At 48.0% G+C, this 121,896-nt stretch overlaps 2 protein-coding genes and 1 long non-coding RNA gene across 3 annotated transcripts; 1 reads left to right on the top strand and 2 right to left on the bottom strand.

The window, feature by feature from the left end:
- The first annotated feature begins 276 nt into the window (after positions 1-276).
- On the top strand, positions 277-107,569 carry LOC135898071 (uncharacterized). Its single transcript, XR_010563251.2, has 3 exons — positions 277-357; positions 60,782-60,832; positions 107,518-107,569. It is a non-coding gene; the product is annotated as an uncharacterized lncRNA (long non-coding RNA).
- Positions 4,629-23,881, bottom strand: acj6 (abnormal chemosensory protein 6). The gene is made up of 5 exons (XM_070534863.1): positions 23,567-23,881; positions 8,390-8,470; positions 7,023-7,148; positions 5,987-6,221; positions 4,629-5,284 (listed from the first exon to the last, which is right to left on the bottom strand). Exons 1-5 carry the CDS (start codon positions 23,879-23,881, stop codon positions 4,629-4,631), a joined length of 1,413 nt encoding a protein of 470 aa, XP_070390964.1.
- Positions 98,202-99,900, bottom strand: LOC135898070 (hexosaminidase D-like). The gene has a single exon (XM_065426814.2). It carries the CDS (start codon positions 99,844-99,846, stop codon positions 98,257-98,259), a length of 1,590 nt encoding a protein of 529 aa, XP_065282886.2. The 5' UTR covers positions 99,847-99,900; the 3' UTR covers positions 98,202-98,256.
- Positions 107,570-121,896: the final 14,327 nt, after the last annotated feature.

Raw genomic sequence — 121,896 nt, 5'->3', positions numbered from 1 at the left:
CTTTAACATTAAGAAGAAATAACGAATGCTTTCTGTCTCATTACCGATATGCTGTAAGAACGTATTCAGCATACTGTAAGCGTGAAATTCAAGCATATTGTTCGATGTCTGATATGTGCGCGTATACTTCAAACAAAAAAATCCGTATAAAAATCTTGTCGTTTTTTTGTACAGTGACTGTTAAAAAAAATATGCTGCTGCTGCTCCTCGACTCTACCACCTCTTCTCCTTCCTTTTATATTGACTGACCTCTATAACATATCTTCTCCAGTTCCGGCGAGGACGTCGCAGTATGGTGACCTCCGGAGCAAGCAAGAATCTGACACGTACAGCAGGAACAACACAATGTCTTCACAGGTATTGAAACACATTTAATGAGCTTCACAGTGGTGTTTACTTCCCCCCGAAATATTTACATCCCACCGAAAATTATACAAGCTGGGCAATCCATTGCGCAAAGAAATCAACAAACGGAACTATGACACGTGACACTTCTGAACAGTTCTTGGGCACACCGCCCTTTATAAAGATAGGTTGGCTGGCTGGCTTTTAGTTAGGCGCGCCCTTCGCGCTGTTTTGCATTACAAACGCGCGCGAAACAATGCTTGGCTGTTAGACGATCGCAGGATGTGCTCTGACTCAACAGCAAATGTACCACACTTCGAGATCAGAACTATAGAGTTCGGTCCGTACGTCCTAAAGTATTTGAACGTTTATTTCGCTTCCGCTGGCTTTTTGGCCATCGTGAACATTGATCTAAGCAGAAAAGAAAGGGCCAATATTTCCCAGCGCTGAGGAACCTTTACCACGCACCCAGCAGTCAAACGGCAAGTACATCGAACGCAGCACAGCAATAACGCCTTCAAAAGGAACTATGAGCGCGAGCCACAAGTACGAGTCCCTCAGTTAAAGCGTTGTGGTGAGAGCACACTTATCGTGCTGACGACGCTTCGACGCATTACAAAGTTCTGGATTCTTTGGTGATTTCATACTTTCACACGCTCTCCACGTACGTTTTCCTAAAAACCCTCTCCGTCGCTCAATTTTTCTCTTCGGATAACGTGGCGAGCTCATGCGCCTGCTGGCGTTTACGCAGTTGATCGCGGGTGTCGTCATGTAAGGAGATTTCGCCCGAAAAACACCGTTCGTCCCTAGTTCGCATAATCCTTTCGAGGTCTGCCCGCCACTACATTTGTATAGCTTTCCACAAACTGGTCTTCTCTAACGCAAGTGCAATTCGTGATTGGACGGTGCCTCCGATACCGCAACTTCGGCTATCACGATTGACCAACACTCGTGGTTTCGACCAGTGACGAAGCAGTGTTACGCGAAAGAAGTTTTGTTGTTTCGAATACAAGAACTCGCGATTATGAAGGCGTCCGCAAGTGACACCGATTAAGCGTTCTACCGCCACGGGGGCTGATCATAATTGGACTGCGGTCTCTCGTTATAACGTAAAAAAAAAATAAGAACCGTCTGGGCGACAGTCAACCACAAAATCATTTTACGCATGAGCAGCTTTGCGAATTGTGACCTTGAAGTCGGATGTAAGCAAGCCTTACGGAAACGTTTGTGCCACTTGCTTCCAGCGTGACTGCACCACTAGTACACTATTTGCGGTGACTCTTCTGCAGGCTTCTTTGGCGCAGGGCAGTGATAATAAGAACAATAGTTTCAACTTTGTCACATGAACAGTCTCAACGGATTTTTGGAGGCTATGCGTTGATCAGCATGAATTGTTCCTGTGTGGCTCGCTGGTGAAGATTACGTTCAGGCGTGGTGACTTTCCAGCTTCGCGAACTACGAGATGCAAACGGAGGCAACGGCATAGATTTCTACTCGACGACATCACCTTCGTCGCTGCCTCCTTGTTTCTTTTGTGTGACACTGATCTTTGTGGTCAGCGTGGAATGACAACTGGCTCGGCATTCTAGCCCTCGCGATCTGGCATAGACCGAGTTGCGACATGAATTGCCGTTGAAACTATGCGTGTGAAATCTGTAGCGGAATGAGTTTTCTTATTCTCCGCGTAAGCTGCACGTAAGATACCGCCACACCACCTAACAATAGTTGCCGTTACACCTTGAGCACTCTGTAAGCAGTTCATGTAGGCTTGCACAGGAATGCTTGGTGATCGAGACGAGCTTTGGCTATCACCTCGTTTTCCCCGGGGCGAGCCTATACGCAGCATGACCCCTTGTCATCCTCAACTATTTTCTGGTCAAACCTGCTCTGCCGTTTCGCCCGTGTTCTACGCACATGCGCGCTAACATCTTCTGAAAGCCTAGCTACACCGTTGCTGATATGTGTTCTGACATCTCTTGGTTTTATTTGACGATTTCTTACCCCAAAAGAACCGCGGTCACTCACTCACCGCCAGGCAACCTTACAGCACTCTCACTCGCGCCACTCCACCGACCCTGAAACTTCGTGCAACGGCAGTACTAATCACTCGTTGTCGTCACACTGGAAAAAATAAAACGAAAAATAAAACGAACTCTAACAAGTTCAGGGAGATATATCTGGTTGGAAAAGCGTGTAAGCTTGGCGACGTAAGACTAGACGATTGCCTGTAACCGGAGCATGCTCTGCAGACCACATGCCCTAAGCTGTATTTAGAAAACGCTTTTATTCCACCTTTCTTTTTGTGTGTCAGTGTTTCTGTGTATCAATTTGACCAGTAGGACACAAACAACCAGGGGACAAAATGCGGCCTACTTCTTGAAGGAACAGCTTGCTTTTTCGACAAACGACAAGAATGTTCTGCAACACTTAACTCTAAGAAACGCATAATGCAACGTTACCCAAAACAACGCCTTTCTTTCACCGTGTGTAACGCCCAATCACAACATTCTCGTATTACGATAGCACGGGCAGACAGCACGATCGTTTTTAATCACGCTTCCATTAAATAAACTGGGATTTCCACCTATGATGTGACAAACGTTTTCATTAAAGAAGTTTTTGGACGTTTAAGTTTTCCAGCTACCATAATAGACACCGAGCAAGTCAAACTGAAGCCTCTCCGAAAACCCAGGAATGATGCCAAGTCACTACCTCTGATCGCCTCGGCGTGGTTCGCGAGACGTGGACAGCCGCATTAAGAAAACAAGCCTCTTGAAGGCTACTCAGCACCATCTAGAAGAGATTGAACGCCTCCAAATTTTTAGTCATCGGCCGAATACAGATCGGTGTAACGATGATACACCTGGGACGTTACGAAATAGCGGCATTCGATTTGTTGCTGGGAGCGCAGCGGCTTACGTGCTTTGTGAAGCCAAATACTGTGCCCACATCACGCTGACTCTCGGAGGCCTCCTCTCTCTTGCAGACAGTGCTGGTACGCTGCGCTTTCGACAAATAACGCCCTTCGGTAATTCTGCGGCTCCAGAAGGGTGGCGCATTCGCCACTCCGTTTTCAATAAGTTAAATTATATATAACGCGTAGAAACACACAGTCGCAACACTGAAATTTCTTGCGAAATGGGACGACAGGCAGGGAAGCCGAGTCGGGCAACGAGGACGTCACGGGCGCGTCAGGTCAGAGTCAGTCGCACACGACAGCCGCACTGCCGGCTCTGGTAACGACGGCTCGGACGCCGCCTCGTGTCGAAACGCTCCGCGCGGAAGGAGAAGCGCTGTCACTTCACGGCCCGGGGTACGCTTCGGCCGACAGGATGAGAGAAAGCTCCGTGCACGGCTGGATCGACTAGGAAGGCGCACGTATTCGCGCCGTATCAACGCTGTTGCTCCAGCCCAGAAGTCCCATTTCACTGTCACGAACACACGCTGCAGTCAGTCACTGCGTGAAGTCCCGTAGTTGCCAACGTTGCGTGTTTTCCTTTTTTTTTTTGTTCGGCTGTCGCTCGCCGCGGAGCAACTGGAGATGGCTGCCGCAGAACGATTTCGTACCGTAACCTTTAAATTTCTTTAGTTGAAAAAGTGATGCGCCTGTCGGCAATCGCAAGTAAAGACGCGAGACTGGGTGGTGTCTTCTGACAAGGTGAGCTGGCCTAATAATGCAATTCGCTTCTTCACATGGTTCAGAGGAACTTAATTTTTGATCATTTAGAGAGAAGGTTCCAGATTATTTGATGAAGAAACGGTGAGCCCCCTCACTTTCTGTGCTAAGAACAGTGTGTTCGTGAAGAATTTAAATGATCATCTTTGGCAAATAAATAGTTGTCAGAGTATCAGCACCAAGGCTCGGAGCTCCACCATCGTATAGACTTTTGCACGCTCGCGCCAAGAGGCTGTTTTTCGTGGGAACTGGATTCAACAAATCGGGGCCATTTATTCGCGTTGATCACGAGAGGGGCGAAGAAGAGTCTGCACGAGACCGATAATAACAAAGGGGCATAATCAGTTAAAAACCCCAAAAAGCAAGTTGTTGCACGGACCTAAAGGCTATATGGCATGCGAGCGACTGCTTTGCGTTTCATCTTCACCGCGGGTCACGTTCAGAAGGCGTTTTGATTCTGCTGACAGTTCTCCTGGTGGCCCGATGCCACCTGGCCGCCAAAGCAGGCCATCTCCAGCGCGGGCGTGCAACGCAACGCGGCTGGCGGCGCGGCCGAGTCACACCACTGCACGTTCGTGGAGAGCCGCGCGGCCTCGTACCGGAGCCGCTAGTGCTGCACCGCCGAGTACTTCATCCGCTTCTGCTTCTGGCGCTGGTTGCAGAACCAGACGCGCACCACGTTCTTCTTCAGGTCCAGCTTCTCAGCGATGGCGGCGATCTTCTCGCCCGACGGCCGCGGTTGCACGGCGAAGTAGGCCTCGAGCGAGCGCTTCTCGGGCGCCGCGATCGAGGTGCGCTTGCGCTTCTTCTCGCCGGCCGGCAGCACGCCCGGGAGGTCCGGGTCGGTGCGCTTGTTCTTGGCCTGCGCTTCGGCCGCCTCGAGCCACGCCCCCAGGATGGGCTTGAGCGCCACCATGTTGTTGTGCGACAGCGTCAGGGACTCGAAGCGGCAGATGGTGCTCTGCGAGAGCGATCCCACGCCGGGCAGTTTGAGGTTGGCTAGCGCGCGGCCCACATCGGCCTGCGTGACGCCAAGCTTGATGCGCCGCTGCTTGAAGCGCTCGGCAAACGCCTCCAGCTCGCGCGGGTCCGAGTCGGCGTCGTGCACGGCCGATCCGGGGAAGCCGCCCCCGGCGCCGCCGGCGTGCATGCCGTACAGGGGCGGCAGCTGGTGGCCCACACCGTCCGTGGACGGAGGGCCCTGCATGGCGCCCAGCGGGCCAGGCAGCGACGACGGGCACAGCGGGTCGAGAAGATCCATACCTGCGTGCGATGGAAGCGGGAAACCGGTGGCATTGAGGAAAGCCGTCAGCACGTCTTTCCCGGTTTAATCCACACGAAACGTCTGTAGCGCTTTTTTCAAATACTTTGTCACGTGCTAGCAGTTGCTTGCATTGGCGTACTCGCCGTACTCGCAACTGCGACGAGAGCAATCTGGTGCTTGACGGTGCGCACCATGCTGCTGAAGTAGAGCGCCGTTTTCTCAAAGCCTTATAGAAATCCTAACTTGAATAACTTGTCAGTGAGGGCCATCACCCCCTTTAGTTGCCCTCAATACCTGTGCATAACCTTCATTTAAAAGCGTTTGTTTCATATTAAGGAGCATGCGAAACCTGTAGCGAGGCTAACGTCTCGAATTACCATTGAACTTTCTTTCGTTATTAAGCATCAGATAAAAATTCTTTTTGCAAGCTTCTAGAACTCTTTAGACGATTATGCTGGGAAAAGCTAAACCACGAAGCATTGTACCTTATTAGCTGCGAGCTTCAATTTGTCATGGAACTTGCTCGTCTTGCTACTTGTCCAAGTAAAATACATTAGAGTGGAAGTCGCTGGTGGCATCGTCAAACCACACAACGATTGGAGCGTTTCTTTCTCGCTTTTGCTGCCAAACACAGAAGTGCTGTCGTATCATAGGAGCAAATAGGGTGATGTCAATGACCAGCGACTGGTGCGTTTTCTTACCGTCCATGGTGGAAGGGTGGTGTCCCATTTGGTGGTGAGGGGGACCCGGGCGCGACGTGGGAGGTGCGCCGGGTGCCCCTGGTCCTCCGGGAGGCCCCATCGCGTGGTACATCATGTCATGCCGGATGGGTAGCCCTGCCGCGGCGCCCGTTGGGGGAGAGTGTTTGCTGATGTCCACGAGCGCTTCGGCGCGGCCCATCAGGCCGGCTTCTTCCAGGCCGGGAAAGAAGTTGCCCTGTAGTAGGTTTTATAACACCTGTAGGCTTCCTCTGCTTCGAAAACTGAAGACAATATGGGCATAAGCATGGATACACTGCAATACGTGCTTCTTTCCTCTGTAACTTCTTTGATATTATAGCACGCGTCTAACATGAGTGAAGGATCAGACTTCTCAATAAAAACTAGCTTTGCGAACTAAGTAAACAGCATCATGCTGGCGCAATTTACTCGGTCTAAGACAGCCGCGGCTGAAAGTTGAGGAAGCACGCCACCTGCGGTCATGAAATTAAATAAAGTGTGAGTTTGGGCCAGTTGGTGACTCATGGTAAGAAACCAACTGCGAGCGCGAAAGACAAGGACGTGCTCAACTAGGACACGCCGCTGGTCCTGCCTTTCACTGTGTCCTCGTGTTTCGTTCGCGCTGCTTGTTACATGGGCTCAAGGCTTGTAAGTTAATGGTTTCTACAGCACTAGCTATACGATTACAAATTACGTGCAAACGTTGTAGGGAGTTTTGCGCTTTTCCCCGTGACATGATAACGTAATGCGCAGCATCGCTCGACTTTCTGTTGTATGACACATGACGCAACACACAACTTTTCATGCTGGACATTGTCGCGTAGACGATATGACAGAAACGTGCGCAGGATCTAGTTGTCTTCAAGGATGCTGCCCGTCGTAGCAAGGGAGGTGTAAAAGAAGTTTCGTAGCTGTGTGCCAGCACGTCGGGAATCACAAATACTGTAGAAAATTATACGTAAGCGGTCACGTTAAGGCTCCACGTTCTGCGACAGCTTTGAGCGTGATGGTAACTCACCAGGTTCTGCATCCGATATCGGTTGTCCGGGTCTTCGGGCCCGGAGGACATATCCGCGTAGTGGAACCGTGGCGCTGCCGCCAAGCAGCGCCACCGTCGATTGTGGGCTTCCGCTTCCGGCATGGCCTGCACGGAAGTGAAATCCTGAAAAGCAACCCGGGCAACTCGCACTTGCCGCGCATTTTAATCCGAACAAGAAATTGGTGTTGCACTGAAGAAGAATGCCTAAGCCAGCGACGTCGGCCTAGCGGTTGGAACGAGATAAATGCGACTTGAGGGTGAATAAACGACGTGCCCTTCCTGCCAGACACAAAATAAAATAGTTCTTACCCTCTTTCGGCGACTCCACTTAAGCCTTTGAATATGCGTAAAATAAGCTTTCTCAAATTGTGCGTGCTGGCCCTATACATACGTAAGTAGGTTGCACTTTATGAAGTCTTGGGGTCCGCGCCAAGCTTCCTGAAGGAGCTACTAAGATTGAGTGATAATGAACGTACAAGGTTTGTTGACCGTACATTTATTATAAATACTTAATTAGGTTGTTTTTTTTATAGATAACGAGTGCCATTCTGAGCAGGTGACTGGTCTGGTAGGAAAGAGCCGTTGTCCACTATGAATTTCTAATGGAAACCCAGTAAAACTGCTGTACAGTGGCTACTTCCGAAATTAGCTAACTATTCTTATTTAGCCCTCAATTACTGGCACTATAACATCTATGTCACGCTTATCATTTGTCTTGTGTGAAGTGAAAGCTCGTGAGGAAAAATTAGTTGCAGGGCTAAATAGTTGTATTATAGATTTCTTCATTACGTACGGAAGAGGGCGGTAACTGTTCGATGTTGATATTCTTATGTGCTTATATTGAAGGGAAGTTTATAGCATATATATACGGCGAAACAATGCAGATTACAAACTACACACAAGAAGAGAAGTGAAATCACTGCAATGGGACCTTTGTTATAACTGTACTGCAATCTTACACCAAGCTGACCATAATTGGCTCGGGGAAATCTGTGCAATTGCAAAAGTGCTGCTTAATACAGACGTCACGCTTCCTTTAAGTTTTGTGAATTCTGGTGATGTCTCATAGTGACCATAGTGGTAGTGCACCACGTCGACGTCGTTCAGAAGCGTTTAGTTTCACAAGGACAGAACAGTTATACGTTTACATTCTCCCGATGTCCCCAGTGCAAGTCACTATCTCACGTCAATGGTCTGCAGAATATCGGCAGAGAGATAGAAAACCCTATTATTTTGACAGTTACTGCATGGAACACGTAGTGGAACATACGCGTAGTTTTTCTTGAACGGGCACATCGCCTATGGCTACTGTGCACGTGAAAGAAAAGAAAACGAGCGATACTTACATCGTCCATTAGCTGAAGTTTCCTAGAGGTCCATGAGTCTGTTTCGGTCTTAACCATGAACTCGCCATTAGATTTTTGACCCTGCAAAAGTAAATAAAAAAGCAAAAATCTCGCTGCGCCACTCTCGCGTAAGGATTGCAGACTACGCTGAAGCTAGTGCTTCTTTTATTAACTGGAGTGTCGACATGTTTTCGTTTGATCATGGCATGCGGAGTGCGCAAAGGAAGCATTTCAATTTTCCATTACTATGCACAGACCTTTTAGAAGACTGCCTGATAGAGCTGCCTTTGTAGGCGTTATTCTGGGCTATGTGGTGGCGCGTCTACGACACTTCTGATGTACGTAAGCTTCAGAAAGTTGAGTACAGGGGTTCTCGACTTCTAGAGCTTTGGAATGTCTTAGATACGACAGTAATCCTGAGGAGTGATCTGGGCGAAGCTCTGTTTTTCCATGCAGTGGGCTGAAACTTTTGAAAAATGGAGGTGTGATAAGAACGGCAGAAAGCCGAGGCTTGGTGCTCGGACAGAACGAGAAAAGTGAGTCAATTGGGACCTCATTAAAATTGGGTGCAGCAGAACACATGTAAAGGTGTTAAAAACCAGGGGCTATTGCAGTCGGCCATTTCCTTCCTCTATTTTTTTTCCTACGTCAAGTGCCAGTGAATCACGTTTTGAAAGATTGCAGGGGGAGGGGGTTATTCCACAACATGCGGGTTCTGTCTAGTAGTAAAGGCCGGCAAAAAATCCGCCTCTAGCGCCTCTTTCAGGGTATAAAGCAATTCACCACAAGCCTAAATGTCTGCCGTCATGAAGAAGCGAAGGCAGACGGCCCAATACTTGTTTTCAAACGACCTCCTTAGATTCTAGAAACACTAAGCATTGTACACAATCCCCTGGGAATTGACTTCTCCGCAATGCATCAATTCGCTTCTCAGTATAACGACGGAAGGACTCCGTAAAGTGCTACGTGGTGGCCAAATCATTGCAGTTGTACACAGAACGGTGAAAGCCAGCACATAGTCTTGAATACCCATGATGACATGTACACCAAGCCCATTCAGATGCGAAAAGTCCGTGTATCCGCAAAGGCCGAAAAGGCCGTGTTTTGGAGCTGAGCGCCCTCAGATCCAAAATGGACTTCGCGCGCCGATACCTTCTCTTCGCCTGTCGGCGCGCCGCACGCAGCCTCTCCAGTTCTATATTCGAGTCTGTTCGCCTTGCTGACCTTGTAAGCGAGCAGATGAATGCTGTCATTGCTTCTGCGATTGCATCTTCGATATTGTGTGAAAGGCCTTCCCGAAATTCGTCATCCATATGCTGTGCGCAAGACCAATCAACTGTGCGAAAGACAGTAGAGGAGCATTGCTCAACTCCACTAATCTTTATATATGTTGGTATGTAGTGGCTTTCATGTGTCTCTATGTCCGTAAACCATTTAACGCTCGAGGCAAGGTGCCGCGACACCAAAGCACAAGTAGCTATATGCTATAGGTCGTGCCTCATAGAACTGTAGGGCTGCCTTCATTCACACAGCACATAACATGGTCTGCAGCAAAGGAGGCACGACTCCTGCCCCTGGAGTCAATTTAAGCGCTTCTCCATACCTCGTGATGCGCGTTAAAGTCACCTGTGATAAGCCAGGGGCCATTGGTCATTATTAATTTGTTCTTAAGTCTTTTGCCGTCAAAGTGACCTGCTGGGAATTTGTAGGCGCCAACAAGTGTAAATAACACAGCCTTCTTTTTGACATGCAGGCAGACATATTGGTTGTCGTCATAAAGCCCTACTACGTTAGCGACATATGTAAAGTCCGTGCGGATGTAAATGGTTACTCTGATCCGCGCACCAAATGTAGACGAGGCGAAAGATTTGTAACCAGGCAATCTGAGTGAAGTTGATATATTTGGTTTGCAAATGACCAGTATGGGGAAGCGATTTGTAAAAACGAATTAGCGAAAGACTGCTATACGGGTCCTGAGATATCTGGCATTCCTTTGAAAGATCGACACACTTTTAACTTCACTGCAGAAGGGGACTATTGGTCGAGCCATGGTGCTTAAACGATGCCAGCAAGCACTGTATTTACTGCATCCAGTACTTGCAGAGCACTTCGAGCTGCTGGTGTTTGCAGCTTGTATTATTTGGTGATTGCTGCATTACATCCACCTGCCTGTCTTGGTCGCACAAATCACCGGAGGTTATCCATCAAAAGTTTGCTCTTATTATCTTGGTGAATGCTGTCGTTTTGGTAGGGTCGGCCAAGATTCGGCAGATGTTACCTTCTCAGTGGCCTTGTTCTTCGTGGTCCTTTTCACAGTGCCTGGCCTGCAGGCGGCAGAGGAGGAGGTGGTGTTGTAGGAAGTGCCATGCGAGTCCCAGAGGCAACAGCCTTCCTTGAGGAGCGTCGGCGATGGGAACGTTGCTTCCTGATTTTATCGACGGCGTCGCGTTGAGATGAATGATCTCTCAGCATCTCTTTTAATGTTGACCGTTTCCTTCTTAATATGTGGGCAATCCTTCAATGAAGTTTCATGTGACCCGCCACAGTTCGAACACTTCATTACAGTCGCGCCACATTTATCTGCAGCATGGGGCTCGACGCAGCGGGGGCATGCTGCTTGATTTCCGCAGATACTGTTCACGTGTGCCAGTTCCATGCATTTGCGGCATTGAAGAGGTTTCAAAATGAAATGCCGCACAGCATGTCCGAAGTGTCCCACCATAACATACGAGGTTATATATTTACCCTTGAATGCAATCTGCACGCAGTGTCCACTGCCTAGGCGAGTAACATCAACAATGACATCATCATTTGCTGGCTTGATAAGAATCGGCAATGCGATCTTCACGCAGTGCGAACTGCCTAGCCGGGTAACATCAACCATGACCTCGGCAATTCGTTAATAAGGATGGTGACGTCTACGTCGCAGATAACGCCGTCGGCTGCATCAGATCCCACAAGGATGTAAGAGCGCACCTGAATGCCATCGCGGTCCATTACGCTGCGTAGAGTGATCATATAGCAGCCGCATGCTGGACATCAACCGCCAGTAAATTTTTTCAGGTATTCACTCGAATGTCCCATATTTCGTTTGGCACCAGGGCTTCCAGTGACATCGACACAGATTGCCTGTTAAGTAGCCTCATATTGACGGTAGTAAGCACGGCACAAATATGATCGTATTGGTGTCCGGCGTCTGCGTGTGTCTTAGTTTGCGTACTTGACGATGAAGACGTCCTCTTGTTCCTTCTCTTCGCTCTGCGGTGCTGCACAAGCTGGAAGTCGTCATCGGAAGTGTCCTCACTACCGAGAGAGTGAACATGGGTGTCTTCGCTGTCGCTGTCGATTTGTTGACCGGTGCGCTTCCTGGAGGCGGCCGCCGCTGACGCCGCCATCGCCCGAAGTCGTGCGGGGGGACCCATTTCCGTCACGACCGAGCAGGGAGCGAGGATCAGCGGGTTCACTTGGATTTTCACAGAAATAAACCGTAGCTAGAAATAACAGCAGTGTATCAAAAAACACTTCGACGTCTTCTTGGCGTGAAACACGTCAGAGAACCCTAGGTGGTCCAAATTTACGGAGTCCCCCCCTGCGGCGTGCCTCATAATCAGATCGTGGTTTAGGCACGTAAAATCCCATAATTAAATGATTAATGTATACGGGAAAGGCTTCTGAAACTAAAATGTGCGAATTTCAGCCACTGCCACTCGCCAGTGCCGAAATAAAGCCGATCTTATTCCCTTCGACCGTCGACCAAGGAAGAGAGAGAGAGAGAGAGAGAGAGAGAGAGAGAGAGAGAGAGATAGGATGCAAAGGAAGGTAAGGAGGTTAAGCAAAGGTCCAGTTGGCTGCCCTTCACGGAGGGAAGGAGTAATGAAATAAAAAGAGAAAGAGCGCGGAAGTGGGGATAGAAAGAGAAAGAGATAATAGCAAAGTCGACCAAAGATTAGGCCAAGCGAAGCGGCTGAGTTCGTGATCGGCGCACATGGGCGCACGCATAAACATTTCTGAAAAAAAAAATTATTGTAAAATTCAATTATGGCCATGGCGCACATGGTTTCAGGTAAAGCGTTTGCCTTTTACGATGTCCGCTCAACGCTCCAGCGTCGAGCGCCCGCAACACTTTGCATCAAAATGGTATCTTGTGGAGTGTGAAATTTAGTTCACCTACTCTGTAAATGCGGTGAAATGTAAACACCAGCGCCGACAGTGCATGTCACTTTGACTTAGTAAACTCTGCATCAATAGACGTGTTCCGGCAGGGCGTCGAGAGAAAGTAGGAGGAATCTCTCCTGCATTTTTATAACTGGCTGCAGCCTTCCGTTTGGTGCGCTCTGACGCCTATCACACAGTGCGAACGAGTGGCTCACACACGAGGTGTATCCACCTTATGTGCGCATAATACTAACGTCAAGACTGAACAAATTGTGCATATTCTGCTGCCTTGCCTCTTCACATTTCATAAGAAGCAGATAGCGCTCGGGTGGTACGTGTCCCGTGCGCATGCGACGGAAGCAAGTAATTGGCTGGTGTGGGAGAATGATAAACAAGGGAGGTCGATAGGGAAACTGTTCTTCACGAGACTATCAGCTGCTAGCCGAAAAGAAAAAAAGACAAAACACTCAATATGGAAGTTGACGATTAATTAGCGGGATTTCAGTGTCATACATACATATAGGCCAGTTGCTTTCTCCCAAGTTGACGTACCACGTGATGCCTGCGGTTGAAAGAATGTTTCGCGTCAGGTACCTTAGTCGTGAGTGGCGCTGGGAAAACATTCCCAGGGCTATATCTAGTACACACACACACAAATACCCAAGAGAGTGGGAGGGAGAATGGCCGACGCGGTAGCTTAATGGTAGAGCGCCGCAACCGTAATGAGAAAGAAGTGGGTTCGCCTCCCACCTGCGGCAGATAGTTTTTTTGTCTGTTTTATTTCCATTTTGCTTATCATTTGTACATTTCACTTAAAAAGTGAAGTTACTTTCCCCTATGCTTTCCTCTGCCTCACTGTCTGTTGATGTTGTGCGGTTGTAGAGAACTATCGAACCCTTCCGCATACTTCTTTTTCCGGCCCACAGAAAGGAAAAGGGCAAGTATGAAACTTTCGTGCTGATGTTCTTGCCTAGTCGCGGTCTTTGCCAGAATGCTCTGGCAAGTACTCGTAGTTATGATACTCTGACGATGACCGAGCCGCAGTAGAAACGTTAGCACGAAAGTTTCATAAGTGCCATCGTCCTTTCGTTCCATTTTTTTTTTCCCAGAATCCGGGGACCTTATTTTATAAGTATCGCGCACTGGCGCTCAATTATGCGTATGAGCTGGGTGAAAGGTGTAGGCTCGTCTGGTGTATTATGAAACACATGATATGGACGATATACATGAGCATACACTAGCGTACCAGCGAACGTGATGCGCAAAATCAAAGAACATGATCTGACACAACGGGATACCAACTGACGCGTCGGAAGCTCGTTGGGTTTAGTGTACACACTGAAGACTAAGCTGCACACACCGAATGCAATCAGTGCAGACACATCGAAGCGCTTTATAGATACAGAACATCCTGCATCTAGTGCTGGTATGCCTTGCGTAGGCATCATGGATCACCTATTGTCATCATTTCGGACAGAAGTTCGAAGTTTAGCGATGTGGAAGTGCTAGGGGCATCATGTCTCGTATTTCATCGTTACGTCAGTCAGGCATTCAGAAATTGGCCTCCAACCTAAACTGCCAAGTTCTATTACACTATCTTATAGCTACGAATTCATCGACTCTTCAACATCCAGTGAACACAACAGTGGTCGTTTATAGCTGAACAGACCACTCTCATGTTCGATCAACTCTACGACGGGTAGTGACCATAGCAAATTGTTCACTTATGTCTGCACGTACCTCTTATACGCTGTCCCTGCGGCGCAGTTTCGTGCCAAGAACTGATACTGAGATGTCAGAAACCGACCTCTACAGACCTCAGTGGCCAACTGTGGTGAGTGCGCGCACATTCGAATGAAGCAGCACCATCGGGTGTTCTCAGTCCTTTCTTTCTTCCATCCCTTAAACCTCTCCCCCTCTGTAGGGTAAACCGGATTGGCGCCTGGTCGATCTCCCTGCCTTTACCTCTTCTCTTCTCTCTTTCTATCTCTTGGGACTTTTACTTTGAGAGCAAACCAAAGCGCAAAAACATTTTCACAAACTATTACAATACTCCCTAATGCGAAACTTGAGCTCAGCTCTTTACGTGTGTTGATTTCGCGATATACCTGTATTGAGGCATCGCACCGATCACCGCACCGACTGGCAGAGCCGCGACGCTATATAAAGACTGGCCACACAGTTGCCGCTTCCCGGCAACTGTATGTTATGCAACCGTAATCTTCACTGGGAAACGCTTGCGGTGAACGCTATGCGCGATGGCGACCTTTCTAGTTTTTTTCTTTCCCCCAGACGGCCGTCACCGCTGCTGCCGCGGATGCGTGGACGGGAGTGTCATCTGGTGGTGCTTCAAGATGGCTTCCTTCGCTTTCCTCCTCGCGCTCTCTTCGCTGTCGCCGTCTTTCATCCCCCGCTGCGCTCCGCGTTCGCTCTTTTCATCTTTCACTGTGCTCGTTCGCTCGGTTACGCCGAGGCACGTTGAGGCACGCCGACGCTCAATGCAGGAACAGGCGCCTAATAGCTGCGCTCCAGAAGTTGCTTAGCAAGCAAAAATGACTGGAAAACTGTACTCTGTGTTTCACGTAACTTGAGACAAACCTTGAACATATGCAAATGCCACGTAGCTGTACCGAATCAAGGTAATGCTGTTTGCCGTCGCTTGTGGATACTCAGAGTATTCCTTTTTGCATGCCGCCTAATTAGATAATTACTCTTAATGAATGAACTTCTCAATTATTATAGTTAGATTAAATGTGTCAAAGAGAAAATTGTAGAGCAACATGAAAAGCTCCCGGTACAGCTTTCTGTTGCTCAATACGTGCTGCATAAAAATATTTTTCCGACAGTGAAAGAAGCCCGCGAATGCACGCAAAATTGCCGCACGACTGGCCGCTCGAGGCACTTTCTATCTCTCTCTTCCTAAAAAAAAGGAAGAAAAGGAAAGCTAAACGTCTTCGCGTGGGAGCAGACGAAGCTCCCACGCTGACGGACATTCGATTGCGAAACACATGGCGCAAGGAACACAGGCCCACGTATTCGTGCAATCGGGCTGGTGATTGGCTGCTGGCGCCAGCAGCAGGTTTCGCTCTAATGCCGTATAATTTCGAAATAGATGCTTAGGTGACAACGGCACTCATTGCCATATATTTTGGCACCATTATCTTGGCTGCGATTTCGCTGCTATGCCTTGTATCATGCTATTCCTTTTCACGCTTCGTCAGTGTTCTGAGCGACGCTCCACTCGCGTTATCAATGGGATCAGCCGGTCATGAACGGTGGATGGTAAGAGTGGCATAGAATCGAGCGGACTGCATCGGTATGAAATGGCGGCTGTGAGCTCTGCTGTTGCAGCTTCACCTTGGGCTGTAGTGGGTTGTAGCGCACAAAGCCACTAGGACTTCGGCAGAAACATAAAGCACACGCACGAAGTGCCAAATGCTTCCAAAATTATTTAAAAGTGCGAAGATTTTCTCGCGCCTTTTCATAGTAGTGAAATTACAGCGTGTGGAAACAAAGAGCTTCGTGTGTCGTTCTTGCGTGTTTCCTATAGCCGTTGCCCCGCCCCATGTTTTGCGCTACATCACGACGTTCCCATGATGAACCCCCAACAATACGACATCCCAACTCTGATTGACTCAGATTTATCCTCTTAAATTGAACTGAGTATTTCTTGTAAGTTCTAGAGGAGACGGAGAACAGAGTCATGAGTGCCTAGCAAAGAATGTTTTTGCCTTTACGTGCAGTTGCACGGCAGCGCTGTATATATAAGTACGACAGGAATCAGTCGATTCGCATATCAAACGTGCCATGAGAAATCTCTACGTAAAGGACGAAGCGGTATTCCTGTTGGTTACGCGCACATTGCACCTTCCTCCTCTCACCCCCCGCCCCCCATAAAAAATAACATGGTACAAAGAAGAAACTAGCGCTTCGTTCCTTTTGGACACAGTGCGTCTTTTTCTCATCAGGTAATCAGTTGGTTCAATTCATGCCAATAATCTTTGCGTGGATAGGGAAACAGCTAGCCGAGACATGCAAGGGCAATGATTCTATACGAGGTGGCACAAGGGACGGTTTCTCACGATTTTCGACCGGCAACGTACTCTGACATACATAGGCCGCGATAATTGGTCCGCCATTTTTCTGTGAATAAAACACCTCGTGCGAGACTTCCTGTATGTTATGCACGCGCTGCCCTCGATGATGCTTTTGGCTATTTGAGTACAGCAGCAGCAAGTGCGGAGTCTGAGTTCATTTTTTTATGTATCATTTATGGGCAGGTAATGTCCTCGGACTCATTCAATTATAATGTGTGTATGTCACTGCCTATTCTATTGAGAGTACCTTTAGTGGCTTCTGCCCAAGCGCGAACTGCTAATCGCGCTGTTTTGTTGTTGTCTATTTTTTCCTGTATGTGTTCATGTGACCATGCTTGCAGGTTTGTGAAAAACTGCCTCTTTTGCCGGAATTCTCTTATTCCAATTCATTGATAAAGCTTTCCTTTGTAGCAATTGCTACGAACGGGTGGATGTCTATATTCCTCTTAATCAATTACTTCTCTCCACCTTGCGGGTTTCCGCAGAACTACTACGTATTCCTATTCATGTTATCATGACCTATCATTCTTCAATCATTTAGCTAAATAAAGTTTGTGTAGAAGCCGACAAAGGTATAGTTGGCAACAATCGCAACTATATCCAAATTAGTTAAACCGAATTTCTTTGCTGATATTTGTTAGCAATAATGTAGAAGCTTTTGTGTCTCAAGAAGGCTCGTATGGTATATTACGAGGAAGCGATATGCTCAGATGTCTGATGGTTCGAACGGTTTGCTGTCTTCTTGCACAGTTGCAGTTGACGCTGTTACACTAGGCACGGATACACACGTGTCTCTATCTTTAGGGCGAATTGGCATGCAGAGAATTTCTCCACCAAAGGTTCACCAGCTTTCCCGACAATGACTTAGAAAGCTGATGCTTCATTACCTTATTTTCGTTTCTTTAGTTGGCAGCTTAATGATCAACATTTCTTAATGTGGCATTCTGGTTTGGAATGTTTTTGTCACTCGATTAATTTTTCTTTTTAGTTTTTTTATATGTAACTACAATTAACAATTCTGATGGCATAAATTCAGAAGTTAATACCTAACATTGCACCAGCCTCGATTCTGCTTTGTTCTGAGTAACAGCAGTGAAATGTACTAGCGAAATAACTCAAAGTGAAGCACACCTTTTACTTCGACGTTGCGAAATACACCATCGCAGGCACCGGCGCTATAGCGGCGATCGAGATAATGACAAGCAACAGACAGGGGATAAACTTCGAGTTTTCGCGATCTATCCGGATGGGCGGAGCAGTAAGCGGGACGTCCGCGCAGTTTATGGTGTGTCTCCTACCAAACTACGGCAACAACAGCAGCAGTAGGCACCGTGTCATTGAAACCAGGCGCGGGGCGCGGGTATTCGGCGCTGCACCATGGCCCGTGCTCGATTTGGCGCAAAAAGAGGCCTATTGTGCGTTCGCCAGACAATGCCGGGGTTGCGCTCGGGGCCACGACGAGATACGCCGATCGGGCGGACAAAAGGCAGACGCAGCTCTTTTGTGTTGCGCGCCCTCAGCACGAAAGAAAAGCACGGGATGGGGGCGGGGGGGGGGGGGATCACACAGGGGCTCTGGCGGGGAGCAGGTTGCGGCGTTCCTCCCTCGGCGAGTAGAACACAGCGATGCGGCTACAGTGAAGAGCCGAAAAATGTACGCAGTAAAGGTGTAGCGAGAGCCAGCATTCGTACTGTGTAAGTGCTCGTTCGGCATTTCTGTTGATCACGCATGCCAACTGTCACGCACCCTGTCGCTCCGTTTTTCTCCCCCGCACGCCTTTTTTTTTTGTTCTTTTCCTCTCCATAATACTTCCGAGCGCTGGCGGGAACTTGCGCTTTGCCACCAAATGTCCAAGTGCTTAAAGTTTTCTTCTTTCTTCGTGGCAAATCGTTGCCGTCTCTTTGATGGTCGTTCGCGTCCACGTGAGCCAAGAATTTGTCGATTCGCGTAGTGTGTTGCGATTCACTGTGTTTTGATCACGACGCGCGCTGCGGTACTCGGACGGCCTCGGTGAATGGTATATTGAGTTGAGTGCTTTCGGTGAACCCGTGAATGCTGACACACCATTTAGTTCCTTGTTGTGTTCTCTGTACGCGTCCGCCTTGGATGAGCGCGCGAGGTTAACTGCCCTGCATGGAGCCGTGTTTTTAACGACTATTCTTACTTTTTTTTTATTACTTCGTTCCCCGCGCCGCCACTACCGTTGTGATCGTCAACTCAGCAAGAGGGGTGAGAAAAGAGGGATGTAATGGTAGAAAAAGGATACTAAAAAAAAAAGGTTTCCCAGTTTGCATTGATTATCTGGTAGACAGCTCTGATTTTGGCATGCATACCTACACAAAAACAAAGCCATTCGTGCTTTCTGTAGAACAAAGTTTGCGCAGAACAGAGTTTGTTTTTAGGGATGACTCAGCAATATGAATATCATGAGAAGCCAACAAACAAGAACACCAAGGGCAACACAGGGGAAAAATCAGGCCCCTCGGTTAACCCCCTTGCTTCAGGAACATGAATTTAACAAATGGGCAACTAGAGGGCACACTTATACATTTCAAAAGCGTGGACAGGGAATGGAGGAAGTGGTCAAGGAAGCTGGCTACCAAGTACAGGGTAACTGGAGGTACAAGTGAAACAAGTGACGGTGGATGCAAAGGATGAAAAAAAGAACGGTACGCAAAGTTTTATAAGGCTGGCAAAACAGAACAGAGCATACAGTTTTTACACCAACATAAAGGGTAGAGCTTTTGAGGCTCAAGCTAGCTGCCTGAGGACATGAACACACAGGAGCAAATACTTGTGACATAGGGAAACTTATATATACTGCAGAGAAGAATGTGAAGATGACAAAGCAAATTGTATGGAATGCCAAGAAACCCATCCAGCCAGAACTGGAGAAAATATTTCCTTTCCAGAAGCATTGGAGTCCTCAGCTGATAGCAGCGTTATCAAGTCATCGATGAGAGAGAGAGAGAGAAATAAACTTTATTTTGAGACCAGGCTTCTTGAGCCCAAAGGTGGGTGGCCTCCTCAGTCCAGGTAGCCATGGCTCGCTGCCGCCGCCCGAGCCCTGTTCACCAACCGCAGCTGGCTGTCAAGGTCTTGCGTCACCAGCAGAGCCTCCCACTGGTCTTTCGATTCTTCCTCCATATCCGCTTCTTCCTGGTTGTTATCGCTTGGTGGCGATGATGACGGTGGTACTTCGCGGTTATTTCTGCACTCCAGCACCATATGGCGCAAGGTGTTCGGCGTGTCCGGCGGGCAGAACTTGCAGTCTCGCCCGTAGATGCCCGGGTACATGGCGTGCAGCAGTGTTCCGTGTGGGTACGTTCCAGCCTGTAGTCTTCTCCAGGTTACCGCTTGGTCCCTACTCATCGTCTTATGCGCGGGCGGGTAGCGACGCCTCTGCTTCCTGTAGTGCGCCAAGATATCCGAGTACTTCTTGGATATGCGTTCTTCATCCTCTTCACAGTCGTCGGTACGCGTTCTCTGCGCGTCGGAGATGGCTCGGCGTGCATGATCTCGAGCCGCGGCGTGCGCCGCCTGGTTCCCCGTGAGAGACTCGTGCCCCGGTGTCCAGAGGATTTGTGCTGCTTCTATCTTGGTGGTGTTCAAGACCTGAAGCGCTGCCTTTCCAATCCTTCCGTTCATATACCTTCGGCATGCTTCTTGTGAGTCCGTCACCACGGTAACCATGGCCTTCTTGCACGTTGCGATGGCCAGGGCTATGCCCACCTCTTCCGCTGTGCTCGCGTCCTTGGCACGTATGGATGTGGCTGTAAGTTGTTCGCCCTTCTCGTCGACCACGCTGATTGCGAATCGGTCGTTGGTACTGTACGCAGCTGCATCTGTATATCTAACGTTTTCTTCTTTGCTGTTGGTGCGTTCGAGTATGCGCTTGAGCGCCTGTGTTCTCGCCTGTCTCCTTTCCTTGTCGTACTCGGGATGCATGTTTCTGGGAATGGTACATATGTGTAGCTTGTCTCTGATCTCGTGTGGGATACGCTGAGGTAGGTGCCTTTCATCCTCGACTTGGTAGCCCAGATCTTGCAGCAGGGCTCTTCCCGTCCTTGTCAGCTTTAGTCTCTCCAGTTGGTTGACGTTGTGCGCCTCCACGAGCTCTTCCCACGTGTTGTGGACTCCCATTTTGAGTAATTTCGCTGTGGACGTGGAGGGGGACAGACCCAAGGCAATTTTGTATGATTTTCTGATGAGGGCGTTTACTTTGTCTCGTTGACTGTTCTTCATGTCAACGTATGGGGTCCCGTACGTGACGATGCTCGTGAGCAGCGCTTGTATCATTTTCGTGCAGTCTTCTTCCTTGAGTCCGTGGCTTTTGCTCGTCACTCTTTTGATAAGGTGGGTTATTTGTTGCACTGTTCTTTGAATTTTTTCCAACTCTGCTCCCCCGGCCCCGTCCTTTTGAATCAGGAGTCCGAGGATGCGGAGCGTCGTAACCTGCGGAATCATGATGCCTCCCACCTTTACTACCGGGTCTGGTATCTGCTGCGGTTGTCGGCCTCTTGTGCGCTTCCTTAGCACCAAGAGCTCCGATTTTTCAGGTGCGCACGTCAGTCCACATGCTTCCAGGTACTTTTCCGTAGTGTCAACCGCTTCTTGCAGAGCGTCTTGCTGTTGACCTGTCGACCCTCCCGTAGTCCAGATGGTGAGGTCGTCAGCATATATTGCGTGACCAATCCCTTCTATTTGCTTCAGTTGCTTGGGTAGTGTGCTCATCGCCAGATTGAATAGCATCGGCGAAATGACGGAGCCTTGTGGCGTTCCCTTTCGCGGTATGTCGAATTTCTCAGAGCGTAAGTTGCCTATCCCCACTGTGGCTGTACGTTCTTTCAGAAAAGCTTTGATGTAATTATATACTTTTTCACCGCAGTTATATACGTTGAGGTGCTGCAGTATGGCTTCGTGTGACACGTTGTCGAAAGCCCCTTTCACGTCAAGTGCGAGGATGGCTCTTTTGCTGTGCGTGTCCAGCTTGTCGATGACTTTTTCCTTGATTTGCAGCAACACGTCTTGCGCGGACAGGTGAGCTCGAAATCCGAACATAGTGCTTGGGATGTGTTCGTTGTCTTCGAGATAGTCGATCATGCGGTTGTGCACCATGTGCTCGTAGAGTTTTCCAGCACACGAGGTTAGGGATATAGGTCGAAGGTTCTGCACGCTGATGGGCTTGTTGGGTTTAGGTATCATGGTTACCTCGGCATGTTTCCATTCCGGTGGTACTTTACCTTGTTGCCAGCACTCGTTGATGTATTTTAAGAGCGCGTCTACAGAGGGTCCGTCAAGGTTCCGGAGTGTCTTGTTGTTTATTCTGTCGTACCCCGGCGCCGTGTTGCGGGTGAGCTTGCTCAAGGCCCTCTCGATTTCTGCTTCTGTGAAGGGCCGATCCAGTTCCATATTTGGCTTGCCTCGATACTCGTCGAAGTGCGAATCTACAGTTATGTTTCGCTCAGTACCGAGGAACTTCTCCTTCACTTCTCTGATAATGTCTTCCTCTTTCCCCGGGTGGTTGTGTATGAGTCGCTGCATTTTCTGTTTTGTGGCGTTCTTGTTCTCCTTCTTTGATAGGAGAGTCTTGAGCACCGCCCAAGTGCGTTTGCTGCTTAAGGTACCTTGAAGCTTGTTGCATGTTTCGCGCCAGTTCTTTCTTTCAAGTTGTTCAGAGTACTCTTGCGTTTCCTTGATCAGTTTAGAGATTCGAATTTTGAGTTTCCGGTTGCACTTGTTACGCTGCCAGCGTTTGGCGAGACCCCTCCGCGCCTCCCACAGGTGGAGTAAGTGCGGGTCGACCACGGGGGTGATTTGCGACAGCTGGATTGTCCTCGTATGCTTCTCGGCTCTTTCCACGACTCCTCTGATCCATATTGTTATGTCGTCTATCGTCGCATTAATGGCACTCTCATCTTTGCGAAAGGCCTGCCAGTCCGTGATCTTGGCTTTTCCTATCTTCATCGTTGCTTTGTGGTGCGGAATGATCGTTTGCACCATAAAATGGTCGCTACCAAGATTCTCGTCCATGCAGCTCCACTCATACTGTTTGAGTCCGTGTACGAATGTGAGGTCGGGGCTGGTGTTTCTAGATACACTGTTGCCGATGCGCGTGGGTGTCTGTGGGTCGTTGAGTAGCGTGAGGAGGTGTTGTTGGGCTACGTTGTGCACGTCTTCTCCTTTTTTCTTTGAGGCCGCATAACCCCAGGCCACATGGGGAGCATTAAAATCTCCAACGACTATCAGCCCGTTACCCTTGCTCAGCTTCTTCACCTCTCTCATAAGCTTGTCTAGATCCTTTAGGTGGTCCTTTGGTGGGCTGTACACGTTTAACACAAAGAGGCTTTGCTGCTGTTTTTTCTCGGGTACGATTTCGACGAGGGTGTGTTCGATGCGGTGTTGGATGTCGTGTCGTTGAGCGTTGATGGCTTTCTTGGTCAGGATTGCTGTCCTCGTTTTACCGTCAGTGACGTGAGTGAGGTAACCACTGACCTTGAAGTCTTCTGCTTCGGTTTCTTGTAAGGCTATAATGTCTGGGTCAAACTGCTTGCAGAATTGTACAAGGTTGCTTCTCTTACTTCGAATAGAATGACAGTTCCATTGCCAAATTTTGAGCCGTGGGTGTTGCTTGTAGTCATCTTCCTCTTTAGATTGCCTCGCCATCTTGTTCGCTTAGGGTCTGCATCATCTTGGCTTCTCGCGCAGGGTACTTAGGTTTCTTGCGAGCATTATCTCTTTCTTCTAGCATGTGAATGCGTTGACTGAAACTTTCTCCGGATTGTGTCATTTTGGTCTGTAGAGCCTGAATCTGGTTCTCTATTTCGTTCTTGAGAGATTGGAAGCCAGTCTGTATCATCTGTGTTACCGTGTTTTGCATAACCTGCGTTACTGTGGACAGTGTGGTTTCCATCATGATGGTCACGTTGGCGTTGATGCGGTCTTCAAGTGTCTTGAGGTCGTTCTGGGTTATCACCGCTTGGTTCGACAGTGTGGATGGCTCTGGTCTGTTGACTTGTTGACTTGTTGTTGATGACTCTGTTGGTGATGGTGGTGGGGGTGGGGATGAAGGCCGCGGTAGGGGTGTTTGCGATTGCTGGGTCTGTTCTCTTCGTAGTTGTTCTATTTCTCGCATCAGGTACTCGAGCTGTTTTTGTGTGCTGGCTTCCTTCTCTTGTGTCTTCTTCTTTTGCTGTTCTAGCTCTCGCTTCAATTCATCGTTCTGTTTTCGGAGAATCATTATCGTGTCTTCGTACCTCGAGTGTCTTGTGGTTTGAACGCCATTATTTTCTTTCGACGTATGAATGTTCCCTCTGACGACGTTGGCCCAGCTTACCTTGCGCTGTGTGTTGTCGTGTTCCACGCCCGTTGCCGTTGTCCGGGGAACGCTCTGTTGTCTTTCCCTTGATCGCGATCCCGACTTGGATCTGGATCTTTTTGTCTGCTCGGCCTCATTCGGTGACTGTGGCGATGGTGACATGGTCATCATGTGCTCGTTGTCGTTGTTAGGTACCATGCTGGCCTGGTACCAGAAGCGTCTCTGTCTCGATCTTGACCGCTCCCTGACTCTCAACGGTGGCGGGGCTGGTTTCAGCTTCCTTCGACAGTCTCTACCCGCCGTTTCATGGGGCATTCCGCAGAGCTTACATTTCGGTTCGCATTGGTGGTTATTTGGATCAGCGTTGTTTTCTCCGCAGTTGTCACATAGTTCATCGTTTGGATTAGGGCAGACGTCTTGTCTGTGTCCTATCTCCCCGCAAGATCTGCAGTACTGCACTGACTTTCGGTAGGGTCTGCAGCGGGTAAGCGTACATCCAACTTTAACGTAGAACGGAACGTGCGGGCCCTCGAAGGTGATCACTGCCGACGTCGATCTTCCCAGCATTCTAGCGTATAGGATTTTGCACTTGTTGGTTGTTGCTAGTAGATCTACTAGCTGCTCGTCGGTGGTGCCTTCCTCTATTCCGTGAACAACGCCACGTACAGTGCCCGGAATTGGCTTGAGGTAAGGTGTGACTTCGTATGTTGCGTGTCCTATTTCGATGCTTGTTATTTCTGCTAGTTTAAGTGCGCAATCCTCTTCTTCGGTACTTGCCAGAATTAAGTTTTGTTGCCACTGTGTCTGTATGATCACCTTGGCGTAGAGCTCCTGGGGTGTGACTCCGCATGCTTGGGCTAATCCTCTTGCTATCACTCCGTCTTTCCAGTTTGACACTTTCACACCGGCTTTAGGTCTGTAAACAATCTTGTAATGGTTTTCTGGTAGCGGTGGGGTCGTTGGCAAGCGAGGCCGTGGCTTGCTTGCGTTGTTGTGGCCCCATGGCTTTTGAGGGGCTTGCCGTTTTCCATCATTCGTGTTCTGTCCCGTGCTGAGTTCGCATGAGAACTCCTTCTGCGTCTTCGAAGTTGCGATGGATTCTTTCTTCTTCTGTTGTCGCGCTAGTAGCATCACCCATGGTCCTGTCTGGCGTACTGTTTTTCCGCTGTTGCTGTCGAACGTCGGCTCCGTGTCGTTCATTTCTGCTTCATTATTTGTTATTCCTGTTATGGAGTTCGTTCGGTCAACTTCCATAATGCTAGGTTGCCGCGGCGTTTGAAGAGGGATAAAACATTTAAAAAAGCCGTTGTCGGGCGGCCCGGCGTGCACGTGGATCTCGAGGCACGAGGCGCGAGGAGCGGAGCCTCAGGCAGCAGGGCTCGGCGATCGCGAGTAGGCTTAGCTGGGCACGGCAGTCACCTTGCAAGTTTCAGGATTAGTACTTGCGTGAAGAAGAAACTCACGGTGGTGTGCGTGGTCTCTCTGAATGGCGCTTCTTGAGCTGAGTCGAATGCAGCGGACAGTCAAGCGTTGCGAGGGGGCGATCCGCAGGAATTGCAAACTGAATCGGGAGCACACGTAGAGCAAGTCTGCTCGGTTTGCCCTCTTCTTCTTCTTCCAAGTCATCGATGGAAATATCAGCAATAGATGATTGGACTATGTTAAAAACAAAACAGAAAAGCAAAAAAAGAGATTATTGTTCACACTTTTTGTTTCCGCGTATACGAACCGCCATCAGAACTCGACGGCGCTTACATGCACTTTCGTAATCTATAGGCAGACAGACATTCCGATGCGACGTTCACTCTGATTGACAGGTTTATTTCCATTCTGATAAAATTACTCGTGCTTCCTTTTCAGGTTTATGCAAACGACTAGCATGATCGCATTGGCTAAGGTTCTGTCACGATGAAGTCCCGCGTTTAATTTCAAGGTTGCCTCAATTAATTTTTTCGTCCGTGTCATCCCGCTACGAGTTCGACTTCCATGTGAGCTTAGCGTATTCCTAGGCACAAGCGTCTGGCGCCCGTGAAAAAAATAAAAATAAAAGAAGGCTCGACTAACAAAGACGCAGAAACTTCCGACACAACGCCGTGGGTCAGTAGCAAGAAGCAGCGACGGCGCACTGTTTGTAAAAGTTACACCAGTGATGGCTGGCAACACGCTTAACTTCCTAATCTTTAACGTGTGCATGCTTAGATGACGGCGTCCCAAGCATAAATAAAGGAGGTAATAGAAGAGACATAAGAACATAAAATGACTGCCAGATGCATGAGGTTGGTCCGAATGTGTTATATGTGCGCAGCAAGGAGTAAACAGGCATCATCGTTTGCTGGTGAGAGTGGCGGAACCACCGGCTTTTACTCATTTTCAGTGCAGTAATCGGCATCTGAGTTTGGCGTGACTTGAAGGGACCCACTTTCCCCGCCCCTGTGACAGTGCGAATGACTTCTAAGAATATGCGCATACGTTGTAAAACCGCGAGTTTAATGATAGGCGCGAGTTTCTTCGATATAGGAAACCTTTTGAAGTTCGAGCCATACCAAAAATGAGCCCCACCGGGTGGTTTCACGAGAGAAAGGCAAAAATAAGAATGTGTGCATAACGTCTATTGCATTTTCTCGAAGCGAAGTCCTTCAGCGTGGGCGGGAGCCCCGTTTCGCCGGAACCGTCGGAACTGATCAGAAAGAAAAATACCGACATTCGTAGCTTCGAGGCGCAGCAGCAGATGTGAACTCTGAAAAAGAAACGTGCCGTCATTGCCGCGCACGTAAAGCGAACACGAGGTGTTCGTTGCAAGCGACCTCCCCCGCATGTATAAAACTAATTCTCGAAAGCTCTCGAAAGCGTTGTATGGGAACGAGCACTTTATGAGAGAATTTCCCACGTGGCGAAAAGGGCTTAAGAGCTCTTTCCCGGGAGTCGTAAACCCATTAGAATTACATAGCGCCGGTGAAAGAAAAAAGTGACTCGTGCTTAGTTTTCTTTGAGCAAAAGCCATAAGCTTTCACTGCACGCACTTAGCGCGAGGAAAGAACACGACGCAAGCGGTGAAGAGTGCACATTCTTCGCGAAACTGGAAGCGCAAGTAATTCCCGCACGTTCGTGATCAGCTAGGAAGTCGAAGAAGTACTTTTTTTTTTCTGCAGTGGCCCCGCTCTTGAGCAACGCGTTTAATGAACTTCGTGGACTTTATAAGCAGACAAACTGCAAATGTAAGAAACAACCCCCAAACATGGTCGGCGTGCCACAGAAGTATAATGTATTTTATCTGTACTTGGAAACTTCTGCACAGCCTTTCGCACGTGCAGTAGCACACGCTCACGTATTCAGGATTGATCCTATAATTGATCATCACTGCGACCCTGCCTGCAATAGCTTAAAACACCATCCTGCCCGCACCGGCCGACGCCGATCCCGCCATGCGACTCACTGCGGTCAAGGAAGAACGATGAACAAGTTCTCAACGAGTGCCCGTAGCCACAGAGACTGCCACGCAGTAAACCTAATACACAAGGTCCGGACGGAAGCACCTAATGAGACATACTCGCTAAATAGGGATATAATAAGAAGCCAACAAACAAAGACACCAAGGACAACCGGGGGGAAATTACTTGTACTTACTAATTGAATTAAAGAAATGATAAATTGATGGCAATGAAAGTGGATGGAAAAACAAGTTGCCGCAGGTAGCGAACGATCCCACGTCTGCGCATCGCACGGGTAGAACAAGCACCAGCCCTACCGCCAGGTATATGTTATAGGACTGCTCCGGATACAGAGATCTCCGCCTGGAACACCGCGCGACCCTGTCACCTCATTTGTTGACTGTATAACCCCCAGCCAACGCCAATCGAGCAAAGCAATCGAGTTTGCACGTGAGGCGGGCATCCATAATCGAATGCGATTCCTGTTCCTTAATCATGCACACTCCCTTTTAGTCCAAAGATTCCGTTTCTAATTTAGGTTTTTCATTCATTAGACGTGGCTAATGTCAGCATGTGTTGCACACGGGGCTGCATAACGCTGGCAAGTTGGCATGCTTAAATGGACACGAAAGGTTACTATGAAGTCAAGTTAAAATGATAAAGCAATGCCCTAGAGTGTCTAAGGCGTCAATTTAATCACGAACAGAGCTTTAGTAACCGAGAAATTGAGGTAAATTCACGACACGATTTGAGACCCCCCTCCCCCCCCCCAGCCACATTCCGGTACTAGCCCGATGACGAAGGCACTCCTCATAATTTATGTCACTAGTGCTCAACTGCTCGTATTAAAATAATTGTTTCATTAGGTTATAAGACGGAAGAAAATGCTACTTGTCTACTTCTGTTCGATTCTACGAAAAAATAACATTTTGACGTTACCCTTCAGTAGTATGGGTGATCGAAAGGTTTCGTTTTCGCTCGACTCTGCGCGCTCGACTCAGCGCCGCGCGCGCTTTGGATTTCAGTTGTTTCGTTATCGCGTCGTGCTGCACTGGCTCTGCTGGCTTGCGAAACTTGCATTTGGAACAAGCAGCGAGAATGCCACGCCCATGTGATGTCGTGCAATGCGCGAACAGTCCGCGGAACTTGGGCATGGGCAATCGCAGCGGCGAATCCAACGTTACTTATCACTGTATGCCGACGAGTGAACCTCTCCGTTCGAAGTGGTTAAGTGCCGTACCTCTGCCATAGCGCGTTGTCAAAGAGCCGAAAAATCGCATAGTGTGCTTGCTGCACTTTCGTCCAGAGGATTACGAGCTCAACGACGACTTACTGAACTCGTGTGGAGTACCTTTCAAAGCAATGCTTTCCCGTAGCGCTGTTCCGTCGGTCTTGTCTGCATTCTCCGAAGCGCAAGAAAAACTGCAGGTTGAAGACGCGCGGTGAGTGCGGCATTTGGTTTTCACGAAGAAAAAGCTACAAATGTGCGAATATGTACAGCCATGACATACAGTTGCCGTGGTAGTCGTACGCAACCACGCCGGCAGCGCGAGCCCTCAGCAGCAGGTCACGCTCATCAGTGCTTAAATCGCTGAAGTCGATCCCAGCATTGCGAACCAATGTGTCGTGGTCAGGGTCGTCCATTGCAACGAGCGTCAGAGTTGGCGTCATAAAATAAAGAACCAGCTTATCGTCGCGCGCTTTCCCTTCCGCTAGCCACCATAGTTCCGCTTTCGCGCTGCTGTCGGCTCTGTCTAGGCTCCGTTTTTGGCCGCGCGTTTGCGTTTTCTGCAGAAAAGCCGTAGCGCCGTCGGCGGGCGCCGTTTTACTCACCGACGGCGCAACGTCACTATGAGACCATGACGTCACCACTCCTCGATCGGCCGGCGGGCGAATTGAACTGCGCTATAAGTACGCGGATGCTTCAGGACGCATTTTTCTCTTAAAATAAGTCTCTTCTTCGCATGAAACAAGCGTTTCGAGGTTTTTGGGATGGTATTTCAACAGTCCACGTTGATTTAATATTAACCTTTAGTGTCCCTTTAACATACGTGACAATTTTAGTAATGAAAATTCAATCTTTGATCGCCAGAAAAGCAGCAAGTGTCGTGCGTGTATCAATGATGCAGATATCCGTTTATAACGCTGTGCACTCTTGCGTAAGAATTCTGAGATGTGATTCTCATGATTTTGGGGATAACTATTTGGTCTCCGATTGACGAGGCTGGCTCAGGAGAACTGTGTTGGAAGCCTCACAGTAGTGTACGCATATGGCCCAACCGGGAACGGGGGATTACGAGCGATGAACAAGATGCCGCTCTCGTATGGATCACTGAGATAACATGATGGTTGTCGGTACCGGTTGACCTGCGTCGTTAAGTGGCTGCCATGCCGTGCCACCCAGCGGGTAACCTAGTGGCAGGAAAGAAATGTTTAATGGTACTTTTCAGCACTCAAAAGGTAAGCTGTCGTGGACTCATTACAATAGTCGTTTAGGTTGGCAATGTTGTCCGCCGCCACCACCGCAGCTGTCCGCCACAGCTATCGCCAGGCTCCTACCCTCTATGGAGAATTGGACACATTGGTTGGATTGTCTTGAGGAAAAAGAGGTCATAGGCCGGCGCCATGCATACATGAAATACATGTATGGCATACCTAATTAAATCACGCTGGCTAGGTGACTGTTTGTCACCGCCCGCTCCAAAGGGGATGCCAATACATCATCATCATCATCATCATCATCATCATCATCATCATCATCATCTTATCGGGCCACTTCTCACGCGATGTAAGATGCGTGCCGCGTAGCGTCCATAGGTTCGCACTTTGCATTGTATTTGCATATTATCACACGAGGTCGCAAGGCATGCAGCAGTTGCATAGGTAGCTGTACAAGGTTTGGATTTCCTATCATGTATGTGTCTCCTACCCAGTCCGGGGGATTGGCCAAGAAATGAACGGATTGTCTTGAGGAAGAAAAAGGAGATTAAGGATATGTATATAAATGCCAAAATGAAAAACGTGTATAGCATACCTGATTAGATCAGGCAGGCTAGGTGACTGTCACCACCCCGTTTCAAAAGATATACCAATAAATCATCATCATCAGCAGCAGCAGCAACAGTATCCAAACGTGCCACTCGTCACGCGATGTGACATGCGCGCCGCGTAGCGTCGATATATGCAAACTTTGCATTGCGGTTGCGTTGTATTATACCAGGCGTCCCGACGTGTGGAAGTTGCATGTAGCAGCTGCATGTTGCACGTAGCTGAACAAGCTTAACTCAGCAGGCTAGGTGACTATTTGTCACTACGTCAGCAGGCTAGGTGACTATTTGTCACTACCTCGTATCAAAGGGGATGTCAATAAATAATCATCATCGTCAACAACATCGTACTGTGCCACGGGTCAAGGGATGCGATACGTGCTACGGGTAGCGTTGGTACCTGTGTTTACACCTTATGGCGCGTCCTCGCAAGCTACGAACCGATGTTGAAGAAGCGAATCGTATAATCGTAGAAGGCGCGCAGCTACAGCCAGGCTACGTCAAGCTCAGCAAACCGCAGTGCAGACAGCCTCACAAGCCGCAGCTCGCCGTCGACGCCGGGCGGACAGTTGAGGTAGTTCTCGCGAAACCAACGCAAAGAGGCTTCGCCGCAAAGACCCTCTAGTGCGAGCTTCTGAAAATGGAGCTCCTACGGAACCGCTCCTCCAGCTTACGCTATGACTGTGCTGGGTGTACTGCACAAGCCTGTGACTTTTTTACCAGCTCTGTCTAGTACCATTTATTTTATGAACACTGCACGTGCTTCTGCAGTTGAAAGGAGAATCACAGGCTTATTTGCATAAAGTTGGCACAAGCGTGGTGTCGCTCTTGCCACCTCGCTAGAGTTTACTGACAGCGTCCACGAGTAGAATAGGGTGCTCCTCGTCTAGAATGCGTGCAGCGTTGCGGCAATAGTGAGAAACGCCACTGTCTGGGGCTAGGCTACTCGCTGCACTTTTCTTCGTACACTGGCTGTGCATGGCTTGTATGCATGGCCAACTGGCAAGGCACACACACAGACGTGCATGAGGCGAGAACGATGCAGAGGAACAAGCGTAGGTTGTGCAAACCAGAGAAAGTCAGAGCGAAGGCAAAAAATAAGCATATATCTATACTATACTATATAGCCGCTCGCGGGGTGCTCCGACGGCTCCCTCGGATGGGATCGTAGCTCGCGGCAGCCACCGCCGCGCTATGCACCCCCTCCAAGTCGCCGTCCTCTGCATCAGAGATATATATACGGACTGCCCGAAAGAACGGCAATGCATGTAGGAGGAGAAAGAGAGACGGAGGTAGGCTGTGGTGGAGGGGTTGCCAGAGAAGGAGGAAGAGAGTGGGCGGCGCAGCGGGGCAATTTCTCCCGGCCATCGATCGCCGCCGCCGGAGCCGTGAATATTTGATGGGCCAAGCGCCGCTCGGGCGCGATGCAGCAGCGCCACCGCCACTTCTACTCTCCTCTCCCTGGCGTCGACCTCTTCTTCTCTCTTCTGCCTTACCCTTTTTCCTCCTGCTTTTGCCGTCGGGACGGTCGGACGGGCTTCTCCCGTCTCTGCCAGCGCGCCCTTGTGACGGCGAAGACGACGCTTCGTCAGCGATGAGGTGGATACGCGTCCGGTCTCCCGGCCTTCCCCCCCTGGTCACCACCCTCGCTCCTTTGACTGTCTTCCCGCGCTGGTAGGGCTTCGACAAGCCGCAAGACGCGGAAAGCCTCACCGCACTGCCAGAAGGGGGAGCTCAGTTCCGATTTTACGCATTACCTTTGATTGCGCGAGGACAAGTGACGGATAGCAAAAGCGAAGAAACGCGGTGCTCCCCGGTGGTGATCTTTGATGTACCTTAAATGCTGACGTGGTCGAGAGATGGCTTGACGATTTATGCCGCACGCGTCTGTGACTGCCCTACGTTCACAGTACTTCAAACACGTGCATGGCCAGAAGCACACGATGTCTCTTAAGGAGAAAAGATTCATTGAATCTTGTATGTCGTGCCTCATCCGTATAACTTTAATCGCCCTCAGTTAGAGAATATACAAAGCCTGCAATAAGCGCATGCATCGCAGCTGACATCCGGTCAGAACCACGCTGCTATGATAATTGTTTTAGGCGCCTACTACACAGCAAGCACAGAAGAGTGTCAACATTATATCGGAAGTAGCCCACAACAAACGGAACTTGCAGCTTCGAAGCCCCTCACTATTCCCTGACATCAGACACCGAGGTGATTGCCATTGTAGTCTCATTTTATTAATACAGCGCCGAAAAACAATGACACAGAGAAGACACACGAAAAACCGACCACAGGCTGATTAGTGAGAGCTCGTGTTGTCGGTTTTTCGTGTGTTTTCCCTACCTCGTTGTTCATTCACGACTGTATTAGGAAAATTAATCCCGTACCAACTAGCTCAACTCAAGGTACACCATAGTCTCGATGTGCCAACCGCCTTTCAAACCGTGGGTAGAAGCTGCTAACAGTGGCACGTGCTACAGAACTTGTAGACAATGCAGAGCCAACCTTTTGAAAACACTTTGTGGCAGCGCCCCGATGCCTCTACTTCCAAGAACGCCGCCATGTACGCGTTATTATGCAACAAGCGACCCGGCAATCGGGAGCAGAGCACGACTCCACTGTTGTGAAACTTTTTTGGGCGGTGCCCGCATTGCCTGCCTTTCATGCGACATCATTGAAACACGAAAACTCATCACGTCGAAGTAACGTGTGCGTACTAAACATGCATTAATATGCCGCATAAAACTGAAATTGTTAATGAATAGCCGGAGGCTGCCCTCGTCCGAAAAGGATATAAAATGGCTGGTCATTGATTGCTTAAGCAGTGACTGCTCGGAACTGCCGGGAAGAATGGATTTATTTGCATATAATAAAAAATTTTGCGTGGCAGTATAACGTTATCGTGTCCTTTCCGCACGTTTACGACATCGCTGTGCCGGCTCTTCTTTGCTGAGGATCTGTTTTAGCGGCATCTTTAACTCCCCGTTGCACGCCACCGCACTTTTCGACCACCCACCTCAAGCTAAGCAGGGGAAAGTGGGCCAATCGCAGACGCCAGTACCGCCCTCCTCATCTGGTTACCGACTTTTTCTGCGCCAGCTCAAGTCTAGGGAAACGCTTTCCACTTCTGCGCACTCCTCACCTCTTCTCAGCCATTTAAATAAGAAAAAAATTCAAGCAGGGCCACACCGAAACTTCAGGTTGCCCTACCCCCAAAATTTAAGTTAGCCCACTCGCAAATTTAAGGTAGCTCACCCTGAACTTTTAGTATGCCCACCCCCACATTTCAACTTGGCCCATCCCCAAATTTTAGTTGGCTCACCCCCAAGTCAAAGTTGGCCCATCCCCAAATTTCAAGTTGAGCCACCCCCAAATTTAGGTTCACCCGCCCCCAAATTTCAAGTTGGCCTACCCCCAAATGTAACTTAGCCTACCCCTAGATTTCAAGTTGGCCCACCCCTAAATTGTCGTTCCAATGCTCTTGCGTTCGTCCTCATCTTCTTCCACAGCTGGCTGGCTCTATCTTGAAAGCAATCGTCTTACGCGAAGAAAGGACGGACGGACAGTTTTCTCGTTGAGTAACCATAGAAATGCTTACGCATTTACAACCTGCCAAGATAGACAATACTATCCGCATTCAAAGTGGCCTCCTATAAACGAGGAGAGCGTATAATTGGGCTCGTCAGACAACGCTGCGGGTCACCGCCCGATGCTTGCGTCGATGGTTACTTAAATTTGACATCAAAATATTGGAATAAAATCAGACGGAAATGGTTAGCTCTGCGTTACAGGGCCCCGAGAATGGTACTGGGTCAGGAGGCTGAGCCTATCGAAGAGGCTCGGAGTAAAACTTCAGTTGGAACTAGTAATTATTTCCTCTTCCTCCTCGTCGTCCTCTCAAGCAAATATTGTAATTACCTTTCTGCTCCCATTCAGCTGCCTTCTCACTTGTTCATGATGCGTACCGCTAACAGTATGTGTTGAGGCTTCGAGAAGAGCTTGATTCGATGTCTGATTCGATGTCTGATTCCCGCCGACGGAATTCAAGCACCCGGTTCTGCGGCGCTCAGTGTCTCAAGGCAAGTGGAACGGTTTCCTCGAACTGAAAGACCTACGCTGGATCTCCTATACTTCGTTCAACGACAGGAATGCCGCTCCTCCAAAGAAGCAGGAGCTCCAGTGGACACCAGAAGTTCGGGAAAACAGTAAACGATAAACAAAAAAGTTTCAAGACATGACGTTAGTGTTGATTCATTCGACGTGAACTTATCACCGAGGACGTGTCACCTATGTTTGGCCTCTCCTTTTAACCGGACTGTGAATGAAGCAAATTGATGCTTTTCGGTGTTTAAATGTACATAGCGAAGGCGGCATCTGTCCTTTCACTCTGTCTGCTTTCTGACAGCTTCTGTCGCAGCTTGAAAAAAAGAAAAAAGAAAACGTCAGCAACTCCAGATGTTTCGGTAAGGGGAACAGCGTGTCTGGTTTCATATCGGTAATGTCGTGGATGTGAAATTTAAGGGACACCGACAGAAGCTTTCGTAGTTTGCCTCGCTTGGCCTCCGACCATTTCAATCTCTTGTGGACCTTTGTGGTGTTATCAGGCCTCGTTTTTTTATCTTGTAGCTACTCACTGTCCACGAGGATCTTTGGACAAAAGCACTTCACCGTCCACAGCTCGACTGCTTCTGCGATATTACCATGCTTCTTTCTTGTATGTTCTTTTCACTTCTTGAAGTTTATACTGTTATGACGTCTCGATCTTATACTGCAGCTTCTCACTCTGTGCAAATCTTGCATTTCATTTCCAGCATGATGTGAGAGGGGAGCTGAAACGCTGGGTAGCTCCAGGTGTCCAAAGTAGCAATGCATTGCATGGAAGTTTAGGACATACTGCTTGTAGACGCTTCTCATCCGTGCGGCTTTACGTAGGCGCTGAAATAGCGAGGACGCGATGTTGGCAGACCAAACAGGCGGACTGTTCGTTAGTTCAGTGCAACAGCGCACTAAGTAACATGATTTACAATGTGTACCATCTAACTTCTGCCAAGGTTAAAAAAAATGCCAAGGCACTTCAAGAGGACGAGCCTAAATGCATATTGTTGGTCATTGTAGGGAGCGAGTCACAATACTTTTGTATTCTGCTTAATTGCATACTTATGCAAGGCTAATTACCGAACTTCGCAAGTATTAATTATAACGCAAAACTTGCATTGAGAAAGTCGTAAAGCCTTCTCTGAAACATTTATTTCAACATTGGTACTTGTTGTGCGCAAACAAACAGGGACGAAGAATAGGGGCAACATAAGGACGAGCGCTTTCTAACAACTGATTTTATTTTTGAAGAACTACTTACTTAAATACCCACAGAACTGCGCGATCTAGTTAACAGAGCACCCTACAGCGCATATGATACCCGCTGATCTGCGCCATCAAGTCATATGAATATCATATCATATTGATATCATATCATATCATAGTCATATATTATCATATATGACTATGATATGAATATCATAGTCATATCAATATGAATATGTTCCAACTAGGCCGACTCGCAGTTATGCTTTACTTCAACAGCTTCTAACTTCCTACTTGTTGCGAAATTATTTTTTCTACACCCTAATGAAAGCCCGCTTATATGAAAAAAAAAAAAAACATGTGACATGCCCATTTGTGCTCCTCGATGGCAGTGCTCTCAAACGTGCCGCATATGAACGAACAGCGCATTTAGTCTGGTGGGCTGCAGCTTAACAGGTGATAAGGGAGTGATGCAGGCATCCACTTTTCGCTATTATGAACGTCGCTGACCACACAGTTTCATAAAATGATAACGACAATAGAAGGAACTGTAGCGCTAATGCCTCCGGGTGCTGCAAGCAGTGCGGTTCAAGCAGTACGGGAGCGCTCATTAGTACACAGATTTGTCTTCTTCCTTTGGCTTTAAGCACCTTCGTGAGTGTGCGAACTGATAATTTTTAACGAGATACCGCGTCACAAATTATTAGCATTCTCTGACGACGGCATTCGAACAGAGGACCTCTAGGGTAATAGCCCGGTTTTGAAGCCATTATGCTACGGACGCATGCGTCTACTAGCGCCATAGAACACACTTAAGAATTTTTCGCGGGCAAGCCAGACCGTTGAGACGCTTAGCGCATTTCCATTTGGCCACCACACCTCATTGATGTTTTATTTTATTTTATTTTCTTGCAACAAATAAAATCCATATCGATGACCTTGTCAGGCGGAATCACTACAATGATTACCGATTGCGCATGCACTCAGATTCTAATTGCACTCAATTTAAAAAAGAAAGACCGCTTTGAGATTAGGCCATTAAAGTCAGACAAAGCGTAATAAACAAAGCCACAAGAATGAACAAAGCCAAAAGCACGAAGATCAAACAAATCCATGCACTACCCATCATTCCCACAGTGGCTAAACGATCGCGGCACCAAAGTTCCTTCTTGTAATTATTGTAGAAAATTCTATAGCCACACCTGATTGAAGCGCATCACTGGCGTAAATTGAGCGGCCAACGCCTGCGCCGCTGCCTTGTCACTTTTTGAATGGCGCGCATTTCCACGCCTTTGTGTCCTTTGCATGAAATCGGCAACATGAAATAAGCATCGATTCTGGACGCTGCCCGCTGCCGCAGTTTACTTAAGACACAGTCAAGCCATCGCTTCAAGGCGATGCTATGCACCTGTAACGTTTTACATTCTGCGTAGACAAGTACAACGACAAGGCTGCCTTTCACTGGAAATTTTTTTCTCATTAATATGTTCAATATTTATGCAATTACTTCTGCAAATTCTAAGGAAAGCACATGATCTGATGTAGCCCGCAACAACACCACCATTTAGACCATTCGTCGGGCCGATGCCATAAAGTAGCTTCAACGCCATATTATATGAAACGCTATAGCAAGGATATAACAAACGTAATAAAAACAACCCGAAAGTCGACAACTAAGAACGTTACCGTCAATTTTCTAAACCTACTCAACTTCGAGACGCGATCGCAATTCTATTCACGGATTGGGCCGTAAGGTATAATTTAAGCTTTAGCTCTGGATGCCTCAGTTTTCAGCTCAGACTGTTCTTTAGAACTCCTTCCGAGAATAGGCTTCATAGAGGGGCGCGTTGTTGGGTAGAGTTTTGTTGAAGTAGCGGCTTTCCTCGAATCATTGTTTGCGAGAGCACGACGCCAGTGCTACGCTGTTTAGTATTACTGCTGGAGGCTTTCAGCATTTCAGCCCAACGCGACTTGTCTGAAGCGAAATAAGATTTTTGAGCATCCGCTGGGGGAAAATTGAAAGAGGATAAGAAAGTGGAAAGTTCTAATTATAATGAGCACAGTGACAGCGCTGGAATAGTATTGTTGATTCGTTTTCAGGGTTTCATTTCCAGTTACATTTTCACGAAGAAAAAAAAAGTTACTTTTATTAAAACTTCTTATGTTGCCGCTGCTTTTCCGTATTGTAAAGCGCATCACATCGGAAGGTATTGAAATTTTTGTCAACCTTGGTTTAGAAATTGCTGTTGATCTGTATTTTTTACCCGAAGCATACGAAAAAGAAACCCATTGTCAGTGTATTATAACCGTTCTTGTTCGCGTGCTATCTACACTTGCACTTGCGTTATGAGTTGATTTGATTGATTATTGGGTTTTATTGGCGCAAAGGCCAGTTATAGCCAAATTGCGCCAACGTTGTTATGAGTTATCAGAATATATTAGGCTATATAACTTTTTATTTCACCTAATAATTGTGTAAGATATTGACGCGTTAAGCTTTTTAGTGAAGGAAATAAATGGCGTGAACATTTTTCAGTGACGACGCGTGCTTTCGTTTTCTTTTTGTGCAGTGCATAAACATAAACAATAAATGAATTTACATGTTTGCACAAAATGAAAATAAACTGAATTTCGTGCACCACATTTAATTGTACAGCATTTAATTCTTCGATTCACTAAAGCTCCGCTTCACATAGATTCCGACATGTGTGTTAAATATACATAAGGCTTTTTTTCTCTCCTTAAACATTCAGCACAACCTACTTCCACTTTCATGTACCGAATACCAACGTCCAAGGTCATTTCTTTCTTCGCGTTCTCCTTAGTCCAAGACTGCGTAAGCAGTACCACTATAATGTAAATCTATACTCCTGTTTACACAAAAAGATAAAGCTTCTGCACTATAGAACGGTTCGTAACAGCAAGTGTAAGCCAATCATAATGCGGACACCTTAGCAACGACTGCCGATGCATGGCAAATAGAAATTACGAACGAACAGCTTTCTAAATTCGGCCTCTGCACTTTACTATGACAGGTATTTTCTCGCAATGGGCGACAAACCTGAAAGAGTAGCTTTAGCTTGAAGTGGCATTCATAGTTCTGCCCGTGATCCTGATCTGTGGTAGTAAATGGTGATTATTATCGACATTGATCTTGTGTATGCGCCATGCGAGTCTCTCTCTCTCTCTCGATATACTTATTGTGTTTCCACCACTTTTATCCTGCGATTTTCTTTACTGGTTAACCTCTCTGCCTTTCTCCTTTCTTATTCTCTCTTTCTCTTCTGTCTCATTGATAACGCTGTCACTGTTGTAAGTCACGGCAGAGCTATAAAAATGAATATAGTCCATGCATGCCCCGAGTCAATTTGCTTCGGCCTTCAATGTTGTGACAGACGATCATAAAAGGCGTTGTTACGTTGTCACTTTCCCTTAGACCAATTTCACTAGAGATACTGAAGCTCTTTCATCGAATTCCACATAACTGAAACTCTCGCGTTTTGCCAGACTACGAGTGTTTTTTGAAGCTCACCGCCAGAGGACCGATTTCGCTGCATGCGGAGAACGCCATCCCGTCGAAATCTGCAAATACGTCGTGTGTGCAAACTGCATCAAACGGCGCTCGCACTGGCTGTGGGTCGAGCAACCAAAACAAAAACACCGCCACCGGAACCACGTTTCGAACCCAAGCACGCGCCGCAGGGCAGGGTCCCGCTTCGGTGCGCAGGGGTGGACACAGCGGTGTAGCTGGCATCAACAGAGCGTTGACTAACCTCCAGCAACCCTCGCCCCCCCCCCCCCCCCCCCCCCCCATCGCGAGGCCAGTGCGCCTACCGTGACTGTCGGCCGCCCCGTTACGCGCTCCTTGTTTCCGCCGAGACACGGGAAGGCTCATTAAACACGTAGTGCCAGCCCGCCTATTTAAGAGTGCTCTGGGGATTGCGCCCATTGATCTCATAATTTGTCGAAGCGCTGGCCTCTGGCGAAATTAGCACTTTACCATGGTGGTGGCTGTCTTCAAAAGCCCCCCAAGAAGCTCCTGTATGCCCTCAGTCGGTCAGCTTGTTCACTAACTCACTGACTCAGTCACTCACTCGCTCCCTTTAATCACTCAATCCACTCAATCACTCACTCAGTCACAACACTCACGCAGTCCATCAATCGCTCGCTTATTCTTCATTCGTCAACATCGTGCAAAAAAAAGGGGGGAAGTCAGTTCTGTCCAAAGTCCAAAATCAAGGACAGCGACAAGCTAGCACGGCATTACGCACCGTAATACTCCCGGTGTTCGGCGCAGTATCGGTTGCAGTAAACGCAGTCTGAAGTAAAGCATCGTGTGTGTTCCGGCTATCGATGGCCACGATACCCGTTTGCACTTACCTGCGTCGCACAATACCGGCGCAAAGTGAGCCACGTGGAGTGCGCATGATTCCGGTAGTGTACACGATCAGTCTAAGCGTTAAGGTAACGCGGAGAGTTGCGAATTTGCAGCACGGTAATGTACCAAGTAACCGGAAACTGTATGTTGTGACGAAAGCATTGAACGAGGGCGGCCAAAATTTTTCACAATGTAAAAGCACCACCATCAATAGACTGTCACTACGAAACGCTGGCACATGTGAAAAAAATAATAACTTTTTTTCTTTTTGACATGCCAAGAGAGAGAGAGAGAGAGAGAAGAGAGGAAGGAAAGGCATGGAGGTTAACCAGACTTAGTTCAGTTTGCTACACTACTCGTGGGGAGCGTTATGGGGAACTGAAAGAGAGAGAGAGAGAGTTTCATTCTGCAGCATAGGCTTTGGTTTGCTTCTTTCACATCGGTGCTAGTGCCTGACTGTGTGTAGCGTATCGGGGGCACGGGACGGTGAAAGGGTTGCCTTTTGAGGCACTGGTCTGCCGTTAACGCTCGCACTTCGTCGGTGCTTTAAAGCTTGAAACACCACCACTGTACGACATGCCTATGCGTCCAGGTATTCTCTTTTTCGTGAAACGGCACCAAATGTGGATCGTTCGTGCACGTGGCTCAAAACTGATCGCCAAATTGAATGCATGTTCAACGCCTACGTCTCCTCTCCCGAAGTGTCAGAAAATGTGTGACTGGAAAATCGCACAGTTAATTTTCTGTGCTGCTGACCGTTCTTTGTTTCCTATTTTACTATACAATAAAGAGAGAGGAGAGAAAGAGAAAGGAAAGGTCTCTTGATGGTGCAATAGCCACGAGCATTACTCGTCATTGGGAAGGGTTGTGTATGTTTTGCAGTGTTGGGATTTCCTTTGTAGTGTTTTTTTTTTACTCTTTCGTATGTATTTAGTTTAGCGTCGACGTTAAGCCTCGATGACTACTACAAGATCACTGCTACAGCAACGGGCTACCTCGATTCCCTACGACGACGCTACAAACATAACAGGAAGATTCCTATAAGAGCTAATAATGTAAGCGATTACAAGATCCCGGGCCCTGTCATCCTGCTCAAGTTCCTTTTTACTTTTATAAGCATGCAGCTCATCTCTCAGAACGATCACAGTTATCTTCTTGCATAACCCGAGCACAATGCGCCTTCACGTCAAGCACACATTATGAGCATTAAATAATTACATCGATAAGAGTGTAATACCACTGGCACACCAGTTAACAGCTGCAGAAAGGCACACGACTTTAACCACAAGCGATTACAGTGACATGAAAGTAATTAAACCTAGCTGTAACTCTTATGAATTCTCGATATTTGGACAAGGCGCAAGTACCATGTCTTAGCGGTCAAACGCCTGAGGATAAGGGGCCCTTCAGCGTAAAAGAAACGGGTTTACTTCGAAGGTCTTTAGTCCACCCGTGTGTGAGGGCTACTATAGTTGCTTGTCAAAAGAAATCAGTGGCTACGAGCACACATTACAACCGTGGTTTCTAGAGCACAAACTGCTTCTACTCTCCGCCGCCACTGGTGCCTGGTAGAGCACCGATATTTGTCGTTGCCCTACCCAAATTATCATGACTCTCACTCTGCGTTTATGCCGCCTGCGTACACCATGACAGCTTTTTGGTCATGGAGAAAGAAAAATGTTAGGAGAGCATTACGTCACGAAGCCAGCCTTGGCAAGCGAACGCTCTGTGAAGCCCATACATTTGCTCAGTGGCGACCCAATACGTGACCCCTTGCATCGAGATCACGGAGCAAAAGAATCGAGATTTGCAGAAACGTTTGGTTCCCAGTAGCTATGCCAGTAGTTTTTATTCGGTGCACGCTCGTTCGGCTGCCCTGCCATGGCCCTGCCTGCAGAGCGGGAACACTAAAACTAACCGCTGACGTGCGATAAAGCGTTGTGCCGAAAGGTTTGGCTTCGATCGCGTTGCACGATGCTCTCTCTTAATGTTTTCCTTCCTCCATGCTTTTGGTTAACGGGCAGGCACGGAAGGTACATAGGTGGTCATGCTACAACCCATCGCTTCTTTCACTTGTGCTTGTGTGGCTCGTTTCTGCTGAAGTGTGTTACCCTTGGATGCTTGATTATGGTTTCCAAATGGTTGCTAGCCGGGCTTGTTGGTACGAAGACATGCTTCAGCAAACAGCGCAAAAACAAGACACAGGAAAGGAGCACGCGACACAGGCGCCTGTGTCGTGTGCTCCTTTTCTGTGTCCCGTTTTAGCGCGATAGCGTTCTAGGGCCCCGTGTCGCAGAAAATAACACGTCGGCGTCGGGTGTCTGGCATCAACCGTTATTTCGTGATATATCATTCCGTACCACGCATACACAACTCCGTAGGCTCTCCGTGTAGCGCAAACAATTTACTGAATTAGCTGAATTTTTCAAAGTAAAATGCGTCCGCAAAATTGTGAACTGCATCGAAGCCTCACTATGCTGTTGCACTGCAGGTTAAATTCAATTCGCCTTCACCGCTTTAGACGGAATCCTGTCAGCCTAAACGATGTAAACTGGGCTTTTACGGCGAAGTTGTTATGGGCTAGTTTCCCCACTATTGTGCCCGCGTGTAAAAAAATGCTATCGTCATCAGCAATGGCTCGAGCGTCGCCGTCTTCTTCCACAGCCGGCTCCGTTGCCGCTCGTCATTCCAGCGCAGTATTTTATTTCTCTTCTGTCGTCGTCATGCGAAGGCCGCGTTTACGGGGGTGTGATCCATTTATTTCCTTACGTGGCGGACAGATTTAATGCTGAAGCAATTTAATTTTGTAGAATCGCATGCCGCAATGCCGGGCGGAGCGCTGCTCACCACGCCACCGAACGAACTCGAGACATCGAACGCAAGCGACAACGGCGGGCTGCGGGCATACGGTCAATGACGTCGTTCTCACCGTCGCAGCCGAACGTGCGTGTGACCTCATTAAGAAACACAAAGACGTAACCAATAATTGAGAAATACTTTAATGAACCGTCGGGATTTACTCAGTGGTAAACACCGGGGCCGCACGTTTGAGCTCCGCTGGTTAACCATCTGTACGGACTGCTTGGGCTGATTCTGAAGTATAGTTATTCACACCAGGTTGTAGTTGTTATTTAAAGATATCTGCAAGTGGTTCAGTTGTGCCCTGGGAGTTCCACGATGACAATGTTCTATATAGCGTGGTACTGAATAGACAATCTGATGACGTATTCATTTGCACGAAGTTCCTCTTCGTGCGTATTTGAACGCTTGCCTGTCGATTCCTACAACAGAAATGATTTAACAGATGGTAACTTGGTAACAACCTAAGAACAAAGGGCTAAATATAGTCCGACGTAGCGTCAGGGCGCGCACATCTTACGTTACGTTGGCGAGAACAACAGCGTCTGTAGTTCGACGCACTGGCGAAGCCAACGTAACCGTACGCGGCCAACGAGCTTCGACGCACCCGGTGTCGAGATGGCATTGCTTCATCCGTGCGTTGGTCGCGCCGATCGCGCCGCCCCACAATGCATTGCGAGAAGAAGCCGACGCTTGCAGACGGCCGTTCAAAGTGGCGCGTGGGTTGAGGATCGTTGTGCGCATTCTCCGAGGGGAGCAGCCGACGCCGCAAACGCGCTTAAAAGGTTACACCTACGCTGTCCAACTCGAATACAATTTGCATTGAGCAATTTAAGCTCGCTAATTTTTGTGACGTCAAGCGCTTTTGCGGGTTCAAAACGGCTATGTTCACCGTACAGACCTATCTTCGTGTCACTGGTTTTAGATGGCAACGTGAACGTCTTGACATAACTTATGGATGATCATGATATGAATGCTCAGCGAGAGATAATGTTTTAGTTTGAAACAACGAGCTTTTATTTCCAAATTAGCCTAGCGAAGCGCAGTCATTAAGCTGTGAGTGAACTCCAGCTAGCTTGCCTCTCTTTCAGAGGTGAAGGGCGCATGCACTGCGTTTTCGTGGGTGGAGCTTGTACTGAGTTCTTCAGTTTTCAAAAAACATTGAACAATAAAAGATTACTTCACAGACATTTGAGATCCAGTAACCAGATCAGACTTTTGACTGACTATTCGTAAAAGAAAGAAGGTTTGCGCATTGATGATGCCGAAATGGCTGATTTCTGAGCGAAAGTTGCGACGGAAAGAATGCTGCATTGATTAAAAAAACTTCAAACGGCAGCCATGACTATACCTCCAAAGTGTCGTCACCGGCGGCAGAACTTGAATTCACGAATACGACATCAAGCTGAAGTCACAGACCAAGAACTCAGTGCGAAGAATAAATATGACTCAAGGCTAAAAAAAAAAAAGAAAAGGCGTGGGAGGCCGACGTAAAGATTAAAGTCATGTTAATCGTGCTTTTTGTCTGCCATGAAATTGTGCGCCGCGAATTTGTATCTGGAGCTCAAACGATGAATGCAGCTTTCGCGTGAATTTCATCAAGCGTCTTAGGTATTGTGCGCCGCATGCGACCAAATTTGTCGAAACAGCGTCGCTAGATTATGCGCCGCGATAATACCCCTGCGCATTATGCATTGATAGCGTGAGAGTTTTACAGCAAAGCTGTGTATAGCAGCCTTCCGGCGGTGGTCGGTGTACCTCCGTCTACGCGTCGCGTCGACACGAAAACATTTTCGTCTCCAGTTTGTCGCGAATGCTCTGTAGCTCTCAATCTAACGTAGATATCTTGAAAAAATATATATATTGAAATTGGCCGCTAAAACGACTCTATCATTATGCCGAGTTTCATTTACGTGTCGTAATTCTTTAGTTCACAGGGAAATTGTAAACGTTACAGAATTCCCGTCTGTTGTCGATGCATGGCCGTCTACAGAAAACGGCTGTAACTCTTCGTTTGTCCAAACTATCCCGAAACACATTATGCGACAATTAGCCGCTAAGACTACTCTAATATTACGCCGAGTTTCATCTACGTTTCTTAATTACGTAGTTCACAGTGAAGTTGTAAGTACTGTGGAATTCTCGTCTGCCATGCGGTGGTACTTGCACACGTCCCTACTTCATAAAAGAATAAGAATAAATCCCTCCACAGTCAACAGATGTATTCGTTATCTGTGTCCTTCAATAATAATAATAATAATAATAATAATAATAATAATAATAATAATAATAATAATAATAATAATAATAATAATAATAATACCCATATATACATAGATGTGTCGATTGAGGTAAAACACACCACAGCTTCGCTGATCGTCCTTCTTCACATAGTGGAAGGGCTGATCAATTGTTTGGCACGCAGTTCCATCCACTAACACCCTCCATATTCGTCGGACTTAACGCTTTGCGACTTCTTGTCGAACCAAAGCTGGTGCTCCGGGGGCGGCGTTTCGTGGATGTGTCGACAATTTGAAAAGAAATGACGTCGCTGGTGAAGCAGTTAACATTAGAGAATTTCCAAATGCGCTTTCAGCAATAGAAAAAGAGGTGGAACCAGTCAATTGTCGTTAAAGGGGAATATTTTAAAGATGACGGCATTGGTGTATCTCAAGATTTGTGAACTTATTCAGTTTTAAACGAACTTCACGAACTTATGAGACAAGCTTCGTATATCATGGTACACCATTATCAGGCCACGGAGTTACTTGCGGGCCATGTATGTATGTATGTATGTATGTATGTATGTATGCATGTATGTATGTATGTATGTATGTATGTATGTATGTATGTATGTATGTATGTATGTATGTATGTATGTATGTATGTATGTATGTATGTATGTATGTATGTATGTATGTATGTATGTATGTATGTATGTATGTATGTATGTATGTATGTATGTATGTATGTATGTATGTATGTATGTATGTATGTATGTATGTATGTATGTATGTATGTATGTATGTATGTATGTATGTATGTATGTATGTATGTATGTATGTATGTATGTATGTATGTATGTATGTATGTATTATGGGCTTACTTAAACCAAATGTTCTGTCAACGCTGATGTAAAAATTGGCACTGTGTGTACTGCGTAATCTTCTTGTCTTCCCTAATCCCTTCCTCGTGCACTGTAGCAAACTGGTTGTTTCTCTTCTGTTTACCTTCTCTGCCTCTGGAATCTAATTTTTATCTCTCTTTGCGTTCTGAAGTGTTTGTTCCCCGCATGACGAACAACCATAAATGCGAGACTGGTAATTAATATTCCGCGTGTCTTGTCAGCATGAACGCACGCCCTCATGACAGATGCCGGAGATGAAGGCCAGCGCTTCGTTCACCGGTGACCTGCATCTAAATTTTGCCGAGATTTGAGCCGAACTAAATTGACAGATCAATCTCAACCATACCCAACAGCCCCGATGACTACGATACGTAGCAATATGCGTCTGTGAAGCACCGTGCCCTTCTCTTTCCAATAAGTTTCCTTTTCCTTTAAGTTTCTGCTTCACTTTCTAGTTTAAACGGCAACGCCGTGAGTTTTGGGAACATTTCGAGGTATTGGCTTTGAGGTGTATATTGGCTCCTGATCACTGCCTCCTTTTCCTCAAGCTATCTTCAATATATCGAGTAAAGGTATTCAAAAGCACATTGTGTCTTGGCAGACAACCTGAACCCTGGTAGGGCGACTATCGTCGATTCACTGAGCAAACACAAACACACACACACAAAAAAAGAAATTGCAGAAAATCAGTGGTGCAGTAGTTGGTGAGTAGAGGAGCTCTAACATTAAACTTTATGTGCGCGAAAACAAGACGTCATCGCGCTGCGCGGTGACTGCCGTAAATGATTGTAACAGTGAGCAGAACGTGTAGTCATTGTTTCCGTCTATGTGCGAACGTTAGCGAGTTTCCTGCAGCGTCCTTTAACACCGCGCACCGAACGACCGACCGCTCGCGTCCGGCTCCCGCAGCGTCCCTCCCGCAGCGGGACATGTGCTCGGCCGCGCGCGCTCGCCGCCGAAGTGGCGGTGCGCGCGCGGAGGGAACGGAAAGGGGTTGGCGGCGCCCGAGAGAGGTCCTCGCCGCGGCTTTAAATCTTAATGAGCCGGCGCCCGTAATAATTCAGTAGGTTTGGAAAGGCAGATTTGGGCCAACTCGAGCAGCAGCAGCAGCGCGCGCGACCGCTCGAAACAACAGGTCCTCGCACGCCTGGCTCGCTCCCCCGCGGGGAAAGGACGGCGACGCTTTAGCGCCAAGCGGGGACGGATCAGCGCGCTTTGCCGGAACCCCATTGACGGCAGCCGCCGCCGCTCGCGTGGGTGACGGACGCACGTGGCTCGCCGTGTTGCGTTTCCTCGCGCCGCGAGGGCTCGGGAGCGCCTGGATTTATTGCTCGAACTGTTTGACGTTCTCGGCGTTATTTGTTAGCGTCGCGGCCGCAACACTTGAACGCGAGGATGGAGTTTTAAGTGGCACGGAGATTGTAGGGGAAAACACGCGGAAGGCGGGAAATAGAAATTCATGACGGTGAGCAAGACAAGAACGAGGTAAAAGTGGGAGCCAACGTTTCGACAAGTGGACTTGTCTTTTTCAAGGCGACGTATGCTTTCCTTGGCACAGTATATATAGGTAGGGTTCTTCTAAAGGGGAGAGGGGGTAAGCAGCGTGGGTGAGGCAACAACTGAAGGTGTGTTAGCGGCGAGAGTGTAGAATTCAGAATGAAGGGGTGCTATGTACACAGCCCCGGTGACACGGCCGTGTGTAAGCCGGCGTGCCAACGGCCGTATGCATAGCACCCCTTTATTATCTGCCTTGCTGGAGGTCAGTGGGCTATTGTATCTCGGGAAGAAATGATAGAAAGAGCAGCAGAAAAGCGTGCTCATGAAAAAAGAAATTACTGAAATGGAATAAATTTATAAATAAAAGAATAAAGAAAGCGAAGAAATTCTAAGTGCTTCAGGAAGCAGACTTTGGATGGTTGGTACGACGTGTAGGATGGTTGTATCTCATCTGTACTTGTTGGCACTTGCACGTTATTCATAAACAAACACATCTTAGCACTCAAACGTTGACGAGTCTTTGACAAGATAAATGTTGGACTTCCGAAATAGCTTATATGGTCCTTTTCTAGAGAGGCGCAAGCTAAGCAATACTGAAAGAGAGTCAAGTTAAAGAAATGGAGTAACTGATCAAATGGAACAGACTGGTGGGATAGTCGATACTTCATGACTTGTACAGCGCAGAAGTACACGCAATACGACGGAGAAGACGCAGACACAGCGCTGCTAACAACTTATTGTTTATTGCACTTGACCCTGCGTATACTATATGCCATCGTGCAGCAGAAAAAAAAAACACAGGAACAAAACCACTGGCAAAATCTAGATTGCCTTTAAGCATAATCATCCGTAACAGGCCGCTACCGTGGTAGGAACAGGATTTCCTGTCAAAATATTATGTTTTTGGGGAGAGATAGTTATTTTGTCTATCTTCATATCTTCAATGTCTATCTTCATTGGAATTAGACATGCAGGACACACCCCCGTATTCGTTTCAATAAATAAAAGCACAAAACAAGGGTCAAATACACATGATAGATAATAAGGCGCGTTCAAACAATGCGAAGCACGTAGCGTTCGCGGCATGCGTTTTCCGGTAAAGATTACGGCTGCATAAACTGCAGTTGCCGGGAGCTGTAGCAAACGAAGCAGGGCGTGACGTCATTGCACTTTCATATGTAAAAGAATAACCCGATTGGCAAGTGGCTGAATTTGTGTTGTGATAGTTCTATAGGAAGGACACGCATAGCTAGGACTCCTGAAGAGCAACGTGAACACGTTGAGCAGTGATGGGAACAAACAGAAACGTCAATATGACCGACTGCATCGTGCTGAAGCTAGGCAGCACACAGCGATTCCTGCCCAAACCAAGCCACGGCCACTTAGGACGCCTGACGGGCAGCGCGAATACGATTAGCGACGGAGGGAACAGCGACGTCATTATGCACAGCGGCGTCGTGCCCATTTAATTGTCTTGCTGTCAATCATTTCATGTAGTGCATGACTCAATCGTTCAAGGCTACGCCACATTGGTCTATTGGATCAGGTGATATACATCAGCTTCGCTAGTCAACCAACTTCCCAGTGTGGATTGGAGCCGAGTTCTTGGATTTGGCTTGACTTCCTGGCTGCTGGGTGCTATTGGGTCGGGCGTTATCTCGGCGGATATTTTTGTAGATATATATGCAAAGGTTATATGTGCGCCGAATGGAAGTACCGGCAAGCTGGTTTATGTGTATGCTGGCAAAATATGCGCAGCTCTGTTCTGCGTAACAAAAAAAAAAATAACTTCTGGCATAGAACTTGAACATATAATGTCGGCTCACAGGCACTTCTAAAGCACACGGATCTATTGATGGAATGGCGAATTATATTTAACGGATTCTTTGATCTAATTTATTTTCTTTGATTTAGCCAATCGGCATGTGTCACTGGCTGTGTGCCCGTTCTTGACCAATGCTCCAGCAAGGACATGTCCCACTGCGACACAAGAAGTGCAGGATCCCTAAATGTGGCTTGATATCTGTCGTACTTATCTATACATACACTTGTCATCACAATTCTTACCACCACAAGCCTGATACATCGCCTTCGTCTCTGTGACGTCGCTGCGTATACGTCTCACACTGTGCATCCGCTTGATGCACAGCAGGGGTTTCGAACTTCAACTGCTGTCGTAGTTTACATTGTGGCATAGCTTGTGAATGATGCAGCGCATTACTATAAAAGAATTCCGCGACAATAAAATTGCGACCCTTATGGTTGATAAACATACACATTCTATGAGAGTACACGTTGCATACGATTAAAGTACAGCAAGTGTACGCATCGCAGTTAGCTGTGAAGCCTTTAATGGGGCGTTTCATTAAAGCTTTGCTTAACGTAGACTCCTACACGTGCGGTGGATCTCCATTTCCTTTTTTTTCTTGCGTGAACTAGGATAGCTTATTCTCAGATGAAATATTGATTTTTACTTATTCGTTGACTCTGACAGGGGACCTTTCTTGAAAACCTTTCTTCTGGCGAGACAATGAAATTTCAACTCAAGTATTTATAACGCGCACTTTCCCAAATTAATTATTCAGAAATTCGTAGAGCTGAACGTTGCATTGTCAGACTCACATTTGTTGCAACCACAAAGGTAGCTGTCCGCAACGTAGCGTCCAGCACCTAACATGAACTTAAGGAATAGCGAATAACCAGAAATCAAACATTTGTACTACCGCGCAGTCAATAAAGCACGCAACATGATTTGTCAGAGAAAATGGTGCCATGGAAACATCAATGAAAATGATAGGTGCTTGTTTATTCATCCTGCTACGGCAACGTATAGTGCATAAAGCCACAAGGACACAAGAAGACACAGTGTCATGTGCCTCGAATGTGGCATTTTGTGCACGTGCAATTTTTGGCGCGATACCTCGTCTTGACATGGGCCGACGAGGATTGACTTCGTAAACCTGTGTTAATTATTATTAACTGTGTTAATTAATGTTAATTATTTCGCGCTCAAAAGTAGAACCAAGAAGACGCTGATCCAGTGGGACAGGGCCCTAAAATTTATCAGATTAAGATACGTCACCCATCTGAGTCTCCTGTGTGAGCGAACTTCACCGTTTTAAAACCAGAAAAATTGACTAACAGTGTACAAGAGATGCAATGAGCTCCTACGCCTGCCAAGACCACATATTTTGTGAGATAACTTCCAGAAATCAGCTAACGGTGCAATATCTTGCGCACTTTCTAACAAGTTTGCCTCGATTCAGCAGAGCGATTTGAAGTATCTTGCTCATGTATGCAACGAAATACGCCTATTAACATCCCTGAGATGAACATAAAAGCTTTGAAAATTGTTCATTGTATATGCTTGCGGCAAGCACCTCAGTTAGAGCACCTACGTTAGAGAAAGCGAGTTTAGGTACCATAAGGAGAAACAGAAATCAGCAGACAAGCAATTTCTTCCTTTAGGAACTCCTTTATTGCGACAACGGAAGGTTTTCATAGCGAACACTGCCATAATCTTGAAAATAATTTCTTCCCGGTGCGCCCAACGTCGACTTTGTCCGCCTAAGTACGGCTTGCATTGGCCTCAAAAAATTAATTCACAAACACGAGACAACACCAGTCGGAGAATCTGAGTGGCGTACAAGACTTCGCACAAATTAGGAAGCGCGAACAATGCATGATATCTTAGTGGTTAGAGCACCCAGCTCTGAACTATGCATTGCCGGTTTGCCGCAAAGGTGTGATTTTGATATCCAGTTCTGGCGATGGTTGGGGTGAGCAAAGTTTGTCCTAAAGAGAAGCTTTCTTTGCCTCTTACTCCCACATGGCGGTGTACTAGCTTGCCGAGTTGAGAACAAATTGGGCCACAGGGAATGTGGTCAAATAGAGAACTTGGGCTGCTGATTACGGGAAACTCGGCATGTTACCCTGAGTATGTGCACACATTTCTATCATTAGCGCTACAATTGCATAACGATTGCTTTGATATTTGCGCAAACATCACGATTCGCTTAAATGTGATTTTCACGCAAGTTTGAGATCAGCCGAATTTTTTTCTTCGCCCCATGATAAGTTTGAAGTCGAAAATGATGACGCGGACTGAGGACCACACGATAACGCCGACGACGGTGTAACGGGAAGGACAGAATGGCGGACACAGCAAAGCCCTGTTTCGAACTTTAACTGCTGTCGTAGTAAAACACACCGTATAATAATCGTGAGCGAGGTCTATTGTCCGCGCTAATGTGAATGAAATTCAAGGCTACGTGGCAGTTAGCATTGCTGATATGATGATATATGCTAACTCTAATTAGTAAAATACTTTCTGGGTGTCTAACAAGTGCGTGATGTTACATGACGCGGAACAAAACAAAAACGCAGCAGTGTTCAAATGGGTCTCTCATTTATCTGCATTCTCCTCCTCGCAGCAACCATAATTCCTTATTAACGAGCACAAAGATGACGCCAAGCTTTGTTTTGTGGGCTTGAAGCTCGCTTGCTTAATCTCATTGGAGAAATTATATGGAATTGCCATGCTTGTCTCAATTCCTGAAACTGCGTTGTTTCTTTTAATAACAAAGACAGTTGAAATGCCACTCGTTTCCTTCTTCCTCACTATCAGTTTCAAGAAATATGCACGAGATTTTACGATAATCATCGATGTGAGTGAGTTCCGCGCACGCACACAGTTCTCCGGCCTCCCGCATTTGAGGATATTTAGCTTATTGATCTGGGCCCGCCTTACACAAGGCAGTTTGTACGCTAGGGCACATCGAAAAAATAGGAGCCGGTAGTTCGTACTGGGAAACGTATCAGCGAAGGCGGACGGCTGAATCTGTCAAATCAAGACATTTCTTACTAAAGTCGAAACAGCGAGACCTTTCTTACTAAAAAAACTATGTGTGAATTCGTTTCCTTATGCAACAATCTACGTGTAACCGAATCTCAAATATCTTTTTTTATACACAACGAGAAACCGGCAACAAATGCGCGTTTCCTCAGCCACCGTAAGAGGGAAAATTCCGGCAGAATAGACTGCCTGCGTGTTTGACAGTTTTCCTCCCGCAGAAGGAAAAAAATAAATAAATAGAACCCAATCGGTCTTGTTTCATAATTAATTTGATTTCTGTCTATCTGCTGACGCTCGTTTCTGTCTTCGCACTACGACGCGGGGGGATTGTTACTTAATAGTGCATCCTGTTATGAATGATTTATTCACCGCGTCGTCGAGGCGTGAAAAGCGTGACGCTCGGCAAGGCAGCACTCGGAACGTGCGTCGCCTCTCTCTGCTGTCGCGACGAATGCAAATGAGTTGCAGAGAGAGAGAACGTCGGGAGGGGAGATAAACAAGGGTTATTTACGCACAGCTACTTTAAGTGCACCTCTCCATGGCCGCTTTCCCTCATCTTCACAACCCTGCCTTTTTATCTTTCGCTGCGTTTAACTTCGTTTTACGCAACGAAGCTCACATTAGCACTTCTGTTCGGTGCGTCAGTCAGACAGCAGATATCTCCGCCGACTAGCTGCGTTCTGTATTCGTTTAGTTGTCGCTATTTGCCACATCAGTGATTGTCCCGGTACTCCCTTCCAAAGGAACTTTAAGGGTGAATTACGTTTGTGAACTGTTGGGAGGTGCGTGGAATACTACACATTCAATAACTTCGGTGGTTTAAGAAACATCTACACTCTCTCTTTTGTGATCGCATGAAGAAGAGAGGAATGAAGCAACCTACTTTAGATGGTCGTAAAATGAATTATAACGAACTGGTGTTTCAACGAATGATTCGATTGCAGGTCACATTGGTTGCAGGTTAAGCTGTAAATGAGGATGGCGAAGGAAAAACCCACTGTGTGAAGCTGTATTGGTATGGCTTACCGGATAAGCCTTGACGCACTAATAAGATAAAAGAGCTAGATTTAGTATCTTGCGCAAAATATTTTTTATAGTTATTTACCTTGAAGAAACTTGAATTGTCCCTTTTACTCGTCTCTTATACTCATTGACATCCGTAGGTACTAAAAAGAAGTGCATGACTAAATCTAGTAACTTTTTTTTGAATTTGTCTATTTAGGCTTGACATCGAAATATATCAGTGATCATAATGAGTGGCATATCTTTTACTAAGATACCTCATCAGCCGTTATCTTCCACTTTCTGGTGGAAGTCACATAAAAAAAAATGAAAAAAGGAGCCCCGAATGCTACTTATTGCGCAGAAGCTTACGTGTTGAATTTATTTTGTCATTGGATATAGTACATACTTTCCCCGCCTACTCATACCGCGAAGAAGGAAGGTCATTAAGCCCGTATCTGCGCAGTTGACACATAATCGCCACAATACATTATTAAGCTTTCTTTTAATTTTTAACTCTACACGAGCACAATCACATTGGCCGCAACACGCATGCCGCGCCTCCTTGAATATATCTCCGGCTCTTTAACGTTCAAAGTGAATAGCTTTATTGTGCTCTCTCGCCCGTTTTCGTGGACCGTGGTGGCCGGAGGTCGGATTCTTGCGCCGACACGTCACGTGCGATCGCGCACCGGAGTTGCGGGGGCGCGTTCGTTGCCGATCGCCAACTGTCATAGCTTTGTGAGACGCCCTCGCTGCCCAGCTGTACCACGGGTACAGATATGCAATGAAACAACAAACGCAGCCTAAATATTTTCACTGCAACAAATTAATGCCGTCAAACGCACCATTCCTTTTATAAGGGGTGCAGCTTTCTCGAAGCGTTAGGCTATTCGATTACATTGACCATCATTGTTGATGGTTCCTGCGCAAAATGTTTATTTTATTCAGTTTATCGTCTATTACCGACTCAATTCTGTTTACTTCTTTCGTCTTCCAGGAATGTCAGGTCTCGCTCCAAACGACCCCATTGCGTTCCAGTTGACCCTGCAGTTTCTAATGTAAGCTTCGCCTCAGAAGATATCTCTAGGCGCCAAAGCAAGCTTTACAGGGTACTGAAGTATGAGTTGGCGGCATTCAGTGGCGTGAAATACGCTGGTTACTGACGTCCTACGTCCTACTAGAGGATGTAAAAAAAAAATAACATCCAATGAAAAGAAATCAGTTAGCCAGGGAACATAGGCCTAAGATAGGATGTCAGAGAGGGCCATGGGGAGAAGATGGCAACGACGACAGTAGACATTGTAGAAAAAACGTGCCTAATATTATTGTAAGAATATTGCCATTATTTGAAGAATACACAGATAAATACGGCCTTTCCTGCTCGTGGAATGCATTAGCGATCGGGGCTAATACAACCTCTAGCAATGCTGTCTTCAGTATGTATGCGGAACGGCTTCAGAGGTGACAGCCTGAGCTCAGCCAACCGACCCTATTGCGTTCCAATTGACCCTGCAGTTCCTAGTGTGCGCTTTGCCTCATAACAAATCGCAAGGCGCCAAAGCATGCTTTACAGGATACTGAAGCACGAGTTGGCGGCATATTGTGGCGTGAAATGCGCTGGTTCCTCACGTCCTACTAGAGGATGTCAAGGAAGATAGCATCTAATGAAAAAAAAAATCAGGTAGCCAGCAAAAATAGGCATAAGATAGTATGTCAGAGAGGGCCATGTGGAGAAGATAGCAACGACATCAGTAGACAGTGTACAAAAAACGTGCCTAATAAAATTGTAAGAATATTGTCATTATTTAAACAATACAAGGAGAAATACGGCATTTCCTGCTCATGGAATGCATTAGCGATCGGGACTAATACAACCTCTAGCAATGCTGCCTTCATTATGTAAGCGGAACGGTGTCAGACGTGACAGCCTGAACTCAGTCAATCAGGTAGGCGAGCTCAATTAACAGTAGTAACAATTACATAATGGGAAGTCATTATCTCACATTTATAAAATGGAACCACAGTGCGGCTTTTTGTTACGTTTTATTAAAATGAATTTGTCAGCGCAAACCTATATGGCAGGGGTGGCTGTCAGCGGGACATTTCACACTGGAAGTACACGACCTGCAGCACCGTCCAGACAGCCAAGACTTAATATTTTGTGAGATCATTTTCATGCGGAAATGCATATCATTTATGTGTGCCTGAATAAGTTATCATCTGGGAGAGGCGAAATTTAGGCCATTGTTATCCAGGTTAATAAGTACTGTTCATAATAAAATATTTGCCTGTATCTTTTCTTGCATCTATAGCCGAACGTTGAATTTATCTCTACATTTTCCCGCTGGCATTACTGCATTTAGAAGGATCACACTTAGAAAAAAAAAGTATCCTACAACCAGGTTTAGGCTCTACCCACCACCATTAGGCAATGAAGCGCTGGTGCTAAGGTTTTCTCTCGTCATAAAGCACCCCTCCCCCCCAATCACCCCAGCCCCGTCTCAGTACAAAATTTTTTTCAGAAATAGCGCATTTTTTCAAGCAAAATGCAAGAAACTATCATAATGTGTAGTGTAAGTTATGTCCACCTTGCTGGTGCTAATTGCTCTGGCAGCAGTTTTCCCCACTTGTACTTCCTTCCCCGTCTCTACATTTACGCAGTTTTTTTTTTTTCTCGATGCTTTGAATCAAGACAACCAGCGCCGAACTGTGAAGCATAGTCCTTTATCAAAGCGCCCTACGGGACGTGGGAGCATTCAGTAATCATTGAGATCACAGTGACCGCAATAGAAAAATGTAGAACATTCGGGTCGGCACGAAGAACGGCAAATAGCGCGCGGTTGGCAGGCAATACTTACTGGCGCCGCGGCGGCGTTGGCGGCCATGGCGCAGTGCCTGGCCCGCATGGGATCCGGGGGCGCGGCTCGGTACGTGGGCGAGTATCGTCCCGAGAAGCAGGAGCCGGCCGCCGCCGAGCCCAGGTGCGGCGGCAGCGGCATCGAGGCCGGCTGCTTGCCGCCGTTCATGATGGCTGCCATGCAGTCCCAGTTGAGCGACGAGCCGCCCTCGTGCTTCGTCGTGGCGGCCGTGCTCGCACACCGCGCACCGCTAAAACCTCGCCGCCTCTCCGGCGCCGATCACTTCAGTCGGCCCCCGCCGCCGCCCACCTCATAACTCGCGCCGCTTGCGCGGCATTCTTCGCCGCTTCCGCAGCCAAAGTCGAGCCCCGGGGGCACGGTTGGGTACACGGCTGGTCTGGCCGCCCGTGCCGGGCGGAGGGCGAGCGCCGACTCGTTGCTTCCCGCAGTGGAGAGCTAGCGACAGCCCCGTGCGCGTCGGGCGCACGCACTTCGACGAAGGCGAAGTTTCGGAGTGTCTCGGGAGCTTCGGCTACAGCGGACACGCGACCTTTTTTGCCTGTCTCGTCGTGCTCCTTGAACGTAGCTTCGGAACAGTTTTCAGCGGTTATCCCCGCTTTCCGTGCTCCATTCGGCTCACTGGTCTTGCTTCACCGACGAGTGTCGTGGTTTCTGTACAGCACGCATTCGAGAAACCTGGCCGATGCCGCACGCGCGCACGATTCACAGGGTGGCGCTTCAGCTGTGCCTCGAAATGGGGAGGAGGGGAAGCCGAGCACCGTGTCAGCGGCGGTTCCGAGCCTCGTCGTCGTCGTCGTCGTCGTGCTGCGCCGCGCGACGGTGGAGCCACACAACAGCGGCCGGCAACGGAGGCGCCCCGGGTTCTTGTGGAGTTGGCAACTCGGAGGCACCGCCTTTTTTCGCGAGCGGCGCGGGACGACCCGACGTCTTCGCGGCGGCCTTTCCTCCGCGCGCGCGCAACGCCAGTCCCGGCCTTTCCTCTTTCATCCTTTTTTTTCCTTTCCCGAAAGTAGCAGTGGCAGAGAGCGCATGGTTTCCGACGCGGCAGCTGTCGGAGCTTCCTCCTCTCCCGCACCCGGCTCTGACCGCCTTCCCTTCTTCCCGCCACTCGTACTTTATTTTTTTTTTCGGGATCTATGGGAGAGCGGGCGCAGCGTCCTCCCTTGGTCTCCTTCGGGAGAGAGAGAAAGGAAGCGTAGGCACGTCGCGTCGCTTGGCGGCGCTGCGAGAGAAGGCGTGAGGAGCGAGCGGGCTGGGCGTGAGCGCTTGCTTGCGCCTTTCCTTTCTGCGCGTGCGCAGATCAGGTGCACGTGACGTCACGTTCAAGTGGATCCAGAGGAGGAAGAGAGGAGGAACGGAATCCATGTGGCACGCTTGCACCGCGAGCAGTCGCCGTGCGCCCATAGCTGCGGACTAACCGTGGCTGTCGAGCACGCATAGGGCGCCAGCCTGGGCATTTCGCTTGTTGGATGCACCGTCATACGAACAGCCCAGTTGGATGGAGCGGTGTTTTAGTAGTTTAGCTTTAGGAACAGAATGTAAAAGGGATTCATCTACACGAAGGAGTGGTGTTTAAGTTTTTGCTGGAACAGAACACAAAAATAATTTATCTACACGAACGCACTGCTAGTCTTTGATGCAAATAGATAGCTTAATCTATGCGTATCGAACACTAGACAAGTCACTATTGCACATTCGTGTTCAACAGATACACTTTGAACAAGGCAGAAAGAATGTTCAAACTGCGTGTATTGGCCTCCACGTGGACAGGAATTTAGAAAAATGTTGAACTGTAAAATAAGTAAGCGCGCACTTTTTCACGTTCTTTTTTTTATATTGCTTACACTCTTTATTAAACTTAGAAGAAGGGATGAGGACAAAAAGTTCCATGTAGTCTAGAAATTTCACCGTTACACCAAAGTGATTAGTACTGCGCAAACAATATAAAACGTAGATTTATGACCACCTGCTGCGGAATATATCGCCGCGCAGTATAACGTGTAAACTAATGTGCAACGTATTTAATAAGCCCTGCGAAGAAGTGAAGTTGTGAAACCACTACACAATTTCAGTGTTCTCATGGCACTTTGGCTCGCTTATCGCAACAAATGAGGTATTATTCCGGCTATATTTTATCAATACAGAAAGCGACGACTGGGGACGTATTCTGCGACGATCGCTTCGGCGATACTATCGCCTTCGCGTGACATGGTGCTCAGCCAGCCAATCAGCGCGCGCCTGACTGCGATACTAACGCCGAGGTGAAACGACCACCGAAAGTGATCGTCGCAGAACACGTCCCTTGATGTAGCTCTGATTTCCACTTTAGCACTCAGTCTTTATCTACAGATGTGAATAGATTAGTGCACATGAAGGATGGAAGGGGATACCGCAAGAAGATAGGCGAAGTGATCGTCCTGAGTAATTGTAATAATATCATCACGGCAAAACAAGACAATGCGAGAATTGCCGATCACATTTAAATAAATTTCTGGAATAATTTCATCAAAGCCCGGAGCAATATTTAGAATGAGCTCCTGCTGTCAGTCGCGCTACTTTCTTTGGCTTTATTATCATCATTTCTTTACAAAATACTGGTTTCCCGTTGCGTAACCCAAAGAGGAGGGGTAACGAGTGGGAACAATGTAATAATATAAAAAAGACGTACAACGTCTCCTTCTTCATTGATCGTGACACTATACCATGAGGCGAAGACCGATTTAATGTAGTTAGATCATGGACATATTACTCTCAAACTGGCAAACAATACAGCTACGCAGATACAGAAAATAACACTTGTGGCTTTTAAATCTTTTTATAAAGAAAACTATTAAATTAGGTATTAGAAACTAATATATTAAGATATCGTGGTTGACCCCACTATTACACTTTATTTGAATATCACCGGTTGTATAGTATGTTGTACGTGCGTAGCTCACGCTTATCGTTGTTATACTTTGTTACGTATCTTGTTATGTAGATATGAACTGAACTTATATGAGTGCTTTCAATGTCTTTCGTACACTTTCACCGGTTTATGGAACTGTTTATGTCTCTTAGCGTCCTTCTATTTTTCCTGTGAGTAGAACTTCGGAAATGTTCGTGCTATTTGATTGTCACCAGTGCATATCACATTTAACGCGATAGCGGTTAAGCGCGCGTTTCGCAGAAAATCCTGTGTCCAAGTCGGCGTCGGCGGCGTTGTCCGTTAGTGAAGCGTCATCCCGAACCACGCAGGCCGTCCGCGTGGTTAATTGGCGTTGCTGAACTAATTGAATTCCTCAAAGTAAAATACGTCAGAAGATCCGTAAAGTGCGACTTCCACACAACCTACAGACACCATAGCGTCGGATCGTAATTTGAATATACGAGAAACCACTATTCTGTTCTGCGGAAACTCAAATACACACCCATTTTCTAGCTGCCATTTAAGGTTTGTCTTAATGGCCGCGGACACTAGGTCTGGATACTATGGGGACCTAGTGAATGAGTTGTTGTCTTTTACTTAATGAAGTGTGTCAGAGATATGTAGTGATGTACGCTATTGCGTTCCACTCTTAAAGACGAAGATTAAGCGTCCTCCAAATTTTTTGAGTGTGTCGGTTTTCTCTGCTTGCCCTGAGAAAGGGAGTAGAGGGCGCCAGTAATGGATCCAACTTCTCCTTTCATTTCACGTTATTAGTAATAATAATATTAATAATAACAAAAAAGATGCTATTGTATGCAATATGCGAGCCCTGAGTACACGCTACACCTTTCTCATTATTCTGGCAAAGACTGACAGGCAATGCATAGGTGTAGGTGACGGTGGTGGAGTTGCTACAGGTGGTGCTGGCCTGGCAGACTCGGTCGGCAGTTGGCTCCTTTCGAGCGTCTTATACCGTGTTACGGATATTTGTCCCCACAGATCATCCACTTCACTCTCTCGCAGAAATGTGCGCGGAGTACGCGAGACCTGCTGGCCCACCATCCGCGGTCCTCCCAGAAAATGTAATGGTTTTGAAGGCTCGTGAGCAATTCCTCTTCTTCACACGCTGTCCAGAAGTCTCCTCTTTCCGGAACAGAAGCCCTGTGTGCATAATACCTACGTAATACTAGAACCAGTGTTGCCATATTTAGCATTTAGCGACTTTGTGAGCTGCTTAGTGACAAATGCTTCTCTTTAGTGGCCAGCGACTTATTTTAGCGACGTGGCAGCACTATTGGCGAAATTTTAGCGACATAGAAGTTAAGAAAGTTGTTTCAAGGGTTACTTTCCAGAACACTCTTTAGTGAAAAGCTAGAAAAGGGTGGTCAAGATTTTCTGTACGGCACATGGGCTCTGTGGATAAGATAAAGCCAATTGGGTCGGCACACACGGAGGCCATACGCTGCATTAGTTACGTAGAGGCCGACAGCCTTCTAATTGTGCTCACACAATTATTTTTTTTTATTCTTCAGAAAATCCTACTATGATGGATCTCAACCCGGGTGCTGTTGCAGTTTCACCAAGTAAGTTTCGTTGGTGAGCGCTGACAAACGTAGAAGTAACTTAAGTTCTCAAGACTTACTGCAATGAATTTAAATTTTGTGGAGAGGTTTAGAACCCAGTAGGTGAATAATTCGACATATGAACTGTAGAAAGGCCTACATATTGGAGCGGCTGGGCTCATTCAAGTGAATCAATGGACCGCCTCCGTCTCTCACACCGATGCGACAAATCAACACTGCGCAGAAAGAACCATTCAGGTAGATCAAAGGGCGGCAACGTTTTATTTGGCCTGCGTAAAGATCACGCAATTTTCCTCGCCGTGTTAACAACATGAACAATATCGTATCGCGTAATTTATTGATAATTTCACGAGCGCTTTAAGCTACAAATTCTGCAGGCATAACATGGACCAATTAAGTGCGCCTTTCTGATGGGAGAATCAGGTGACCCGTAGCCTTTCGAAGCATCCATATTTATAATTTAATAATTGGAGGATAAGCGCAGGATTCAGTTGTAATCACGCATAGTTTTCTAGTTTTATAAACGCAATAATGCAATAAATGAAGTCCTCTACCCCGTGGTAATCAATTACTGTTCATCCTGAGCTGCATGGACACTTGACGAACTTTAAACATTTTTGTAGATGCAATGTGCCATGTTAGCCTATAATATAATGTTTCGAGAATGCCTACATTAAATCAAAATCACTTTACAATCTTATCGATAGCTTTACCAATTTTGTAGCAACATTTAGCAAAAATTTAGCGACTTCATTGCTTCTGTTTCGTGACATGCCCTAAATACAAATGACAGCACTGACTATAACAAATAATAACACTCAAAGAAAAATAATAAAGGTAATACTTACGCCGGTAGGCAGAGAAATGTCCGAGAATTACCGTTAGCCTCTTCAGGAAAAATTGCGGCACCTGAAAAAAATAAATGCAGTTACGCCGGTGCATTTCGCGATAAAAACATGTTATGTGGTAAATTACTCCAATTTGTTATTGCTCTGGGCGGAAAGGTGTAGTTGTATTTATCTCTGCGTGTGAATACAGGTGTAAAGCTGTGCGAATGAGGATTCCAGACACATCCGATTGACAACGGCTGCAGATAAGACGATGGATCGAGCCGTAGGTCAGGATGCCATAGCTTGCTGGGACATTTTAGTCTGGAAAGTTTTCTGCGTGTTTCGACATAGATAATATTATTAATTGATGAGGTTGCTGTTAGAGGACAAGCGCCGATTATAAATGTTGACTATAATTGCAAGAGGACGTTTCAAGCTCGTCTTTCTTTTTCTGGGGGGTCCCACGCGACGCATGCATATTCTAGCCGAGACCTTATTAATGTGTTATTTTTAACATTGGAACATGAATTCTTAAGTGTGCGGCTCAGGAGACCAAGCTTGCGATTCGCATGCCCAATCTTTCTTTCATAGGTAAAATCTTAATGCGAAATACTCTTTTTCTTCACACGCTGTAGTGGCTTAGCGGCTATGATGTTGCGCTGCTAAGCACGAGGTCGCGGGATCAAACCCCGGTGGTGGCGGCCGCATTTCGGTGGGGGTGAAATGCAAAAAACGTCCGTGCCCGTACACTGTTCCAGAGTCCCCCATTACGGCGTGCCTCTTAATCAAATTGTGGTTTTGGCGCGTAAATACCAGAATTCAATTCAATTCATTCTTTGCTTCATTACTATGAGCAAAATACGAAACGTGAAATAGAACAAAGTCGAGCAAAGTTGCCCAGTGCTCTAACGATTTGTGCCAGTTTGATTTTTTTAGTGCCGGTTTTGCAAGACAAAACAATGTGCAATTGTTAAAGCGAGTCGGCCTATCCTTGCCGACACAAATGGATTAAGATTTCTTCGATACGACCGAGCCATCAAGCACTGTAATTCAATCAGGTGATTTAAGCAGCGCTCTATGCACGTGTCTGTACTGCACAATACTTTCTATGAAATTTTCAGGCGACGAACGCACGCATACTTGCTTCGTTCAAAAGGTAGCTAGTTGTTTGAAACACCCCACGTGTGCTCCACGTGCTACTGTCTCGTCATATTTCCTTGTGACAGCTCGCGCATTGATGTGTTTTGTTAGACTGTATTCTATTCGGGACCGGCCCAACTTTCCCTGTACTTTTCTCGTAGCAGTTTACACCACCCACAAACTGCGCGACGTTGTACCAACTCCATTATTGCCCAAGTTAATCATGTTTTCACATTTCTTCGCAGGATTACAAATGCCATCGTGGTTTTAACATACACCACATGACATAGCCTTAGGTACGTACGATCGTCTAACACGTAGCTTCTGATGATGCCAGGAGCCCTGTTTCTCTCACTTACGCTCGTCCACTACTCACGTGGAATCCAACAGTCGTCATGTCGTAAGCTCGCCTCGAACGGCCGGACTTGAAATCATGCCTTCGCTGCCATATAATTTTCTTTGAAGTAGTCATCGTTGTGCGGTTGTCTTCACACACACACGTGCTTTTGCAACCTACACACACAAATACTCAATTTACACAAACGCGTTGGTTCATCTGATAACGGTTTGCGGAACCCCAACGTCCCTCAACCCACTTTCCCCCGCGCATGGTCGAGAAAAGGGGCGCGCGTCTGCTTGACCTCCCTACCTTTCCTCCCTTCTTTTTCACCTCCTCCTTCAAATAATGCTGGATAGCCAGGTACCTGCGAAATGCTTCACATAACATCGATTCCCACAGTGAGTGGTATCTGCCAAATCTTTTTGGGCAGAAAATTTTGACTTCGCTAGAAGTTGGCGGCGTGAAAAATGACAGAAGCTTGATGAATGATTGCTCCAGTTTCTCACATTTTTATCCAATGCAGCACCATTTACATATAAGATAAAACACAGATGAGCCAGCACCTCACCGCATCTCAGATCACCATGGGTAAGAGAACCCTATTTTCATTGCTTTTCGCTCTTGTATCAATCTGCTTTAGATATATCGATTAAGGCCATCCCTTGGCCAATCAATGTCATCCACTATCTTTTCGATGAGTCTTCATCTTCAGTCATTTTTGTGACGCACTGACTAATAAGACGTGTAGAAACGCACGCAGGCACCTGCGTACCCAAGCGTACAGACAGCACACAGAAGAACACACACACACGGACATACAAACAAGCAAACAACACACGCCTTGTCACAAAAGGCCATAACGTGGTCATCGTGTGGGCTGATTGGCGAACGCACGTGTGCGGCACGTGCTGGCGGCAGGAGCGTGAGTTCCGGTGGAGAGGTCTCGTTCACGCTATAGATGGCAGCCACACAAAACGGCCATGTTACCAGAACATACTCTTGTTCAGAGTGTCGCGTGTCACAGGAAATAAACGTCTTCACAAATTGTTGCATGGTCGGAATGCACTGATAGGCACATGACTATTGATATTTCTTTCACGCCATAAGTGCCTAAGAAGCGCGTCTCCTATAGCGCCGTCATTTCATTTGCTGCTCGCAAGCAAGCATGGCTAAGTTTGTGGTTCACGAAGTGTAATAATAATAATAATATTTGGGGTTTTACGTGCCAAAACCACTTTCTGATTATGAGGCACGCCGTAGTGGAGGACTCCGGAAATTTAGACCACCTGGGGTTCTTTAACGTGCACCTAAATCTAAGCACACGGGTGTTTTCGCATTTCGCCCCCATCGAAACGCGGCCGCCGTGGCCGGGATTCGATCCCGCGACCTCGTGCTCAGCAGCCCAACACCATAGCCACTGAGCAACCACGGCGGGTTATTCACGAAGTGTCCTGGTGTACGTATTTGCCCTTTACGTATATACTTATTTACTACGTCAGGAAGTGAGAGAATCTCAAGATATAGCCTCGCATAGCGGAATACAGAAGGTGTAAAAAAAAACTGCGACGTAAAAAACAAACAACGATGAAAATGTCTATACACACGTAAATGACGAAGATACGTGAGTGAAGTGGGTAGTGAACGAGCTGCATTTCGAGTATTGCATTAGTATTATTTTCTGCCTTGTATCGTGAACAATATACATATTCTGCGCTTGCTGTCTTTTTGGCACACCATGGCCCGGGCTAAAGTGGAGCCTCGCACTAAATTAGCGCTTGTGATATTACCAACTGAATCATCCAAGTGAGCTGCACTGTGACAAAGCTTCATCGATGAAAGCGGAGTCAAATGCCCATTCATGTGCGCTTTGACAGACGTGTATTCTACATAGGAAACGCGTAATCTCCTATCTAATGACGATGGGTTGGTACGCGTAGCAATACTCGGCCACTCTGACTGAATAGGAGAATTTCGTCTTGCAAGCAACGACGTGCAGGAAGCTGAACGTTGTGGTAAGAAGAAGGCAATTACCCGCGTGTGCGTTGGCCGCGCGAAGAACTTTCAAAGCAAGGACGCACGCACGCACGCACGCACGCACGCACGCACGCACGCACGCACGCGCGCACGTGTAGCTCTTTGTACCCTCGCCCACGTTGACGGTGCCGGACAGAGCGGCTTCCTCATCGTCGTCGTCGTCAGTCGCGCGTTCTCTGGAGTCACATCCATTCGTTCTGACTCGCGCGGCCCTCTTGTGACAGGGATGAGTAAAGAAGGAATCCTCCGGGGAGAACATTTGGACCGCGCCGCGCCCGGGGTTCAAGTGGATTGTGTGCGCTGGGACGCTCGGGAGTAGCGAGGAACGGGAAGTTTCTTCCCCCTCCCCTTTCTTTTTTTCGGGAACAGGAGCAACAGCAGCAGCAGCTGACACGTAGGACACGTTAGAGGGTCATTTGAGGCGCGCGCTCACCTCCTCCCCCCCCCCCCCCCACCCGCCCCCCTCGCCTCCGCTAATTGCGTGCTTGCCCGGTGCACTTTGCCGATTGCCTTTTGTAAGTCAGGACTCGGAGGACACCATCCCGTCCCACAACTGCGGACGCTGCGCCCGATCCACGCCCTCTCCCCGCCTCCCTCTCTTCTTTCCCGTTGCGACCGCTTTGTTCCGTGAGCAGCGGCCTCCTGGCGTGAGGCCCCGGGAGCAAGCAGCAGAATGGCAACTCGTGAGGGTTGGCGGAGGGGGGGGGGGCGGTGGGAGTGAGTGGGGGAGGGAGAGATTGGTGCCGCAGACTCATCGAGGTGCTCGTCCCGCTGGGAGGAGAGCACCTGGTTCTAAAGAGGTTTTCGCATTGTGAGAGCGCTGTTGAGCGCTCGTTGCAGCTAGGAGTTCTATATCCGGGGCGACACACGGAACTCTCACTCTTGCCGCCGCTGCGCTACAACACATGTGTGTACGCTTCGCCCACGACGATGGAGCTAGGCTGGAAGAGGAGACTCAATGGAGGAGAGAGCGCGGAAATGGGAGCGCTTGTAATCATTGCTTGATAGCTGCTCGCCCTTTCCTCGCGCCCTCGCGCCCTCGTGTATGCGATTTTCTTTCGCAGCGATGTTTTTTTTTTTTCTCTGTGACCGCGTTGGTGGCTTCCCGTATTAGCGGCTGTGGTCGCACGCCACGCATGTTGGTCGATGCGATACGGCAGTGCGGCGGTAGAAGACACGAAGAGCATGCCACCTCAAATTTTCCCGACCTACGTAGTTGCTATTGTAGAAAGCGCTGGCGTACTGCTGCGCTAATTATGCTCGCTAGATATACCGCAGTTGCGTATTTCGGAGCTCGCGCATTCTTTTTCATGCTTAATTGAAAGAAGAGACCTCCACTTTAAAGAGAGATCCGCAGCAGTTACCAAAATAGTGTTATTAGTAACTCATTGTCACAAACGTTGCTAGGTTCGTAGTAACCTGCATCCGCTAACGTTAAGGGTAGTTAACTAGGTTGTCAAGCTCGTTGCATAAACAAGGATCGACTGTGCTAAAACTCGTAACATGTACTAAGTGCTCGCAACATTGCACAATCTTTATCAACACGTTCCCCGGATAACGCGGGTGTACACGAAGCGGGACAACCATCGTAATGCGTCATCATACGTCATCATACGTCGTCCTTCGTAATGACAGCGGCACTCAGCTCACCAATGTCGCAGCCTCACGAAACGGCGCGAATGCCGCACATCGCATTTTAGAACCATCATGTCACAGGCACTGAGTGAGCACATAACTATTTCTCACAAATAGAGAACGTTGTCCTTGAACTTGCTGAACCAATCGCCTAGAACTACGTGTTGAGCAAAGTTGACCAGAACTGTTCCTTCAGCCTTATGAAATAGTGGTGTGTCATAAGTCATAACTATAACACTTTAAGATCACGATCACACGGAATACAAATAGCGTGTTTTTTTTTTTTTTTTTTTTTAGCGCGCCAGAACCCCGATTTGATTATGCGGCATGCCATAGTGGGGGACTCTGGATAAATTTTTACCACCAGGGGATTTTTAACGCGCACTCAATGCATGGGACACGGGTGTTTTTTGCAATTCGCCTACATTGCAATGTGGTCACCGCGGCCGGGATATGATTCCGCGACCTCGTGCGTAGCGGCGCGCGCAACATCAAAACCGCTAGGCCACCGCGGTGGGCAGACGTGCAGGAAGCAGGAAACCAAGAAGTTTACGAACTGAACATTTGCATCGACATGGGTCCGTCCTACTATTAAAAGGTTTTAAATTTAGCAGCAGAATGTATGGGTTACCAAGTGTAGCAGTCACGGCCTTTGTACCAACATTTGCATTTCTCTGAGTGATTAGTCCGGAAACAATATCCCGTGAAGTATTGCTCTTGACATGTCTGATGACGGCCGCTGCCGTTCTAAACGAATAGGTAGAAATGATTTCAACGAACACTTGCGAGCGCTGTTTTCTTGCTTAAGTACGGACCCTATACGCGTCACGTGAGGGAGATGCTTCGGTCGCGTCAAAAGAGGCACGCATTTTATCTTACACGATTCTGTGAAAAGAAAAAAAATAAATAAGAAGGAGTGGAGACTTTGGGACCTCTGAATTTCGCGTTGTCTGCTGGCGCCTGCTTTCCAAATTGCTTTGTAAAACCACGAGCGCTGCCAACCGGATGCCGCATGCAGGTGGACTCGGCAACGTTTTAAGGTGACTCGGTGGCTATGTAAGTAAAGAAACACCACCCTCTGAAGCTCGTACGGAATATCGCTCCCGTCTCGTGGCATAGCAGCGCTTAGCGTAGAGGAAAGGAGGTGGAGGGCGCTCGAATTACGGGCGGTGCAGCAGCCAGCTGATTGATTTCCTACGGTCGCGGGAGTGGTTCGAAAGCGCGGTCGATCGAAGAAAAAAGGCCGTCTTCTTTTGAGCCTGCGCGTAGAGGCGCTGCCGTGTGCCCCGATATCTTTTAAGGGGCGCAGGGGGCACATTATGGGACAATTTTAGAAGAAAATAAATCTAACTTCGTTTCTTCCGAGGGTGAAGAGGGGGGGGGGGGGGGGGGGGGCAGGCGAGGTGGACGGGTGTCGGGCACGAGTGGCAACGTAGACAAGCTTGTTTTGCGGCCGGCCCAGCCAATTTAAGTCGAGCCGAGCCTGTGGTGCTCATGGTGGACAGGTGCTTCAGCAGCGGCTGGACCTGCGTCTATATCCTCTATTTCTTTCTTTAGTATGTCTAAGGGGCTTCAGAAAAAAAAAGAAAAAAGAACAATAAGGGCTAAGAAGAACAAGAGATCTTCACGATTTACTCTAGGCGTTTCTGTTAAAGGCTGCCTGTCACCTATACTTCTTGTCTCTCGCTGCCTCTCTGCTTTATTTTCTTTTATCGTGTGGAGAGTTAAGAAGTTGTTGTTCGATCATTTGTCTTCCGAGGAGGCGGACGGTAGTTGGGCTTTAGAAGCACCGATAATGGCCACTTATGCGAGGTCATCATGACTTGGATCGTTTGTACATTATCTGTTTTACCCGAAAGTGTTCGTACCGCTTGCTTCTTGCTCGAAAACCAAGTTTTACCTTTGTGTCTTCTTAAAGAGTTCCAGCTACGCAAAAGTTCAAGAAGAGTGCAGCCTAATTTAGATGACGGGAGGATAAATGGACGTTAGGGGCAAGAGACACAGAACCTAAGGCGTGGACATGAATTGCGTGAGAAGGGTCATACTTTGTTTTACCATGAACTGGTACCATTATCGCGGATAATCATGTCGACGGATCTTGCGAACATCGAATAGCTTGAATACGTAATCATAATACGTCTAGAGGGGAACGACGGTTGTAACCGCCCATTTGAGATGCATATAGATCCTGCCGGCTATGTCCCGCAAAAGTGAACCCCCGAAAGTGGCCGAAGCAGTGAAAGCCTCTTTGTGGGAGCGACCCACATTGTTCATCAAGCTCTGAATTATATATATATAGGAAATATATTTGTGAAGTTAATTCCACTTGAGGATAGACAAGAAAACAAAGAAATTTCTGCACGATATAGTTGATACAGCACTTGCTGTTATTGTGCTGCAAAATATATTGTACGTCTGTACAAGTACTTCATAATTGTCTGTTCTCCACCAAAAGCTGATGCGCAGGAAACCCCATAATGTAATGAGGCGTCATAGTTTCTAGATAGACGCCCACCCTTTGTCATTGGTCTCGTGTCGGGGATATCTTGTGTTCTGTCTGTAGCTTTATACCAACCATCATTGGCGTGAAGAGTGATGCGTACTTCTCGCGCATATATATTACTTTTAAACATAGTCGCCTGGCGACTATGTTTTTTCTGAGGTGAATTTACATAACAGACAAAAAAGCTCTTGTCGAATGATTTCTTGTTGTGATCGTGACGCCTCTCTGACGCATCGAGTGACTCATGCAAGTGCTTGAGTGCGATGCGGGAGGGCTACTGCATGGCATTGCGATTCGGTGCGGTAAAAGGTCACGTCACTTACAGTATGTGGACCTAAGTCAGCGACTACATTCATCGTGAAGGTAGAACTACACCTTTGTCTATCGCTTTCCTTACGTAAATATTCTCCTTGTGTTTATGTTTTTCTTCAACGCGGGCACATTCAGTGTGGTGATGGTCGTGGTATATTTCAACTATATACAGGTTGATATGAAGTGCTGTGCCACATGTGTCAAACATGATTCGTTCTTTTTATGTTACGTGTTTATATGTTACGTGTTTTATAAAACAGTGCGGTACGTGCTCTTGGATCGTCTCCGTCACTCTGCCACCCGCTACAACACAGGTAGGTTTAGCTTGGAAGTTGTGGCCAGCAATTTCTCCAACTGAGCGTTTCTTGCAGTGTCGCTGGGGTATGTACCGCACGTTAAACAAATCAGTGTTGCTCAGAAATGTAAGCAGGCGTGAAGCTTCCTTGCAGGCTGTAACGCAACCTTCAGAAAAAGACAACGTGCTGCAGTAAGGCACGTGGAAGGCATTTATTCAACGGGTACGCCCTCTCCGGGCATGGTAACTCTCGAACATGTAGTTTGTACAGGAAAGGAATGCGTCATTTACTAAATGCATCTCAATGGTCATTATCTAACCGAGGAAATTGCCGTACGGCAAACAACATCGGCGCTCCGCGTGGACGCCTTATTTCAGGAGAGCTCTAAACAGAGAGGATAGTACGCACATGGGATGAAAAAATACAGAACCAGGGTCCGTATTCACAAAACATCTAGCACGCACCGGGACTTCGGTATGCACCGTCCAGTCGTGATAGGGGATATCTAATGACAATAGGGGACTGGCTAATGGCAAGCATATTTTAAGAGAGAAACCTTGGCGATTATGGCCCCAAAGTAAACCCCCTCATTTAGGTGCAGTAACGGTCAAAAACTTAGTTTTTTTTTAAATTAACGTCTCATTTCTTTGAGACGGCAAACAGCAAACTCAAAACAAAGGGTTCCCGAGGGCCATTCATAATTGTGCAGAGAAAGCTGGGACTGACACAGCTGGTAAAAGTGTGGGCATAGACTGCACCCTGAAAGCGTGACGGAGCACCATGTTTTCATGTGTAATGATCGCGCTTTAGAGTTTTATGAACGCTATGTCATCGGTCTTAAGAACAGTAAATCGTTGAAAAACGCCTTCACCTTATATGCTATGCACAGCGCTGTTCAGATAGATATCGATATAAAACGTCAGAAGGAGTTTAGTGTTTTCGGGTGTATCTGTCATCAAATAAAATGGGTACGCAGAATAGAATCGGGGACATCTTGCACGATCAAATGAGCACAGCCACTCCTCAATCCATTCGTACAAAAATGTGTCAGAAGCAGGTGAAGAGAAGCGGCATAGTACATCTTGGCTTTGTCATACACGTCCACATGATACGAGCGTGATAAAAAAAAATGAATTTACGTAAGGCGACAAATCAAGAAAAAAAAAAACACCGCCATTCTGGCCGACGAGTCTTTGGCGCGCTTGTCCCCTACCGCTGAGAACCCATTGTTCGCAGTCTGATTGCGCGGGGAGGGTGGCCGGAGTTGGATAGGCGAAAAAAGAAAGGGTTAGCCTATTCAGGGACACCTGTCCTCTTCGCGTGATCTGCCAACGTGCTTGCTTCCGAGGCTGCTCGATCATTCGTCGCTGCGCGGAAATTGGACGGAATAAAAGCGCGCCGAAAAAGCCCGTCGTGCGTGATTTGAAAGTTGGCAAGCCTGGCTTTCGCCACGCGCGCACCTGCGTTTTGGCCTGATTGCGGGCTCGTTCTTCAATTTGTTTTTTGTTTTTCTTTCTCTCCTCATATGTGTTCACCTCGTTCAAAGCGCATTGGGTGGGAAGAGACAGAAGGCTGCAAAGGCAGGAAGGCAAGGTATACGCCACATCGCGCCGCAGTGGCATCAGCAACCGAAGCGTTGGTGGCCTCGGGAGCAGAGTTGCTTCCCTGCAATATTCATGCCACGCGTCGTCGTCACTCTTCTTGAAGGCGGCAAACGCGAAGCTGCGGCGCGGTGTTCTTGTTCTGCTTGCACAGGAAAGGCCTGTTGGCCGTCGAAAGCTTTTCCTTCTAGGTTTGTTTTTTTTTACTTCCCATTTTTATGTTTTTTACACACTTTGTACGTTCGCTTTCCAGATGTACGCTCTTTTTTGCTTATTTTGTTTTCTTTAAAGTGCCGTGGATAGCGTTGTTAAACATATAGGCAACTTCAATGAGAAACGAAACTGTGCGCAGTCCTGTCTAGGCGAAGTTTTCGGTTAGCGAGAACTCGTGTTGCTTAGAAGAAACTACGTAAAAGTGTGCGAAAAGTAAAATTACTTTTATGAAAGTTATAGAATAAGACAGTATATTGGTTCTGTTACGGCGGCTGATGAAGGACATTGCCTGGTTTTCATGCATCGTATGAATAACCGGTAAATTGTTTTACTTTACCATTTATTCTTTGCTCGATGTTTGTGACGTCTATCCATTCATTACAATAGCACGAAAACTACAGGTTTGCGGCTCTTGTTTTAGAAAGCTTTTGTAATCGTACTCGTTTTCTACTCACGACGTGGTAACTCAAGCTTTAAATTTCAAGGGCCTAATGTAGACACAGAGGGTATTTCTGTTCATATTTTTGGTGCTTTTAACGAAAATATAACGAGAATCTTAGTTCTTTAATAATGTGCCCATCCCAGCGGATCCGCCGACATTCACGGCTTGAGGGATTTTGTAGTGAGCTACGGCACCTGTTGTGGTGTTTGTTCAACCTGTATGTCACGCGAAAATTCGAATTTACGTTGTAACGATCCCCGTGTTCACGTTCTTAGATCCCTCATGTCTCTCCGCAGATGATAGTGTGTTATTCTAGTTGGCAAAGCTCAAGGTAGGTGAAACTACCGTAACGCGGAGAACCACGCATATGCTGTGACTGTGACGCATTTGTTGTCACCGCGACTTATGCCGATATATTCTAGGTCTTTATTAAGCTATGCCATCTGAGACAATACGTGTAACTTCAAAACGAATTTCATGGTCACTGGGTGTTGTTGAAAGGACGACTGGCACCTCGACCATAATTTCTACCCTTGCAACTTATCAATAACGAAGGAAGAAAAAACTTAAAATTTTTATCATTTTCGTTCGCTCGCTTATTCCCCATCAACTCGCCACGTGTCTCCAGAGGTAGAAATCCAAAAACTTTTGTTCGCAAAAGTGAAGCTGTTGTTTTGTACTTAGATCGATGAAGGCCTTTCTTTCAGGATCTTTAGGGAGGGGAAATTAGTGTACACACATTTGCTGAACATAAACATACGAGAAAAATATACGTATTCTAACTCGCTTTTATTGCACTTATTGATAAAAATCCCAAAGATAGTTTTGGATATTGCGCGTAACATTTCAGCTTTGAGCTTGCCATAATTTTTGACAGGTCTTCTGCACATAATTGCGATTCCTACATTTTAAGTGATCACTAGATTTAAACATTAAATTAGTTTGGACTTACACAGTCTTTTTTGAAAACTCTACTTTTGTTAATATCGCAGTAAATGGTTGAATAATTGAAAAGGAAATGAAGGAATATCTTTTTTTTCAAATTTTTCTTCCGATGTCTCAGCGCTAGAACGTCACTTGGCGTCGTGGATTTTAAAGTATATTTTTTAATATCTTGGTTCTTGTAATGCAGTAAATGGTCTGTATATCGGCTGCAGTTATATTTTTTTCTTACTTTCAGAATACCATGTAGTCCATATTTGCCAACAAAACAGTTAACTAGGTTCGAGCAGACGGCGTCAAAATTCTTGACGTCATGGCTAGCTGATGGAGGAACTTCAAGGCGGCGTCAACACACGTGTTTCATTCTCGCCTCTTTTTGCCGTAAGAAATCACACTAAATAGGGACTCCTTTTCGGTATTGTACGAGCGCAATGTTATAATACAGCTAATATTTTTTCCTCTCTCTTTAGCGTCTCTTTAGCGTGCTCACATCGCGAGGTGTTTATGTCTTTAGCCTCGTTCATTTTGCAACAGTTGGCTTTAATCTCGCATGTAGTTTCATACCTGTTCTGCTTTCTCGTTCTCACTGTATCTTGCTCAATTCTTTTTGTCTTATTCTCGGTATCTAGTACTATTTTATAATGTTTTATTAGGTTTAAGTGGAAAGATGCAAAATTTGTAGCCACCTCAAATTCACTCGCAGTCTGACCAGCTACCGGTAAAGTTGGCTCTGCCGTGCTATTGCTCAACACACAGTGAAACAAGCTTGCCAGCTTAGCCTGACTAGGGCATTTGGCTTTCCTTTGCAGTTAGCTCCGGGGGCTCCTGGACAGGAGTAATGTTGGTCAAGGGGAACAGCATACAAAGCCCGATTTCTAATGGGCAGGTCTGCGCGCGTTTTGTACATGGCACTACGAATGTGTACTGTTCTTGGTGTTTCGCGAAAGGTTGGAAGATATTGTGCTCGCAATACTATGATAATTATTTCCGTCATACTTTCGCACTGAGGTTCAAAGTTCCATTTTTTCTAGCTAATTTTCTAGATGCTGCAGAAATATAGATGGGCTTCAACTGAAAGAAAATAGGGGGGGGGGGGAGGAGGGGGCAATTGAACTACTTGTGCAGAGTTTTTGAAACTGGACCTACGCAGAGGCTACATTGCGTAACACAATTGCAAAAAATAAGGCATTCAATCCAGCACGCTCACAACGCCTAAGGCCCTGAAATTTTGAGGGTTTCAATGCCTCTCTTGAGCGGGGATATGCACCGCGGAGCGTTCGAACTGCGATCAGCCCTACACGTCAACGACATTTGCGCGCACGTTTTCATTGTGAAAGCGGTAAGCGATCAAACCGGGAATTAAACGCGCCAGCCAGATATCCGTGGCCAACTTCCCCTGCATATTTCCTGTTGTCTCCATTGTGCTTCGAGTGTTGCTTTTCTTCTTGTTTTTTTTTCTTTTTTTTTAGTAGACAGCCGCTGTGCCCCTCCTCTTGTTTTTATCTTCTCTGCGCGCTCCCGTTCTTGCCTAGAACTCGGTCCTGCTTGCGACTGACGGAGGAGTGGGGAAAAGAAAAGATTTCCTCTCTTTTTCTCGCTGCTTCTCCGGGATCGTTTCGCCCTTGCCCACTTCTTGGGAGCACACAATGCGCCATATATTATTCAGGGCGGGCGTTTAATATTGAATGAGCACGCCTCCGCCGGGCAGCGCGTACGTGGGCATCCATTGGCTGAGGCCGACGCTTCTCTCAACCTCTTCCTTTTTTCCTCCATCTCCTCTCTCTCTTCCCAGAGGCCCCTTCAGCAGCCATTCGCTCTTTCTCTACTGCTCTTCCTTTATTCTTTTTTCCCGTCGTCCCTCCATTTTCTCGGCGAGTTGTTTCACCGTGCAGCGGCGGGGGAGGACTCGGCTTGGGTCTCCCCCTTTCCCCGGATCCATTCGCGGCCGCGGGCACTGTCGTCCCCTAGTGCTGCTGCTGCTGCTGCCTGCTTCCTGCGCCCGCCACGGCACGCGCTTTCCTTCGCTCTTTTCCCTCGCGCCTTCGTTCGTTCTCCACGCGCGCGGGGCTAACGTCTGCTCTTTTCCCCCCCTCTTTTCGTTACTCTTCCTCTCAGAGAGACGTCGCCCAGTTCCCTTTTCTCTCATCTTTACTTCCTCTCGCCGAGAGGCGCCCTTTAAGTTAGCTTTCTTGCCCGTTTCTCTTCCTTCTTCTTCATTCCTCGTCTTCTGTGCTTCGTTTTGTTAACTTTCCGCGTCCGCGAGGCGCAAGCTGTTGTACTATAGGCTCGCTTTCCACTTCTTATACTCCTACACTCCGGGTATATCGCGTCGTGTGTACCTACGATCTTTGTTTCCCCATATTTTTTTTTGTTTTGTTTTGTTCCGTACGCGCATTGCTCCAAGTTTCGTCTTTCTTTTTCTTTTTCTTTCTCTTATTCTCTCGCCCTCTTTCCTACTGTCCCGTCTTATGAGTGTGCTGCTTCTTCGTCCGCTACCGGTAGCTTTCGCTGCTCGGAACGCGAGCTCTCTATTGCTCGCTGCCTTGCTGCCCGTATTTCATCAGCAGGAGGAGTAGGAGGCATCAGCGTATACACTTGTTTGAGCGGTGGCCATGTTGGTTTTTCAGCTTTCCGGGCTACTGCGTTGCCCGAGGCGGAACGCGTTTGGCCGGGAAATTGTGCGTATGCAACGGCGCGATGTTAGAAGAGAACGCGCGGGGGATGTGAGTTCCGTATTCGCCGACTCGACGCCGGGCTGTGGTTGAAGTGCAGCAAACGTTTCTCGAGCTGGAAGCAGGAAGAAAACAAGCAGATCACGAGGAGCTAGGAGGAGATGTGGCGAGGGTGCAAGAGGGACGTCTTACCGGCGGCTGCACGACACGCCCGACGAGAAGAGCAAGCGCGACGACGCGGGGCGGAAGGCTAATGAGAAAATTTCTTTTCGGCGCGTTCTTTGGCTTCATTAGAAACAAGCCCGGGCCGCTTTGGAGGCTTTGAACCCTGCCGCTCTCGGGGAGCCGCTCATTTTTTTTTCTTTTCTTCTCGCAACCGTCTCTCTCATTCTCCCAGTCACTATGTCTTTCCAGCGTCTTCACCGTCGAGGAGCCAGACTTCTCGGGAAAGCTTTGGCTGTGACGCACGATTTCACTCGGCGCGGCGAGCCAGCGTACGAAACGGTGCTCGCTTGATCGGCATCTCTCGCGACGACGTCGGAAGAGAGGAGAAAGGGGAGGGGGCGCTGAGAGGGGAAACGCGGCGGCATCGAGACTAAACGAATACTACGTTTGAGGGTCGGTTTTAACGAGTCGGTTTTCTTTTCGTTTGTGCCTGCTTTAGACAGCCATTAATTTTGAGGAGCCTTCCTCTGTCCTCAGACCACCCGTTCCTCTAACCCTCTGCGCGACTCTGGCCAGAAACCACGAGACCCGACAGCCGCGCGAGCAGCGGGGCTGTCTTTCTCCACGAGGTTTAAATATTTCAAACGAACTCGACGCCGCTAATTATCTTCCGAGAATTAAACTTGCACGGCATTCGGTCGGCGCTGGGATCCGGAATGAGGTTCTGGTCGCGAGAAACTAGGGAGGGGAGGGGCCTCCTCCCTTCGCAGAGGCCGCTGCGGACGAATTGGGGATTGAATGCGAATCCGGTTTGATTTCGGGTGTTCGTGGTTCTCTGGCGTAACTCGGAAAATCATCGTGTCGGTTATTTACTTTATTTTTTTTTCTCTTCTTTTTCTTCTGCTACAGTTCTGGCTCGGCTTCTGGTCGCGCGCTGTAGGGAAGCTGTTGCAAAGCGATCGGCTTCTTTTAATTATTTTTAAATTTGTTTTTCATTCAACTTCGCTTCGTCCATGGTCCTTGCGGACCAATATTCGTTAAAACACAGCGGCACCGACGGTCGGTCGAGAGAGACCCCGCAAATCGCCGGTTCTGGCTTTTCACTCCGGCTCCGCTGATGGCGCGTCTGGGGACGACTTTAATGAAGAGAACTCTTGATTAAGCTCGCGCGTACGAGCCGCTACTGCTTGCAATCCAATGCGCGTTAATATATCAGCAGCTTGGAGAGACTGCAAACTGGATGGGCATATACTCCGTTGGAATGAGTGAAGGGCAGAAAGAGAAAAAAAAAACGATAAGAAGGAACAAGGCAGAAGTTGAAGCGCGTTAGGCAGTGATATGGTAGCAGAGATGCCGATCTCTCGCGGAAATTGCTGTCTCGCAGGCACGACTGTGCACTTGATTAGACGAGGAGTGGTTTTTCCTAATTAAAGATCTGACTGGAAATTGAAAACGGGAGGCACGTCTGTCGGCCATGTGATCAAATGAAGGAAGACTTAATGTTTCATGGACATCGTGAATTTTAAGCAATTTCTCCAAATGGCGTCGCCGGACGATTTTATTCGTCCTTGTGCGGAGAGAGCAGCAGTCACTGGACTCATGCCTAAATTACAACCCCCGGGGCAGACGCGCACATATAAAACATTGTTGCAGCTTGTGTTGCTGGTTTTGTACACTTTTTTTTCTTCTTTAGAAGTTTTTGCTAGAGTACTAGTTTTGTGAGAAGTATGTTTAGGGTCCGCAGTCTGAATAGCTTCGCCATATGAGGATATATCCTTTCGCCATTCTATTGCGAAACGAATCTTTTATCCGCAGTGTGCCCTATCTTCAGTGCATTTCTAATTGACAAAGCGAAACCTTTGACCAGTTTAATAATGACTCCAGTAGAGCCCTACTTTTACATGCCAGCCGTTAGTCCAATTGCAAGCGCACGGATAAAATCTAGCACTGTGTCTTTAGCAGTGATGACCGATAAGGGATCGATCGGTTGCGGATTTTCCCCCTGTATCCAGTGATGTGCGGTGTCCGTCTAAAAATCTGTGTGAAAGAAAGATATACTAAGACGAAACTTTGCCTACATAGGGACAGTGGGAATCCGAACCGAGCACTAAAGCCTGGGATTCCGATGCACTAGCCACAGGACCACCGTCATTTTCTTTTACGGGGTTAGCATCTGAGTTTCGTGCTACGCATTCGGCTTATAATATATACGCTGTGACACAGTTGTGAATGCACCACGAGCAGATCTTCCCTAAAAAGAACGGAGCCACAGGCGACGACCGGGAGAAACAAGAGGAGAAAGGCAAGGAGGCCACCCAGACAGCCTCCATGCCCTTTTGTTAAGCTATATAGAAAGAGGGATGTGGTGATAACAAGAAATGAACGAGGGAGCACTACACGGAAGACGAAATTCGTGGCTCGATAACAGGCGGGCGTTCAGATCCGTAGATTTCGTCAAGGGATGAAGTACCAGACTTACTCTCAACGCAGGCGACGGATGCACACCGCAGCCGTGGTCTAACGGTTAGGGCGTCCGACTCGGCTGCGGGAGGTGGTTCGTTCGAAACCCACCGCCGGATACCCACCGGTAAAATTGGGCACAGGCGTACCCCGGCCAGGCGCCCGGCTTTACTGGGTGTGCGCCTGGGAGAGGCCTCGCAAACCCCGCTGCGCCCCTCCTCCCCTCGGGGTTGGATCGGCAAAAACCCTGTTTCGAACAAAACCTCAGCCTGCAAAGGTGGTTCGTGTTACGTGGTTCTTCCACGGGTTCGAAAAAGTCACTGCGTCGCATTCGTGCGCGAGAGTTTCTCACAAAGCTTACAAAGCGCGTCGTCCCTGACGTCTCACAAACCAGAAGATATCACCGCAAGTCTACAAGTCCTGAGCAGTTTCGCACTGTAATGGCTGAACGACAAGCAATGAAGAAGAAGCCATGGTCGGGTGGGGAATAACGCATCAGCAACATGCCAGTAACATGGAAGCGAAGTTCGCTCACGATACAATCATCGTTGCCTATTGTTGCTTCCGTATCGTGCGTGTGTCGCCAGCCAATCATCGTCACCTTATCGACACTTTAGTATAATGTTCGCATGTCTGTATGTTACCCCGACCGCATCGACTTCCCTTCGTTGGCCTCCGCTCACACGCATGTGGCAAGCCACCAACGGCGCATCGCGCCACTTTAGATGCGCGCAACCTGCAGCTGGTCGTCGCCGTCTTTGCGTTTGTGTTCAATTCTACACGTCCACTCGGGCTTACCGGATTACCCGGGCTTGCCTAGTAACACCTCGCTTCTCAAAGGCGCGGCTTCTTTTCGAACTCCTGAAACTGCGCCACCTCCTGCCTGGCATCCTGCCAGAGCACGCATAGTGTTCCGGGCTACATCTCGCTGCCAGACACTCACCTCGACTGAAGCCTTTCTCTCTGCCGGCTACTTTCCTTCCCGGTCCATGCTCTGCGAAGCACCGGAAAATTCCGCGGTCCTGAGCGCCACGAATCTGTTGTCACATGTTTTTACTCATTGACTCAAATGAGGACTGTTGCTAACGGACGAACAAACTCATACGATCAGACCATGCCCTAGCTCATAATTGCTGCTCGCATCCAGAAGTAAATGTGAGTTTTGAAGCTCGATTCACCTCATGCTTTCACTGCCTGCCATTCTGCAATGCAGTGAAGTTGCACTATGGAGTAGAAATCACTCGAGCATCATAGGCACACGCATCACTACCATTACGTGCCTCTGCGCTGCTGTAGTTGAGTGTTTAACCTCCACAATCGGTCTGCACTAACTGCAAGTTTCATTAATTATCTGCCTGTTGCAAACGGAGTAAGGATCAAATGGACGGGTTCTGCCTTTTTTCCCATTTTATTAAATTGTTCGTGTAAAAAAACTGTGCGTACACGTTTCACTTCGCGAAGACCACCGACAAAATGCTACGTATGTGTATTATTTCTAATAAAGTTTGTGCTGAGCTGCTACTCGATCGTGAATCGTCACGGGTCTTCTTTTCTGGGTTGTCGTCCCTACCACTGGCCTAATCGTGTCCCCATACATAGATGTTACTGCTGATAATCAAGAACCACCACCTCGATGTTTTTCCTCTCGCAAATATAATCGTTCATTGAGCCACACTGTCGAGGCAGCGGCAGGCAAGTCGCTTCAATGCTTGCCAGCCGCTTCTGCTTTGCAGCCACATATGGACAGGTATGCTTAAATATTTTACTGCCACGGCTACCTAAGAACTGTTGTGCCTCAATCCTTCTAGTTCCTCATGAATCTGTGTTATTTTCCCTAAATACATATTCACAGTGTGGTTTTGTTTGTACACGCTGTCTTTGTGTGCGCTGCTCGAATGATTAATTGATTGATTATCTGATTTGATGCCTACGGCGCCAAACATATATATTAGCAGCAGGGAAGTTGAATTGCAGGGCTTCCGATTAATTTTGAACACATGGGATTAATTGAGAAGTACAAACCTTTTAGCAAGCAGGTATTTCTACGCTAATCTATTATGATATGTGGCCGCCGGTGCATGACAATAAACCTGAAAACTCTTGCTCAGAGGCACAATATTATAACCACTGAGTGACTTCGTCGGTTACATCGAGGTGGGCTTAGTATCAACATTATTTTGAACTGCGACTACGACCTTCTTCGACTGTGATGTATGGTTTATTTGCCGTAGCCTGAAACATCCAGGGACAAACCAGGCCACACAAGGCTAAGACCACTGTTTAATTTTCGTTCCACTTTCTATAATTGTTTTGCACTCACTTACGCTAGCAGATATGGCTTCTGAAAAAAAAAATTATGGGGTTTTACGTGCCAAAACCACTTTCTGATTATGAGGCACGCCGTAGTGGAGGACTCCGGAAATTTCGACCACCTGGGGTTCTTTAACATGCACCTAAATCTAAGCACACGGGTGTTTTCGCATTTCGCCCCCATCGAAATGCGGCCGCCGTGGCCGGGATTCGATCCCGCGACCTCGAGCTCTGCAGCCCAACACCATAGCCACTGAGCAACCACGGTGGGTGTGGCTTCTGAATTCATACTCGAAAAATAAATCCACAAACAACATACCAGGTGTAATGCTCCCTGAAAAAGAAAGCAATAATATCAACAAAAAATTGCATGTTTATTGGTTGCCCTGAGTGTTTGTAGAAACAGCGTCAGGACTGTTTGCCCGGAACAAAAAATAAGCAAACACTGTACAGAATGGATCTTATGTCGAGCGCACCGTTAATGGTGATTGAAGATGCTCGATGATTGTTGGCCCTCTCACTGTTTGCTTTCCGGCTTAACGTCCCCCCTCCACGAAGGCTGATCCCGCCCAGTTACTGTTTGGATAAGCCTGGTACTTGCATGAAGTCGACTGGTCTGCTTTTCGCTTTATGCTTTAGCGCCACCTTTCCTTTGAAAAAGAAGCAGAAGAAAACAAGGGCAGCGAAGTATCATATCGAATCAACAGTTCTTTATATCGAGAAGTAGAATGTTTGTCCATTGACGCTTTTGAAAAGCAAATGCTTGCTGGTCAAAAAGGACAAAAACAAATAAATAAATACAGAAAAAAAGAAAAGGGGCATCCTTTTCTGAGCACTGTGCGATACGGCTACCTTCGCCATCTTATTCCTTCTCATTATTCAATATCTTAATGAATAAAAATTAAAACGTTGTTTGCAGCTAGTGAACAGCTGAATATTAGTGAGTTCCAGATTAAAGCTTCGAGATAAATGTTGTCAAGCGATTACGGCGATATAAAATGGGGTGGAACACCAGTAGAAGAAATTTAAAACTGCGTTGTCTGTTTAGTGTATGACAGCGGACAACTTACTATTGAAGACAAATTACGGCCTGCAGAAATGAAAAGGCGACACTTTTGTATCACCTAAATAGGTTGTTTTCCTGTTTGATCTTTCATTTTTCTTGCATTATATATTTATTCCGTTTTAGTAATTTCTTTTCAGGCACACCATTTTCTGCCGCTCCTTTTATTAAGTCTTTCAGAGAGACGATAGCCCACTGACCTCCAGTGAAGCAGGTAATAAAGGGGTGCTATGCACACGGCCGTTGAGACACCGGCTGACACACGGCCGTGTCACCGGCCATGTCAGCGGCCGTGTGCATAGCACCCCATTATTTTCCTTTTAAATTCTACACCGTCGCTGCTAACACACCTTCTGTCATCGCCTCACCCACCCGCTTTACCGCTTATCCCCTTTAGAAAAACCTTACCTATATATGCTGTGCCGAGGAAAGCATAGCACGAACTGATCTTGCGAATGAGATATATTTGTTCTGTTGTGTAATTCTTCTCGTTTTGCTCATCGTCCTAAATATGTTTGAAATATATTCTTGAAAAATTTTCCCGTAAGGAGCGCTGCGCAAATACAAGCCAAATTTTCCAATCGCCGCACCCAAGTGACGACTTCTGAGTTGTGTATGCTTGTCAAGTTCTTTCTATCATTAAAAAAAAACACACACACAACACCTTTTATAGGCCTGCCTCCGAAGGTGGCTCCCGTCACGTGGCCCTCAAAGTAAAATCAAACACAGGAGCGACCCAGTGTCCAGGAAAGTGAGCGTCACTCTTTTCCGTCCGGCCTGCTCTACACCCTTGCTACTCGACTACCACCCTCCCCTCCCTCCCACCGCCTGGTAGCGCATAGCTTCACCGCGGTGCCGTTCCGGTGTACAGTATGATTTCGCCACTGTTGTCGGTGTGAATAATTAAGCCGGGCGCGCAACAGCCAGGACGAAGGGTGTTCGAGGGTGGCGATGTTTCACACCGCGCGGGGGTCAGTGCGGTAACCACAATGGATACTCTATGAATAAGTCACTCGGCTGCATAATGGATGAACCTTTCTCCCTCCTAACGCGTTGTCCTCGCTTCACACGCGCGAGGAGAACGTGCTGTCCGCGTTGCTCCAGAGCATCCGCGAGTTGCAGGACGCGCAGGCAGCGGCCTCTGGTGCGGCGCTGGCGAAAACGAAAGCGTCGGTCGACGCGAGCGGCCAGTTTGAAAGCGCGCACGAGCAGAGCAGTCGTCGAGACATTCGTGATAAACGCGCGTTGATTAGCGCGGCACCGTTAAGGAGCCCGCGTCACAGAAAATTTGGTGTAGGCGTCGAACGCCGTTTCGGCGAAGAGATTTTCGAACAACCCATACCCGGGCCCTTTATGTGACGCAAGGAATTACTGAATTAATTGAATTTCTCAAGCTAAAATACGTAGGAAAATCGTAAACTATGACTTACAACCTGCAGACATGATAGCTTTCGGATTGTAATTTGTCCATACGAGAAAACATAATTCTGTTACGTGAAAACTCACAGAAACCCCTTTTCCAACGTCTCCATCATTCACAAACCAGCCGCCGCGTCCTCCATTGGCGCGCGCCGGCGCGCGGGTGTCTCGGGGGCCACGGAGCGGCGCGCCTGGTTCCTTGGAACACCTTGTGTTGGCGCTCGCCTCCGCCACGTCGCGGTCCACGCAAGAGGCCGAGTTTCTACCAGGAGGCCAGCCTTCGTGCATAGCGTTCGCGGCCAGCGTTTCCCGGTAAACATTACGGTTACATACACTCTAGTAGCCCCGAAGCGCGAGAAGCAGTCAGGGATCTTTGAATGCTGTCGCGTTCCAGTTTTAAAGGTGAAGTTTAAGCGTCCTATAAGTTACGAACGCCGGATGTGCAGCTTAAGTCGTTTGGCTGAAAGAATGAGGATATATTACAGAAGCATGAGCCTCTACGATATTCAAAATCAAAGCTATCACGGGCGACAGATTAATGCAGGCTCCTACCCGCGTACTCCACGAGGTCGCGTGTGTGGCGAGTTTATTAAGACGTGTCAAAATTGTTTTAAGCGTGTTAATTTATTCATAGTTCGCTACCCACTAGTAATGTCAGTGCATTTTTTTTTCACTTGGCATTTTACAGAAATGGTTTCCCTTTCACAGCCTTTATTGCGTTAGCATTCCTAGGGTACATTGCACACTTTCCGAGGGCTATGTATGTATGTATGTATGTATGTATGTATGTATGTATGTATGTATGTATGTATGTATGTATGTATGTATGTATGTATGTATGTATGTATGTATGTATGTATGTATGTATGTATGTATGTATGTATGTATGTATGTATGTATGTATGTATGTATGTATGTATGTATGTACGTATCTATGTGTGTATGTATGTATGTATGCATGTATGTATGTATGTATGTATGTATGTATGGATGGATGGATGGATGGATGGATGGATGGATGGATGGATGGATGGATGGATGGATGGATGGATTGGCGACGAAGCTACGGTGACGACGACGGCGGTGTGACAACTACGTGATGCAAATACCGGAATGATGCCTAAGGTATGACGCCGACGGTGGGACGAATGGAATGACCGAGCTGGAATGACGATCACGGCGTGACGATAGGTTGTTAAAATGATTACATTGGTGTGATGCCGATGACATGGCGATGGTATGACGATGACTGTGCTGAATTGAATTCTTGGGTTATACGAGCCAAATGCACGATTTCCTTACGAGGCACGTCGTAGTGGGGGACTCCGGATTAATGTTGACCACCAGGGGATCTTTAACGTGCACGGAACACGGGCGTTTTTGCATTTCGCGCCCACCGAAACGCGGCCTCGGCGGTCGGGATTTGATCACGCGACCTCGTGCTTAGCAGCGCCACGCCATAGCCGCTAAGCCGCCGCGACGATATGACAATGATGATTGCTGGAATGATGATGACTGTGTGAAGATGGCGTGTCAGCGATGGCAGGACTACAATGGGATGCCGAAGGTGAAATAATGACGACGGCGCGACAACGACAGCGCGACAACGACGGCGTGCTGTTGCATGAGTTCACGTGCATTCTTACGTGCATCACCTGCCGCCGCAGGCCGCCAGGGGCCGCCGCGATTCGCACTATACCAAGCGCTTATTTGCACTATGTCTGGCACCAGCCAATCGACCAAGACTGCACCCAGGAATCAGCAGGCAAGAGAGCGCGATGACGACATTGCTTTAAGTATGACTCCAGCATTCGGCGAGAGCCGCTTCGAATCTCACAATATCCGGTGATTATTTGCGCTATGTCCGGTACCGGCCAATTGTCGAAGACTAGCCAAAAGCCAGCAGGGCTGACAATAGTATAAGACAATAGTCGAAGAAGGCGTGATGACGACATTGCTTTCAGTGGGACCCACATGTTCGGCAAGAGCACAACCCAAAACAACAAAACAGCTGGAGCTACACGCGTTCAGGCACGTGCATTGGACGGACGACTTGGTACACCAGTATCCCTCTTCATGCTTTATTTATTCACAGCGAGCAGAGCCAAGCATTCAAGAGATTAAAAATAAGAACACAGAGCACAGAAGGGAAACCACCAAGTAACTCTGTTCGCATAGCTGTTCAGTCGTTCAAGGTGCGTCGAAACACAAGCACCAAAGTTTAAAAAAGAATTGTTCGTAGTTCAGCCCCAAAGGCGAAGCAATGACAGTGATAGCAAGATTTAGCCTTGCGCTCCAACTCCTTGGACGCTGGTGTAATTAGACGTGGTTGCGACATGTTGTTGTGAGTGCACGCAAGGAAACTACATTTTGGTAGAAGGAACAGCGCCCTGGCCGCTACCGGGCGTCTCACAGCGCTTCCACATATAGGATGCCTCGGTAGTACCTCTTTACAGGCTGGCGTGATCAGGAGCGCCGCCAGTGACGTCGCAGGCGTCGCTCGTAATGGCCGGAGAGGTGAGGCCAACGGGACACCATCGGTGTTATTCAGTCCTGAGTGAAAATTGAGATAACGTTAGCTCGACGTTTATTATCCGTTCCGCTCGGACCATTGAATACACACAGAAGCTCTGCAGGAACGATAGTGTGCCACTAACTATACTGTCTGTTACCTAGCGGCAATACTTGTTAGTATGGTCTTTAACGTGCATGTAAATCTAGCAAAACGAGCGCTCTTTTTTTTTTGGCATTTCGCCGCATAGAAATGCGACCGCCGCGACCATGCTTTGAAAAAGGGTTCCAAGACTCAAGCTTCAGTCGAAGTTTCCCATTTTGAATATGACCGAAAATAACAAAGAACGTGAAAAAAAAAGATATTTATAGCATGTTTCAGGTCTTGTGTAACTAGGAGAATCTCTTCTGTTATAACACAGCGGTGACCTACTCGTTATGATGGAACGTCTGATGTGCGCTAGATAACTAATCCAACCTTGACTGATAAAGGACACCACGTGACATTTCAGTGGCTTCCGAGTCACTGCGGCGTCATAGGGACCGAACACGCCGATAACGCTGCTCGGTCGGCTCTTCAAGGCGACGAAAAGGAGCCGATACCATTATGAAGGACAGATGCCGCTAGAAAGCTTGGAATGTTCAGCCGTGACATCACGTTCTCCTTGTAGAACGCAGGAAGTTTTCAAAACAACCGGCTGCACAACCTTGACTCCTCTCTACGCCTTTGCACTCCAGCTGGACTTTGCCGTCGCGAAGCTACCGTGCTTTGTCGAATATGGTTAGGCGTGGCCTTCACCAAGTCTTTTGATTTCCGAATTGGATGGGCCTACGACGCCTCATGTGGTGACTGTGGTAACGAGGAGACTCTTCAATACCTTCTCTGTGACTGTCCTCGCTATAATTTACAGAGACGATCGCTCGCAATCCCGATAGCGCGCTTTGACCGAAGACCTCTAACAGAGAAACTTATTTGAAAATGCCGCCATCACAAGCCATCGCAGCAGAGGGCGACGAGGGCACTGTTGCAGTTTTTAAAGGCAACAGAATTGGACAAGCGGCTGTAGCCTGAACAGATGTTTATACTGCTGCAAGTGCTACTGTTCTGTGCGGGGACAGTATGCGGCGACACTGACCGACTGTGATTGTATGCCTATGCTCCTTTCTTTCTTTATCTTTACTTTGTTATCACTTTACCTCCCCCTCCCCTCTCTCCCCAGCGTAGGGTAGCAAACCGGATCTTCCCCTCTGGTTAACCTCCCTGCTTTGCCCCTTTCCTCTCTCTCTCTCTCTCTCTCTCTCCGATTTGCGCAAGACGTTTAGTTCCCTAATGAAGAACAGAGGGGAAAAGTAAACTTAGGCCAGGACAATGTAACAATTATTTTCCTACTGTTTTCCTTTTCTCGCTTTAACAGTGATCCTAATGGCGCTCCGCGTACATTATCGCCACCATCGGCCAATTATGAGCGGTTGATGATAAGAAAGGAATAGAATAGGGTGAAAGGAATCGCTACATCATGCCAACCTTGGGGCAACGAGAGGCCGTCAGGTATATAGAGGGAACTTCTGCCGCATCAGGGGGAACTCGAGACATCTGGAAAGCAATACCTCCCAATGTTGCCGCAAATATTTGCGGCTAGAAGAAAAATGAAGTCTGTATTTGTGTGAAACAAGCCAGATGATAACATGGGTCAAAATTACATTCTGGTGCATTGCGTGCCAAAACCATGACCCGAGAATGAGGCACGCCGTGTTGGGGTACACCAGATTAGTTTTGCCTACCTCAAGCTCTTTAACGTGCACATAAATCTACTCGTATGTACACGAGCGTTACTTGCAATTTGCCGCATCGGAATGCGGCCACCGCGACCGCAATCGAACCCGCGACCTTGACTTTAGTAGCGCAACATCATAGCCAGTATGCTACAAAGGTGACTCGATGAACACATGGAGACTTCAGATCGAGTGCAGTATTCCGAAGCGATTCACTTCGGTGACAGTACCGCCGTCAGGCGCGCGCTGATTGGCTGACGTAATGCCCAACCAGCCGATCAGCTCCGGCCAATCAGCGGGCGCCGATGGCGAAGGCGTGGCCAAGGCGATAGTATTGCCGAAAGTGGTCGTTTCACAATACGGCCCCGAGATGATCGCATGAAGATGGCGACAAGGCATGCCGCTGGAGCCACCGTCTCGACAGGTGTACTTCTTTTCGTCAAGATCTTGTGTGTGTGTGCGTGTGTGCGTGCGTGCGCGCGTGTGTGCTTGTGTGTGTTCGTGTGTGCTCGTGTGCATGCATGTGTTTGTTTTACTTTGTCCACTGTCAAACCGAGGCCACAGTGCCATCGCTCTCCTTTTTAAATTATATGAGTGAATCGCTCAGTTATTTAAACTTAGCTTTTACGGTACTTTGAGGACTACTTATATATGGCTCCTCTGATGTTTGTTATGTTTGTACCAAATGATTCTGGAGAGCAAGACATCCCACAGTACATTAAAAAAGAAGAAATTCGGCCGTATAAATACCGATTTCCTTGAGAAATTGAAGCGAAAAGTGTGAAGGCGCTCTTCTTACACTTTCGCGTTCCCTCGTGTGCAGACATGTCGAGAAATGCGAACGCCACACCTTGCAGCAATGTAAGTGCATGCGCAGAAACAACTGCGACGACAAACCACTCACAGCAGTCAGTCAAGAAAAAGTTTGTTGCGTCAGTCTAACACGACCGGGCACATATCGTATTGTGCCCGCGCATTTTTCTTACATTTCACTTCTTTCAGTTTGTAGCTGCAGTTTCCTTGTCAGTTCTATTACGCAGCGTAATGGCCCGACGTATAAGGCTTGTCTGCTACCTGCGCGTAAGCAAACTTGTTTGTGTCTGCTTGAGGATAGCTTGATTCTGCCTAACAACAACAACAACAAAGTAAGGCATGTTATAAGCAAACCACTTGCGAGAATGAGAGGCGCGTAAAGTTGGGCGCGTGACACGCGAAATAGAGTAACCGGGTGTACAACAAGCAAACAAGGAGACGAGAAAAGATAAACGGGCAGTACACGGGGAGGGGGTGGGGGGTCGAGAATGGAACAGCGGCGCAGCCAGGGAACAACGACGTGCGAAATGACGTGAATGAGTCATGAGCGGGACTAACGAGGTCGCGGGACCTCTGCCCACCTGCGTCCACCAACGACAGAGGCGCACACAAGCAGCGGCGCGTTCCGACACGCGCCGTGCGGTAGTTGCGTGCAGGCGAGCGTCGCATGCTTGATCGGCACGCAACTCTATACAATGCGCGGAGAAGCTGCTCGAAAGGTAAAGAAAAAGCATACAGCCAGTCACGGCACTCTGCCTGTGACTAATGCACGGAACTGAAACTTAAAAGTAGGGATGTGCCAATATTCGTAATTTCGAATGCGAATAGAATAGTCCCCGTTGCCCGATTTGTATTTATTCGAGAATTCGCTATTCGTAATAGTCGAATATTTGCTTATTTCAAATATATAAGGGACAAATATCCTTAGTGAAGTTTCTAGGGAGAGGTAACGATCGATGTAAGTACTGTTCCTAATCATTCTGCTCCCGGATGGCTCCGCGGTTGCCGCGTAGGGTGACTAGTCCTTGAATTCTGGGGTTTTACGTGCCAAAACCACTATTTGATTATGAGGCACACCGTACTGGGAAACACCATTATAATTTTGACCACCGGGGCATCTTTACCGGGCTATCAACGCTCGGCACAAGGACGTTTTTTCATTAAACCTCCATCGAAATGCGGACGCCGCTAATGGAATTTCACCCCGCGACCTCGTGATTAATACCGCAACACCATAGTCGCTAAGCCACCGTGGCGAGTTGACCAATTCTTGAGTGGGCGCTCGGAGCAGATAACTTCTGGTGAGTAATTTTCACTCGTTCAATAGGCATGGCTTGCTTTTAGGTAGTCGTATACTAATTCGTTCTCACTTATTAATTAACAAATCTCACCACGCTTGTATCCATTCAAAACAATGGGCGGAGAAGTATTATCAGCGAATGCAAGGAACATATCAGACTGCGCGTTAGGGCCGCAGCAAGAGGGGGGGGGGGCGACTTAAGGAGCTTTAGCCCCACTGAAATTTTTTCGTGTTTCATGCACCGCCGACCAAAACAATCCCTGGCGTCGAAAATCATTGTGGATTTTGTATAGAATGACTGTTTCACGCTCGCAAAGACATTTCGGCGGCCGCGGCGGCCGCATTTCGATGGGGGCGAAATGCGAAAACACCCGCGTACTTAGATTTAGGTGAACGTTAAAGAACCCCAGGTGGTCGAAATTTCCGGAGCCCTCCACTACGGCGTGCCTCATAATCAGAAAGTGTTTTTGGCACGTTAAACCCCATAATATATTATAAGACATTTCGGCGTGAAGGCTGCGAACTCGGGCTGGATTTCGTGGCAACGCCCATGCACCTGGAGTCATATAAAGCAAGGAACCCTATCCGGGCACAAAGTTCCAAGGGCGTTTTCATGACGAGTGGGTTCGTCGCGGCATCTCGCGGAGGCCGCGGTATCTACGGAGCGCATGGATTTGAATTCCGAAACTTTTTTGGTGAAATGTTTCCATAAGCTTTTAATTCAAAAGGTGCATTAACATTTCCAGAGTCGTGCTTTAGATTTTCAATTCCGCAACTTTATGGGTTTTAGGTTGTTATAAACTCGTGTCGCCAAATGTGCATTGACTTTTCTAAAGTCCTGCATCGGACCATAGAACGAGCCAAGCCAAATAAACACGCTATCAGACAAGTTGACAAAACACGCAGCGAGGTCCGATGAGACGAAGCGTTGTGGTGGTTCATTTGTGCCATCACATCACAGAAAGGAATATCAACATTCTTTTCACCTGCACCAAAGCATCAACGTCAAGACACTAAAGTCAGCAAAGGTAACTACTTTCTTATTTATTTTTTTCTACTTAGGACATTTATTCGCGAGGACACATTGAACGTCTTCAATTTTCTTATTCTCGCTACCTGCGGGCTTAGCCAGCCAGAGCGCATGCGTTTATCTCGTATTGCCCCGACCACCGCGCGGCACACTTCCGTACGCGTTCGTATTATTATTATTTTTTTTTGGGGGGGGGGGGGAGTGGATTTCGGTCTGGCAGAGTTTTAGACGTTTTCTGGCTAGAAGACGAGAAAAAGGAACAATGGTCGCTCGCCGCCATCACTGTGGGGACTCGACCGATTACAACGCGTTCGCTTGAACGCAACCTCTCCAGAAAGTTTTGTCTCGCTGGTGAGCATACCGAGCAGTATGCGTGTGGTTCTCTGTGGACCAAGCGCCTCACATTTTCTTCGGTATTCCATCGATAGGTGCCGAAAGTAGGCATTCGATTGTGGCCAACATGCTTTCCATCGGGTTTCTTAATTTCGGCACCCCCGCCCCACAAAAGAAAAATAAACATTGTTACGGCGCAGCGAATCGTCGCATAGTGAAAGTTCAATTTTGTTACTTCTTTTGCGGAAAGTAATAGGCCACGGGACTCTTCAGTTGTCGCATACACTTAATATATTATTGTGATACCCATTATATGGATACTCCAGGCGCATTCTTGCCGTCGCCATCATGTTCCGTACAGAGTCTAAGAGCGATAACATCGTGACTGCGCGCCGCATGCTGTATGTGCGAGTGAAAGCGTAGGGAGGGGGGGGGGGGTGGCGGCGATGGGTGAGCCGACGATGGTGGCACAGTCTTGTGTGAGCACGGAAGAAAAGTGGGGAGGAAGCGTCCGCCTTCCGTCGCGCGCAATGCATCGGGGGGTTGTAGAGGGAGGTTGGAGCGAGCCTTAGGATTCCATGATCTGTGAATATGCGATTGCGCAACATCTTTATTCGCCTTGTTCGACGCATTATATACAGTGACTTTTGCTTAGATACGTAGATTTACTCGAGACATACACCTATATGTAAATATATTGTTGCGAGGTTTTGTGTATACATGCAGTAAACTTTGTTTCTAATGAAACCTTCTTGCTTTTTACCAAACTGTATCTGAAATTTCTGAAAATATGAAATTTCTGGCTGCGCCACTGATGTGCGTGCATCTTGTACTTTGCTGTTCCTTTGTTTCGTTATCGGGGACACCATCGTAGTGGTGTCCCAGCTAATTGAAGGTAGATTTTTTTTTATCATATACAAGCTCCTTAGTTGTCCGGACGCCTAATTTTCAATGGTGTTACAAGCATACATACTACTGTGCAGAATATGGTTAGGTTGCGAATCATGAAGTTGTTATGACTCTTTCTTTTGCAAAGAGCTATAATTAGTTTGAGGATTAGACGCAGTAAAATGGTGTAATGAAAATGATAAAATATGTTCAGTAGGTAGAAAGTTTTACCGCATGAATACGTTTGTAATTCAACGCTGTCCTTTAGTTACATGTATTTTTTACTGAAGCATAATGTATTAATAAAGATCCCAAATAGCATGTACATATCATGTCATAGCATGTTTCAGTTCAACCAGTTAATACGCCATCTGTTCCACTGATTAGAAACCTTGTGCTCCAGTGGAAGCGTAGCTGCCTCATCGACACATCGCCTGCGTGCGCCACTCCGTACACACCTGCCCGAAACGCGCGCGCAGAGTATTGAGCCGGCTATGACAAAATCATGTCAGTCACGTTACCCTTGAGGTCGGAGGCGTTAGCTGATTCCTAACACTCTACGCGTTAAAGACGTCGCGAGATATTTGCTGCAGTAGGTCTTCGGTTTCTTGTTTGTTATTATTCCTTTTTCTTACTTTTCTTTCTCGTTATGCAAGTGAAGGGTCTTCTGAATAACGTTTTGCGAAACAATCATTCCTTTGCTTCCGATCGTGGCATTTTGATTTCATGCGCATCATCCAAGGCAAGGGCCTACGTGTTGGCGCCACGGACCTGTGTTGGGTATCACCTCGCCTCCAGCTATTGCATTGCTGCTAAATAAAGCATGTATTTAACATCTTCCGTGAAATGCCACTCTCGAGCAAGCCGGTCGTGGATAATACAGGACCCTATGGCTCAAGTTCTGCCTTTGGCGTTACATGCGTTACGTCACAACCCGCGCAGCAAACTTTGTCGACTAGGGTGTCATGTTCGGAGTAGGAAATATAGATGCATAGAGATATCGGCTGGCTTCCAGCGGCAGAAGCATGCAACATCGTCGCTACCCAAACCGTCCGTCGCGTCGCAAATGGGTTTCCGTACAGGTGGCAACGCAGGAGAGACAGCAGGTATCCGGTCTTCTGCAGACAGATTCAGCAAGGCATCTTGAACAGGTCCCAAGTAGACTCTACCTTCCTATTGACCCTTCTAGGGAGGTTTTTGGTGACACTGCATTCAACTCTTCGGTCGACACTGCTGCATCCCACGGCAGCGGCCTTTCTTTCTGGAGGCAACACAACAATAAAGTGAGCCGCGGCGCCGCGAAACCTCATAAGCATGAAAGCCGCGGCAGCGACAGCAGCCACCCATCGCGCGAGGAAAAAAAGGAGAGCGGCGGGGACGAGGGGCCGCCTGACTTGTTGCTTTTCGCTTCGTCATCATGTTAATGACGGGCGTGGGTGCGCGCCGGCCACAGCGGCACGATGGTCTTTTCGCTCGGCGGCGAGTGTGTTTTTGCTCGCCCCTGTGGACGCGCGGCCGAGTTCCTTTGTTTCTCCGGTGGGGGCGCCGGCAACCATTAAGGGGAGGCTCGGCCGACGGCTGCATAGCACGCTGCACTCCGCTTGGGCTTCCCCCCCCCCTTTCACCCCTTCGACCGCGCACGCGCGGAATCCCCCTAGGACGTGATTAACGAGGATCGCCACCGGGCCTGATAGCATCGCGAATTACAGTGATGGAGTCGCCGCTCTTCTTGCACCACCGCCATCGCGGTTGCCACCTCCGTTTTTTCTTGTCTCATTTTTTTGCGCACACGTACGCGTCACTTCCCGTGAGCTATGCGACGAGGTATATAGGTAGCAGGCAACCGTGGATATATATATATATATATATATATATATATATATATATATATATATATATATATATATATATATATATATATATATATATATATATATATATATATATATATATATATGCATGTATGTAGATAGATAGATAGATAGATAGATAGATAGATAGATAGATAGATAGATAGATAGATAGATAGATAGATAGACCGGGGCTTGGAGTCCTGGTAAATGACTAGCGGTGGTCTCCTAATTTCGCTGTTCGCGATGACCAGAGTCAGGAATGCGGTCAGGATTCAACAGGTCTTCATTGTTGAGTCGCTCCTTTTCATGAGACTTCCACATAATTCAGTATTCGTAGTGACACAAAGAGCACTGGATAAGAAAAATTTTTCATCCAGGTATTATGTCCTATGGAAGAAGATTCTACTGTCCTCGATGAAACAGGGAAACGACTAGCGCATAGCGTTAGTAAACGCATTTCTTTAGTGCTGCTATATCCCGTTACCGTTAGCCCAACTAAATTGTGGCGGTCGTCGACGGCATCGTGGCAGAGAAAGGGGGCACTGCCAGGATTAGTGCGGGACGTGGACGCAAAGCGCATAAGAAGGTCAAATCAAAGGCGAACCCATTCGTGAAGAAACACTAAAGCGTGCAATTGTCTCTTCTAGCAAAAGCTTTGCGTCGCTGTAGCAGTGTAATCCTGAAGCAGCGTATAGAATCACCCAAGGTACACCCGCCTCCTCCATACCGCCATGCAGCTCTATACATAAACTACTAGCTACTGCAGTTCGTCACTCGGAACATCACAGACAGTGTTCCCTTACCTTTAGGCACAATAATCGCCGAAGAGAGCACACGGAGCTATGCAGCCTCAGGCAACGGGCAGCTACTTTCCTGTCTCAATAATGCAATCCTCCAAGCCTGCAACGGTGCTTTTCGGGTACGACAAGAGCCGCAATCGTCGGTACCCGCTGGTGGCAGCAACATTTAAACATTTAACATCGCTCATGTAGTAGCGTGCCGGATTATGCCGCAAGAGAGTTTTCTGCTCCGCCGTCACGCGGCACCCCCGTGCACTTAACAGATTTTCGTCTTCTGCCAGGAGGCATTCCTAAGTGCGGGTTGTCCCAGTGCGGATCAAAGATTCAAGCGCGCCAAGAGTAGGTTCTGCTCCGCTTTGGTTTCTGGCGGTCTAGTCATGTCTACGCCTCGTTGGTGGCGAATTATGCACGGCTCGGGCACTCGGAGATACACACGCGCCGTACAGAACCTCGATTTGCCGTCTCTTAACCGTCCTGAATTATTGCCATCACTGAAAATGGGAAAGGTTTCCGAAAGGCTGCGGAGCTCACGTGTCCGAATCCGGCTTTTCGTACCAGCACCAACGTTGCACTCGTCGCGAAGCTCACGACTCCAGCGTCGCCCGACGTCTAGGAGCATTTCTCTGCAGAGCGAAACGAGGGGCGATAATCAGTACTACGTCGCGTAAGCGAAGAGCCAAATAAAGAGAACGAACACCGCTGGTTTGAAAACGCTTTCATTATGAACGCCCGCCGCGCCTGACGTGAGAACTGTCCACAGCGCCCCGTCTGAGGCAGTCTCCCCTTCGTTTGTCTAACGTAGAAGGCGCCTCTACCTTGTTGCTTCGAGCGCGGCGCAATCCGTCTCCGAACTCCTGTCAACATGATCCCACCTTAATTTTTCAGCGTGCTGTGAGTTCTTCTCGACGCGGCCATGAAGAGGCGCTCGTCTCTTAAACTCTGCAAGTTGCCAAGCCGTTTCGCGACGTCCTCCAGGGCATCCCAGTTTCAACCTCCCAAAACCGAGTGGTAGGGGGCTGCCCGAGACGGTTCGTACAGAAGCGAGAAATTACGATGCAAATGTACACAGTACAACTGTTCTGCGTGCAGAACTCGAGTTAGCAACTATGTGTAGTGGTTCTGAGTTTCTCGTCTTCCCCTCCCACTTTGCGCGAGTTTGCTTCTACACTCGCACACGAAATGCCGTGAATGAGTAATGGTGCGTCCCACCCGTGAATCTCATTAGTGCGTTTCAAGTCGCCGGGAAAAGACTTCCCGATCGCTAGAGCGCGGGAAAACTACGGCAAGTTCGTACTTCAAGCAAACTTCAGTTTCCTCTCCGACATCAGGTCTCGCGGCATTTTGAACGTTGCGAAGTCGTGTGTACCGTTTCTTTTTTCTATTTGCCGTAGACGCACCGAGATTACTACTCCCGTGCTACAGTTAGAAAGCTGCTTTTCTCATAGACAAGAGGTAGAGAAAACCTGGACGATTGTGTATTAATCAGAGCCTCTTGCATCAGATAATAGTGTGACCAAGATATATTTTTAAAGGCAATTTTCCTTCAAGATACACTTGCGCGAGACATGCAGTGCTGAGAACCATTTATTAAAAGGTATTTTATCATGACAAGGTGACACAGTATGTCAACTTCTACCAGAGACAAAGAGCGCAACTTAATGCACAAATGGCTCGTTGTCCGAGCCATCGAGACCGTTAGCACGAAGGGAATTAAAATCACTCACGCGCGCAGGCACGCTAGCACGCGCGCACGCACAGTCCGAACTTTTGTTGGTGTACCCTACAACAAGGAAACAATACGGAGGAATACGGAACATTAACATCAAGGTGAACGGGGGCCCGATACCTATCGTAGATCAGATCAAAGTCTTAGGACTCGCGCTGTATGCGGAAGGCAGAAACCGCGATACCATCAATGCGCTAGAGAACAGCACACAGCAAACAGTGGGACTGATCAATCGGATTGCCAATAGATACTACGACATGAGAGAGGCCAGCCTAATTCGTTTAGTGCAGGCCTTACTCATCAGCCGCGTCGTCTATGTGGCACCGTACTTAACATTTGGCGTGGCAGGAAAAGCAAGATGGAATGCATCGTCAGACGAGCGTTCAAACAAGCATTTGGCATTCCAGTCAGAACACGCAACGACAAACTATTACAATTGGGGCCACACAACACTCTCGATGAACTAATCGAGGCGCGCACCACCGCCCAATACGAAAGACTCACACAGAGCCCCACGGGGTGACATATTCTATGGAAACTAAACATTCACTACGAAGCACAACGCGGTGTGAAACTCAGCATTCCATTATAGAGGTGGAGGAACTTTAAAATTCCTTCACTGCCAAAGAACAAGCACCCGGAGCACCACAAGGAGCGACGAGAGGCAAGGGCGCACCACATTGAGACCAAATACCATGATGCAGAGGGCGTGGCCTACGTAGATGCCGCGGAATGTAGTGAACGAAAAGGAGTGGCCATCGTAACGGTAGACGCGGACGGAGAAGCCCTAGCGAGCGGAACCGTGAAAACGGACAACCTCGAAGTAGCGGAGGAACGAGCAATTGCATTAGTGGTGGCCTCCACCAAAGCTAGAATTATTATAAACGACTCAAAGATCGCAGTCCATAATTTCGCAAAAGGACGCATCTCGCTAGAGGCGCTCCAAGTTCTAAATAATAACAGCGACAATCATCGTGGGACGATCCAAATTATTCGGGTGCGTGCGCACTTCTGCCTCTCCGGCAACGAGGCGGCTCACAACGAGCTCGCTGAGCAAGTGAGCCAGCCCAGCCGGGAACGAGAGGAGACCGCATGGTCAACTAAAAAAATCACCGATTAGTATCGACCGGTAAGGGTACGGTACCTACCACCTCATGCAGAGCTAACCATGAAATAAGTGGCAGCCTGGCGCCTCCTGCAAACAAAGATGTATCCTAACCCTGTGGCCTGCAGGATATTCTATCCAGGGCAATACAAGGATCAATGTAAATTATATATGGGTAGGGCGGATCCGCCACATATTCTACGGGCATGCTCGAACGTGGCTCCTTTCAAGGGCCGCAAAATTCAAAACCGGCAGCAGTGGGAGACCGTGCTGCTCAGCTCAGATCAGCGAGACCAGGTCTGGGCCGTTGAGGTAGCCGAAGCAGCCGCTGAGAGCCAGGGGATCTCGGCCGTCTGCTAGGCGGAGGGAGGCTGCGTCCGCCCTCGTGATTGCTGACGGTAATAAAAGTTGACAGTCTCTCTCGCTGGAGAGCACTCTTAACGGCTCACTTTCGAGTTACCACGAGCAGGCTTAGCTGGCTCTGGCGCATGCCACGTGAAACAAACTATGCACCATATGCCGCGTCAACATTGAGGTCAGGCTCCAGCGTCACGCTACACTATATTCTCCGCAATGCTCACACTGTGGAGGGGTAGCTAACCTCTACCACATGATGTGGGCATGCCAATGTAATCCCATAGTTGACCCAATTCCAAATCCCTCAGAAAAGCAGTGGGAGGCTATTCTGCTAAGCAATGATCCTGACCGTCAGCACTGGCTGGTGGGGAGGGCCAGCGCATCAGCAATAACCGGTGGACTACCGGACTAGGCGGCCCACCCACGAGTTCTACGAATATTCAGCAAATAAAGATGTTTTCAATCTATGAATTACTAGATAATGTGCACCCCAAACAAGCAAAGCAAGAATGAATGACTTTTCTAGTTTTATTGACACATTTGTTTTGGGCGTGTTTTTCATCTTTGAACGTGTGGGCGCCTGCGATCGTCAGCATCATCATGTGATCTGCTTGGCCACTTTGTTTTCCTGTACCTCGTTCCCGCCGTTGATCGAAGGTTACGAAGCGAGCCGGACGCGTCCAGGAGTTCTTGTTTGCGCTTGATGTCCGCCATTACAGTAGCGATCTTATCCGTCACATACTCGTCGGCGATGTCCTTGCTGTAGACCTCCTGGAGAGCCGTTCTGAGGGTCAAGTTCACTGATGAAAGTTCCACAATTTGAGAATTCAAATTCTTGACGCATTCCTTGCTCTCGTCGCGGGACTTCTCGTAGCTGGGCTTGCAAAGCGGCAAGTACGGCAGAAGATCCAAGTGGTGTTTCAGCGTCTCCAAAGTGTGCAGCTCGTCGACAATCGCTGCTCCGGGAAACTTGCAGTTCACACCCTGCATCTTGTAGTCAACGTTCAAGTCAATAGTGTGGTTGCACTTTAGGATCTGTTCGATCGGCGATGACCCGATGTTGACGGTGGGCAGCTGACCAGACTTGCGCACTACAGCAAGGCAGACAGCCAGAGATGGCAAGCTAGTGGGTAGCAGCTCACGCAGGGGCGAGTCGTGACTCGTTCGTTGCGGACCCATCAGGGCAACGCCCGGAAAACGGACGTGGTCTTTCCACTGGCTCATGGCCCTAGTCCAAGTAACGTGACTTTTTACACGCTCCTTGAGTCGGGGATAAACAACTGGAGCTTCGCCAACGTCCTTGAACGAGGTAGCCACCCACAACGAGTCGCCGAAACGCGATGCGAAGTTCAGCCACCCGCTCAATTCCAAATCTGTTCTGTAAGTGGCTACCATGACCTCCACGTGCAGGTGAATGGGGAGCAGCTGGTACAGCTCGTTGGGGATCTTGGCGAGGGTGTCGTGCCAGACGATCGTCTTGACGCCGTGGTGCTCTTTCAGGTAGTTGGTAATGAGCTGTACGTAGGACATGTAGAGCATGTACTTGTCGTAAAGGCCGAAGCGCCCGCCAGAGCGGGAGTTGCCCCGCCGGGCAGGCTCGAAGCTCCTCGCGGTGCACCGTCCGCACAGGCCGAGCGCGGCCACGTCTCCGCATCCGATGTGCACATAGTAGAGCTCCCTGGTGTGGTGGAAGTTCAGTATCTGGTCCAGGATGTCTTGAATGAGTTTCACTCCGGCGGGGTTAGAGGGACACAGCGTGTCGGGCACGCTCGGGCTCTCGCGATACTTTGCGAACTGCGGGTGCTTGAGAATGTACTCGAGCTTGTCGAAGGTGTTGATGAGTGGCACCACCGTCAGATCGTAGTCTCTAGCGGTGTCCAAGACGGCGCGCAATTCCTGACGGGTGTAGGCCCGCGGTGACGCGAGAGCGTGCAGCGGCTCGCCGACGAACGGGAAACTGTCCTCGTATTCGATCAGCAGGCCCGTGGCGCCGAGACTCTTGAGGATGGGGATGAGCGTGATCAAGTAGGATGCCTTAGGCGGCGCCCCCTTCAAGTCCAGGTGAACCAGGCGGTGAGGCGGAATCACGTTTATGGCCGCCAGGACGACCTGCGGCAGCAGGACGGCAAGCAGAGCAGCCCTCGCCATGGCTGCCAGAGACCGAGGCTTCTACTTCTTCTTCTGCTGCGTGGCAAGCGTGTTAAATAGCACGTGGGGCGTTCAATCCTCTTTCTTTTCTGTATACGCAAAGACGAATGCCCCGCTAAATATTTTTTTTATTTCTGTACTTTTAAATTAATTATTACTCATTCGATATGGCTTTCCTGATCTTATTTTAACAGCTAATTCTACACTATTCAATGCTATTTCCATAGATATACGGAAATTTATGCTCTATAATAATTTGGAATAACCACCCTATTCTTGGCCTACCCCACATCGTGGGTAGGAGCCACACATGCGATAGGCAACAACAACAGCTCCATGCAGACAGTGGCTAGTGGCGCAACTCCGCTGACCCAACGGGGGCGCTTCTAAGTGCTCGAAAAATGCCCTTGCAAGCGCTTACGCGCATGGTTTTCTTGGATCCTAAGACCTGAAGGCATCTGTCTCCGTATTATTTTGGTTGTTCTACGCGGCATTGTTTTCCACTACTAACTGCGAGGCCGTTATCGTATAGGAGGGGTCGCAGTCTTGGATGCACGACAGTTTATGCTGCACAGCGATTCGAGGCCTGGCCGGTGGCGTCACGAGGATTTCTGCAGCTGAAATAGCTCTCTCCTTTGCCCGCAAGAAAAACAAAGAAATAAAAGGCCGCATGCTTTTCCCTTTTCGCTGATTCCAGGACTATGGCTTGCGTACGAGGGCTGTGAGAAGTGTGGAAGTGTGTGGAAGTGTGGAAGTGTGTGTGTGGAAGTGCTTCTCTTGCGGAACACATCTCGCCCGTCTCTGTGTTTTTCTGGACTTCTTACTGCACCTGTGGGGTCTACCGCCCCCTCCATCGCGGTGATGGATGTACAACACCTCGAGGATCCTCCCGGTTCCCGTTCACCCGCGGACATCGGTTCGAGGAAGCGAGGAAGTACGTCAAGTGGTAGCGAGGACACAGAGCTGTACTGCGCATCAGGTGACGAGTCCTCGGAGGACAGCTTTCGACTTGTCCAGTACCGCAAGGCCAAACGAAGAATTATCAACTCATCTTCGGCGTCCAGCTCGAACACTGTGAAAACAGCTCCTCAGCGATGGCCTCACTCCATCCTGTTTGTGCCACAGAACGCTACCGACAACCTGCGCGTCCTCAACAGGCAAGCACTCTCCGTGTATCTAGAGAACACCGTGCCAAATGAGATCAAGGATGTCAGGATAAATACTAGACGAAACATCCTGGCAATCGATGTGATGAACCCGAGTGCACTGACCATACTACAACATGTAACGCAGCTGGGAAACATCAAGGTCCGATCCATCGTGCCAACGAATGGTGCCACAATAACTGGAGTCATCTATGACATTGACAATGAAATATCTAATGCAGACCTCCCAATTCTCATAAAACCAGCAAGCGAACACAACGTGATTGTGCATGTTGGTCGCCTCGGCAACACACGTTGTGTGAAGATAAGCTTCAAAGGCGACTGCCTTCCACCCTACGTGAAGGTCGGCCACTTTCGCCACCAGGTTCGACCATTTATTCCAAGACCAATGCAATGCTTCAATTGTCAGAAGATTGGACATGTGAAGGGTGTTTGCAGAAATTCGGCCGTGTGCCCTCGATGTGCCGAACCCCACTCAGAAGACAACTGCAGCGCAACCACGTTCAAGTGTCCTAACTGTCAAGGTGATCACTGCGCCTCTTCCAAAGACTGTCCCCAGATCAAGAAAGAGTTCACCATTCTTAAGCAAATGGTGAGAGATAACTCTACCCACAAAGAGGCCGCTGTGAAAGTACGGCGAAGACGACGTCACCGACAACGGTCTTCACGGCGGAAAACATCAAGCTTTCAGGAAAAGTCCCCTCGTCAAACATCATCATCAGCGGACGTTTCCAGCACTCCGATCACCAATGTTGGAAGGGAGCAAACCGCCAGATCTCTCTCCACAAAGGAATGGCCGCCACTTCCGCGTACACGACCGCCAGAAGAGCCGCAGAAGAAGCCGCCCCCAGTACAGCAAGGTGCTGTATCCGAGGAGTCGCGGAAAACAGATGAGCAAGTGATAGCACTTATTAGGCCTTTAATGAATGCCATTCGCGTGCTGCTAAGCAACATGCACACACCGTCTGCCAGAAGTGCGCTTCAAGTACTGGACGCTCTGAGTCCGGTGCTTGCAACCCTTGAGTAGATCATGGCTCCACAGCCACGGTCCTTTAGGGAAGAGGTCCGACAAGCAGCTATTTTTCAGTGGAATGCCCGCGGACTCAGAGCGCGCCTTTCGGATTTCCGTCGCTTCGTGTTCGCCAATATGTTTCCCATTATCGTCATTTGCGAGCCGAACTTATCGAACAAAATCAGGCTTTCTGGATATGAATCATTTATGTCGTCAGCTGTTTATGAAAACAGTAAGGTTTTGGTGTTCATTCGCCGTGACCTCACCTACACTCATCAGCCTGTACCACCTAATGACAGTAATCAATATATATGCCTAAACGTAAGGAAAAAGAATCTAGCCTTCACTTTTATAGGCGCCTACCTATCTCCGTCAAGTCGATTTGATTACAACAGACTACGAGACATCCTTTCCTCAACCTCCAATCCCTGGGTCATCACTGGAGATTTCAACGCCCATCATACACTCTGGGGAAGTCCGATCATCAACGCAAGAGGCAGAGCTCTGGTATCTTTCGCCTCCAGTAATGAACTTTGGCTGCTGAATGATGGAAGTCCTACGTTCTTACGTGGCTCCACGTACAGCAGCTGTCTTGACTTGGCTTTCGTCTCGCGAAGCCTAGTCAGACGTGCAGGGTGGTTTGTGGACATCGAGACGCACGGAAGCGACCATATCCCCACGTACATCAAGATCAGAGGATTGACCGCTTCCAAAATACGGGATGCGATCCAAAGAGTGGACTGGCCTAAATTTCAGTCTATTATGGAAGAACACTGCGACGCCAATCCATCCTTCGACTTGGAAGAGGCAATCAAGAGCGTGGTGCAAGACACTATGCGTACTCTAACATGCTCCTCGAAACTTAATGATTATGATGTGGAACTAGAACGACTTCGAGCAATCCGACGACGTGCTGAACGAAGATACCGACGTACGAAAACAATAGACGATCTACGGACCGCCAGGCGCACGCAAAAGAAGATACAGCGCCGGTTAGACAAGCTCGAATCGCAACGTTGGGCTGCCTTCTGTGAGTCGCTAGATCCACGCAAGCCTTTATCGCAACTATGGAGAACGGTGCGCGGACTGCGGACACTTCCCGTACAGCGATTCCCATTCAAGGCACTTGCCCTCTCTCAAAAGAGATCGGAGATTGACGTGGCAGAGGATTTCTGCGCCAGATTATCCGGCCAACTGACAGCTACCAACATTCCATCGCCTTCGAGCAGCTGTCCGCCACCACGTGATCACCGGTTGGATCTACCATTCTCGATCCACGAACTTAAGGCAGCATTAGCTTTGTGTAGCCGCACATCAGCGCCAGGACCTGACGGAATTTCCTACCGAGCTTTGTGTCACCTGGGGGAGCGAGCGAGAGAGGTTCTTCTTGGGGTGTACAATGAATCTTGGAGAAATGGCACGCTGCCAACTACCTGGAAGACAAGTCGCCTTGTTCCACTGCTGAAGCCTGGCAAGTCGCCGTTGGAGCTCTCCTCATATCGCCCGATCGCTTTGGCGAGCTGTGTGGGCAAAGTAATGGAGAGGATGATCCTAGGACGCCTGGAGTGGTACTTGGAGTACCACAACACCTACCCAGATGCCATGGCGGGCTTCCGACGCGGTCGATCATCGATCGATAACGTCGTCGACCTGGTCACCTACATTCAACATGAGAAACGCCGTAAGCGTCTCTGCGCATCCTTATTCCTCGACGTTAAAGGGGCGTATGACAACGTTACGCATGAAGCCATCCTCTCTGCTCTCGCAGAAGTAGGAGTGGGTGGTCGGATGTTTCAATGGATACGGAGCTATCTATCCATGCGATCCTTTTTTGTAAGCACCGAGGAAGGCCATACTTCTCTACATTATAGCTACCGCGGCGTCCCCCAGGGCGGTGTACTTAGCCCCGTGTTATTCAATCTAACACTAATTGCTCTCCTTGAGGACGTGCCAACCACAGTCAGGCTATCAATGTACGCGGATGACATCTGCATATGGACATCTGCAGTAACACGCCTACAGCTGCGAGCGAGAATTCAGAAAGCCGCGACACAAACTGCTGTCTACCTCCGTAATCGAGGCCTCGAAATTTCCTCCGAGAAATGCGCACTGGTGCCATTTACGCGCAAACCCATGGCAAACTACAGTGTAACGATAAATGGCCAAGTAATACGACGGGTCCGATCGTACAAGTTTCTAGGTGTCATAATCGACAGGGACTTGTCATGGAGCCCACACATATCTTACGTGAAAAAACGGTTGACAGGCATATGCCACCTGTTCAAATTTTTCGCTGGCAAGACCTGGGGAATGTCGCCTAGTGCCATGTTACAACTGTACAGGGTGCTTTTTCTGGGATTTCTGCGATACAGCTTGCCAGCAATAAACAACACAGGCAAAACGAATCTACGCACTATACAAAGTCTTCAGGGTCAAGTGCTCCGGATCTGTCTAGGCCTGCCTCAGAGTGCTTCAACAGTGGCTACGATAGCAATCGCTGGAGACCACCTTGTCAAGACCCACATTGAAATTGAAGTACTCAGGACCCATATAAGGCATCTAGCCAGGACTCCTCGTCACCATTTAGCCTCTCTACCAGCGGACAGGCCACACACATCTTTCAGCCAAACGATAACTGCATATGATGAATCATTGCCAGCTTGTTTCACTCCGGCTGCGAGACCTTCGATCCCTCCATGGTGCCTCGCTCAGCCGAAAATCAACCTCGCAATACCTGGTATCTCGAAAAAAGCTGATCTGTCATCACCAGCCCTTAGACAGCTCACGCTACTATATTTGTACGAGAACTACCGTGACTCTACGCATATTTACACTGATGGATCTGTCCTTCCAAGCAGCTCCGCGGCGGCAATCGTCATACCAGCGAAAGCTACAACAATCAAATTTAAGACGACCCACGCGACAACATCGACAGCAGCAGAGCTCGCAGCGCTCTTTACTGCTCTTCATCACATTGGTGATGAACCGCCACACAAATGGACAATATTCTGTGACTCGAAGGCGGCACTGCAGTCTCTACTGTCACCTTTACGACGCGGACCGCACGAACAACTAATATTCCATATTACAGAGACATTACACCATATAAGTGATGCAGGCCACGACATAACCTTTCAGTGGCTTCCAAGTCACTGCGGGATTGTCGGCAATGAACGGGCGGATCACGCTGCCCGCTCAGCCCATACTGAGGAGCGCCACGTCCCCATTCCTCTTTCTAGAACTGACGCTGCACGGAAGCTCCGCCTACTTGCTCGGCAGTGCACCGCGTCGCAATGGAATGAGCCACATTTAAGAAATCCGCGACTGCACTCACTTGATCCAACATTAAGTCTTCGAGCGCCATCACAGCTTCGCCGTAGAAACGCCACGCTTCTATATCGACTTTGGTTGGGCGTTGCCTTTACTAAAGCCTATGCCTTCCGCATAGGGATGACCGACACCCCAACCTGTGACCACTGCGGCCATGAAGAATCAATTGGCCATATTTTGTGCACCTGCCCGCAGTACAGTCCACAGAGGGCATGCCTCAGCCAGGAACTAGACCAACTGGACGACCAACCGCTATCCGAAAAAAGAATTCTGCAACATCGAAAGGACCTACCGTCACAGAAGAAGGCCGTGCAAGCGCTTTTGCGCTTCTTGCGATCTACCGGCCTGTGTGAACGACTTTAACTGGAACGCCTTTTGTGTGTGTGTCTCCATGTGTGCGCGTTCGGTTTTTTTTTTTTGCGTTTCCCTCTCTGTCATCTTTCTAACCCCTATCCCCCATCCCCAGTGTAGGGTAGCAAACCGGAGACTCATATCTGGTTAACCTCCCTGCCTTTCCTCTTCATTCTCTCTCTCTCTGTGAGAACCAATTGGCTCTTCGGAACCAAGCCCAGCCAACCGTTCCCGCCCGTGGGGCTCTGGAATAGGGCCTCAACCATCGTGTCTTCTTTTATTTATTTTCAATACGTTTTCCTCGCTCACTCACGACTGCCGATTTGAGTACGGTGTTCACGCTCGCTGTGTAGGTTTGTGTTGTCGAGATCAGACGATTCGGGTCACGATGCGAACCTTAACTGAAATCACACAAAATTCATAACCAAGAGTTGACATCGAAGCATTCCTTACCCTAATTTAAACCGCTTCTTAGAGACCTAATGCAGCATACGGTATGAAAAGAAGCTGTGGCGTAAATCAGTATGCTGTATAAATCATCCCTTTGACGAACCTGTATAGCGGCCGAACCAGTATAATTCTTCCTTTGCTTTAGACTACGACAACAAGATGCAAGATGGTGCACACAAACCATGTGCGGACCACGCGGACATTTATACCCTCGGCTAGAGTGAAGCAGGGAGGCAAGGTCTTTATTGGAAGACAGATATTTGTTTCCGGTTACGTATGCCCGCTGACATACTATACTGCATATGGGGATATACGGATGTATTGTGAACGAGGATTACAATAGTAAAACAGTGTGAACAAGCGTGAAAAAAGGAGTAAAACTAATAGCTCTGAGTAAAGTCATGAACGTATTTATAAGAGGTACGATGGCGCAATTTCAGCCGCTTCTTAACCATGAATCGAACTCCGGCTACAGATTTTCGAGAAGGCCGATTTTCAAGATGTAAGAGAGCCTCCAGACCTGCCGTTGTTTTGAAGGGCAGGGCAGGGGACATAAGATTGCCAAGTATCGTTAACGGGGGCGTAAGAATTCTGTTATATTTCGCCCTCAAAACTACAATTTTCGTCGTGATACGCGGTGCATTGTAGTTATATATATGACGACGATTTCTAAACAACAAATATTGCAGAAGAAAGCGGGGATTCACCCTGGGCGGCACAACCTTGTGAAGGCTACGTTCAGTTCAAGCTGATGGTTACATTATCTACGATTAACGACAATGTAACCGAGCAGGTTTTGATTTTCCTTGGGTCAACCAAACGCAGGAAGTTGACCTACTGAAAATATAAATTTCGGAGGCAACGCCTTTCAGTCTTCGTAATTATAGTAAGAAAGATTCTTCTCAAATTTTTTGAACGCAAGGAATTTTCGCTGCGCGGGTTTGGGTAGGGGGTAAAGCGGATCGATATGTGTGCACTTTCAACCGCCTTCGTTTTCCTAAATACCGCATTGGCCAGGAAGGAAAATACCACATGAAAATCGTGCGCAATATGTGAAGCCTTCTGTGAAAAGTTTAGGATCAGTTGAATACTATTCGCATATATATTCCGGAGCACATTGAAGGATCCCTGCTTCAGGCATACGTCTCTTTTTTTATTTTGCACTGATTCCAGATAGTCTGATGGATGAGAGTGTCAATCGCACGCTCTACCATGTTTCAACCCGAATCTAGGCAGACAGACCACTGACGGCCTTCACAAAGTTATAAATCTAGTAGATATGTTTGCAATACATCCTTAATTCCTTGCCTTCGCGTGAATAGCATGCCAGCTAGATATTTATACACAGCGTCTTTTGTGCAGGCAGCAAGCCAAGGAACAAGAATACGGCTTTTGCTACAGTCCACAAGCAGGGTAAGACCTTCGGGTCATCGATGCGCAACCACAAACAGCTGTTTCATGCTGCCTCCAGTTTCTTCTGGCTCGTATAAAAAATAACTGTTGCAGTGTCGTCAGACATCAAAGAAAGATTCGTTCAATGTGAGCCTTATAGGGTAGCACCATTGATCGGCTATTGTTACCCCGCCCGGATATGGCTGACATTAGCAAGACATGGAGATGCTATCAAAATTTACTCACTTAAGGTCATGATGAGAGATTTTTGGTGATCACCACTCCAAGAATAGTATTGTGATCGCACATCTTGAAGAGCGTGAACGCCTCGTATTAATGAATAATGTTCTTTCGGCTTTCGTGAGATAGTCATGGCAATGCTTCTCTATGGGAGACACGTTGAGCTAAGGTAAGCCAAGAAGTTGACCGACGCTTTCTCGAGCCATTGTCGGGTGGCTGGGTGAGAACATGCAGTGCCTCAAATACAGATATCGTCAGCGAACAATTATGCTCACGAGCAATGCGGCAGGTTTCTCCTCAAGTCGAGGTGTTTGTTTAAAAAATTTGCGGATCCCACGCACTGTAGGAATCGATGTAAGCGAAGCTTTGTATGCTGTTCGCATTGATTGGCGATAATTAGCGGTGATATTGGCGGCCAATGTGTAATTTTTTCAGCGTTTGGTCTGATACGAAAGTGATGACTTATGTTAACCGTTAACTCGCGTGCACCACTGATGTTTGCGTTCCACAGTACACACAGGGAGACACGTTTGCTTGAGGCGTTGTTGTGTGTCATTGCTCACGATCTCTGTGGGGGTTGAGCATTATCATTGCCTCACATGGCACATCGAATCGTGGCAGAAGCGTTAGACTTTAAGTTAATTATGGTACTGCAGGTAATACAATTATATATTGGATTTGTATGTATACATTATATACATACATTCGCGCTCTGCATCGCGTTTCGCTGCGCAGCGAAGGCGCTCCTGTTCCGCGCGACGCTTCTTTCGGGTCTGAGTGCCCACGACGTTGAGTGCGCGCTTTGGAGACATTTTGCGGGCACGTGTTTACGTGCTCCTTCTGCATACGTGGCCAGCACGCTGTTGAGACGCCAGCTCCAAGCGCTCTCTTAAGAACATGGAGTGTTGTAACGTCTACACTATCACAGCCCAGCACGCGACCTTCACATCCCAGCACCTGCATTTTTGTAGCATAGGAAAGCAGGCAAAGCAGGCGCAATGCCCACAAACTGTGAAACGCTGCCGCGGCGGCGCCGGCCATGTTGCGTGGAGGCGAGCCCCATCTGGTAGTGTTGCAAGAAACCCAACGGTGTGCACGAGCAAGACCACAGCAGCAGAAAGAGCAGCGCCCGTAAAGTCGGGAGAAGAGGCAAAGAAAGCTTCGCTTTAATAGTACTAAACTGAACAAGGTAAAATGTTCGGCTAGCTGGAATGAATGCGCACTTGGAATCGGCGCAAAAAAAAAAAATGATGCCAGCACAAATGTAAGGACACAGCGCGAGCACCGAATTTTGTTCGGGTAAAATAAAGCTTTCAACCACACGCGTTACATTACAATGTGATGAGAGATGTGAGGTAGACGTTCCGTAATGTATTGTTGCGCTGTTGTAGGCTCTCATTTGCGCAGTTGTCACTAGTTTACACAGCACTCCCATACTGTGTGCTTTTTTTCGTGTTGCCGTCTTTTGGCGTTGACTTCATGTATGAAACTCAACATGGCTTCTTGAGATGGCTCGTCATTAACAGTCTTCCGTTGTGAAAATGTGATCTCCCGAAAAGTTTATAAAACGTATTTTTCAAAGATAATAGTTTCATTAAAACAACCATTAGGATTGCAATTTACCTGCAGTGGTGGCGTAGTGGCTTTGGCGTTGCGTTGCGAAACCCAAGGGCGCGGACTCGAATCCCGGTGGTGGCGGTGGCATTTCGATGGAGGCGAAATGCAAAAACGCCCTTGTATTGGGTGCACGGTAAAGAACACCAGGTGGTCAATATTTATCCGGTGCCTTCCAACTCCGAATTAAGTTTATTTTAAAGTAACCATTCGAGGCAAGCTGTCATTAATCTTTTATTCCTAGTGGTATTATGTGATTATTGTTAAGTGCTTTGACAAAATGGCTGTGGCTTAGCTAAGGTTAAGCCCAGGATGCGAAGCATACTAGCCTTTATTTTAGTTGTTGAGCCACTGTTTAGCCTGGTGAACCGCTGTTGCTTGGCTATATTAGGTTCGGCTAGACGAAGAAACAACTCATGCGTTACTCTGCTTCGCCTTCAAGAGTGGAACGCGACAGCGTTCCCGTCGACCCGCCAAGGGGTGTAAGACAATGGGCTACGGCGCAGCGACTACGCGCCCCGCGTTGGACGCGGTGAGCGTCGAGCAACGCAGCGTTCGGCGCGGCAACGAAATGTGCGCCTGAGCAAGCGACGCACGCCTGAACCTTAGAAACAGCTCGTTTCTAAGGCAACACCGCATTCACTAGAGGCGCTTTTGTACCGCTTTGAAGCACCGTACTCGTGGCTCAGTGGTAGCGTCTCCGTCTCACACTCCGGAGACCCTGGTTCGATTCCCACCCAGCCCATCTTGCAAGAGTTGAGCCAAAGCCACCTAGAAACAAGCGCAGCTGCTTATATACCGCCGCGACGCCGCGAGCGACGGCGCGAGTTGGAGCCCCGTTTCTCCTCTGTCGTAACGTCACGGTGTCACGTGGTATGGCATGGGGTCAAAGGTCATTAAAGGCGACACCGCCGCGCCTGAGGAGCTGGGTTGAGCTCTCGTAATATGCTTCGCATAATACATAAAAATCACAAAGAGAAGGAGGGACGGGGCAGGCTGACAACTGCCACCGGGAAGGGGAACAACGCCTGCGTATTCTTCAGGAAGAAAGAAATACAAGCACAGAAATGGAAGATGGAAAGGAAAGAAAAGAGATGACAGATCGCTACGATGACATAAAAAAGAATGAAAAATAGATGGCAGCATGTATGGCAAAAGGAAAAATAGAAAATGACACACGAGGTCTCGTCACTCGCAAACAAAGAAAGTATAAGCACAAAGCCAAATCAGTTCTATCTACAAAAAAAAAATGGCTGTGGCTTAGGTAAGGTTAAGCCCAGGATGCGAAGCATACTAGCCTTTATTTTAGTTGTTGAACCACTGTTTAGCCTGGTGAACTGCTGTTGCTTGGCTATATTTGGTTCGGCTAGACGAAGAAACAACTCATGCATTACTTCTTCGCCTTCAAGAGTGGAACGCGACAGCGTTCCCGTCGACCCGCCAAGGGGTGTAAGACAATGGGCTACAGGGCAGCGACTACGCGCCCCGCATTGGACGCGGTGAGCGTCGAGCAAAGCAGCGTTCGGCGCGGCAACGAAATGTGCGCCTGAGCAAGAGACGCACGCCTTAGAAACAGCGCGTTTCTAAGGCAACACCGCATTCACTAGAGGCGCTTTTGTACCGCTTTGAAGCGTTGTACTCGTGGCTCAGTGGTAGCGTCTCCGTCCCACACTCCGGAGACCCTGGTTCGATTCCCACCCAGCCCGTCTTGCAAGAGTTGAGCCAAAGCCACTTCTCCTCTGTCGTGACGTCACGGTGTCACGTGATTTCATGGTCACCGCCGCGCCTGAGGAGCTGGGTTGAGCCCTCGTAATATGCTTCGCATAAAATGGCTGTGGCTTAGCTAAGGTTAAGCCCAGGATGCGAAGCATACTAGCCTTTATTTTAGTTGTTGAGCCACTGTTTAGCCTGGTGAACTGCTGTTGCTTGGCTATATTTGGTTCGGCTAGACGAAGAAACTACTCATGCGTTACTCTGCTTCGCCTTCAAGAGTGGAACGCGACAGCGTTCCCGTCGACCCACCAAGGGTTTTAAGACAATGGGCTACGGCGCAGCGACTACGCGCCCCGCATTGGACGCGGTGAGCGTCGAGCAACGCCGCGTTCGGCGCGGCAATGAAATGTGCGCCTGAGCAAGCGACGCACGCCTGAGCCTTAGAAACAGCTCGTTTCTAAGGCAACACCGCGTTCACTAGAGGCGCTTTTGTACCGCTTTGAAGCATCCTACTCGTGGCTCAGTTGTAGCGTCTCCGTCTCACACTCCGGAGACTCTGGTTCGATTCCCACCCAGCCCATCTTGCAAGAGTTGAGCCAAAGCCACCTAGAAACAAGCGCAGCTGCTTATATACCGCCGCGACGGCGCGAGCGACGGCGCGAGTTGGAGCCCCGTTACTCCTCTGTCGTGACGTCACGGTGTCACGTGGTATGGCATGGGGTAAAAGGTCATTGAAGGCGACACCGCCGCGCCTGAGGAGCTGGGTTGAGCTCTCGTAATATGCTTCGCATAAAATAAGCATGACGCGTCGAGCCTGGGTACGTCGAGACGCACAACCACTGGGATACATGCATTCATTGCAGGCCAAGTTGATAGTCCCTCGGAGGGACGTACGCTGCGTAAGGAAAGCAGCGCACACCATTATTAGGTGTCCCAAGTTCCTCGAAGGAACCACAAGAACATGATGGACTGTTCACATGTCCTTGTCGGGGTAAACGTTCACAAGACAGCCAATTCCTTGTTTGAGTATTAGAGCCGTAGCGCGACGAGACAAGCTGTGAACACCAACACAGGGCAGAAATCGGCTGCTGGTCGCGGATATAGCGATTAATCAGCAGACCAGTATCGCCACGCTAAAATAAATTTTAAAATTGATAAGTTATAATTTCAAGTAAATAAAAAGCACCCTGATTTACACGAATACTACATTTCCTCAACCAATTTCCCACCTACAGTACATGCATACCGCACACGCCTTACCTGCCGCTCTTGGCCAGTCACCTCAGCGTAAGGCGCTCTCAGCTTCGGCTCACTCATGGGAGATCGCCTTTTGCAACTCCCATAGACTAGCGTCGTCACAGCGGTGCCACAAATAGGCGGACTGTGACGAGCATCCCAGCCCACTTGTAACTCATTCCTCACATGAGCTCTTGAACCGGCCCCGACGTAGTCGCGAAAGTCGTGGTAAATGTGTATTATGGGTGAATGCTTCTTAATTTTTCGGCGCACTCCCACCATGCAGCACATTATACCTAAGCTAACAAATGCGCACAAAAAAAGGCTATCTTGGTGACGTGCGAAACTATTATCCATAATAACCGTCCCCGAGTTGATGTGTCTGCATTACGGCATGCACGGTCCATAGGTGCCGAGCACGATGAGGCTCCGGGGCCCCAGCACACCGCCCCCCCCCCCCCTCCTACCGGCCGACGCCCGAAACCTACGCCCCCCCACCCCCCTTATGTGTCATTACCAGAGTTTTGTCACCCACATCATTTGAGGTTTCTCTTGACTTGCCTCGACCTTCTCACTTAAAATTTTATTACGGCTAATAGCTTACTGCATCATTGTTGGCGCGAGCGTGCACGGATTTTAATTCATACTTTGCTTTATTTCTGCAAATCCTGACAATAGGAGAGCAAGCGCACTAGAAGCACTAGCAGAGGCTGCCTCCTCCGTATTTTCTCAATTCTACATGCATTGTTTTAAATTTCCACTGTAAACACCACGCACATACGCGGTATATTTAAATAGACGCACAGGACAAAGTTTATTATATCTTTTGAAAGAGAAGGAGGTAGCCAATTAAAAATTATTTCTAAAGGTATGGATAGCCGATCTTTAGAGCATGAATAGGTTGCTGTATGTTCACCTCGTTTCAAATTGCTTTGCGTACTTTCCGACCCTGAAAAATATAAAAAACCTGCAGACTTCAGTGACCCCTTCGGCAGACTCTTTTATCAACGGCGTGTGAAATGCATGTGAATGATATATGTCTCAATATTGCTTCTCTTTCCATTAACCAATGCTAACAACTCATGAAAAAGGAAAACTCTTCTCATAATTTACAACATTTATTAGGAATGGAAACATCGTCGCTTGCACGCAGTCATAAATATATACGGCATGTCCCAGTTAACTATCATGCACTAAATTAAAAGAAGAGCGATTGCGTTTCTCCAAGAATATCTAGTGCGTATTGTTTCAGGTACAGTAGAGTAGCTGCCAGTAATGTTTTTCATTACTGAGATTTGTTTAGATAATTGCAATTAACTTTCTCACTCAAGATGCAATATCCTAATTATCAAAGTGATGGGGGTGAAATGCGAAAACACCTGTGTACTTAGATTTAGGTGCACGTTAAAGAACCCCAGGTGGTCAAACTTTCCGGAGTCCTCCACTACGGCGTGCCTCATAATCAGAAAGTGGTTTTGGTGAGTAAAAATTCCATAATTTTTAAAAAATAATTATCAAAGTGTCAGTGAGGCATTTGTAGGCACAGCCAAGGGACATCTGATTGCGGTAATTTCAGCGACGTACTAATTACTGACTAATCTTTTCCAAAGATAAATAAACCCCGCGAAATATGAAAAATACCACGTGACTGCGCTCCCACCTGCATCATAATGAAGCACCCTCGAACCAGCTCCTTCTGAGTTAGCCAGAACGAAATAAAGGAAATAAAGAAAAACATCGTGATCGAGATATAGCGCCTTATCTGCAGCGCCTCGGCCGAAGTAACACGTCGCGTTTGGTGTTAGTTGGAAACAAGCTGTGATAGCTGTAGCCTTAGTGTAGATAAAGTGGACGGCTGGTTCTTGTTTCCTTTTTCTTGTTTTCTTTTTTTTTGCCACAAAGCCTATCACCACAAAAGCGAATTCACAACGTCAGTGCAAATGTTTAAACGTATGTTTCGCTTCGACCCAGTCGCCATGTCTTTCTCTAATGAGCAGAAGGTAAAAATGATCCTTGCCTTGAGAGCTGCAAATGACAAGAGGAAGGCCGCAATTATATATAAGTCATGGGAAGTTTGGCGGTACACCAAACGCGTCGACTATCATCAGGAATGACGAACACTTGAGACAGACCGGCAGCTTCAAGGAAACAGCGGCGTAGGATTCCATCTTTGAGTCCTAGCCTACGCACGGATTTTCTAGCATTTATGGCCTCAAACCCTCATGCTAGCTTGTGGGACGTGAACGCCCAGGGGCGGCTCGCCCGAACATTAAATAACGAACATAATAACGAATTTAGGAATACGTTCCAGTGCGCTCTAGACCTTGTCTGGGGAGCATTTAGGAACGCATTCTTAGATTCGCTGTTATTTTCGTTATTAAGTGCTCGTGCGAGCCGCCCCAGGTACCAATTTGCAAGTCATCAGTTTGGAGAATTCTAAAGGACGGCTTTTCGCTCATACAACCTCAACCAGCACCAATGCTTAGAAATAAAGGACCTGCAGAATTGTCTAGATTTCTCGAATTGGATTCTCACAAAAGCCGGTGAGACACCGGACGTTTTCAGCAACATCACGTGGACAGATGGAGCCAATTTTTGCAGAGACGCCCAGGTATATTTCCATAATGCACACTATTGGAGTGACTACAATACACACTGGGTAAAGCGCAATCGCCACCAGTACCAGTTGTCGTTCAATGTGAGGTGCGGAATTTACGCTTGTGTTATAATCAGTCCCATCTCCTTCGATCACACACTGACTGGACAGCGTTACGTTGACGAAATCGTTCAAGGAATGGTGGATGAGTTTCTCAGCGAAGTCACGCTGTCACGTCTTCCACTTCTATGGTATCAACAAGATCGAGCACCAGCACACAGCAGCAGCCGAGCACAAAACTGGCTGGATGCGACTTTTCATGCGCCATAGATTGGAAAGCATGGGACTGTAAAGTGGCCCGCTAGGTCACCTGACCTTTCTCCACTCGATTTCTTTCTTTGGGGTTATGTGAAAGATCGTGCTTACATAATCGAGATGGACGTCAGATTAGCTCAAGGCAATGATAACAGATATCTGCTGTAGAATTAGAGCGTCGGTCATCAAGAAAGCCACTGAAAATGTGATAAAGCGGACTCAATATGCTGCGTAGCTGCAGAAGGACACCTATTCGAACGCGTCCTCTAGAAGATGTGTTCAATGACGCTTACGAATTCATAAATAATAAGGGCACACTGAAATCTGATGTATTTTTCTTTGTTTTTCATGCAGTCGTCCCGACTGCCAATTCTGTTTATTTAGAAGTGGTTATTCACTTTCTTGAATGCATCGGCTTTACCTTTTCTCAGCATGTGGGTCGCTTCCCGGTCTGTTTATTTCGCCTTTATTTTATGCCATGAACCTGTTTTTGCAGCACGTATACACTCTCATGAAAACTTAAATTGTCACTTTAATTTGGCTTTGGTCCAAAGCAAGTTTCTGGGGCGAAATACAGCTGCGCGCGCTGCAAAGCCGGGATTTTGAAACATGCTGTGCCTATTACATTGCTTTTTGCCTTTCGTGCGTGGTCAGAGCGGCGCTCCGGCCGCGTTATCGAGGGACTTTTGTTATCAATGTGACCAGATGGCCTTGAAAGACAAATAATAAGTGTGGCGTAGAGAGGGAGGAATAAATGCGAAGCCGCGGTACCTGCTGTTGGTGCTCCTTCCGTACCATTGTCAACGTACGGTTTGGTTATATAAAGAAACACGTGCGTATCTCTCTGGCCACGCTCACTCGCCTGCAGTGACGATACAGTGGCGCGAAAGGTGCATCTCTGGGTTTGCCATCCACATGTACTGCAATAAGTTTGGCGTGTAAATGAAACAAAATGAGAGAAAACGGCCGCCAACCAGAGGTCGCAACGAACCCGGCGCTTGATTGGACTGGTAGACGTTTGGCGAAAGTGCTTGACTGACGACGTCGCTGCATAAGCAAGTATTTGTGGTATCTATGACTGGTTATTTCGAAGAAAGCGTGTGTATTGCCAACGTGTACGGTGTACAGAGCGCTTAGAGGTCGAACTTATGAGCTATAGAAAGTAAATTAACCTAGAAAAGAACGACAGTCAACGATTTTAACGTCTTCGTGCCTTTATTTTAGCTTTGCGCCCTTCGTGAACTTCAGCATTTGGAGTCGCTCTCAATGAAAACCACATAAAAGGCAACTCTACCACTGTATAGCACCCTCATGAATATTTATATCGTCACCGGGGCCCGTCTAGGTTGGTTAAAACCAGACGCGCTGCGCTGACAACCTCGACGGGTTGATTAACCAAGCAAGGTCCTCATTCTAGCAGTTATGTCCCTTTCTAAACGATTCATTGAATTTAGTGAACGCACATGCTCGCGCGTTGAGGAATGAAGGAAGTCTTGTGCCAATGTCCGCCAACAGGCGTCATTATCGCGTTAGGGGAGGAGAATGAAGTATTGTTCAGACTACAGTAGCTCAGAGATGAAAGGTTGACATTTACAAAACCCGGTTGCCGTAGAAGGCATCGAAAAAAATTTCGACGGATTTGCAAAGTACTATCACAATAAAACAGAAGAATAGACATTTTGTTTAAACATTGCGTAAATTTTGCAAAGAAATGCGTAAGACTTTCGTAAACTGAAAGCGGCATGTTACCAATTGATCATTCTAAACGTATCAATGTCTTTTGTAACGTTCTGAGCTCGAATTTTTTCGAAGAGGGCACGTTTTTCATTAATCTCGTTTTGTTGGGCCGCGCTCGCAATTTAAGCTTCGCGTCATTTACCTTTCAGTGAATTACGCTCACACCTACGCGTTATATTTCAGACACCCATTTGGTATTGAGCTCCCCTTACTCCCACGGCATAGTTATCAACCGCCGCGAAAATCCTATTTGTTAGCTACCGCAGGCTGGAGAAAGGAGAAGAGTCACCCCGCCATACACTGCCTGCTCATTGTACCCTGGGAGAGTTCTGCCTGTCTCCTCCAGAGAACGGTACTCTCTTCTCCTCCTCTCAAAAGCATCCGTGCCATCACTTCCGCGTCCCAAGGGAAGTAAAGGCAATCACCGAGACACGCTTCTCTCCTGCACAGATATTTCTAGCGTCCTTATTTCGTGCCTCAATCCACGCTATATTCTACGCAGAGATGAGAATCGCGGCTAACTCGCGAGCTGACGTCGCCGTGACCGCGTCGGCTCTGTCAGTGGCGAGCAGGCAGCTCTGGGTGCGTGCAGTTTGATGCGCTCGCGCGTCGCTGCTGATCTTTTGAACGCGGGGGCCCGTTTGTCCAGACTGTCCAGGCTGCGGCAGCGGCCGGCCACGATTGGTTGGGTGTAAACCAATTAGGGGCCGCGATGGCCTGTGCAGCACCTCGCACAGGCGATTCCCCATCGCGGCGCGGAGGAGTCTCGAAAGGCGAAGGTGAGGCGAGGCGAGGTGGAGGGCGTACGTTAGAGGAAAGCCCGGACAGCGTGGTGGTGCGCGCGGTCCGAGAGAGCGAAGTCGTTCATCCACAATTCATGGCCGAAGGCGTTCGGTATAGGCGCTCGAGGAGCCGTGGGTCGTCATCGCGCGGTATGCGGCGGCGGCGGCGCCTGGGCCTCCCCCCTTTTTGGCGCTTGTAAACGGCCGCTATCGTAAAAACGCGCCGCCGCGAGAAGCACAGCGCGCGGCCGCGAGCAAGCGAAGAAGGAGCCAACAGCAAGGATGGGAGGCCCGCTGGCTTCCGCGGGAGCGCCGCACCGCCGGCAGGCCGGCGGCAGCGCTGGCGCGGAATTATTGATGAAAGAGCTAGACGGGTAGATTCATTTCAGGGAGCCCCCAAATGTTCGTGGCCGCGGTCGTAACGGGAGGGGGCGCGTCATTTTTCTTAATGTCGCGGAATGGTTTTCTGGGACACATCGACCGACCGACCAACCGACGCGCGCTTCTTCGGCCAACTCCGGCAGTAGTCGGCGGAGGCGAGCAGTGAGGGAGCAGCGCTCGTCGGCGACGGCTCTCTCTCTCTCTCTCTCTCTCTAGCTTTGCCGAGCAAGTGTGCGTGTATACGTTCCTTCTGTTGTTTCGTTGCTCGAAGCAGTGACCACCTGCCAGAGCGAACACACGCGTGGCGGAGTCGCGGACCACCGGCGGGACCTGCGAGAAAAGCATCGCCCGCTGAACTGCGAACGCGGGTCCAGAGCGCGGGTCGTATACACTTCTGGGGAAGAAGGAAAAGCCGGGGCCGACCCCTGGGGTCCACGGGGACGTCGCTCAGGTGGCCCGGCAGTGCGCAAACGCGCGTTTCTCTATATAATTCAGAGAACGGTGGTGTCCGATATACACGAGCAAACGCACGCTCGACCGCATTTCATGGAATGCAGGCGCGCGAGGCGGTGCGAGACCTCTTGATGGGGCGCCGGGGTGCGTATCGATGAAAAGGGATAGTCCGCGTGCCGCGTTTGCCGAGCGCTTTCGTCTTTTTGCTGGGTTCATCTGCTCGCGCACCGATGGGCAGCGTTCAAGCGAAGCGCACGCGAAAGGCCTGAAGCGATGAAGCGTTGCCCGTTTGCTTTCTCTTGCCGGGGAAGCAACCTGTTGCAATGCTGTACGCCTATCACCTTAAGCGGTATTTCTATGTGATACTCCCTAAGAATTTCACAATGTCTTATGACGAGGAAATCTTTAATAATAATAATAATAAAAACCAGTCGACATTACTGTCACGTTCTTGAATTTGATATCTTACGAAAGGCTGGACGGTTTGGTGGAGGCCTTGGTGGAGACCTTGTAACCGCAACACTATACAAAACGAAGGACAGGAAAGGAAGACAAGAAAAAATAATTTCAATAGGAGCCCTAATGTATCGCTTCCATTTTTGATGTCGCACTGACTATTACAACAGTGTCACCACCAGATGGTCTGTTCGATTTGTCTACTCACGACCTATGAGTCAATACATGAAATTTAGTAGCCAGGTCCTGCTTTCTAGGTTTTCTGCATAGGCCACTCTCATTCGCCGCGTCAGATATTGACTAACTTGTTCAAAGCCTTATGATATCACCACCCGAATACGTCGCGAAACCGCCATCCACGCTCATCCGCGACTGCTAAATTCCGCGAATTTTTAAACCTATATATTGTTAAAATGCTACGATATGCTCAGATGGCATAGCTAGAGATGCAAGATTTTATGGATATTTGAGGGGCGTGAGATAACTGGTTTCTATCATGTTTCCTTTCTTCCAGAACAATTGAAAAAAATGAACAGATGATTGCGCACTGGGGAGCTATGAAAAACCCGACACATTTACTTCTCTAACCCTGAAAAGAATATAAATGTAACATTATTGCATCATATAAGTCCTAGCAGAGCTTCCAGGTTCAAAAATCTAGGCAAGATTTCATGCTAAGGCATTTATTTCCCATCAAAGACCGACATCTGTATCAATCCACGTCCGATTAATTTCCGCTTGACGTTCCAACGCTACGATGTGCAGCGGACGAAGCCTTCCGGACACTGAAGTTCGAACAAGCTGGGAGCTTGTTGCGTAGCTTGGGGTGCACATTTCCAATGTCGTACCAGTTTCTTTCACATGCCGCAGAAGTAGCGGGAACCAGCAGTACGCGACAGGCAAGGAGGCTCAAGGGTTGCTTAATCTCCTTGCCACCACCTGGATGGATCGAGGTGCTTGTAAGAGTTGGGGTCGGCATGTAAAAAGTGGCAGCTGGCCCATGCCGTCATCCGACTCATCCACGCTAAGGACGTTGTTGAAGGGAGGAACATGTTCTCATCGAAAATTAGGAGTACTGGATTTATTTACAATACGTACATGAGGACTGGAGAACGTTACGTCTCATCAGTCTAGCATGACCGAATTTAAGCACACTGAGGATCCGAAAACGTCCGCTTAAGCCCCCTCTGGCCTCCCTAGGTCAGGTAAATCTGCCTTCCCACCTTCGTCCAATAGGAGCATCCAAAGTCGCCGGAGGATCCCTGTTTGAGGGCGAGGGATCACTACTCACTCCCACACCTTTGTTCGCTGAACACACAGAAAGGAGGGGAGCTTCATAGACAGGAATTGTCACGCTTGACTCAAACTTGCGCGTCTTGGTTCCTGGGATAACCTAGCAGTTAGCTGGAGCGTCTGTCAGACGACCGCGGCTGTTATCGGAGTTCGTCAGGAAACGCCGTAGAACACCCTTTTCCGGGAGTTTCTTGCCCCCATCGTCCGTGACGGCGACAGTGAACGAACAAAAACGCTCGATCCGCCAAATGTGTCTCGACTTCCTGTCGCCGCAGGTCTGTCCGAGGGGGGGCGCATTGTTAGCTCCAATAAGCTATTCGTCTCAGTGGCGCAGGAGGGGCGAGACCCTCGCTGGCCGTTTGTAACATGCTTCGCAGCCTCCCAAATTCGTTCTTTTGACCACACTTTTAGGTACGGCCAAAGGAGTCGCATCGCAACAGAAGAATTCTACAGGGAAAGCTCCATTCCTTTTTCTTTCAATTTTATCCTGGTTGAAAAGAAAAGAAAGTATTTTTTCCCGAAATTTCGAATAATATATTTTCGACCGCTTACATCTCTATGCATAGCTCACGAAACCAATAGACTTGGCTGCCTTGTTATTGTTAAGGGAATACAAGAATATCACTATTGGAATTATGCCCATTACTACCTTACTGCGCCACGCTATGGCAAAGATCCGCGGAGCTACCTTGTGTTATGCATTACGGCCGGTTTTCGAACATATCCGACTCCATAAATAGAGTTTTTGATGTGGGCACTTAAATTTTGCGACGCTTCAAAACAAGTTGATGAGTTTCGTGCCTTCATCCGTCTGTCGGCAACGTCGCTGATACTGGATCAATTTGACCCGTCCGCTGTTACCGAAGTTCGCACAGGTACACCAATAGTCCCAAAATAAGATGGCAGATGTTCTGGCGCAATGACAATGCTGAAAATGACTTTGCTGGGACAGCCGTGTTTCGCCTTGAGAAAGCTAGTTTTCCTGTTTTTATTATGTATTTATTTTAATCCCCCACAAGCTCCAGTGCTTCTCTCTGGTTCTGTTTTAGGCTAGTTTCTTATTTAAAAAGCTGTCGATTTTAATGGAAATCATTCCCTGACTCATTTCAGGCAGTTGGCCTTAGGTAGGTTCCTGTCTCGCATGTTTTCTGCCTCTTGCGTAAAAAGAAACTTACTCTCTGATGGTGGGAATGAACCACCTACTGTTTTTCAGTACGACAGCCGAAATCGCTAGGCCATAATTTTTTTCTTTATTGTATGTGAGACAATTAACCAAAAAATTGTGGCCTAATGTCTCGAACATCAGGCTGTTGGACTGAAAGACACTAGTTCAATCCCACCAGCGAAGAGTAAATTTTCTTTAGATGAAGAGACATCGAATGAAGAAGGAGATCATACTATTAAGATTGTACTACCCCACACAATGCACGCAGGTTAAATCAAGTTCCATCCTAAAACCGCTAACACTGTGTGAGTGACAAATTTTAATTAAAGTTAGACTTACGGAAAAGTACTCCCATTCCAGGTATCCAG

The sequence above is a fragment of the Dermacentor albipictus genome, chromosome 3, assembly GCF_038994185.2.
Source record: "Dermacentor albipictus isolate Rhodes 1998 colony chromosome 3, USDA_Dalb.pri_finalv2, whole genome shotgun sequence".
NCBI lineage: Eukaryota > Metazoa > Arthropoda > Arachnida > Ixodida > Ixodidae > Dermacentor > Dermacentor albipictus.
This window is presented reverse-complemented; position numbering and strand designations above follow the sequence as displayed.

Coding starts and splice junctions, on each gene's coding strand:
- acj6 (XM_070534863.1), bottom strand. CDS start 23,881: ATGATTCTCCGAAAACAGAACGATGAATTGAAGCGAGAGCTAGAACAG. Junction 8,471..23,566: donor AAGACCGCATCAACGCCAAC/GTGACCATCATG, acceptor TTACTTTTGCAG/GGTCAAAAATCTAATGGCGA. Junction 7,149..8,389: donor AACTTCAGCTAATGGACGAT/GTAAGTATCGCT, acceptor ACTTCCGTGCAG/GCCATGCCGGAAGCGGAAGC.
- LOC135898070 (XM_065426814.2), bottom strand. CDS start 99,846: ATGGCGAGGGCTGCTCTGCTTGCCGTCCTGCTGCCGCAGGTCGTCCTG.